This window comes from Marmota monax, unplaced genomic scaffold (genome assembly GCF_021218885.2).
Source record: "Marmota monax isolate L192 unplaced genomic scaffold, Marmota_monax_Labrador192_F-V1.1 WCK01_AAM20220418_F8-fsc00010, whole genome shotgun sequence".
Classification (NCBI taxonomy): domain Eukaryota; kingdom Metazoa; phylum Chordata; class Mammalia; order Rodentia; family Sciuridae; genus Marmota; species Marmota monax.
Window position 1 is genome coordinate 21,984,725 of NW_026692321.1, and position 121,896 is coordinate 22,106,620.

At 43.6% G+C, this 121,896-nt stretch overlaps 4 long non-coding RNA genes across 5 annotated transcripts; 1 reads left to right on the plus strand and 3 right to left on the minus strand.

Annotated features, from left to right (window-relative positions):
• Positions 1-12,527: 12,527 nt before the first annotated feature.
• On the minus strand, positions 12,528-113,716 carry LOC124090754 (uncharacterized). Of its 2 annotated transcripts, XR_009226563.1 has the most exons (8): positions 113,547-113,716; positions 105,914-106,048; positions 103,282-103,938; positions 47,570-47,638; positions 32,242-32,279; positions 31,656-31,727; positions 29,957-30,102; positions 12,528-15,694 (listed from the first exon to the last, which is right to left on the minus strand). It is a non-coding gene; the product is annotated as an uncharacterized LOC124090754 (long non-coding RNA). The 2 variants fall into 2 exon arrangements; XR_009226564.1 differs by lacking the exons at positions 103,282-103,938; positions 105,914-106,048; positions 113,547-113,716 and adding an exon at positions 50,720-51,757.
• LOC124090756 (uncharacterized) lies at positions 38,571-47,559 on the minus strand. The gene is made up of 2 exons (XR_006851211.1): positions 41,838-47,559; positions 38,571-38,833 (listed from the first exon to the last, which is right to left on the minus strand). It is a non-coding gene; the product is annotated as an uncharacterized LOC124090756 (long non-coding RNA).
• LOC124090755 (uncharacterized) lies at positions 60,692-67,680 on the minus strand. Its single transcript, XR_006851210.2, has 3 exons — positions 67,581-67,680; positions 64,081-64,166; positions 60,692-61,075 (listed from the first exon to the last, which is right to left on the minus strand). It is a non-coding gene; the product is annotated as an uncharacterized LOC124090755 (long non-coding RNA).
• On the plus strand, positions 102,284-119,605 carry LOC131424079 (uncharacterized). The gene is made up of 5 exons (XR_009226565.1): positions 102,284-102,529; positions 102,887-103,118; positions 112,631-112,774; positions 117,561-117,630; positions 118,946-119,605. It is a non-coding gene; the product is annotated as an uncharacterized LOC131424079 (long non-coding RNA).
• The last annotated feature ends 2,291 nt before the right edge of the window (positions 119,606-121,896 follow it).

Here is a 121,896-nt window from a genome sequence, read left to right on the forward strand (position 1 = left end):
ATCCTGGGCGGACACACAGCAGAGCTGGGGATACATCACCAAACAGAAGGAAAAAATGAATATTCTGGCAAAGGCTATGGCTGCTTCCATAAGTATTCTGTCTCAAGATTCCAAGGCAGAGTATCAAGAACCTAGTGTGAAAGAGCTTTCACACAACATCCCCACCACACATCTCAGGGACAAGGGAGAAAGCTGGTAAGGCACATGGCAAAAACAAAGCTGGGGACCAAATCACACCCCGTGGGCTACTCAGGCCCCAGCCCAGGATCAATGTCCTTGGGTCCCTGAGGATCCTGGGACCCTATGATGGGCCTCAGCACTAAGAATTACTAGACTAAGAGTCCCCCAGTTGGGCCATCTGCAGCTTCCAAGTCTCCAGCTCTCTGCCCCTTGGAGTTCTTGGGCCTCCACCTTGGGAAGCCAGGGCAGAGTAATGGAGACATGCCAGAGATGCTCTGTGTCGGGAGAGCTCCCATAAGCCAAGTGCCTTCTTCATGAGCTGTGGAGGGCAAGGCTATGTGAGCTCACATGCCCTGGATCCTGACCCCAGTTCCACTTGCCACCTGGCATTTCCTGCAAGTCCTTTAATGTTGAGGGCCTTAGTTTGTAACCTTGTTCAAGGAAGGGTTGCAATGTGCTCCATAGAATACTCTATAATCACTCATGGGACAGTGTTTGTTAGGTCTAGTTACTGAGAAGAAAACAGAGGCTCGGGGAGCCTCCTGATTGACTCCAGGCTGCAGCTTGGGGCACTTCATAAGGACACAGTGCAGTCGGTCTTAAGTAAGTTTTTCCAGTGTCCACTGTTTGTTCTTGGAGCCAGCAGAGCCCCAGCCCAGCCTAGGAGACCACGGAGGGGGGTGTGGGGCAAAGGCCTGAAACACAGCTGAATGACCATCCCGGGCCCAGGAAATCCTGTCTAATGCAGGCGGAACTCTCTAGATTCTGAGCGATCAGGGGGTTCTTGGTGGGAGGATAAGGAGCTTGGCTGTGTCATAATTGCATCATCCCTTTGTTGATAGTTAATTAGTTAATTACCGTGGGAGAGGCAGAACCCAGGGCAGATATGCCAACTCCAGGCTGGAAACAGCACTTAAGCCATGAGTAACCCTCATTAACTCTGATAACAGGCCTCCTCTGCTGGAGAAGGGTTCAGGGAGCTGAGCTCCCAGGAAGCCCTTGATTCTCAGGGTAACATAGCTCTGGGCATTTTCCAAGGTGCAGAGACAGGAGAACACCATTTTCCAAGGTGGGGAGGCATGCTCGAATGTACCCCAGAGTACTAGCCCCTGTTCTTACAAGAGTTGGGGTACGAGGGTAAGGGTTGGAGTTGGTACCTCACTAGGTTAGGGGACTTTAGCTGCCCATCCTTCCCCAACCTGCACTAAAGGAAGGTTCTTTCTGCTTCCTGCTTCTTCTCTGGAAGGAAGTACTGCCCTGTGCTTCTGACCTCTCCTGGCTCTGGTGCTTTAAAACTAACCCTGGAACTTTCAGAGGGTCCCATACACAGTATTCCACCCAAAGAGGCCATCTTCAAACTTCTTTGAGTAAACCAGCAGAGTGGGTGGTGAGGCTAAGAATTCACAGAGAATCTGTGAGGCTAAGAACTCAGCCACTTGTGTTAGTGTTTAAGGCACAGTTTAAGGCAGAAATGATTCCATTCAGGTCTTGAGATGTGGCTGTCTGTGCCCACACACACACCCATATCCTAGAAAGGGACTACAATTCTCTCCCACTCCAACCACTGCCTTGCTTCACTGCTCTCCTGTAGCCTTAAGGATGGGAAACCATATAATTTATCATCCAACCCAGGAGGCTTTGAAGAGTGAAAGGAGACAGGGCTATTAATCATTACACTGAGGCAAGAGGCACAAACCATGACTGTCCCTGGCAAACTGGGGTATAGGGTCACCTTTCCTAAGAAAGAAGTCATAAGACTTACCTTGGCCCATGGGATCCTCCATAATCCGATACTGCCAGTACTGAGCTTCATCTCCTGCCTTCCACCATCCATACCCCATATTAGTTTCAGTTTCTGCCTTTCTACCTGGGTATCTTTCAATATGCTGTTCCCTCTGCCTGGAACCTCTGCAGCCCCAACCCTACAGCTGACTTGAACTCACCTTGGAGCTACCAGCCTCAACACCCCTTCCTATCTAAAGCATTTCCAAACCCCCACGTTAGCCCCCCAAATTTAAGTGAGATGTTGTTCTTAATTTATCCATGAGCCCCCAACCCTGGTACCCCTTACCCTGGTACTGAATCCCTCTGTTGGAGGTACTGATTTGATGCCTCGGGTCTCCACAGGACAGTAGCTTTTTGGGCATGGCAGACACACCCATCTCCACCACCTTGCCTTCCTAGGACCTCATGCCAATCAGGTGCTTGTTGAGTGAATGAATGACCTTGCCAAAACTTATGCCCAAGTCTATAAACTCATTCTTACTGAGATGAGGTATTTTCATTCAGCAAGTGATAAAACCCCACCTAACTTAGTGTTAATATTCTCATTATAAATATCAAATGCCGGTAACCAGTTTGGAAATCACTCCCATGTAACTGGTGGCAAGTTTTATTTAAAATTTCCCCTGGTCTGGTTGAAGGTCATGGCAGGACAATTGGCCCAATACTTTTTACGTGGATGCATATAAGTATACCTTTTTTGTCACTGTATGAACAAACTCTTTAGTCCCTGGGAATCCAAAAAGAACTAGCATCATGCTTGGAAAAATTTATGTTTTAAAACACTGACCTTTTGTTTCAAAAGTAATCACTATACTTTGGTGCTATTTATAATTTGCCAACTGTTTTGTGAATATTATCTGTTCTCACAATAATTGGGTGAAGGAAACATGGAAAAAGAAGAGCCCAAGACCCCAAAAGTTGAGGAACTTGCTCAAGCCTCAGGCCAGCACATGGCAGAGCTTAGAATCATAATGTGGGCCCTGAGCTTGTGAGCTATCTCCATCACATGTGCTTGTTGGAGTAGAGGAGGGAACTGGGGATCATTGTTCCTCCCCACAACAGAGAGCTGGCTGGCCAGCAACATTGGTCATGGCATTTAGATAAACTATCATTGACTGATCCCTCTGATGGTTAATTTTATGTGTCAGTTTGAACCAAGAGATACCCAGAGAGCTGATAAAAACATTATTTCTAGGCATGTCCATAAGAATGTTTCTGGAAGAGATCAGCATTTAAACGAGCAGATGAGTAAAGAAGGTTCGCCCTCAGCCAATGTGGGCAGGCATCATCCAATCTGTTGAAGATATGGATAGAACAAAAAGGTGGAGGAAGGGCACATTCTCTCTTCTCTTAAGCTAGGACATCCATGTTCTCCTGCCCTCAGGACTTAGAGCTCCTCCTTTCCCAGCTGAATTACACCGCCAGTTGTCTGGGTCTCGAGCTTACAGATTGCAGATGGTGGACAGCTCAGCCTCCACAATCACATGAGCCAATTCCCATAAGTAATCCCTCTCTCTCTTTCTGTGTGCCTGTCTCTCTGCCTCCCTTTCTCTCTCTCTCTGTACTTGTGTGTGTGTGTGCGTGTGTGTATGTGTGTGTGTGTGTATGTGTGTATACACACATAGACGTAGTGTATATACACATGTATATATTTACATCCTATCAGTTCTCTCTGGAGAACCATAATACCACAGCATATTTTATTTGCCCTTCTAAACTATAACTCCTTAATAACAAGGACCTTATTCTTTTCATATTTACATATTTTTATATCCTTACCATGGTTTCACATTCCGCTGGAATGTAAGCTCTCAGAGGGCTTGCCTCTTGTTCACAACCACAACCTCTGCACATAGTAAATTCATTAGAAGCATTTATAACTTTTATGTTGCAGGGGGTGTGACTATCAAGATTTGAATGTCATAGATGCTTAAGAATCACACAAGGCAGAGTGCCAGCTTCTTCTCTTCTTCTCCTTGGAAGGAGGCTGCCCAGGAGACTGGGTGAGAGGCATTGGTATCTGGGGGACAGCGTGCTTTCATCTCTACTCTCCTCCATTGGCAGAAAAAGCATGCGCAGGGGCAGAATTCATGCAAATGGCAGAAACCCAAAGAAAGAAAAGCTAGGGCTCTGGCTCAAAGTATTTAAGATGCCACCTTCCAGAACATAGCTCTCCATGTCACATTGAATCCCAGCTCAAGACCCTCCTGTGCTGAGGGTCTGTTGTGGAAGGACAGCAGGTGCTTTGCACAGGGACTGTCTGGAGCTGAGTGTGAGAGAGCATGTCCAAGCTGGGAGCCGGGGTACAGACCTGTGCACCTCAGACACTGGGGCAGACCACTAACTCAGGCTAAATGACCTGAGTTATATGCCCCTTCCTCTCTGTGAGCCATCGTGTCCTGAGGTTATATCATCTTGGCTCCCAAAGGTGAAGGCACTGAGCTGGTGGCATTAACATGGGCACTAGTTTTCAACCTGTGGCTGATTGGGGAGTGAGGGGAGAAAGAATAACAATCAGAACCACAAAAGCACCTAGGATGCCTGTCTACAGACAAAGTGCCCTCCCCACGTCCATTTCCTGCTGGGTGCTACTGTTAAATGATAAACTCAGCCTCAGAAAGGAAGAGAGAGAGTCTGTGGCAGCCAGAAGCCTCCCTCCCGCAGCCTGTGGTCACCTGCTGGAGGGGAAGCAGTAGGAAGGTAACCAGCTCACTCAGGTGCCTCTGAGCCCAGGCCAGGTGCTTGGAGTCCCAGACTCCCTCTGCTTCCACAGGGGATTCACGGCCTGATCTGTCACTTGGACCTCGGATGTGGGTGAAGCAGCCCTGAAAACCACCCAGGGTCAGGAGTTGGTGGGCTGTGACCCAGGGTGGAACTGAGGCCTGAGCACACCTGAGAGGGTTCCTGCTAGGAAGGAGTGGCCTGGTGAAGGAAGGACACTTACCAGGAAGGAAACCAATAAGGGGGAGGAAAGAAAAGGTGGGCTTTCTTCCCTTCTGCCCTGACGCCATGCTGGAGATTCAGGGTCGGTTCATAAAACACCTAAAGTTAAAGGGACTTCAAAAGGTATCTAAATCCATGCTTTCTTTTACAAAAAGTGGAAACTGTAGCCCCTTCATATTAAGGGTCTGGCCCAAGGGCTAGCTGCTGGCGAGAAGCTGGGCTGTGAGAACTGGCACCTGGGCTCATCTCCGGGGCCCTTCCCCCACCCCGCTCAGACCCGACAGGATGCTGTGTAGCCAATGCTGAGAGGAGCTGGAGGGCGGCCAAGGCCAGAAGACAGGAAAAAGCATGTCAGGAGGGTATCAAGTGAGGTCACAAACACAGAGGTAAGCGTCTTAGAGGATGACAAAAGATTGTGGAATGAAATGGATTAGACCAAGAAGGGCAAACTCCGAGTTGACACATCAAGGGCAACATGAAGAACTGGTTGAGACCCCCCCTGGAGCACTCATAGTGATGTAATACACCTGCTTGTGCAAGTGTTCCTTACACTGGCCTGCGAGGGCCGAATCGTGTGTTATCTGTCTTCCGACCCGTGCACGATCCCCGACTCAGTATTTTTCTGGTAAAAAGTAAGTGAATGAATGGACACACGCCAGTGGAGCTCACGGGCCAGCCGCTCTGCCATTCTGTTCTCAGCTCTGCCGATTACCAGCCATAAACCTGGAGCAGGGAACTGAGAAATGTGATAATGACAACGCTCACTTTACGGAGCTGCGTGAGGATTAAATGAGATCAGGCATCTGGAGAGTGCAATAAATATTTGCTATTTCTAGGGTGACTATTTTTAGGAGGCAGCACCAAGGGGAAGTTAAGTTAGGTGACACTGGAGAATGGCTCACAGCCCAGTGAGAAGTTGAGGCTGAGCGATGTTGTGTGTCTCAGTTTCCCTCCTCACCCGCACTTTCTTCTCCCTTGCCACCATTATTTCTGGAATCCACTCAGTCATCTTCACCTGAGAATCAAGGCAAACTTGCCCAACTCCAGTTTATATTATCACAAAAATCCTGCTGAAGAGGAAGGACTAGGCAGTAATCGTCCCTACATTTTTTGATTTTATAAATGGGGACATTTCAGACTCCTTGGCATCTGAGAGGAGTAAATCATCCCGGGCCAAGCCATAAGGACTGGCAGCCATGCCTTGCAACTGATCCTCAAAGCCATATTTTTTTCCAGCACTGGAGATTGAACCCAGGGGTCCTCTGCCAGTGAGTCACATCCCCAGCCTCCCCCCTTTTTTAAAGAGGTTTTTATTTTTATTTTTGTAGTTGTAGATGGACAGAATGCCTTTATCTTATTCGTTTATTTTTATGTGGTGCTGAGGATGGAACCCAGTGCCTCTGCATGTTAGGCAAGCACTCTGTCACTGAGCTACAGCCCCAGCCCCTCCACCCCTTTTTATTTTTTTAAGACAGGATCTCCCTAGTTGCCAAGGCTGGCCTTGAACTTGCCGTCTTCCTACTTCAGCCCTCCTTTCAAAGGGCCATTTTGAACATGCTACCACAATAGGCCAGTGAAAGTCAGTCTTCCTCTTCAGACTGCCTCTCTTCCTAAGCTGGATGAGGTGAAAGTAGCTAATATAAAGCGAGGTGGGCTTTGCCCAGGACAGTGTCAGCCCTCCATGCAAGGGTCGACTCCATGTTGGGGGGACAAGGTCTGTGCTAGGTATTTTGTTAATGGGAGACTTTAACTGTGCAGTCTTTTGACTTGCTTGACAAACTGTTACTCTTATTCCCAGACTGGCCCTCCTCCTGCGAGAACCAAGTTCTTGGTCTGGAAGGCACAAGACAGAGCCGTTTTGCTCATTTGCGAGGGACGGATCTCCAGGACCTCCCACCCTCACAATATCCAGCTCGCTTCTGGCCATGGTCAGCCTCCTGTCTTCCCTAGAAGCTTCTCCATCCTAGAGCTCCATCTAGTTATGGACCCTATTCTGAGCCTTATCCCTCGACCTCCTGGTCCCAGGAAGGCAACACCCTGACTCTGAGTTCTCACTCATTGAAGTCTCCAGTCCGGGCCCCTCCTCCACGCTGATCCCCTGGGCATGAGTCTTGCTCTCACCCCTGCCTGCCAGAGCACTCATATTCCCACGCCAAGCTCTGTTTTCTGTCATCCCTCTGAGGACAACCTACAATGTTCTGAAAATACCCCTTTAGGATACCGATGACATTTCTTCCCTCTTGACCTAAAGGTGATTGTGGAGAGTTGAAGAACTTGAAGGCTGAATAAATCAGTAAGGATGCCTTAGAGAAAAGTTGACTCAGCAAGTATTGTTAACAAGAGCTTCTATTTAAAGGGAGGCCCAGCATGCGTACCCATGGGATAGATCCAGGTGGCCAATGATGGAGAGATGCAAGGGCACGTCAGTTCCTTAAACTTGCAATTTGCAACTAGTGAGCATCTGCATTTAAAGAATTAGCTAGGCACTGTAGGGGCACAAGGATAAATTAGACTCGGGCCTTGTCCTCAGAAGTCTTACATGTTAAGAACTTAAGTGCACAAATTCTAATACAGAGCCAAAAAGACCCATAAGTGGACAAAGTTTAACAGTGAGGCTTGGCCAAGTTGGGGGGGGGGGCAAAGGGTGCTACTGATGGGCTTTACACAGAATGAGGATCTTAGAGTTCATATAATAGGTAAGAGAGAACCAAGGACTTTTCTCAACTGGTGAGGATGACAAAGTGACATCTGAGAAAAACTGTGAGTACTCCAAGGTCCCATTGTCTAATAGAAGGAGCTCCTCATTTCAGAGAGAGAATCTCGTAACATTATTTATGTCAATATTCAGAGTTTCAAGAATATTTCCATGGCAGATACTATCAACTTTCTGGAGAGGGTGAGGAAGATTAATCCCCATTGCAAACAAGAAGGGATTCAAAGAAGGTAAAAATAACACTCTTGATTCACGAATGCCCAAATAAGCACAGGGAAAGCTGTTCAACACCAGTAGTCATTATGGGAATTCAGAACCACAATGAGACACCACTACAACCCACTACAATTAAAAAGACTGACAATACCAATGTCAGCAAAGATGTCGAGCTAGAGCTCTCCTGGATGGATGGTGGAGTGTGAAATGTTCTGATACCTTTGGAAGATGTTGGCAGGTTTTTAAAAACAAACACCCTTTTATCATATGACTCAGAAATTCCCAGAAATTCACCCAAGACAAATAGAAACCTGTGTCTACATAAAGACATGTACATGTAAATTTATCACAGCCTTACTTATAATAGCTTACTTATAATAGCTCCAAACTAGGAAAAAGTGTCCATCAACAGAAGAATAGATTACAATGTAGCACATTCACTACAATGTTCAGCAATGAAGACAAACTACTGACACATGTAACAATATCCAGGAATCTCAAAAACTTGTGATAAAAAAAAAAGACACAGAAGAGAATGTACAATATGATTCCAGCTACATGGAATTCTAGAACAGGGAAAACTAATTAATAATAAAAGCAGATCAGTGATTTCCTGGGATGGTGGGGAAGGGATTTTTGGGGGGAATAGAAATTCTCTAATTCTTATTGGGGTGGTGTTTGCATAGATGTATGTACATTTGTCAAAATTCATTGAACCTACTGTTAAAATGGAAGAATTTTTTATAAATGTCAATTTAATCACAAAAAAATTGGTTTTTAAAAAGAAATGGAGCCAGTGTGGGGGTGCACGCCTGTAATCCTCGCTACTCAGAAGGCTGAGGCAAGAGGATCCCATGTTCAAGGTCAGCCTGGGCAATTTTTAAAGAGAGGGAGCTGGGAATGTAGCTCAGTGTTAGAGCACTTGCCAAGCATATGCAAGGCCCTGAGTTCAATCCCCAGTACCTAAAAAGAGAAAGGAAAGGAAATGCACCCTTGCTTGCAGTTACCCAGCTAGTGAGTAGAAAGAACTAAACCTGACCTCCCACCCTGTGGTGCACCAGGATGGCAAGGGGGGCTTTGAAGTGGAGACTGTGGGGATGCAGAGGCCTGTGTGCACCAGGTTTCGTGGGCTGTCTGGGGCAAGGGGAAAGATGCGGGCATAGAGTAAGGATCTCAGGGGAGTAGAAACAGAAACCAGGCAAAAAGTCACAGCTGCTGAGCAGAAAGGGGCCTCAGTAGAGGGAGTAGGGGACTGTGGGAGGGGCAGAGGGGAGGGAGCTTGGACTTCACTGGGCACCTCCAACAAAGACATTAACTTCTCTTTCAAAAGGCTGGATTCAAAATGCTGCTCAGTTTCTTCTAAGGGAGCACCAAGGTCTCTGGACTGGATTTGTGTCACAGGACAGGGGCCCAAGAAAAAAGAGCATGATTTTTTCCAGGGAGGTGGCTCAACCATGCAGATGCACTTGCTCATACTGGGTTCCTGGATGCCCCTAGGAATCTCTTTGGATTGTTTGGGAAAGCAGTATTGGGGTGTCTTCATTTCCTCCCTCTCAAAAAGGCCCAGGCTGGAGAACATCATCTTAATAGCTAAGCTAATTAATCCAATTTTTGCAAAAAAGTAGAGTTGTGACAGTTTCACATTCCCTTGTTTTGCTAAGTGTCCTGGGCCTCTATTTTTGTAAGATGAGGACCCCGGGTTAGGTCAAATCCCAAATACTAGTGCAGGGTCCTTTGACTCTGACTATAATCTCATTTTGACATTCAGTGCTGTGACTGCAGCAGCTAAGGCTGGTGATCTAGTAATCTTATTGGCTGGTTGCCGGGTACTCATCAGGCACCAATTTCAGGAAATAAGCAGTTCAACTACTTTGCGCATAAAGGATTTCAGCACACAAACAGGTCACTTTGCACATGATATAGGAAACACTGGGATCGCATAGGGGCTTAAAAATTATTAATTTTCACTCTTTTTAAAAAAGAAATTTAAGTTCTTTATTAATACAGCTGCTTGTGATAACATTAAAAGGCACAGTTTGGAAAATAAGCAGCGGATATGACTGTCACCTTGGTCACCAACACATAGCTATCATGGATCTGGACAAAGGTTAATCGTATTGGAAAGCTTCATTGGAGATCATGCACCTGCTCCTCTGAGAGTCCCATAGGCTTAGGATATTGCCAACTTTGCCAGGGGTTATAGCTTTGTGGCCTCTCTGCCTCAGCCTCTGGGACTTGTGAGAGTCTAACACAAGATGCCTATTTCTATGCCTGCTCTTAGTCATTAGGAAGAAAACCCTGTATTAACTAACCCTGGGTTAACTAACCCTGGGTTAACTCTTCCAACTTACCTCACCAACAGCTCCTGTGACCAGGACAGAGGACACAGGAGCATGCTGCCCTGGAGGTCTGTTTGTAATTGTGCTCCTTCACCAATTATGCTTCTATTTTCTTCTCTGAGTGACCTCAGTCTGAGCACCTACTACTTTTACAACCACATCTGGTACTAAACATGCAGTTATGAAATCTCAGCTTCCACCAGAAACAACTATCATCTGGGTCAGTAGAGAAATAAAGAACCCTTTTAAAGATCAGCACGTGGCCAGGATATATGTTGGTGCTCACCAGAAACTATATATGTTCAGTTGACCTCTTGCTCATTTCAAATTTCTTTTCCATATTTTTCTCCTTGTAAAGATGCCATGGAAAATACCGTTACCTCATTTAAATGAAAGAAATATAAATTATATTTAAAATTATAATTTGACTCACTTTGTTTTAATTTCTTTCTTGATTTTCCATTATACTCAACACTGAATATATGAACTTTCTCATGACATGTAATCATTTTTTAAATGAAAATTTAAAAAATATTTTAAAAAAGTAAAAGAACTAACTCCTTTTTAAAAGAATTGAGCAGAGATAGGGTTATTTTTTATCCACAATGAGAATTGCTTTATTTTCTTTGAAGATTTTAAAATAAAGTGTGTACTCACTATAAAAAAAATACATACATGCATGGACACACACCCACACCACACACAGCTTCTCAGTATTGGTGGCACATCACAGTCACCTGGGAGTTTTAAACAGTCCTAAAGCCTGGCCCCCACCTCCAGTGATCCTGATTGAATTGATCTGTTCTGGGCAGCCATGTTGACTTAATAGCTCCCCAAGTGATTTAAAAGTACAACCAGGTCTGGGAACCACTGGTCTACAGAAAGACATAAAGAAGGAGTAAGCGTCACCTATATACCAATTCCTAGGAGATGCCTACTTGGGTTTTTAGTGAAGGTAGAGGAAGAGTTATTAGTGTGGGCTACAGAGATCCAGTCAAGGGGAGAGGAGACTGAAGGTCCTACCTAATGAGCAGCACCAACTTATTTTCCAGGTTACTGGAACGTCATCTCATTGTCCTCCTTCAGAAATGAGGTTCCTACAATGTGTGTGACAATGGCCCTGTCCCTACCTCCTAGACCCCAGAGAGGCCATCAAAGCAAACATCTAGGCAACACTTCGGGCCTAGTGACAAGTCTCTGGTGTAGCCAACATGGAGAGTGTGAACATGGTGGTGGATGCAGAACTGTGGGAAGCTTCGCAGCGACTCCAGGGCACTGGTTCACCCTCCTCAGCTCACCTCCACCAACAAAGAATACTTAGCAAAACCAGAGCTTCTCCTGAGGTGAGAATATCAGTTGACTCAAAGCAAAGATAGGAATTAGAAGGACAGTGGTCCTTCCATCAGAGGAAAAGGAGGGGGCATTGAGATGAACCTGGGAGTGGTCCAAAGCAAGCCACCCCTTTTTGACCCTGAATTCCTTGCATTGGGAGGAGTTGGCCATCTGCTCAGGAAAATTGGTCCCTCAACTTTTCCACTGAGCACAAAGGTCTGGACTCTCCCGAGTAGTGTAACAACCTAGAACCACAGATGGCAGCTTGCTGGATCCTCACACAGAAAGGGAAAAAATATATATTGTGAGTCATTTAACACAGTCATTCACCACACAGCCAAACTTCATAAAAACTTCCCTTAAATGTCTCTGTTATTTCTCCCAGGTCCCTTGTTAATTTCCATTTTTATGCCCAGGAATTTAGCTCTTGCCCTCAATGTTCAAGCTCAATTCAACCATGCTGTTCGCCAGCCCAGCCCATCTTTGATAGCAGGTCAGTGATTCCACCTTTTAACAGAGCATGTCCTTGAAGTCTCTCACCTACACACATACCACTGAGTTTCACCAAAAGAGCATGTTTCTTTCTAGGGAGGATATGGCAGACATTGTTGACTATTTAACCATCATTCCCCAGACTTCCTGGTCAAAAGAAATGTACTGAGGAGCCAGCAATGAATCATGATTGGTCTAAGCCAGTCCTTCCCCTTAAGGAGCCTTTTATACATCCTTTTTTTTTTTTAAATTTTTTTATTGTTGGTTGTTCAAAACATTACATAGTTCTTGATATATCATATTTCACACTTTGATTCAAGTGGGTTATGAACTCCCATTTTTACCCCATATACAGATTGCAGAATCACATCAGTTACACATCCATTGATTTACATATTGCCATACTAGTGTCTGTTGTATTCTGCTGCCTTTCCTATCCTCTACTATCCCCCCTCCCCTCCCCTCCCCTCTTCTCTCTCTACCCCCTCTACTGTCATTCATTTCTCCCCCTTGTATTATTTCCCCCTTTCCCCTCACTTCCTCTTGTATGAAATTTTGTATAACCCTGAGGGTCTCCTTCCATTTCCATGCAATTTCCCTTCTCTCTCCCTTTCCCTCCCACCTCTCATCCCTGTTTAATGTTAATCTTCTTCTCATGCTCTTCGTCCCTACTCTGTTCTTAGTTACTCTCCTTATATCAAAGAAGACATTTGGCATTTGTTTTTTAGGGATTGGCTAGCTTCACTTAGCATAATCTGCTCTAATGCCATCCATTTCCCTGCAAATTCTATGATTTTGTCATTTTTTAATGCAGAGTAATACTCCATTGTGTATAATATAATCTGCATTATACATCCTTTTTACATTGTCTTCTCCCGTGAAAACGTAATACCGCAGATATGCTGTGTATATCTACATTTTATATTAAAAGAGTAAGGTATTCTAGCCCTCTGAGAACCAATTTTCACACCTACTCCAGAATGATAATACCTCCATTGGGTTTGAGAGTTCTATGTTAACAAAGCAATTGCTTTTTGCCAATGATTGATCTGCAGTTGGCACCTGAGTTCTGGCCAATGAAACATAAAGGAATCCTACTTGGGAAAGACCTTCATTGACCAATGAGAGATGTGAAGAGAAATGAGCTTAGGTTACTTCCCACTTTTGCTTTTGATCTCTCATGTAAGGATTTGCTGCTTGCAACTGTGACCACCATATTGTCATCATGAGGAGGGCAAACAGGAAGGACAGGAAGAGCCCAGGCCCCACCAAAATCCCTGGGCCACTAAACAATCAGGACCACCATCTGCTTCCAGACTTCCCGTCAAGTGGGCTAGTAAATGCCCATGTGCAGAAAATAGGTTGGTTTTGTGGGGTCATAAGCACATGGGTATTGGTGAGGGTGTGGTTCAGGCATTTCAGAAGATCAGTGCCCAGGGAGGCAGTGCCAAAAATCAACACCACTGCTGTACACAAGCTCTCCTTAAGCGAATGACCCATAGGAAAGTGCTAGAATTTGTCTGAACACTTGTTTCATATAAAATTAATGAGAAAAGGTATTAGAGGCTTTCAAGTTCAGAAGATGCTTTCCCCAAAATAAAAGTGCTTTTGTTTTCAGACTCTGTGCATCTTACAGAGTGAACAAGGGACTTAAGCTGTGCTCTCGCCCAGCAGACAGCCCTGTCTCAAGCATCCCTTGTCCGTTCCCAGCATTCCTTTTTCTTCTCTGCCCCCAGTGTGAATGCATCAGATATGGGAAGAGGGAGGCAACATGAATGGCCATGCTAGATGCCTCCTGCCTAGTTCTAGGCCTGAACTTGAGAGGCTGTTGTTCAGAGACACAGAACAAGAGAGCTGAAGCAAGTCTGTGGGATGAGCATCCATTATTTACAGACTGAGGATTGTAGGAGCCCAGAAAAGTCAACATCCCTCCACAGATTTGAACATCAGGGTTTAGAAAGGTCAAGGATGACCCAGGTCACAGAGCACGACGCTGGGATTCCTAGGAGCAGAGCTCTCTCCTCCTGACTCTCTGCACAAGGGCCTTGTCACAGCAGCCTGGGGCTATAATTTATTTGGTCCTCGCCCTGTGCTATGTTGGGATGTCCTGAACTGTCATTAAAGCTGCTAACAGCTTATCTCCCCAACTAAATTGAAAGCTTTTTAAAAGCTAGGATCTTGATGCACCCATTTTGGAGTCCTTCCTAGCACACACAGCCCACCAGGCACCTGACAGTTAGTCAACGTGGTTTCTAAACAGCTGATGTGGTGAAGATACCAGAAATAAGGCCAATGGGCTACTGAAATGTTTGGGGAATGTCTGCACCTCCTTCTTGAAGGGTTCTTCTTAAATCCCCCTAGCTTGGTATGCAAGAATACCCACAGCATCCCTGGAACCTGGATTCCCCTGCTTCTTATCTAATGGGTGGAAATGATACTGTGTTTTCTGTATAAATATCAGAATCATGTGACTCCAGGGCTAAAAACTGCTCTCTGTATTCTAACTTATCCCCAAATCTCCTTTTGTAAATGCTTACTTTCAAACAATGTCACATTAGCTAAAAGCGAAGTTGAAGAACAAGGATCCCATGACATTGCCTTGAATCTAAGTCAAGAACCCAGTCCCATGCCTCTAACTGCCCCACGTCATCCTCACCATTGGGATGTCTCTTGTAAATAGCTCTTCTCCAGGCCTCTATCTGTTTTGGCTGCTGTGATGGGCAAGGGACAGAGCAAGTTATGTGTGCATTATATGTCCTCTGGACATCAGCAAGGCAGAATAAGTCACATGGTGGGACAGCATTAGAAGCAATGTAAATATTAAATACCTTGTTGCAGGCATTCAGTGGGATAAGAAAGGAGGACAAGGGGTGCCCCAAGCAGTGTTCCCGTGGCCAGGGTGTTGGAGCCATGTGTGGCTCTGCCATGATACCTAACTGGACATCTTCAAGAATGTCTCTTTTATTTTAAAATTAGGTGCTTGGATAAGGAGATCTCAACATCCATCTTCTACTTTTTCTATGCTAAGACTTTCTAAAGAATGGACAGCAGCGAGACAATAGTGGTGCTAGTTCCAGTAGCAATAATAATGGCAATAATAACGACCAACATGAATCCTGGTGCTGCTCCAATGCTGTACACATTCTGTTCATTTCATCTCACAGCAACACGGAGAGGCAGGGAATGTTGCCAATTCCCATTCTACACCAGAGGAATCAAGCACTCTAAGTTATACATCCAATAAGTGGGGCCCAGGCAGTCTAAATGTACCACTGCAGAGTGCTGTGGGCATCCTAGCCTTTGTGGAGGAGCTGGGCTGCTGTTCCATCTAGCAGTATCCCCAGGTAGTGGAGGCCCAGCTCCTGAGTCCCCAAGGCGGGGGAACAGCTCAAACACCAGCAGCAGCAGAAGCGGTTAGGGTGGAGAAAAAGAGGAGCAGGAGCAGGAAGGAAGCTGGCTACCCTTCTGTTTAGGGCACACACATACCTTGCCGATTAGCAACGATGGGAAAGGAAACACACAGTGAGGGCCCTTGACAGCTTAATGGGGTTTTAGAAAAATACACATCTATATTTTTAAACTTTTTTTTTTCCATTCGAACATTTTTAACTTCAAGTTCTGGACTGAAATAGCAACTGTTTTAGATAACTCTTCATCCTTAGGCTCCCACGTTTGGAAAAGGTCTTGGGCCAGTCTAGGGAAAGAAAGAGAAAGGGAAAAAAAAGTTAGTCTATCTGGAACATAGATTATAGATGCTTAATGAGTGAGTGGAAGGACAGATGAATAGGCGGATGGATAGATGGAAGATGGGATGGATGGATGGATGAAAGAAAGGATATGATAAGAAAGCAAGAAAATGTGTTTACCCGTAAAACTCTACCGAGACTTAAGAATATACCCTTCTGGAGAGAAAGACTCATCCTTTTTGCCAATAGCCAAACCCAGGGCTACAGTGAAAGAACTGACAGTTTCCCATAGCCACCATCACCTGGTCCCTTAGAATCAGTTTGAGCCAATCTGGAGCCCAGGGGCTCTCAAGTTCAGTTCCCCTACACTGCCCACATCTCCAGTAACTTCTCATACCTTCAGACTAACAGACCAGATTCAACACACTATGGCAGATTCCATACTTTAGCTTGATCAGAACCCTTCCCATCCTCTTCTCTCTTGCCTTCTACTACAGAGAGTAAAGAGAGAAAATACTCAAATTCTTGCCTTCTCTTGCCAAGAGATTCCATTCTATCTGGTTCAAGTTAAGCAAAAGCCCTGAAGAAAGATTTACCATCAAAATAAATGAGCAAAGCTTTGCCCATCATTTCCCCCTTCTCAGTGACACAATATCTGGAGGTGCAGTAGCCCATCTCACAATGAAGAGGATAGGTGCCTTGATTTAAGGATGGCAGAGCAAGAGGAGACAGGAAGTTGGGGCCTCAGTGGCCTGTTTAAACTGCCACACCATCCCTCCCATTATATGAGAAAGATGAACCCCTTACTTGCTGAAGCCACGCGCTTAGAGTTTACTGCTGCTCCCTGCCAAGCACCATCTTAAAATGCATGATACACGGTTCAAGCATTTTAGGACTGCAGATCTTTTTCCACATGACTCCCCTGCCTGAATGCCATTCCCTGCCTTTCCTTGCCAAAGGGTAGGCACTGAATAAATATTTTAAATGTAGGATTAAATTAGAGATGCCATACAGGAGGACTGAGCAATCCATCCTCTTAAATGCCACCCTCTGCCCCCCCCAACCCCAAACCTTTATTACCTCCTTTCTTGAGGTTCTATCCACTTTTTAAAAAGAAACTCAGAGGTCAAACTTTGACTGGCCTTCCCTTTCCCTTGAAGCTACCAATTCTCTCTACCCTTTCACTCTAAGAGATGACCTGTTTTTTTCTCCTATAGGGAATAAGGGGGTTCGACTGGCTGGGATCAAATCTGATATCTATCACTTACCATCTGTGTACCGCTGGGCACCTGTCTCTTAACTGCTGGGCCCTCATCTGCAATATGAAAGTAATTATCTCCATTTTACTGAGTTGTGGGGACAATTAAGTGTGGTGACATATTTAAAGTGAATGACCAGAGTGGATTGTTGATATTCCTTTCCTTCCTATTCTAATGGCTTTTGTCCCCTCCCTTCCTGTCTCCCTCATTTCCTTTCTTCCTTCTATTAACATTTATTGAGCATATTCTAGGCTCTGGGCTAGCTTCAGAGATACCAACTTGACTTAACGCATGATTTCCCTCTTTCCTTCATTCCTCAATATGATATACCCCAGCGTCATGCTCCAGGATTTAACCCTTGGTCACATTCTCTGCTAATGCTTAGTTTCTCAAAGATCTCACCCACTGCACCACGTCCACCTTCAACTCACAGGGTTTCAATCACTCCCAAATTTGCAGGTCTGGGACTGACTTTTCTCCCAGATGCCATGCCTCTTTCCTAACTCCCGAAGGACTTATCCCTGGATGTCCTGCAGCCAGCTGCATTCTTCTTTATTCCAAAGCAAGAAAACACTTGATAAATGTATTTCTCTGCCATTATCCCTGACAGGTAATAAGGAACAGGCTTGATGAATATCACCACTTCCATCCAATGACGCCAGCTATTAAGCCACAGGATGCTGTCTCTTTCTTAACAAAATTGACCCGAGTTGGTCAGGCATTCAGGTACAATGCTGTGAGTGAACCAGCGCAATGGAGTCTCTTGTCAAGATGGCCAACCTGGGGTCCCAGCAAGAAGAAGGTTAAAACAGTAGGCAGAGCAGAGCCTGCATTTATAGCCTTAGCAGTCTATTTGAGTAGTTCTAGGCTATAGCTTCTGAGAGAGCCTTCCTAACGCACAGAGGGAACACATTTGTCCCTTCCCTTGGGATGAGCCCCGGGTCTTGAAGCACTCGAAGCGCCTCCCACATGTCCCACTTAGATGTTCCCTAGATGCCTAGTTTGTTCCAATCAACCCCAGCTCTCTGCGGCCCTAACCCTCGAGGCCCCACATAGCAAAAGTGGAGGCTTCTGTGAAAAGAACCCACCCGCCCCGTGGCCCATCTCTCCTCTCCCAAGGCTCACATGCCACCAGTCAGGCCCCTTGCTCAGCTTCCCCAGATGACCCACTGCAGAGGGGGAGGCCAGAGGGTAGAAAATAACTCATGAGAACCAAAACCCAAACCCCAATGGAAACTGCTCAGGGGAAAAGGGTCCTGTGATATACATGGAGGCTATTAATAGACATGTGTGCACCTCAGTCCTCTTCTCCCAGAGAGCAGGCCTGGTCAGTGCACGGGCAGATTGCTTATTCTTGGGAAGGTTCCAGCTTGCCAGGTAAAATGTGCCTCACACCCTATTCACTAGGTAAGCCCCCCCAACCCCCACCACATACCCTTCCCCCCCCCAGCCTTCCTTTTAACCCCTTGTTGGCCCCTCTAGAGGAAGAAGGCTCAGAACACACAGGAAGGCCAATGCTACTGGTCATAAGTATTTGGAGACTCATGAGGATCCTGGCTGGCAGTAACTGTATCTTCATCCTGGGAATATGGAAGCACAAGTACTTGTTCTAAATCTGATCAGCACAAATACACTTGTGCAAAAATGGGTGGGAAGAAAAATCCCTAGTACAGTCATTCACCAACGTTGTCTGCTGTCCTCAGCTCAAGTAATTTTGGGCAGATGAATTTACAATTTCCAGTTCTTGCTCACACTTTCCACCAATTTTCTCTTCTTCATTTCCCTTCACCAGTATCCTACCCAGGATCCTGGGGTAGCCTGGGGAAGCCTCAGGAATGCACTACGTGGAGGAGCTGGCCCTTCCCAGATCACATCTTGGGAAACAGCATGTGAACCAATTAGCACCTCTCAGCCGTGAAGAAGCGCTGTCTCACAACTTCATAACTAAGGTTCTGGCCACATAGGGCCACAATGACCCCTGCCTCTGACAAGGAAGGTGCCACTCTCGCTAGATAGATGAGACCAGTGAGCCACTGAATCCTCTAGAGCAAAGCTAAGTTGGCCTGCTCATCTGCGGAATCCACTTGCTTCCTGAAAGTGTCACAACCTTGAGGTTTGCCCTGGCTCTTCACCTCCTGATAGCCCTTGAACCAACCTGGTGGAGGGATACAGACACAGCACCCCAACTATCCCAGCATGCATTTAGCTTGACCATGGACCCAAGGTGAAACACTTTGAGCCTAAGTCCCAAGTGTGAAAGGGAGGCCAGGAATGGTCTCAGTGACTAGAAAAATCAGTGTGCCAAGGAAACCAGGAAGGGGCCCTCACCTCCAACAGTATGCACTCTCACACACGCATACACACCTACACACAGGTATAGGACAACCTCCTTCATTTCCTAAGAGACTCTTCAATTGACACCAGGTTGTCTCATGGGACTGAAGAAAGATCATAGGCCCACACTTTGCAGCTGTCCTCCTACTATTTATGACCAGAGTCACTCCCATTTCCAGCCAAGAAACACCTTTCTTGCCTCCCAAAGAGCGTCAACAAATACCAGGTTCCACTGACCTTGAACTTTCAGGTAGAGGGAGGAGAAAGCAATACTTGGATCTCTAAGCTGAGTAACCTGTGCTTTGGACAAGCCCAGCAGGGGTGAAACTAGAGAAACTATGTTTGAAAACATTGTTCTGTTTTGTTTTGTTTTCTTTAAGCCTTAATGTAGTCATCAGGAAAATGACCAGAATCCTGTAGTATTTTCTTATGTTCATTTATGATTCAGTCCTGGTCTTATTTTGAAATACTTATGTGGAGCAGGGGTGGGGGTGCTATAAACCTCTCAGTGCCCTGAGTGAAGTATCCTGCTCATGGTAACAGCCCAACCTTTGAAGCCAGACTCTGCTTAGCACTAACCATGTGACCTTGAACACCTCCCCACTCCTTTGTGATTCGGTTTTCCCATTCCTGCAATGGGATGATGACTTGTTTCATAAGACTGTTAAGAGGATTAAAAAGTTACTATGTTAAAAAGTATATAGAACAGCAATAAGTATAGTGTAAATGTTTCCTATTTGCTATTAGAATTAATATTTGAATTATTAGTTATTGTCACTAAAGGTGACAATAAAGGGAGCACTGACAGGGCTGTGTTTTCCCAGACTTGTAAGGCAGTCAATAGCTCTTGAGTTTGTAATTTTGTTTTGGAGGAGAGAGGGGTGGAAAAAATTTAAAACCCGCCCAGGGTTTACGAGTGGGTGAGTTTAAGAATGCTGGTTTACGGCAGGCGCTCATGCTCCCTCTTTCCAGGGTCTTGAGAATGTGGAACCCTAGTCTCGGAGCAATGACTAGAGAAGTCCTATTTCTGGAAAGATGGGTCAGAGGTGACTGGGAATCACTGTGGACTAAGACAGGTGCTAGGAGCTGGTGGGTGTCTGTGTAAGCTCGTGTCCACGTGAATGTGCGGGTGCGCATGTGTGAACCTGCCACTCCTGTGGTGGCGCTCTTCAGCGACAGGGCCAATGGGCTGTCTATCTCTTTGGTTTTAAGGAAAGAATATTAACCTGGGCTCTGTCCAGGGTGAGGCTTCGCTTTTCCCGACTTTCTGGCCTGGTTCAGGAATTCCCTATAGAATCAGATCACTTATTCAGCAGATCAGGAGAAATAACGGTGGTCCCGGATCCTAAAGGAAAAACAACCAATTTCACATCCCCATCTCTTCTTTCTTGCAGCCCTTATGGATCCTACAGGCATTTCTTCTAGACTCTGGCCCCCATCTAGGGTTTTTACTTTTGCCATTTCCTGCTGGAGGAAAAGGGGGAGGGTATTACAATCAACTCCCTGGCGGGGAGGACTCTCCCCACCCACAGATTCCACAGCCACAACCCCAGCCCTTCTTTGAGTATTGCTTGGGGAGGAGGGAAAGACCCAGACACCTGTGTGGTTGTTTTTTAAGTTCAAGCACTTGCTTTAAATTGTTTTCTACAATTGGCAATGACACGTGCACAGTCTGCCCATTTAATCCTGTGGAGTAAAAAAAAGGGCATCATGGGTGGTGAGTGCAGTGTGGACTCATCCCATCTGCTGTTGGGAGGGAAGCTTAGCAAAGAGGTAGATCATAGAAAGGATGCCAGCAACTTGCCTCAAAAAAACAAGCCTTAAATATACGAGAGATTGGATCGTGTGGGAAGGAATTCCATCTCCAACAGAGTCACTGGTATAGTCACTAGTAAGGAAAATTTCCCTGGTGGTCTTTAGGCCCTGCTGGTTTCCAATACCATCTGCCTCTCACAAGCCCCCTGAGACTTCAGAGCACTCTACTTGCTGTCTGGGTTTCCATCCTTCCCCAACACCCAGTTCCAGCTGTGTTGGTGAAGGTTTTTATTGCAAGTAACAAAAACTAAACTGGTTTACTTAATCAGGAAAATAATTTATTAGAAAGGTACTGGGTCACTCACAGGGTCAACAGGAAGGATGATCAACAAGGCACATGCCAGAAACTGGGGCTGGCAATAGCCGTTTAAGTCTCCATCACAGGAAGTAGGTATGAGATACTGCACCAGCCACCACTGCCATTAGACCCACCACTGCTGGGTACCACCCTTTCACCCCAGGCCCTTACCACTCATCCCTCCAATCTGTCAGCTTCAACACTGCTGCCATGAAACAATTCCTGATGCACCCCTTGTATGGCCTCTTCAGGTTCTAAGTCCCACACAGGCACCCACAATTGATTGTACATAAATCCCTGCTAATAGTCTAGCTGTCAGGGGTAAGGAAGGGGACTTTCTGTGTCCCACACACTTCCAGAGGCCTTTAGAAAGACACTGATGCTCCTTTTTCTTGTTATTTCTCCTGAAAGAAAAAGAGTTTAGAGAGGCAGAGCATGTAGAAAAATCAGCTCTGCCATGGATTCCGCTGAAGGGGAGACATGTTGTCTTTCTTGGATGGAGGAAAGCAGCCCAAGTTTCTCCATGGCTTCTCCATGACATAAACATAAATATATTACATTTTAATGAAACTAAGTATAATCTTTGTCACTTGCAGCCCCAAAAATCCTGACTCTTACCACCATCTGCCTACCTGTGGTTCTCAACCAGAGGTGGCGCAGCACCTCCCGTAGGATATTTAGAAATGTGCACTGTAGACCCCTCTTATCTGTAATTTTGCTTTCTGAGGTTTCAGTTACCCAAGGTCAACCACACTCTGAAAATATTATGCGAAAATTTCAGAAATAAACAATTCACAAGTTTACATTATACACCATCCTGGATAGTATGATAAAATCTTATGCTGTCTTCTCTGATTTATCCCCCAATAAAAGAATCATTCCTTTGTCCAGCAACCCACCCTGTATATGCTACCCACCAATTAGTGACTTAGTAGCCAGATCTACTGCTGCAATATCACAGTGCTTTTGTTCAGTTAACCCTTATTTTGCTTAATAATATCCCCAAAGCATAAGAGTAGTAATACTGGCGATTTCATCACAGTATATTGTTATAATTCTTCTTTTTATTTATAGTGATTGTTGTTAATCTCTCACTGCACCTGTTTATAAATCTAAACTTTATTATAGGTGTGTACACATAAGAAAACACATGTTATCATAGGGTTTAATACTGTTTTCAGTTTCAAGCATCAATGGGGGTCTTGGATCACATCCCCCACAGATAAGGGGGTACTACTCTATTTGCCTGCTGTTCAGTGAATGTTGTCTAAAGACCCTGAGCATCATAAAAGGCATAGCACAGTTAAACACAGTAGGAATTCTCCTGACCAAATACCAACAGGGCTGCTGGTCGGACACATGGCATCTATATCAACCCTGACAGTCATCATCATCAACCTTTTCATCTTGCCACTGAGATTGGATGTGATTCCATTGCTCTCAACACAGAGAAAAAATGTGAGAAAGTCATCAAAGTTGGGCAAACCACCCACTTGCCATCCCTGAGTGTAGACCAACTCTCCAACGTATTTTAGCTAAAGAAATTAAAATCTAGAGTGAAAGCATCACTTATCCAAGGTCACACAGCTCCATTGGTGGCAGGACTCAGTCTAAAGCCAGTTCTCTGGCCCCAACTGAGGTTCTCTCCACACCACTCCTCCACCCTTGCTCTTTTCCAAGGAAGACTTGGAAGGGCCAGGCTTGCTCTGCAGTGCTTGTGCTTCCGGGAGCTTCCTGAGAGCCAGGGGATGATTGACTCAAGATCCTTAACAAAGGCCCAAAAAACATACACAGGAGAAAAGCAGCATTTTTAACAAATGGTGCTGGAAAAATTGGTTATCCATATGAAAAGAATGAAACTAGATCCCTATCTCTCACCCCAAAAGTCAACTCAAAATAAATCAAAGACCCAGAAATTAGATAAGAAACTGTGCAACTCCTAGAAGAAAATGTAGGATCAACACTCCAACATCCAGACATAACAACGCCTTTCTCAATGAGACCCTTAAAGCTCAGAAAAAAAAAGACCAGGAATTAGCAAACAGGATGGCATAATTAAAAAGTTTCTGGGGCTGGGGATGTGGCTCAAGCGGTAGCGCACTCGCCTGGCAAGCGTGCGGTCCGGGTTCGATCCTCAGCACCACATACAAACAAAGATGTTGTGTCTGCCAAAAGCTAAAAAAAAAATAAATAAATATTAAAATTCTCATTCTCTCTCTCTCTCTCTCTTAAAAAAAAGTTTCTGAACTGCAAAGGAAAAATTTGAAGTGTGAAGAGAGAACCTACAGATTGGAAGTGAATCTTTTTTTTCTAATATTTTTTTAGTTGTCAATGGACCTTTATTCATTTTTTTTTTTTTAATTTACTTATATGTGGTGCTGAGGATCGAACCCAGTGCTTCACACATTCCAGGCAAGTGCGCTACTGCTGAGCCATAGCCTCAGCCCTGGAAGTAAATCTTTGTCTCTTACTCTTCCTGTAGAGGGTTATTATCCAGGATATATAAAGTACTTAAAAAACACCCCCCCCCAAATAAAGTCCCAACCCATAAATGGGCAAATGAACTAATCAGACACTTCTCAAAAGAAGAAATACAAATGGCCAACCAATATATGAAAGATGTTCAACATCTTTAGCACTTAGAAAAATGCAGATCAAAACTGTACTGGGATTTCATCTCACTCCAGTTAGAATAGTAATCATCAAGAATACAAATAATAATAATGCTGGAGAGGATATGGGAAGAGGGAACACATGTACACTGTTAGTGAGATTGTAAATTAGTACAACCACTATGGAAATCAATATGGAGGTTCCTCAGCACAAGCACTGCAGAGCAAGCCTGGCCCTTCCAAGTCTTCCTTGGAAAAGAGCAAGGGTGGAGGAGTGGTGTGGAGAGAACCTCAGCTGGGGCCAGAGAACTGGCTTTAGACTGAGTCCTGCCACCAATGGAGCTGTGTGACCTTGGATAAGTGATGCTTTCACTCTAGATTTTAATTTCTTTAGCTAAAATACATTGGAGAGTTGGTCTACACTCAGGGATGGCAAGTGGGTGGTTTGCCCAACTTTGATGACTTTCTCACATTTTTTCTCTGTGTTGAGAGCAATGGAATCACATCCAATCACATATGACCCTGCTGTACCATTCCTTAGTATTTATCCTAAAGAACTGAAGTCAGCATATTTTAGCAATACACACATACTCATGTTTATAGTGGCACAATTCATAGCCAAATTATGGAACCAGCCTAGGTGTCTGTCAATGGATAAAGGAACAAAGCAAAAATTATCTATGTACATAATGGTCATATGTTTTCTCTCATGTGGAAGCTAGAGAAAAAAATGGGGGTGTGGGAAGGGGATGATCTCATGAAACTAGAAGGGTGACCAAATAGAGTAGAGGAAGGGGGCCAGGAGAAAGGAGGGGAAGTACTGGGAATAAAATTGACCAAATTAGTTACGTGCATGTGAGAATATATAACAATGAAGCCCACTATTATATATTACACACCAATTTAAATGATTTTAAAAAGAGAGAGAGCTCAAGGCAGAGCCCCCAGTCTCAGAACACCACCTGCAGGTGCTGATGGTAAAAGAGAGGGTGTCTGCGGAAGGGGATGAACTCTGTGAGCAGAGCAGGCATCAAGCAAAAGGAATACACAGAGATCTGGAGCCTCACTCAGGGGATGATGAGGGCTCCATAAAGATTTGCAGAGACTTGGCTCAGTTGCTTTAACCAGATAATCACCCAGGAACTAATTAGCACCTTCTTTCTGAGCACAGCCCTCTGGGGTAGGAGGATGCTCAGTGGAGAAGAGAAACCCATTAATTACTTTATCAGGAGGCACTGATAAGAACCCAAAAAAGGTATTGCTCTAAGGCTCCGAACTAATTAAAGAGGGCTGTCGGGTGAAGGGCTGTGCGCCCTGGAGAGAGCAGAGCACACACTTTGATCCTTAGCCTAGGGCCTCCATAGCCCCAGACTGAGAACAAAGAAGGACTCCAGGGGCCCCCCAAGGAGACTCCACCTGTGCAGTTCAGCACCCCAACACCATGCAATCAAGGGTCAGGGAGTCTTCTGGCTGCAATGCCAGCTCAGCCTAACAGAGGGGCGAGGGGTACTGAGGAGGCAGTCTGAGCTCTCTCCTGAATGCCACACTAATAGCCCTGCTAAGATTTGATACAGTACGTGCACCCTCTCATGGGTATCATTTGCAGACCCATTTAGTGGGGGAGGGAATGGGTCTCAGGTGCCCTAACCTGCCTAGTCAGTGATCCAGTGATCACTCTAGGAAAAGCTAGACGCCCAACTCAAACCCAGATCTCCAGCTCAAAATCCCATGTTATTTGTACAACTCTTTAGTTCATTCTGCAGGTTTTGAGGTGCCCAGCTGGAGGAAGGCAGCAGACCTAGGTTTCAGACCTGGATTTTTCCTTTCTTAGCTCTTGGAGCCAATTCCTACCTTTCTCTAAGCCTTGGTCTCCTCATCCATGATACGCGGTTAGCCTCACCTACTCAAATTGATGTAAGGAGGGTTATGAGACAAGATGACCCATATAGATTTACTTGGATACAGCCTGGGAATTATTACTTTGTCTCTAATGTGTCATTTTACAAACTGATTTTTAGCTTCAGAAATTTTAATTCAAATGTAATCTTATATAAAAAAAACCCAATGCACAAATAGCTAAAAGGAGATCATTCTCTACAGAGACCCCACCCACAGAAACCCCTTTCCCCCAGCAGAGTGTCTGTTGACCTCCCAGAATTCCTCAGAGCACAGGTGAACAACTGGATCTAAGCAAAGCAGGATGCTCTGAGGTCTCAAGGAACTCTGAAAGAATGCCCCACACAAAGACAAAGGACATTTCTTTGATCTCATAGAGGATATTAATGACCCACTACCATGACTATTTATTCAAACTATTCACCCAGAAGAGCTAAAGGATGTTCACGGCCCCTCTTGCCCTGTCCCCAGATGGCTGCTTGGCTTATTGCACCTGTAGCTGCCCAAGAAAGAGAGAGAAATAATCCAGATGCAGGAGACCCAAACCCCATGACCTTGACCTCCATCACTGCACTTCAAACCACTGGGCCAGCCAGCCAGCGTCCATCAGGTAATAATAACATTTTACGTAGGCACATTTGTTTATACCTTCTAGAAGGTATAAAATTTCACAGAAACCACAGCATTGTTCCACTGGACATTTACAAATGAGAAGGTGGAATGCCTTTATTAAGGACATAATGAGACAAGAGCAGGGAATACTGAAACCTGTATCCCAGAATGGAAGAGGTTAGAGAATAAACACTGATTCTTCAGAAGCCATGGGAGAGGTGGCCATCATTGTGACAGCCCCTAAGCATGGAGCATTGTACCGTGGGAAGTAAATGCTTGTTCTTCCCTTTCCTTTACTAAATGAAGCTGCATCAGTGTTAGGAGAGGTCAGGATTGAGGGAATGGGAAAGGCTCATTGGTCATTGATTATCCCTTCAAGGACCATATTTGTAATTATTATGGAAGCTGTTATATCCCATGGATGTATAATGTGGTGTCTCTGTCCTCTCCTCAGTCAAGTTGGCTGATCAAAATCCTATGCTGACCAATGCTACCTATCTGCTGTGTGTCTGGACTTGACAGGCAAGGTCAGGGATCCTGCGAATTTCCCAAAAATGCAGGGACTCATCCTGATTTATGGCAGTGAAGCCACAGGGCAGAGTATGGGGCTAAAACCTAGTCTTGCAGCTATTGTGTGCCCATCTAAGGTTAGGTCCAGCACTCCCTCCAAGTTTTCTAAATCCACCCTGTGCCCAGCCATCTAGATAATGCCCAGAAGGACACCCAAGAAGCTTAGGACAACCTAGGACATTAGGGAAGGATGGGGAGACCTGAGTGCCAGCCAGTTCTACTTTTAACCACACAGTTCCCTCCATTAGATCTTCATTTTCCCATCTGTAAAGCAGAGCAGGTGGCTCTCTAAGCCACTTCCTGCTCTGCCCCTCCAACGGTGGCTGCCTGAGTACATGAGAAGGCAGGAGTGCTTGATTTGGTTTTGTGTGTCTCCGTCTGATGTGTTTGCATGTCCACGGGTTCCTTTCTGCCTGTGTGCAGATTGGTCCCCAAGGAGGGACACCAGGAGCTCTTCCTCTTTCCTCATGATCCCTTTGCTACCCATTTGCTTTCCCAGCAGGCCAACCAGTGTTCTGGGAAGTTAGGGAGGAGTCAGGACCCTTCAGGGGGCATAGCCCCCTGGTGGCCGGAGGAGGCAATTGCAAATGCTTCCTAATCATCTGATGCTCCCTAAAGTAACCCCAGGACCATTTGAATGAAAAGGTGAATGTACTGCCCTGTATTCACTTTTTATTTTATGGGGTGTGTGGGATAGTGAATGAACTGTAGAACTGTTAAAAACAAAAATCAAACACACAGTGAGGTGGTGCCACAACTCCCTGTTGACTGAGTATTATTAGGAGAGCCAACCCAGGCTCAGCCCACACTCCACTCTTCTCTGGAAGCATCATGTACCCCCAGCTACTCAGCAGATGCAGAACTGCTGGGTAAGTGTTCAAACCAAGAACGTGGTCAAGGGGTGGGAGTCACTGCAAAAGGGTCAGGGCTTAAGTGGGTGCAGAAGTTCCAGTAGTTTATTAAAGAAGGAACTGAGAGGTGCTGGGAATATACTACTGAAAAAAAAAAAATAGCCATGATCCTCATCCTCATGGAACTTGGAGTTGTGAGGGAGAAAAAAATGACAGTAAACAGAGTAATAAATAAAGGTGTACTTTACATTGAGAAAGTTCTAGAAAGATGAGAAGCAGGGTGATATAATAAGAAATAAGGGTGTGTTGGGGTGGGAAGAGGCTTCCTTTATACTATGGTGTCAAGGAAGCTCTATTTGAGGAGGAAACAAACTGTGAGTCAAGAAACCAGCTGCTCTACAAGCTGGGCAAAGAGCCAGAGGCAAAGTCAAAGGCCCCAAAACAGGTCAGCAGACTTTCTTAAAAAAGGGCTAGGTAATCAATACTAGACTCCAGGGTGCATAAATCCTGCCGTGATTGTGTTCCAATAAGACTTTATTTACAAAACAGAAGCAGGCAATATCCTGTCGATTTCTGTCCTAGACAATAAGCATGTTTTATGGATTAAAGAAGAATGTGGCTGGAGAGCAGGGAGTGGAGGGTCTCAGGATGAGCCGGAGAGATGTACAGGAAGGAACAAGATATGGAGAGCCTGGTATGGAGATCACGATAAGGACTTTGGGTTTTATTCTAAAAGCCACTGCAAGGTTTTAAATCAGCAAGAGACTAAACTTGATTTATGCTGCAAAAGATTACTGTGTGGAAAAAGTATCAGAAAAAAGGACAGAGAGGAAATAGGAAGACCGACTTAGAATCTATTGTAATAGCCATGGGAGAGATACTGGCCCTCTGGTGGAGATGAGGAAAGGTGGATGACTTTGAGATGTGATTTGGAGGTGGAAATAGCAGCACCTGCCCAGGGATGCATGTGGGCTGAGGAAGAGGGAGCCCTAGAGCTTGCCACCCACGTTTCAGAGGAGCAGAAGATGGGACATGGAGGGACGGGATCAAGGGATAAATTTGGAGATGGAAACCAAGAGTACTGTTAGTTTTGAACATGCTCAAGTGGAGATGCTTGCAAGACCCGTGAGGGAAGTCTGGTGGGCAAATGAGGCAGGATTTCCAGGGCAAGAGGTGCAGGGACAGGCTGACCCATTCCCTTCTCAGTTCCACCTGGCCCTGTCTGCCCCTGGTTGTGGTCACTTGCCCTGATTCCTAGCTGGACCAGCTCCAAACATGTGCAATGACCTTCATAGTACAGCCTTCCTGCGGCTGCTGTCTGCTGACATCGTTGGTAACATTCCATGGATGAGCATCAGATTTCATGAAGACTTCCATGGCCCCTGCCATATCAAAGCTCTCCCTAGCTCCAGAACCCATGTCCAGAAACTGGACCCTTGGCATCTGGCTTTCCTGGTGGCTCTCTACAAAGGTCCAGTGACACAAGAAGAAAGTGAAAAGGACTTAACACCACCAGAGGCAATCTTTACCCAGTGTGAAACATGATGGGAAGGAACTGGCAGACAAACTGCCCACCTTTGTCCCCCAACACCTCTTCCACACTTCAGTGCCCTGGCCTCTCTGCATGGTTCACACATCAAGTGAGAGCCACATGTTTTCCAGGGAAGCTGTGGCCATATCACACCACCTGTGTCACTTCCCTCCTTCCTTGCCTAGCCCGCTGCCCCAGTCCTGCTTCCCTGGGATTATTATTGTAGGGTTCATGTCCTACAATTAAACACTGACCCTGAGCTTTGCTTCAAGTTCTGTTTTGAAGGGAACGTGGGCTAATGCAAGGAGTTCAGAAGCTAAATGAAGTAAGCATCATTTAATCACAAAAGTTTAAAAAGAAGCAAGCAAAAAAATAAAAATAAAAAATAAATAAATAAAAAGAAGCAAGCATCATTTAATCACAAAAGTTTAAAAAGTACTTCTTTTATACTGGATTTTGTTCTAAGTGTCTCACAAATACTAACGTACTTACGTTCATCCTGGTCCTGAAGGGAAGAGATGAGACTTTTTGTTACCCCTTCTTTACAGATGAGGAAACTGCAGTGGAGTTTCAGCAGCCACACAGATCACAGTGTCCAGCAGAGACATAATACAAGTCATGTGTGTAGTGCTAAACCTCTGGTAGTCACATTAAAAAAGTAGGGAGAAAGAGATGAGACTGCTTTTAATATTCTTAAATATTTTACTTTATTTTTAACTAAATAGTTACAGAATATTATCATTTCCACATGAAATTAATATAAATAAATTTAATGAGATAGTTCACACTTTTTCATACTAAGTCTGTAAAATCCAGTGTGCATTTTTACCATTATAGCACATTTCATTTGGATAGCCACATTTCAAGTGCTCAAAAGCCACATATTGTTGGTGGCTACTCTATTGAACAGTGCAGAATAGCTTGTGTGTTGTCTTGTGAGTGAATAACAATGAAAAAAAGACTGCTTTTAAAACTTGGCTGGAATTCCTTGACCCAAACCTTAATATGGAGAAAAACTATCTTTTCTCAATAAAACAGAGTAGTTAAGTAAGTGGGTAAAAACCTCTTCCTTCTTAATGGTTTGACAATGACATTGAATGTCTATCAGTAAGTGCTGAAAAAAATAATGAACATGAAGCATACTCACATCATAAAAAACATCCAGAAGTAGATTTTGACTGGGCTTTGCCTATACATGCTAAAGCTTGAAATTTTCATATTGTACTCAAATAAAATTTCAGTGTTTTCTGCTAGCAAAATTGTCCCTAGTTGGTGTGATTGAAGTAAACTTTCAGCTGAATTCAGTTTCCATTTCCGTGATGATTTGCTGAATCCTGGCTGCAGGCCAGACATGGAGCAAGGTCTGGGACTGTGGGAGGAAGGAAGGTGGATGAAGTCCCACTCCCTGGGGGCTTGGTCCTATAGCAGAGCAAGACCAGGAATTACAGCAAAGCAATTTTGACGGTTGTTATGACAAGTAACAGTGAGGCACTGGATAGCAGGGAGGAGAGACCTGAAATCAAGGTTAAGGATGGTGGCAAAGAGAAAGTGACATTAAACTAGGACCCAAAAGAGGAATAGGAGTCAAAGAAGTGAAGATGGGGGGTGAGGGGGCACAATGGACCCTGTTCCAGACAGTAGCAAAGACCAGGTAAAGGAGTATGGGTGGCGCAAAGACCCAAATTAACTTCTTGGCAGCTGGATCATAGTATAAGGTGAGGTGCAACAGCAGGCGAGGCCAAGAAGTTAAACAAAGATGGGAGAAGGATGAGAGTCTTCATCAATGGGGGTGGGTATTTGCCAGACTGTGATTCCACCAGATACATCAAATTCACTGGAGATGCTTCTTAAAAATGGGAACACCTGATTTTAGATCTTTTGGATCTGTACTGATGGATTGAGGTAGGCTCACGCCACTATTCTGTTTGCTTCGGTGTGTGTTTGAAATCTTCCATAATAAACCAGTTTTTAAAACTGAATTTCCATGGGGTTCATTCATTTTATTCGTTCAACATTGGCTGATAGGATCAGAGAGGATGCTTCATGAGTCAGGATTAGAGGCAGGGAGAGCAACTCCTATGTGGGTAACTTTGAGTCCCTTCTCACGGGATCAATGCTAAGATCTCTTTTGAGTTGGCTCCTTTTTTTCCTTTTAAAATGAAAGAAGAAGGACACTGTAAAGTTGCCAAACCTGAGGACAATGGCTCTTCTGGACACGAACTGTCACACGGATCAAGGAAAATTACAGGAAATTTTCACAAAGCTGCGGAGGGAAAAATAAACACCAGGTGGAATTCAGAGTGCTCTCGGCGGGCTGGTGGCTCTGGAGAACACCACCCACAACACACAAAGGCTGGCGAGCTCAGCTAGTTACAAGACCTGGGAAAAGGCCCCAAGAGGCATTGCATGCTGCTTGCTGCAGATGAGGATTCCCAAAGCCAGTAAGGCAGTGAGATTGTCACTAGGTAGATGACATACCTATGTGCTGCTGCTACATGAAAATGTATTCCGCATGAACTCATCATTCCCGGGGCAGTGGGAAGGCCAGGCCTGCCGCCCTCTCATGCTAGGGCAGAGGCCACGGGGCAGCCTGCTGCTCCCCAGGGAGCTCAACCAGCACCCCTTCCCCTCCTGTCCAGGCTCCACGGTGAACCTGCCGGACTCCCACCCTCCCAGCCTGACTGATGAGAGGAAGGAGGAAAACAATGGCCAGCCAGAGCCCCTGCAGCTTGGATTGGCTGCCAGGGGCGGGGATTTTGGTCGGATGTTGCACTTACCTGGAATGCCCCTGCGTTATTTCGGGAAGGCAGACATCCTATGGAAACAATGAAATGGAAAAGAAAACAGCCAAAGCAAACGCTGAGGCCAGGCTTTTGCCAAACCAGCCCCACGTGGCCTTGGCAGCCCTGGAAGCCCAAGGCAGGCAGACCAAGGCAGGCAGACGCGCTGCCGAGGCCATGGGTGTGCAGTTTGCCAGCAGGGAAGGTAGAAAAAGGTAGGGTTCTGATGAAATTCCCAAGGAGTCAGTGACAAGACAGAAAGATCCTGAGACTCTGCACCTGGCCACTTGGAAACAGCCTGCAGTTGAGGGGGCATGATAAGAAAAGCAATCTGGCTCCAGTTGGAGGTTGGGCTCTACCATTTGTTTGCTTGGTGACATTAGGCAAATCACTGAATCTCTCTGAGCTTCCATGTCTTCATCCAGAAGGTGGAGAGGTTCTCAGGAGTTGACCACAGGGAAAAGATTAATTAAATGCCAGAGACCATAATTTTTGTTGCTAGCAGAATGCTCACAGATTCCAGCATACACATAACTCCAAAGGATTTGTTAAGATTGCGAAACTCTGTTGTCCTTCTTCAATCTCATATTTCTCAAAGGAACAAGGGGCCCATACATACCCTGCATGCAGCTTCTCTGGGAGCCAAGAAGCATTTCCCATATTGTTCTCTTTTTCTGCCTTTCGAAGTAGCTGAGTTCGTGCCTGACTGGAGCAAGCAGGAGTAATTGTGCTCTAAATACAGGTCTCAGACGTGTAGGTGTTTATTTCAAGTGAAAAATTTTCAGCTACTGATTAGTATAACAGTCCTCCCATCCAAGGGCCAGAGGAAAAGGGGGAAAGCGAATTTTAAGAGATGGGGAGCTAAAATGGAAAAGACGGACGATGACAAGTACCGATGAACACGTGGAAAAATCGGCGACCTCACACATGGCTGGTGGGACTGTAAATGCTTCAGCCCCTTCAGAAAGCAATTTGACAGTTTCTCAAAACGTTAAACTTGGAATTACTATTACCCAGCAAGTGTAATCTAGATATCTACACAAGAGAAATGAAAATGTGTGATCACATAAAACTTATGCATGAGTGTTCACAGCATTATTCAAAATAGCCCACCCAAAAAGTGGGACCAACCCAAACTTCTATCCATTGACAGATAAACCAAAGTGGTATATCCATAACTTCTATCCATTGACAGATAAACCAGAGTGGTATATCCATAACAATGGAATATTAGTCAATAGGGAGAGTAACGAGTAAATCTTGAACATTTCATGCTAAGTGAAAAAGTCAGACACAAAAGGCCACATATTGTATGATCTCATGTAAATGAAGTATTTCAGAATAAGCAAATCCATACAGAGAGAAAGTAGATGCAAGAGCCCTGGGGCTTAGGGAAAGAACACATGGGGAATAACTGTTCACAGGTGCAAGGGTTCTTTGTGGGGAAATGAAAATGTCTAGGCTAGTGCTGGTAAACACAACTCTGGATAGAACTGCACACTTAAGGGGGCTGAATTGTATGGCAGGTGAATTACATCTCGATAAAGTGGTTATTTGAGAGGAGAGGGAGAAACTGAGAGACAAGAAACTCTCAAAAGACAGAATGTGAAAAATAACCCATTTTGCTTTAAAGGAAACAGAAAAAAAGTAAAGAAAGGTTGGATTGATGAAAATTATATATTATAGGAGGTAGTCATCTGGAAAAAAATGTTTACAGACATCAGTCACTGGGGCAAATTTATTTGGGAGAGCCAGGGGAAGAGAAAAAGAAATAAAATCTACTAAGGAGGACAGAAAGGGAGATGGTTCCTTCTAACTCCCATGTGCATAGTTTGGTTTTTGGGGTGCAACCTGGAAAACCCCATGCATAATACTGTATTGCATGATATTATGGCTCCATGTGGCCCCTGCAAGAGATTCTTTATTAGGGATTTATTGAGAATTTTTTGCACTATGGGGAATCAGGAGCTATGTCAAGCACAGATGCCCAAGAGCTACTCACTGCCTGTCCCCAAGTCCTCCAGTCACTGAGCACATCTTTTTTTTTTTTTATGTCCTGGTCAGTTACCATCAAAATTCCAAGCCTCCCATTGCCCTCTCTCCCCAGGAATTCTGCAGGCTTACATTTCTTCCCATCGAATTTCTTGTTTTCCAGTGAATTCTTTTTTTTTTATGCTCATTATTACACATTAGAAAACCATGGAAAATCTATAAAATTAATATGAAAGTGTGCCACACCACAACTCTGGCAAAACCACCAAGACACTGGTGTGTTATCTTCCGGCCCATAATTGCACACACATATGAAAATAAATAGTTTGGAGTGAACGTGTATCTTGCTTTAAAAAACATCATATCACTTAACTTGAAGGCAATTCTGTCTACTGCGGTGTTTTTTCTTCTGTCTCTATTTATGTATTTATCCATCCATCAAAAGTGGGGACACAAATAAAGGCTAACAGGACTCAACAGGATAATATAACAACACCGGGAAGCAACAGTGGAGTCCAACTCGACACTGTATGGTTCTGTGAATCGAGTCAGGGATCATTCTCTGAGCCTTCTTTTTTGAATAATTTTAAAATTTTTAATTGACACAAGCTCTGCAGTGAGTCCTCCATCCACACGCCCTCATAGTCTCTTCCCTACTCTCCATGTGGCTTTCCCACATGCACAGGGCATCCCTCTCCCTGCATCCCCCAACGAAGCACAGACACAAGAGTGTTGGTGCACCAATGCTTACCCTTCTGTATACAGGGAGGGGGACAAGATTTCAGCAGAGAAGAGGGAGCAGCCACCACTGTCTACATGTCTTTTATCAGTCCTGCTCAGGACCTCCTCAAGCAACCATTTTTAACCCCTGTCTCTCTTCCTCCTCTTCTCCTCCCTGCGAGACTCTGCCATCCTTCAAGAAGAAACACCATCAAACTGCTTCCCTGTGAGCTTCCCAGGGCCCTTCACAAAATTCTGTTTCTCCAATTCATGGAGGAATTTAGCCTCCTTGGCTCCAGCCTTCTTCCATCCAACTAGGGTATAGTTGGTGTCTGGTTAGGGAAGGGAGGAGGGAGAGTTGCTTTCCACAACCAAATGGACCATGGATTTCCAAGCATTTGTAACTGTGATCAGCTGGTACAAGCACCAATTTCCGTCCCTGACCTCAAAGGTACAGAAGCCAGACAAGCAAACATACCCAGGCAGCTGAGCATAGGATAAGGCTGGCACCTTGGCCAGCCCCAAAGTCCCAGCTGGCTCTGCTCTGCGGAGCCTTCCAGTGACCTGGCTGATGATGAGGTCTTGCCTTAGTATATTTGAGTCCTAGGGCCCCATAACAAATGATCACAAACTGGGTGGTTTTAAACAATAGGAATTTATTCTCTTACAGTGCTGGAGGATTAAAGTCCACAATCAGGTGTTATCAGGGCTGTGCCCCATGAAGTCTCTTGCTTCTTCTAGCTCTGGTGGCTCCAGGTGTCTTGGTTTGTGGTGACATGCCTCCAATCTCTGTCTCTGCCTTCCCATGTCTTTTCCTATGTATACCTCTGGGTTTTCCTCTTCTTTCTTTTCTAAAGACACTAGTCATTGGATTTGGGACCCAGCCATGAGTTCCCTGGGATCTTATCTAGACTGCCTTAACTTAATTTCAACCGTAAAGATTCTACTTCCAAAGAAGGTCACATTCATAAGTAGCCAGAGTTGAGACTTGGACATGTCTTTCAGGGGAACATAATCCAACCCAATACATTTGGCCAGGGGTTTCTTTCAAATAATGGCTTCTTGGCTTTGTGGCTTAGAAAATGCTAGAGAGGAAGGATACAGAGGGAAGTGGAGGGGTAGAATTGTAGGCCCAAGGTCAAGGTGGTAAGAACAATAAGTTGCAGAAGCAGGACTGGCGAACCTGTCCAGCTCACTCCTCTGTCCTTAGAGTACCCAGGTTCTTCTCTTCTTGGTGAAGAGGGAATGAGCCACCTCCTTCCTGAAACATCCATGGGGATGGCTGGAGAACATTCAAGAACTTGTCATCCCAGCCAAATAGCAATTCCCTGCTGGAAACAGTGGTCTGTCTGCGCCCTTGTCCACAGAACCCCAGCTCTGAGCACTCACGGTGGTGAGAAGGGTAGAGTACCTGGAGCCTGCGTAGTTCCTCCATTAGCCAGGAGGGGGTGAACACAGGTTGCCAGGATGGAAAGGGGAAAAGCTACAAACCCAAAGGTCAGTGTCTTTGGGGGGTGTTTTTCCAGTACTATTCTCAGGCAGGCTCATAGAACTGAATACATACCCAATAATAAGCACAGAGGAAGAAGGTCATGGCTAAAGGGCAGACTCCAGGATCAGGATGCTGGGTTTGAATTCCAGCACCGCCTGCTTTTCTGCTCATTACTATCTGACCTTGGGCTGGGCACTACATGACCTTGGGCAGAGTAGTGGGACTTAGCTTCTCATTTATAAAATAAGAGAAGGAAATGTTACCTGCTTAACACAGCTGCAGGGCATGAATAAGGTGGTGCAATGTAACACAGTGCCTGCCACAGAGTAGATACTCAATAAACACCAGTGTTACAATTAAAGGGAAAAAATCATCCTCCCGGTGTGATTAAAAAATAATCCAAGACCCAGGTGGCCTTGTCCAATGAGACACTCCCAAAAACAAAATTTAAAAACTTGTCAAGGAGGTCATTATTTTAAGTCCTAGGAGCTCTGCCGCCACAGAAGTGCTGAAAAGGCACTGAGTTCCCTCTCCCTTTGGGTTGGCAGCAGAGAGCTCCTCTCCAGTCTGAGGGCTGGCGTTCCAGCTGAGAGATCAACACTGCAATGCACATTGTTCTCCAACAGGCCTGGCTGCAGCCCAGCTGGGCGAGAATTTCCTTTCCAGCATTCCAAGAGGCGACAGTGCCGAAAGATAATTAAAACTCAGCTAGCAGTGGTGACTGAGAAACAGGCGCTGAGCCCCTGAGTGGAGAGGAGATGGGGCATCCCAGGTTATTAATTAAGTGTGCTCACATTGGCATGGTGTAGAGGACAATTGTCAAGTTGTTAGCTGTCAGTTTTGAGTGGTGTTTGTCTATCTGGATGACCAGTTGGTGGTGGGCACTGAAGAGACTCTCCAAGTTCATTTTTTGGGAGTCTGGAGGAATGGCTGACAATCAATTTGCACTTCACCTTGTTTTACCCTGCAACCCTGTGGAGATTCCAGGAAGTCTTAATTCCAGTGGTCTTTCACCTAGGCCTGTAACATGGGTCATGTCTCACTCCCCCATCCATCACTGGAAATGTAGGCAGAGGAATGATGCATGGGACACAAGGTGGCAGGGAGCCAGGGGTCCAGAACCTCCCAGCTGTACGCAGCTGTGAGTCAGCCCAGCATCCTTACCACCCACTATTCTCTGCAACAAGATGGAAGAATACCTTCCATCTAGGCCAGAGATAGGGGGTAAGGAGGTGATCAGTTTCCATCCCTGGAACTCTTGAAGGACAAGGCAGCCAGAGAAGGCAGCCCACTCCAGGCTGGGCAGCTGACTGAGCTAACCTGAATAGGGTCAGAGAGCAGCCAGAATGACAGTGAAATGGGGTCAAGATGACATTTTCCATCTCATCTGCCTTTTCAATATCTTTCTTACCAATTACTGCCCTGAAAGTACACCACAGCCCGACAGTTACAGCAAACCTGTCCCAGGCTGTGACTAAGTCTCCTTTCTCCTACTCTCACCTGTGTGGGTGGGAGAGAAACTGCCTTGCTTGTATAGTGTGACACATCTCTATAGACACATGTGGTTCGTCCAGAGGTGCAATTTGACCCAAGACTGGGATCAGGTTGAGAGAGGACTGAATTTGTCCCCAGGTGTTCCAATAGCAGGTAAAACTTGGAAACTGAAGGCGGTCATCTTCTGCCAAGCAGACTTGGAGCAGAGAAAGCCTAGAGTTAGAATGTTGTCCAATCATCCTGAACTCTAACTGAAGCTCCACCGTTACTAGCTATGTGTCTTGGGCAAAGTCCTTAACCTTTCTGAGCTTGATGAATAAGAATACCTACCACATTTGGTTGCTGGGAGACTTAAATGAAATGACTAATACCAGGAGCCAAACCTAGAGTTAGTCAATAAATGATGATCCTCTTTCACTCTTCCTTCTTCAGCCTCCAGTATCGAGGGCAGCCTTAGTGTCAGGGTCTTTATCCACTGTCTAAATATAATTGCAATTAAGCAGGGAGTTTGAGCCCAAATATAGTCCTTGCTGGCTGACAAAGAATTTTTTTAAAACCATGTGAACATATTTATATAAAGGTTTTCATACAATTCATTTGCAGATACACTTATGGAGGAACACAAAAGTGAATAAAATGAGTCATATTCTCACAGTAGTTGTGTGTGACACAGATTCAAGAACAGTTGGCAGGGTTTATGTCCAGAGTAAGGTGATGATTAGTGCAAGCCCTTGTGCCTCACCTGTCAATCAATACCCCCTTAGGATAGGGTCAGGAGGACCCATGTCAACCAGGCTTCCACCTGAGGGAGGTGTGCTATTACTAAAGTCTGCTGGTATAGTTTCTCTATGGTTTTCAAAGAAGCCATGATCTCTCAGCTCCTCTGATTCCCTAAAAGCAAAAAAAAAAATTACTAGAATGTGCTAGAGAGGTCAAGTAAAGTCACATAAATAGACATGGCTTTCATATGGGAAGGAAAGGGATTTGAGTACAGCAGTCAGCAATGCAAAGAAAGGCACAGAGGCAGGCATGGAGGTAGTGTTGGTCCACAGACAGAAAGGCCAGCACTGTGGATTCTTATTATCAGTGGTGACCAGGGTATACTTTGCTCCTATCATGGGTTGGATCTTATAGATTTTATTTGCATAGTTTTATTTAATCCTCAAATAATCCTGTGGAGCAAATGTGATGAATGTCTAAACATTGCAGATGAGAAAACCAATGTCCAGGGAGGGCACTGCCCAAGGTCATACTGCTAGTGTGTGGTAGAGTCAGGGCCCCATCCCAGGTCTCTGTGAGTTCAGAGTCCCCACATTACAGCTTCTAGATTGCTTCCAATATTGAAAGTGCAAAGAGCATTAGGATTCCAGTCCTGTGTGACTCTGTGTGTGCTCCCTGGACCAGCCCAATGGTCATCTCATGGGAGCTCATTGGAAGGAAGTCAGGTCTTGCCCAGAACTGCTGAGCTGGAATCTGCATTTTAATAAGACCGCAGCGTTCTACATGCACTTTTAAGCTTGAGAAGCCCAACTCTGGATTTCTCACTTGTCTGTCTCCAAACTTTAGTGCTCCAGGATGGTAATGAATTAAAAGGGAAAATAAGGTGTCCTGGTCAAACAAGTTTAAGAGGAACTGAGATCAATGAAGCTGAGCTGGCCTCTTTGTTACTGGGCTTCTGGGCACTTTAATAAGCTGATGTATACATTAAGATGTGATCATAAGAGGGGGAGTTTACAGTATCCCTCAAAACATATTTGATCTTGGAGAATTTTTTTTTTGAGAAGTAGCTTTCAAAACTAGTGTACTAAATAATTCACTTTTGAAAACAATTGATTTAGATCAACTGCCTTATGGCCCAGCTGTATAAATGAGGTCCAGAGAAGTTGTAGGATTTGTCTAAGGTGGTAGTCAGTTCATGGCTGTGCCCGACTGCCCACCAGGCGTCCAGGCTTAGAGTGTGGGGCACTTTTCAGCAGGCTGGACCAGAAGGCCCAGAAATCTGATTCACCTCCTGGCCCATTTGCTTCCTAGCTTTTTCTCCAGCCATGAGGAAGTAACTCTGCTCTGCATGCCAGCCTGACAGAGGTACATGAAGTCAACCAGGAGAATTTGTATCCAAGCTCCTCTCCAGAGGCAATACCGCAGACCCAAGATCACAAAGCAACCAGGTGGCAAAGCCAAGCAAGGGGCTCAGGCTCCCTCCTTCCCAGAGGTGGAGATCCTTCCAGCTTTGCCGGCTGCACCAGGCAGAGACAGGCCAGAGATTGAGACCCAAAGAAGAAGCCAGGCCTTCCATGGGCCAAGCCTTGGCAAGCCCAACAAAACCTAGTAATTCACAGCACAACCCTCGGGAGAAAAAATAGACGATGTGTATTGGTGGAGGTGGTTGGGTGGGAGTCGGGGGGAGGGTGTCAGTCAGGAGCTGGACTATCTAGAAGGCGCAGGGTAGAGTCAGTGCCCACAACCTGCCTGAGGCTCTCAGGTGCTTGAATATTTCAAAGAAGCAAGTTGCCTAACATCTGCCAAAAGTTGGGCAGCAGGGTAGGGCAGGTACTTTTCCCTGTTACAAAGCCAGCCCTGTACCTGGGCATCTCAGGGAGCACTCTGGGAAGAGCCAATAAGGCCATGGAGGCAACCCTCTCACCAGCCCCTGACCCTAGTGTCCCTTGATCTAGCCTCTTCAGTGTGATCCTGGCTCCCAGACCTTAGAGACACAGTATGTCATGCCACTAAGCCACAGTTGCTGGAGACAGTGCCCCTAGGAGAGGAGGGAAAGGAGACAGAGTGCCCTCCAGGTGGCTAGGCATGTTACATCTCACTTCAGTCTCCCAACTGTCTTGGGAGACAAGCACTAGTTTTATCCTCATTTTATAGTTAGGAAGCAGAGGCACAGAGAGCTTAAGCCATTTGCCTAAGGTCACCAATTTTGGACTCTAATGTTCTCTTAGGAAGGAGAACTTTTAGCTGGGTAACCAGACCTAGGGAGATAAAATAATGTGGGGGTTACCACATCTATATTCTCGTGATGGACAGTGCAGCGAGCCTGCCCCTGTTTGGGGCCTTAGGACCAGACCCACAGCCCAGCATGGAGCCACAGGCAAGTGCCCAGACCTCGATCTGCATCAGTGAAGTCTGAGGCCCCAGATATCAGTTTGTTTAAGCTTCTCAGGTGATTCTGAACCACAGCCAAGGTGGATAACCAGCCTTCTTGCTGTGGGGGTCATCACCATAGGGAGGTGAAGCAGCTATCCTAAGTGTGTAACTTGTAACACCAAAGTCTTCTAATATCTGTCAGCCAGAGATGGACTTCAGAATCGCCTCTCCCATTTACTAGCTGTGTAACCTTGAGTGAGTCGCTTAACCTCATGGTGAAGGACTTAAATGTATTTAAACTCTTTGGATAGGATGCGTCTCCTGACGCCTCTTTCTGTGAGACAACAATAGAGAAGGGGTGAGCAAGGGTGGGCTGCCCATCCTTGAGCCTCAGGACAAGGCAGCGTTTGTAGTGATGCTGCTCACCTGGAGCAGTCCTGGGGAAGGACCCGGATGAGATGAGAAAAATCAGCTGTCACATAGTGCTTCTGTCACCAGCTGTGTGGGGGCTGTGTCCCCACACACCAAACCAGCAATTTTTCCAGTGGACACCAATTGCCTGGCCTATAATTTAATTCAATTCTGACTATCTACTGGGAGGTAGCACCAGATCCCAGAGGTGGAGGGCTCAGTCCTGCAAAACTGCTCCCAACTTGCCATGTCAGTGGCAAATAATAATTTGTCACCTCAACCGCTGACCAACTGGCTATAAATCAAGGTTCCCACACACCCCGTTCTTTGGGTTCAATTCATTTATACTTCCCTGAGCAACTCATGTACTCAGGGAAACACTCATGCTTACCATTTATTTCATGTAGATGAGCGGCCAAATGGAAGAGATGCTGAGGGTAAAGCATGTGGGAAGGGGCATGAAGCTGTCACCCTTTCTGCCTCCTCCAGATAGCTCCACGTGTTCAGCTGTCTTGAAGCTCTGTGAATTCAATCCTTTGGGGGTGCTTATGGAGGCAGCATTACAGAGGCATGATGATTCACTCATTGACCATTGGAGATCCACTCAACCTTCAGCCCTACCCCCACATGGAGGTGGAGGTGGATTGAGATGAGGCTGAAATCTCCAACCATCTAATCACATGGTTGGTTCCTCTGACCACCAGCCCCCATTCTGAGGCTCTTCAGGAGCCCACTAAGAGTCATGTCAGCAGAACAAAAGTTGCTCCTGTCACGCAGGAAATTCCAAGGGGTTTAGGAACTCTGTATCAAAAGGTATCGCATATTTTGAAACAGTGGAAGAGAGGTTTTTGAAAGTACTCATCACAAAGAAATGATAAATACATGACATGCTGGAGATGCTAACTACCTTGATTTGATCAACAGACAATGTATAATGTATAGACTCTATATGTTCATTATAAAGTGTCAAAAAGAAAAAACAACTATCAGAACAAGTTTCTCTTAGCACAAGGAGCATTTTACAAGGGACTTAGGAGCTCTGTGTCAAGAACCAGGAGGCAGAAACCAAACATATAGGGCTGGGGATGCAGCTCAGTGGTAGAGCATTTGTCTAGCATGTGTGAGACCCTAGGCCAAATCTGAACTACCTCAAAAAAAAAATTCTTTGAGCCCAAGCATATATTTATTGTTATATTACAATATATTGTCCCTCATCTCAGACATCATACCAATCACCAGTGAGAAGTGTACAAGGTGACATTGCTACTACTGACTTGGAAAGGCAACCCAGGGCTTGGGGACTCCATTCCATATCAGAAAATGCAGGAAGCTGCCATCAGGTGGATGGTGGAACTCTGTTTTTTAAGAGGCTGGCAGAGTTCTCTCCAGACAGATGGTAGAAGGCAAGCTCAAACACTGCTGCCCTTCTGCACATGTCTCTACTATATAAACAAATGATTGGTTAAAATCCTATTATAAACACCCTAAACCGCTGAATTTTTTTTTCCAGCATGGTGGAATTGTACAAGGCTTTCCCTTTGTTGGTTATCTATTACTTTGATATTTTCCTTTTTCATATCAAACATTGTACTACTTTTATCATAAAAAGTCATGAATTTTAAGATGCTGGTATAAATATTTGCAGAACACTTGTTACTTCTGCTTTCAGATGGTTTTCCAGAAGGGGGAAAAAAAACCCAGTCATTTGAAGAAAAATTTTCAGATTATTGCAATCTAGGCACAATTAGGTGCCCTTTCCCTTATCTCCTCTGTTTCAATGACAGCTTCCTTAGTTCTGGGGCTCCCCTTCATTTTCCCAACCACAAGCCTTTTGGGCTACTTAGTTCTTCTGTCTCAGCTATTGCTTTGTCATCTAAAGTGCCCCATGCCTTTCCCCTACCACTTGTCAATTTGCTCTGACAGATAGAATCACACCAGTGGCTCACCTGTTGTCCCTCTTTCTACACCAGGGAGGAGACGTCTGCCTCCAGTTTGTAGGATTAATGACCCCCTTAACTAATGATTCCTTTCAGTGCAGGGCAGGATGGCCACTCCAAAACGAGAGTGCACTAGAGAAACCTCATTGTTTTGTAGAGAAACCAACCCAGGCTGCCTCCCTGTGTAAAACAGAGCGACAGCCATACCAGAAGAAGAATCCAAGTGGAAAGAAGCCAAAGGTGGCCTAGGTGCATGGGGCTCAAGTTCAGGTGCAGCCTCTCAGCTTCTTTATGTCATTTGCCTGACCCTGCTACTTTGCACAGCCTACACCCTGGCATGGATATGCAGAGTGTAAACACTGTGCAACCATATCACATGGCCACTAACTAGGTGAAATCCTGTGGGTCACTGGGCTGCTGCTCCAATCAGTGAACACATGCTCTGGGAGCAGGAAAGCATGTGTCTGCCTGAGTCAGCCCAGCTCCCACACTGAGTGCTTAGAGGTCTAGTGCTTAAAGGTACATGCTTGTCACAACACATGGTCCCTATGTGTAAGGTAATCACTGCATTGCATGTTCACACAAAATGACAGCATCAGTTCCCCTGCTGATGGAAACAGTGGCTGGTCCATCTTAATGCAAGACTGCTCCATCAGAAGGAAGAGGTGAGGAAGATCCCATACCACATTTTCTTATGCACTGGTTTTAGAAAGTACCCCATGTAAGATGACACTCCTCATGTGTGTCAGGTGCAGATACTCCTGCATCCGTTGAGGCCAGTTCCCCAGGTCCTGCATCATCACTGCCAACTTTCACTTATTCCCTTTCCATCCAGTTCTGGAACCCTTGGCCCCAGGGTTTTATTCCATCCAGCTCATCTGTGATGGAAGCTCCTTTGATAGAGACACCTGCAGTATCTCTGTGGGATCACAGGCCACCAGAATTTGGGGAGAGTTCCTCTAATTCATTAGTGGCTGAAAGGACTCAAGGACCTGGCATTTAATGGAAAGGCGTCACCTTACTCATGGAACTCGGCTGGAAAGTCCAGTGCTCACGGCACCAACCTCTTCAAGTTACAGGAATCTGAACTATGAAGACACTGGCCAGGGAACAGGCCCTGGACTTAGAGAGAGATGAAGTGTTTTCTGGAAAGGAATCCTGGCCTCTTGCAGACCTGGGAAGTGCCAGGGCTTAGCTCCTGGGTAGGATTGCTGGTGCTGACAGCCGGGAGCCAGAGCTCTTTGGGGCCACTTGCTCTAGAGGAACCAGTGGTCCTGGTGTCAAAGGAGCCCCTTCCAAGGTGAGGGAGGGGCACTGGATTCTGCAGACACCCACAAGCTGACTCCTCAGAGGGCTCCAGTGGTGTCAGAGGCACATCACAAGCACCTGCCATGCTTATCAGCTTGGGCTGGTGCTTCTGGAGTGCGGACAGGAGGTAGAGGGAGACACGCAGCCCTGGGCCTCCTGCCAGGTCACTCAGGGCCCAGAGGGCCTGGAGAATCCTGGGACACTGTGCATCTACTCTGAAGCAGTCTACAGCCCACCGGGCCAAAATGTAAACTAGAGATCAGGAAGGCTGAGAGTCCAATCCCACTGCTGATGGGAATGAGCTGAGTGAGGGCCATGAACAAGGGCTTGACTTCCCTGAGCCCCAGGCTTCTCACCTGTACAGTGCAGGCAAGGAGGTCATCCCCACTTGGGTTTGTTGCAAAGTGACATGAGAAAGAGCACTCAGGGCACAAGTGTCATTTAGGTAGATGTGTGCCTGCTGGGATAGGCAGCGCCCCGTGGAGGGCAGGGAGGGACTCACACATGGGGATGCTAGATCTTGAGCAGGATCTTTACTTCCTCAAAGATACCTTCTGCTTAGTTTCTAACACGGGCTGTGGGGACAGGAGGGATGCTCCAGGTGAGCAAAGGAAGGGATCCAGAACACAGGGCAGTGGAAGAGGGCTTTTAGGAAGAAGAGAGGAAACAGCTGAGCAAGGACCCCTCCTCCTGGGTGGCTGAAGGTTGTGCCTGCATTTTTTTTTGTTGTCCCATGTTTCAGGTAAATTAAAATACACTGTTCGCCTGTTTATAAAATGGAGAGAACCTCAAACTCTGTCCAGGAAAATTCTAGTCTGTCTAAATACTATGAGGCTCCTATGGATGCACATGTGTGTAAAATCTCTCTCTCTCTCACACACACTCTCTCTCTCTCTCTCTCTCACACACACACACACACACACACACACACACACCCCACACACACCACTTTGTTCCCTGGATTCAACTTAGGATAAGCTAGTTTTTTGTGGAGAGCCACGGCCAGAGCTGCAGGCTTGGGCACACCTTTGCCACTTCTGTTAGGCCTTCTTAGCTTGAGAAAAGGACTAAGGCCCTGGGCCACCCTGTGGTCTGTTCTCTCTGTGTTATCTTCTCAGCAAGGTGGAGGGTCACACCAAGGAGATTGCAGCACAGAGCCACCAGAGGTAGGCCAAGAGGCAGAGAGGTCAGACCTTAGCTGTGCAGCTCCCAGATGCCATGCAAAGTAGGCAAAAAGGCAGGGCTGGTGACCCAGGCAGGCCTTGGAAGAGCAGCCAGTGCCCGATCACACCGTCATGCTTAGGCTAAACACAGAGGGAGTTGGGGAATGATATTTACCCTACCCTCTTCCCGTGGCTTTTATGACGCAGGACTAACGAGGTGGCTTATGAGAGTAGCGACAGCAAATTGTTATTCATTTATTCAGTTGATACCACTTCTGAGCAGACCCACACCCTGCTTTGGGGGAGCTCAGAGCCCATATCCCACGCCACTCTCCTCTGTCCTCCATGTTTCCCAATAGGATAGAGGCTTTTTGCTAGCACCCAAGTGCCATGTGGTTAGGCCCCAGTTTAGCAAGACCCATGAAAGCACAGAAATCACAGACTCTAGGTTTTAAGTGTGCTGGTAAGCCTGGGAGTGGAGAAGTCTCCTTTTCCCTGGTACTCACACCTTGTCTCCATAAACCTTGGCCTTCTCAAGATGGGGATACCCCAGCAACCACACCACAAGTCACACCTGACTGATGCTTCAACACAGGTGATAATTAATAGATACATGGAAGGGACAGAGGGAAGTGATTCTTTCTGGCTTAGGGAATCAAGGAAATCTTTGAGGAAGAAAGAGATGAATGAGGCCTGAGGAAGAAATCCTCAGCAAATGTTCCAAGCTGAGAACAAATGGAGGCTAGAGACATTTTGCTATGGACCTCAAACGCCTCACTGACTCAGAGCCAATCATTTCCCTACACATGGTTAACTTTTTTGAATACAAAAGATTTGGCCACCCACAGATCAGGTGACCTTCAGTAGAACACTTAACCCCTGTGAGCTTCAATTTTCTCATCTCTAAAATGGGGATATTATTACCTACCATAACCATCTCTCAGGGATGTTTGAACTTCAAATACTCATGCAGAGCAACTAGTCAATAGATAGTAAGTACCGTGTCCCCTGCCCTTCCATTTCTTTTCTTTTTTGAACCCCCATTTCTCCTTCCTGAAAATGAGAGGACACTACTCTGACCCACCCCAACACCATTCTTGTCAGAATGGATAACCAGGACATCTGGGTCCCTCAGAAGCAAGCATCACAGCAGGGAGCAGGCTGTGGGCTGGATTGGTATCCAGTGCACATGGGGGTTTCCTTGTCCCAGGTGCCTTTAGACTACAGAGGTGAAGCTTCAGGAGAGTGAGGGACTGAGCTGGGAACCAACAGGGAAAAGAAAGAAGGGAGAAAAGAGGCCAAGTTGTTTTTCATTTGCAGAACTTGCTGCTCCAGCCAAATAACATCGTTAAATACTACTGACATGACAAAGCCAAACTTTCTGGCTTAGGCTCAAATTTTCTGTTTTGTTTTTAAATCTAAAACTGAAGAATGTATCTCTTTTAGCTCTGTGTCGGTCAGCCCAGTCCTTTCGGCCCATGAACTTCCAGTTCAGCACTCATCAAGTTTGTCAAGGTCAAATTACAATTTCTTTGGTTCCAGCAGTGCACACTCAAGAGAGGGGTATGCTGGAGGCTGCAGGAAGCCAGGTGTGGAGGGTTTCTTATGGTGGAAAGTGAACTGATTTGCTCCTTCCTGTTACTCTCCCAAACTCCTGTTCTCCTTCCTGCTGGTGTGTGCATATATATGCACATATTCACACCTGTAGTACTCACCTGAGTGTGTCTGCTGTAGGTCTCACATGCTTAACAGGAAAGCATTTCCACATCTGTCTGCAGCTGGAACTGTAAGAATAAAATGAAATGGAGAGATGAGGCAATCATTCCAGTTCTTCAGGTCTTAAGCTACTTTCACCTAAAATAACCAGATAATTAGGGTCAGAGTGGGTGGTCCATTCTGTTCAAATTACTCACATAATTACCTCAAATTCCCCACTGCCTTTGTGTGCATAAGTCAAAGCATTAATATTATCCAGGTCAAAGAACACGGCTATTAGGTAAGCCACATCAATAAAACAGGCTTCCTGGCCCAGTCTCTCCACAGGTGGCATATTTCATCATTCATTCAGAAATATTTTTCAAGCAGTAAATATTTGTTGTGCCAGACACTGTGCTAGGTGTTGTGTCTACAAAGGTGACACAGCAAACATCATCTTTTCCCACATGGGACATATATTTGGGTAAAGAAAAAAAAATAGGTAAACAAATATAATAATTAGAAATTATAGTAAAGATCAGGATGAGTCAAAAATGCTTATTGTAAGCAATATTTGGTGATGATCCACAAAAATAACTGACACCTATAAGTGGGGCCAGCTGACCTGTGATTGTCCCCCCTCCCAGCATACCTAGTTACTTGTCTAATAGCTGCCACTAGCCCCTTCTCAGGTCAAGGGCTCTCCTCAGTACTATGTTAAAGAAACAGGTGTGTTGGGAAAATTGTTGGCCCTGACATGAGAAACCCTGAGCCTGCTGTCTGTGAAAGCTGAAGGACCTTAGGCAGGTCACTTTAGTCTTCCTAAATCTGTAGAATAGGCGTTGTACTTGGCTATCAAACCCCAGATACACACGAGGACCAAGGAGATCTGAAAATACTCTGCAAGTGGTAACATTCTAAATCAAGGAGGTGAGGTTGATAAAACTGTACTGCAAAGAAGTTTAGTAAGGGGAAGGTCACTCACCCACCCACCTACCCACAGTTAAAAAAAAAAAAGAAAGAAATGAGAGGGGAGGGGAGGGGAAGGGGGGAGAAAACAGAAGAAGAGAGGGAAGTGGGGAGGAACGAGAGGGGTGGATGGGGGGAGCAATTTAAGCAAGAGGAGGGGAGGGGAGAGGAGGAGAGAAGGAAAACTGTAAATTTTTCCTATCTGGGCAGCCAGGATAAGAAAATAGAAGAGTGAGGACAGGCGTTACAGGGTTGGAGAAGGTACAAATGAAAGAATGTGCGCGGTGTTCTGCTTCACGGAGCTCGTACAGGTGGAAAATATCACCGGGTTCCAAAGAGATTTAGATCACTCTCACTGTGGCAGGCCAGACGACAGGTAGACGTGGCTGATCAAGGGCATCGTACCCAGCCTTCCTGTGGCATTGGAGATTTCACACTTGGCAAGGACGGCTTTTGAAGAGGCAGAGGAAAGGAAGATTTGGCAACTACACAGTTATTTTGATCACCAAGGAACTTCAAGTCAGATAAATCTTTGAATGACTTTTCTCTTGGTTTGAATTATTACAGCAACAATTTGAATCACTACAATTTGAGCACTTGCTGTGTGCCAAACATTTGGGTAAGGACTTCATGGCCATTGTCATACCTAACTCCCATACAACCATATGAAAGAATCATCCTCACATGCAGATAGGGAAACGGAGGACTGGGAAGCTGAGGAAGTCACACACCTCCTGCGTGGGAGGGCGGGGTTTTACTTGTCCACCTCCAAAGCTCATCTTTTCCCACAATGCCATAGCTATACCCGCAGAGGGTTTAGGGTGTTAAATTTGACATTTTGAGTCTCAAGCCAGACTGGCCTGGGAAATACTACAGGTGCTTCTTTTTAAAGGAAGAAGAGACCAAATCACACAACTTCAGGAAATCAGAGATTATTAACCAATGTTCTTTCTATGAATTAAAAAGAAAGTGGGGTGCTCTATAATATCTAGGTGGCTTTTACCAGGGCATATAACTGGGTAGTTCGAGCATTCATCAAGGCCAAGGAAAAAGGAAGGCTAATGCTTTCAAACTGTGGGTGTGAAATGCTAGTGTTGGGTCATTGGTTTCACTAAGTGAGCCCTAACCAAAGGTTTCAAGGTTCTTTTCAGTCTTGTGTGTGTGCACCTCTACGTGTACAAAGTCTGAATGTAAAACAACTGCAGTCACAGTCAGAAGCCTTTGAACACCACTAGACTAGGGAGTAAGCAGGAGGGAGGAAGAAGCTCATGAGATTGACAGGAAGTTGAGCAAAATCCAAGATTTGCTCCTCCAATGCTAGCAAAACAGCTCTAAAATAACTCCAGGACCTATTTTTAGTGCTGCCTAAATTACCTTTCCTTTGATCTCTGGCACTGACCAAGATGGCTCCTCAACAGCACACACTGCTCCTAGGGAACTGACAGCGGCCCAGGAAAACCGTCACACAGGAAGGAGCAAGGGCCAGTCTTTTCTCTAAACCCCATGCTGTTTCCCTTTCCTGACTTCCTTCCCTGCCTGGGGATTAGAGCAGACTCCTCACAACAGGATGTAGCAGGGGCCCACACACTGCTCTGAGTCAGGGCCAGTGCTGGCCAGTGCTGGCCACTCTGGGCCCCCCTTAGTTACTGCAGGACCTTAACCCTTCAAGGAAAAGGAACAGACCCAGCTGAGGGCCGAGGTGGGAGACAGAGGGGATCTTCCCAGTTCTGACCCTGTCAACAGACCATCTGCAGCTTCATGGTCCATGTTCTTGAAACTGGGATGTCATGAGGGGATCCGGTGTGTGTGTGTGTGTGTGTGTGTGTGTGTGTGTGTGTTTGTGTGTGTGTGTGAGACAGAGAGAGACAGAGAGAGAGAGAGAGAGAGAGAGAGAGAGAGAGAGAGAGAAGCTTATGAGAAAGAGAGAGATACAGACGAAACTAGAATCATCAGCAAATTTTTGGAGAAGCATAGGAACACCATTTCTGGACCGCAGCAGGGTTGGTAAGTGTCCCCATCATTAGTTTAGCAAAAGCACCAACCTCTATCTTTTTTATATATGTGAGAATCAGTGGATATGAGGATTAGGAACAGAGTGAGGATAAAAACTATTCATGATGCCAAGGAAAACTTTAGCTCTGACCATAGATTACAACTCAAGAACCCACCAAGTGAGAATAGAAAAAAATAATTTGACTGACTTGTTTTAAAGTAATACTACAGTCACTTTCAGGAACCGTTCACCATAGAGTTCTAATTTCTATATGGCTCCGTGCTGACTGCGCCGACCACTAGCCACCATGTAAGATCAACTTTATTGCAGGTCTCTTTCAGTTACATCAGGCTCTGCTCGTAGGTGATCCTCCTTCACTGAATGTTGTTCCCAGTGCAGATGTTAAACCATCCCTAAGGGAATGCAGATGCTATAGTTTGAATGTGCCCCAAAAGTCGCATGTTGGAAACTTAATCCCCAAATTCTTATGTTGATTATATATGGATGTAGGGCCTTTGGGAGGTAATGAGGGTTAGATGAGGTCATTAAGCTGGGGCCCTCATGATGACCATAGGAGCTTTAGCAGATGAGGAGGAGAGCTACATGCTTTCTGTGATGAGATGTTATCTGTCATGCTGTGTTGCAGAGAGAATGCTCTCACCAGATACTAGTATCTGGGTCTTAGATTTCCTTGCCTCTAGAACTAGAAGAAATAGGTTTCTTCTATACAAATTATCCAGGTTCAGGTATTATGTTAGAGCAGCAGAAAATGGATTAAGACAACAGCAGATCTTGAGGACCAGTTTCAATTACTGCCCAAAGAACAGTATTGGGAAAGAGGTGGCTAGTCAGGAGACATGGCCAGACAGAGGTGAAGCTAAGCACCTGAGTATCTTCTCCATAATCTGCAAGGGGAGTGATCTGAGCTGTTTATAACCTACTGTGTACAACCCCAATTCTTATAGGAAAGAATCCTAGGAAGAGACTCCTGAGAGACAGATCCAGGGGATCCAGGGCACCTTTGAGGCATGGCCAAGTGCTATCTTAGAGCTAAAGAAAAACATAGAGCCACCTTGAGAGGCCATGATGTCTAGCAAGAGTGAAACACACTAGTGTTCTCATCCCAGATCTTCTCTTAAAACTGTGTGATCTTGGTCAAGCCTTTCTCCACCTCATTCTTTCTCATCACTTAAAAAGAAAATAATGAGGGCTGAGGTTGTGACTCAGCAGTAGAGCGCATGCCTAGCACGTGCAAGGCCCTGGGTTCAATCCTCAGCACCACATAAAGATAAATAAATAAAATAATGGCATTGTGTCCAACTACAACTAAAAAATAAATATTTAAAAAAGAAAGAGAGAAAAGAATGATTATCTGTCCACAAGATTGTGAGGATTAGATGGGAACTGCGAGCCAAAGCTGCTGGCCCAAAGCTGGCAGAGTAAACTCTAACACTGGTGTGTGCCCTCCTTGTAAGTCTACTCATTGATTTAGAGTTGACCTTTAGAGAAAGGAGGCTCTGCCTCTCGTTCCCCTGAGTCTCCATGTTTGGGGTGGTCTCCTGGCAGCCAGTGCTCCTAACTCAATGAGGTCTATGACTTTCCTTCCTTTCAGCACAGCCTGGAGGGAGCTCTCTGGCCCCAGCAGGCAGACTTGCTGCCATGGCTCCACCGCAATCGTGGCTTGGAAAGACTCTTTGGCATGTGTCATGTCGTCCCCCACAAGCCATGATCCATGGCGTGATGGAGAAGTGCTTTATTCCAGGGCCAAGAGGTCATTTTGTAGGAGGGTTGCCCATAAGTCTCCCTGCTAGGCAGCCCCCCTTAGCCCCAGCTCCTCTGTTCCTTGTCCTTGACACCATCTGCTCCAGATCACAGACAAGCTGAGAGACTGGGCAGTTGGAATCCTACTGGAGGCCTGAACTTGTCCCTGAACTTGGAGAGGGCTAGTGATGAGCTGTGGCTGTGTACAAGACCAGGGCTGGGAGGAAAGGCCATGCTGCCCGGGTGAGCAGGAGGGGCCAGGGAAATGTGCTATGGGGAACTGTGATGGGAACATTCCAGGGCCAAGTTTTCTGGGCTCTGCCTCTCAATTGTGTTGGGGTCCTGAGCAAGTCACATCCATCCCGGGCCTGCTTCTTCATTAGTGAAATGATGGGATTGGATCAAATGATCTCCAAGGTCCCTTCTGTCTTTATTATTTTTAGGCTCCTGGTTTTGATACAAGGCCCACAGTTCTGTAAACAGGAGCACAGTTCAGCATGTTTAAGTGGATGGGTTGAGACGCAGGCTGGGAAAAGCATGGAGAAGGCAAGAAATAAATACCAGGCTGTGATTCTCCCAGTCAGAAGACTCTGGTTGTATGATGTGGTTTTCTTTCTTTTCTGTAATTGAGTTTATTTTCTGTCTTAAGCCCTCATCCCAGCAAGTGCAGCAAATTGCTACTTCCAGGTAAAAGCTGTCACTGAAGTCATTTACTCAGCCATTTCCATATTCAACTGTATTGAATTCAAGATTGTTAGTCCCACTGCTTCCCTGGGGCTGAGGCAGGAGGTGCAGTCTCCATGAAGAGAAAAGCTCTATTATTGCCCAATCTGCTTCAGTCTTCTTTTAAGATGTAATGTGCCCCTGTCTAGTCCCAAAACATGTCCCCTTTCCAAGTTAGTGTAGACACCACCCTTGTCCAACCCTTGGACCGATGCTGGATGCTTTGGTGTCCTGTCAGCTCCATGCCCTTTGTCCTACTAAAAGCCACTTTGCAGACCTGCTGCTTCCTCTTGTCACTCTCTGGGTTCACTTTCCCCCTGGAGGAGCCCTGAGTAACCTGCATGTTCTATCATGGGGAAGGGGAGGATGAGGGTCATGTGTCTTTTGTCTAGACATGCCACCCTGCCTTTTCTACTCTGTAGCTGCCACACCATGGTGACCAGGAGGACCCTCTGAGGCTCACCATCTCCCTGTAGAGAAACAAAATGCAAGTCAGCCTTCTGACCTGAGTCCCATCCTTATAAGAGTGGTCTGCCTTCTCTACACACCCCCAAGAGTCCCCAAATATACCTAACTCTCTAAACTTTCTTTCCCTTCTCCAGCTTAGAAGGTATTGGTTTGAGTGGGACAGGGAATGAGGAGGACTATAAGGAAAAAAAAAGATTTTACATATCACATATGACATCTTTCACTCATTCCTGTCTCTTACCTGCATGGAGACCTTGGACTTTAAAAGCCTGTCTTTGTTTTCTGGCTCCTTTAAGACTATGACCCTTCCTTTGCCTGAGGAAAATTACACATCTGTTAACACTCCATGTGTCAAAGTTCCAGGGAAATGTTGCCCAAAGGGCCAAGCTGAATAGGGTCTGCAATGCCTATATCATGATACAGAGTCGCTGGTGTCCTACTTTTAAAAAAATCAAATAAAGAAAAGCCTCCAAGGAGGCTGGGGATGTGGCTCAAGTGGTAGCGCGCTCGCCTGGCATGCATTCGGCCTGGGTTCGATCCTCAGCACCACATACAAACAAAGATGTTGTGTCCGCCAAGAACTGAAAAATAAATATTAAAAAAAAAATTAAAAAGAAAAAAAGAAAAGCCTCCAAAGTAAGTTCGAACTATGGAGCCTTTCTCTGAGCTTCAGGGTCTTCCTCCTTATGGTGCCTCTCAATCTCTTATCCCCTAATTTTAACTTTACGGGTCTTAGGGTGAACTTCCTTCTCTTCTCTGAGCCTCAGATTCCTTATCTTTAAAGTGAGATTATTCATCCATTCCTCACTGTGCAGTGGTGAGGATGCTAATGAGGAACTCTATTTTAATAAAAGCTTGCCTAGAAATAAGCTTTAGCACAGGGTCTTGAACACTGGAGATGTAGTCACCTTGGTTTTCCCCCAGCCAGACACCCAGCCAACGGGAGGCCAGGCTTTTGTTGATGCCCGCTCCACTCCATCCAGATGGTTTGTATTTAATCTCCACCACCAGTCTCCTCTGCCACCTCTACAAAGCCACCTGAATCAGAATGGCAACCCATATGGGGCAACCCACTTATAGGATAACTTAATCACCTCTTCCACCTGTAAAGTTTTAAGTGTTTTTGAAAGCATGAACCTTGCCTTGTTTTTATATACCTCACCAGTAGCCACTGAAACCAGCCTGATCCACCAATGAACCATACTCTCCCAGCTCACCAGCCAATACTCAGCACACCAGGCAGCCACCCAGGGCCACTCACTGGATCCCAACCTGCTTTCACCCTGATCCTGCTCCACCTGACTCCCACTCTTTGGTCAGTGATTTTGACCACAGACTCTACTTCTGGCCCCTCTACTAGACTCAGACTTTGGGTTCCTAGCTGTCCCTACTTCTAGCTTCATTCCAAAGACCTCAATCCCTGACCTGGTGTCACCTAGCCCTACTGTCCAGACCTATGAAACTAATGCCACAATTAACATTCATAAGTGCATGTATATACAATGTTTATGAATTCCAAAGGTGGCTAAGATGATGCCAAATCACTATGGCAGAGAAAAGAGAATCAACCAGACCAACTTCTCTGGGGGTGTAACCACCCTTTCCTGCCTTCCAAATGGTGATTCCCTATTTGTTGGGAGAAAACAAAACAAGAGTTATGCATCTGGCCCTCCCAGGTTGAAAAGTAAATAGTAGCTGCTGGCTGAATTTTGATGAGGGCCTGTCTGAATTTGGGGAAGACAGTTCTGGAGTCCCTATGGTCATTAGTTTTGACCCACCCACACTGTGTGAAAATCTTCATGGAGGACTGATCACTAGTTGTTTGAGCCAGTGGCTGACTGGAGGATGATGAGATCCCCACAGCCCTGACCAATCCAGACCTAGAGAAGACCTCTCTGGGACTCCCACTGGCAGGGTATGAAGAGGGAGAAGCATGTTGTCACCTGAAAGAGAAGTAAGATAAACAGAGGGTCCCTACAGCAGGCCAAGCCATGAAGCTGACTGCTACAGAACCTCTCTCCATCCACCTTGAAGGGACAGCGTGTCTTCCCTCCTGTAAGACCATTTACTTGGTCCCTTCATTCAGAACCAAGCACTGTGCTAGGCACAGGGGTGCAGTGTGGATGAGATAGCCCATTGCCACCTGTACAGAGCCCGCAAGAGTTGCAAACAATGAAGCAAGAAACGGCAATGGGGTGGGACAGATGTCATGACCCTGAAAGCAAATTGGAGACCAGGTACACTTATGGGAGTGGGATGTTAGGGTCATATTTAGGGTTAATCGGGGGAGACTTTCTAGGAAAGAAGACATTTAGGGAAAGACTGGAATTTTAAGTCATGAAACTGCAGCTGTGAATGACCAGTGAACAGAGAAGCTCCTGTTAGTTGGAACAGAGGGCAAAGGGGTGGGACAAGATGAGGCTTGAGAAGTAAGAAGGTAGCAGCAACAGGTGGGCGAGGGAGGGCAGCAGGTTTGATGGGGCCAGTGCTTAGTACTTATTTTCTCACTCCTTCCTGCCTCAGGAGAGGAGGGTTGAGCCTTTTTCATGCCTTCTGTGGTATCTAGAATGCGGCTTTGCATACAGTAAGTGCTCAATTCCTGCCTTGTGGAGTAGTTGACCAAGGATAGGAGTTCACAACAGGCTAGGAACCTATCTCTACACAGAGATCCTTAAAAAATTAAAGCATGCACTTTCAATCACATGATCTCTAGGTTTATGGCCCTGCAGTTGCTATTTTATAATTAAAATAAATACTCGTTAAAAACTAATAGGAATGTGTAAAATCAGCACTGGGAAATCTCAATTGGCAGGCAGCAAAACCTGGCTCCTTGAAGCCTGCCTGGTTCCATGGTCAAAACATGTCCTGGGTGGTGATCCAGAGGTGAAAGATCATTTGCTTCTGGGAGCAAGAAATGGACTCAAACTCAAAGCAGCAGGTTATTGAGCTCTCCAGGGCAAATGACATTGTGTGTCTGAAATCACTGCAACTGCCAGCTGAAATTATTTCACAAACACTCTCATTGCAATGAGAGTCCAGAAAGGCAGCCAGTCCCAGCAGATGTCATTAGGGGAAAGGTGTAGGACATCAGCTTTGAGCTATGATTGCACTTCAGCCAGGTCAGGGAGACCAAGGCAAAGCTTTCCAGAACCATCCTGTCCTGGCCTCCCATCTCTTCTTCCAGCCACTCTCTTCCCCGACTCCCCCTGTCTGGGCCCCACCTCTTAGCTGGCTGTACCTTCTCAGCACACTTTGTTACCTCCTTACACACATGCAGTCCTCCTGGGCTCACTCCTCTACCAAACAGCTTTGTCCATTCATTTCTCAGTAATTTAGAAATGCTAGCTGCCGAAAATTTTGTTTTTTGGATAAACAACATCCTCAGACATTTGCTTTTCTTACCCACCCACCCACAATCTCCTCTCCAGATCCTTCTCCTGCTCCTCCTTCCCTCCTTCCCTCCTTCCCTCCTTCCCTCCTTCCCTCTGTGGTTTTATTTAGGAGTTTATTGGGTTTTCTAGAAACACCATGGAAATAAATTCCTCAGAGGTAATGCAATAAATTATCTGAGTTATGCATGAGTGATGGGGCCTTTGGTTAGGAGTCATGAAGAATGCTGATCATGGAAAAGCAAAATTCAAGAGGCCAGATTTTACAGGGAGCAATTAGTATTAAACAAGAACATGTCACAGGCACTGGGGCATTGGAAACTGGATGCCCCAGCCTACTTTTGGTAAGTTGGGTTTACTAAATGGAACATAATAATATGAAACCAAAATACTGGAAGACCATTTCTTTGCTAAGGAGATCTGGCCAACAAACACAGTGGAAAAATATGAGGGATACCTTTCACTCTGGGAGGTTTTTTTCTTTTCTTTTCTTTTCTTTTTTCATTTTTAAATCTTCTCTGGGTGTAAAAGGACAGACCACGGAACCTTGGAAAGTCCTACTAGTCCAGAGACTCAGTGAGAAAAGTTCTCTGACTTTGCTGTGCTGAGCTGGTCACAGATGATAAAAATGTCACTTTTAAAGAAAGAAAGCTGGTCATTATTTGGTTAAATACTTGTAATTATGAACCTTCTGTCCCGTGCTAGGAAAGGAATTTTTTTAAATAAAAATGCACATTTTCATCTAAGTGATTGGTTGGTGCTGTGCCCTCACCAGGAGGCTAAAGAGAAAACTATTTGGGGTGACAAAATGGGAAAAATTAGTCACCAGTGATTCACAGAGACTATAAATATGTGGCTATATTGTTCTTTTATTTATGACCCAGCTGGGATGAGTTGTCTGGAAGGAAGCAGGAAGGTCTTCCAACAGTGACAAAAGGGAGCCAGAGGCCCCACTACAGGTTTTGCAGAGCAGGCATACCCCAAACCTCCCAGCATGGCACTGGACACACAGGAGCAGTCCCCGAGGCCTCTTCCAGAACTGCTGAGCCAGGAGAAAAGATGCAACGGGGTCATCCTCGTTTCTTCCATAGAGCTGCCTCCACAGGGCAGCCCTACGGCTTAATGCTCCATGTCCTGTGGGGTGACACAGGGACTAGCACATTGCTAGTTTTGCCGCGTCCCAAGCAGGAGAGAAAGTAAAAGCAACGATGAGGGTAACTTTTTCCAGGCATAGTTCTACCGCCTGTTCCTCAGAATTCCAAAAATATATACCCTATATCCTATTTACACACACAGACACCAAAATAAATAGGCACGTCAGCAGGCCTGCATGCATTCACCCACCAATGTGCCTTGAACCTCTGAGCTGTAGATGGGGGACAGACCAGACCAGCCTGCCCTGGTCCTTTCAGCCTTATGGGGAAGGTGGCACTTGCCCAGTGGCTAGAGTGGACAGAAATGGGTACCAAGATTGGAAGTTTCACTGGCCTGGGGGCACACAGTAGAAGGTAGAAGATAGCATGCTTCCTGAAGGTGGGTCTGAGACTAGGAGATCAACTCAAGAGCATTGTCCCAGTGACCATTACTGGTAGGATGCCAAGCTCATGCCCACAGAGGGAGGGGCCTACCTGAGTCAGACAGGTAGAGAGTCCAGGTGAGAGCCACACCAGCAGTAAGAACCCCCAAAGCTGGGGCTGAGAACATTTAAGCCTTATAGGCCCTCTTACTATACACTGGATCTGACCCCAGAGTATGGGGAGGAGCTTTGCCTTCAGCTAAGGATTGACTTGACTCATCTTCAAGGGTAGAGGACTGTGGACCAACATATAAGAGAGACCTGGACACCACCACCTGGTACCACTCTTTACCCCTGCTCCTGCCCCTATCCCAGGTGACTTCTGCATTCCTAAGCACCTAGTCTGCCAGTTTACTGAGAATGGGATCTTTCCTTTAAATCTCCACCTCCCTATCCACATCCTGTGTTCTTCCCACAGGACTGTCTTCAAGTCTCCCCTTCCTCCCCAGCCAGGACCCAGGACCCACAGCCAGGACCCAGCATCCAGTCTTTTTCCAGCCACACTCCCAAGTTCCTCCTGTCACACACCCTGCAGATTCCTGGCCTGCACAGCACCTGCCACCTTCCTTCCCTATGCCCAAGCCCCGTACCCTTCTGCTCCCACTCGGCCTCCCCTTGCTCCACCTGCTCTGCTCCCACCTTTGATTCCAACAGATAATCCCCTTTCCCCCTTACTGAGGAAGGAAACATCACCAAATGCTATAGTTTGGAATTAGAATGTCCCCCAGAGGTCCATGTGGTAAAGGCTTGATCCCACAGTTGGTGCCATTGGAGACAAGAGGTCTTCAGATCACTGGGGACATGCCCTTGAAGGGGATAGTGGAACTCCAGCCCTTTCTTCTTCCTCCTTCCTTTTGCTTCTTGGCCATGAAGGGAATGGCTTGGCTCCACCATGCATTTTCGCCCTGATGGGTTCTCCTCTACCAGAGGCCTAAAAGCAACGGGCTCACCAGATCACAGTCTGGAACCTCCAAACGGAGCCAAAATCAACTTTTCCTCTTTATAAGTTGATTATCTTGGGTATTTGTTTTAATGATAGGAAACAAACACACCAAATAGAAAATGCCTGAACTTTCCCCAACTATAAATTTACCCACATCTGCCCTTGCATTGCCTTCTTTCATAAGCAACTCTCTATTTATTAACCCTTTTCTCTCAATTGCAGCTTTCATTCTCCATCTCTTTGGGGTTCTGCTCTTCAGCACACAGGTCAAGTTCAAAACTCCAATGAAAGGACTGCTTAGAAAAATAGTTGCTCCCAGATATGAAACAAGGAAATACAAAAGGATCAAGAAACCTCATGATGCAGCTGGCATGCAAACACTACAAAGTGAGAGGAGCATGTCACCCAGGCATAAAAGCCAGCCCCAAGGAGCTCCCAAGAGCCAGACCTGGGACAAGTGGAGCAACAAAGTCAGCTGCACTGATGCTCACGGATTCATACTGATAGAAACAAATAATTGAATAAATAAGTAAATAGGGGGCTGGGGATTCGCTCAGTTGGTAGAGTGTTTGCCTTGCATGCACAAGGCCCTGGGTTCAACCCCCAGCACCGCCAAAGGAAAAAAAAAAAGTAAGTAAATGGGGAAAAGGGGAAACTTTCCCATACAGCAGAATTCCAATTAATAAACATAGGTAGAATGATAAAAACAGAAAATCACTAGGCAAACACCACAGTAATTGTGCACAAAAGAAAAAAAAAAAAAACAAGGAAAGCTGGTAGACACCCCTTTAACCAAGTGAGCATAGTTTACATCACAATGAATAAGACTATGGCACCGGGCGCAGTGCCACTTGCGTGTAATCCCAGTGGCTCAGGAGGCTCAGAGAGGAGAATCATGAGTTCAAAGCCAGCATCAGCAATTTAGCAAGGCCCTAAGCAACTCAGTGAGACCCTGTCTCTAAAGAAAGATACAAGATAGGGCTGGGGATAGGACTCAGTGGTGGAGTGTCCCTGAGTTCAATCCCTGGTACCCCCCACCCGCCTTACCCCCCAAAAATGAGACTATGGCATCATGTACCACCTGATATGATGAGCCAAGAAGGACTCAACTTCACTTCTGTGGTGTTGTTACAAAAAAACTGCTTCACTGAATCATGAGAAAACACAGGACAAACCCAATGGGAGATGTTCCATAGAATACCTGGCCAGCCCTCTTTAAAAGCACCAAAGTCATGCAAGACTGAGGAGGAGAATAAGGAGACCTGACAGCTGAGGGCAGCGTCAGACCCTATACTGGATACTGAAACAGAAGAATGTAGATGGTGTGTAAATTAGTTAATATTATTGTTTTGATGTCATTCTCCTGGTTTTGATCATTGCACAATGGTCACATGCAATGAGGAAATTACTTGCAATTAGACGAAACTAGGTAAAGGGCTTAAAGGAGCTATGTATGATTTTTGCAACTTTTCTCCAAATGTAAAATTATTCCAATATACATTTTTTTAAATAGACTGTCCCATTCTTTAAAAAGCAAACAAAAAGCTTCTTTCCTCCTGCATCTCTACAGATTTCCTTGTCTCTTTCCTTTTCTTCTCAGTCAAGTTTCTTCAAAGAATAGTTTTGCGTGTATTGGTCCTTTCTTCTTCCCATTCACGCCTCTTCCCAGTGCACTTGGGTCTCCACTCCAAGACTCCATGGAGTCTGTATTAGCAAAGACAATTGCTAGTGTTATTTTTCTCTCCTGATAAATGATCAGCCTCTCTTGCTATCATAATTTTCTGCTTCCCTTTTGTGTTCGTTGTGTTATACGAGGCATTCCCTGTTGTGCTGATACTAGTCCTCTCCTCTTCCCACTCTACACTGACTTCTGAGAAATTCTCAGCTACTGCCACAATTTTTAACCCTCCCTCAATGCTTAGAATTTCATGGTCTGTATTCCTGATTCCGATCACTCTCACATGCCGGAGCCATCAATTAATGGATTCAACAGGTTCTTCAAAACAATATGTTCAATGTTAAATTGACCAACTTTTCCTCCAGCTATGATCCCTGGCTTGGCTGATGTGCCACCAACCCCCAGTCTCCCAAGCCAGAAATCTGGACTACGTCCTGCCCTCCACTTTCCACATGCCCAGGGCTTGCTGATTTCTCCATCTGGAGGAGGTCTCCATTACCCTCCTTCTCTGCCACCACCCAAGACAAGGACTTCTTCCTCACTGAACAGAGCAGCAGAAATAGCCTCCTACACTGGTGTTCTGCATCTGGCTTCACCCACCAATGCTTCCTGTGCATTGTGGCCAAAGCTAAGTACTGCCTTTCCTAAAAACCTTCACTGACTCTCGGGATAAAGCGAAAACATCTTAGTATAACACACAAGATTCTCCATAATGTAGTTCCTGCCACACCTATTTTCTAGTCTCATCTCCCACCATTCTTTTCTTAATCCTGATTCTCTGGGGCTACTCACCATTCTAGGCAGTTCAACATATTGAGGATCCCAAAATAATACCCCCCAGGCCCTCTATCTTATCCCTCTGTTTCTTTCCTCTGATGCATTTGTCATAATCTATGATGATCCAATGAATTCTCTGTTTATTCATTGTCTGACTCCTCTACCAGAATATAAGCCTTATAAAAACAGAAAATTTTTAAACTGTGGTAAAATATGCATAACATAAAATTTACTATTTCAATTATTTTAATTGCATAGTTCAGTGGCATTAAGTGCATTCACGTTGCTATGCAGCCATGACCATTATCCATTTCCAGAACTTTTTTTAATCAACCCACACAAGAACTCTATACTTATTAATAAATCCCTATTATCCTTCATACCCTGCATTGGTAACCACTGTTCTATTTTCTGTCTCTATGAATTTTCCTATTTCTAAGCCTTTCATGCAGATAGAATCATACATTATATGTCCTTTCACATCTAGTTTATTTCCTTTAGCATAATGCTTTCAACTTTATATATATGTATCAGAATTTCATTCCTTTTAAAGCTTAAGTAACCTTCATCACATGTGTATGTCACATTGTGTAGTTATTCATTCATCCATTACTGAACACAAGGGTCATTTCACCATTTTCACTATGACTAGTGCTTCTGTCCCTTGGTGTACACTTATCTAAAATCAGGAATCTTGTCATCAGTAATTGCCCATGGTGTGGAACAATGCCAGTGCCTGTGTGTTCAACTAAATACTCATCTCATGCATCCTTGTCTGGATATGTACTATTTCCTCTGCCTAGAAATTTGTCCCTTTCTTGTTCATGGAGAAACTGTTTTTACCCCCACCCCATATTTTTTCATTGGTACATTATAGTGTGTATAATGGTGGGATTTGTTGTTACATATTCATACACATACACATACCACAATATAACAATAGGATTTGGCCAATATTATTCCCCAGTATTTCCTCTTTTCCTCCCCTCTTACTTCCTCCGGTCCCTTTCCTCTATTCTACTGATCTCCCTTTGATTTCCATGATAACCTCCCTACCCCTCGCCACACACACAAGCCTTTCTTTTTCCTCTTCCTCTCTGGCTTCCACATATGTGGGAAAACATGCAACTCTTGACCTTCTGAGTTTGCTTATTTTGCTTAGCATAAGTTCTATCCCTTTTTCTGCAAATGACATAGTTTCATTTTTCTTTTTGACTGAATAAAATTCCATTTTGTGTGTGTGTGTATGTATGTATGTATACGTATGTGTGTGTGTGTGTGTGTGTGTGTGTGTGTGTGTGTGTGTATATATATATATATATATATAATTTTCTTTATCCATTTATCTGTTGATGGATACTGAGGCTGGTTCCATAGTTTAGTTATTGTGAATGGTGCTGCTGTAAACATGTGTATGTATATATGGCTATGGTATAATGACTTTAATTCTTTAGGATAAATATCAAGGAGTGGTATAGCTGGATAATATGGTGGTTCCATGTTTAGTCTTTTGAGGAATCTTGGAGAAACTTGGTTTTGTCCTTCTAAGCACACATTTTGCCTTTTCTGACAACCCCCAACACACACACACACACGCACGCACCCCAATATTATCATTGTGTTCTGTGTATACTTTAGGAAACCATTTTGATTGCAGCTATGCCTTATACTGTAATTTAATGATATACCTGACTCTCCTGCAAGACCATGAAGCTCTTGAGAAGGAATCTGTCCTAGGCATCTCTGTGGCCTCCAAGTCTAAGATAATGACTGAGACAGAGTAGATACTTAGTGTTTGGTGAATGAGTGAATAAATGCATTAATCTCTTACATCCTTCATAGTCTTTATTACATATCCAACCACAGAGAGAATATTCTGGCTATCTTTTCCTCAGTTATTTTAATCACTTTAGAATTTGTTTACATAAAAACAAGACAGACAAAGTTTATATGCCTAGACTAGAAGGATATCCAGAGAAACAGAGTGACTATATATCTGGTGTGCCTGGGACAGTCCCCAACTGTACCTGTTGTCTCACCATAATCTCTTCTTACTGATGCATAATAATTGTCCATATTTTGGGGCATAGTATGATAATTTGATATATGTACACAATGTATAATGATCAAATCAGGGTAATTAGCATTTCCATCTCCTTAAACATTTATCACTTCTCTGTGCTAGGAAACTTTGAACTCTTCTTTTCTAGATCTTCAAGACATATATAATAAAGCTGGGTATGGTGGTGCATACCTGTAATTCCAGTGACTCAGGAGGCTGGGAGCAGGAGGATCACTAGTTTGAGGTCAGCTTCAGCAGCTTAGCAAGGCCCTAAGCAACTTAGCAAGACAAAAATAAATAGGACTGTGGATGTGGCTTAGTGATTAAGTGCCCCTGGGTTCTGATCCCCAGTACCAAAAAAGAAAGATGTAATAAATTATTATGAACCATGATCACCTTACTATATAGCTATTGAACTTTAGACCTTATGTTTCCTATGGAACAATATTTTGGTGACTGTCACCCAACCTCCCTCTCCCCTATCCCCTTCCTGTAGTGACCACTATTCTACTCAATTTCTATGAAGTCAACCTTTTTTTTTTTTGCTTGCACATATAAGCCATAACATCAACATAACTTTTAATAACGTCTTCTTTCACTTTTAAAAAGTCTCCTAGCTGGGCTCAGTGGTGCATACCTATAACCCCAGTGGCTTGGAAGGCTGAGGCAGAAAGATTGTGAATTAAGCGACTCAGTGAGACCCTGTCTCTAAATAAAATACAAAATAGGGATGAGAATGTGGCTCAGTGGTCGAGTGCCCCTGAATTTAATTCCCAGTACCCCACCCCCTCAAAAAAAGAAAGTCCTAGACTGGTATAAAAAGTTGCATGACCAATCTACAAAGAGAGTAAAACTAACTTACTGACCCACACCTAGGAAGTGATACCCTCACTCTGGGGAAGCAGGCCCTGCACCTGCAGCCTTCTCCCTTCATGTGGCCTCCAGATCCCCAGCCTCCAGTAGCTGCCTCTATTCACTGGAAGAGTTTTCTGACAGGCACGGATAGCTGCTCTGCCCACGTACACCAGGCTGATAGGGGCAGGGAACAATGCTTCCTGGGAGCAGCCTGATCAATGACAAAGAAGTCTGGGAATACACAGCCCAGAAAGTGCATCCCTAGGACAGGACAGCTTTGCGGTGTGTATTTTTCCCGAATTCCCAGAATTTCCTCTTAATATGACCCTCTGGTCTCCCATGGCAGCAACTACTTGGTGGCTGGGCACACTACGGTAATTTATGCTGAGATAACAAGTGTTCATTCTCTATCAGCTGTTCCCTTTTCCTGTCTCCATTCCTCATTCTGCTTGCCAAATAAACTCCTTGCCCTTGAATCTTTGCCTCAGGGATTGCTCCTGGGAGAACCCTAATTAAGACACTAAGCAGCCTGTTTCTTCCCCAGGCCTCGGGAACCTTCCTGTTACCCCTTCCTGTGTATGTGCTGCACCCTCAGCCAAGCCTGTCCCCTCGAGTATCTGCCCTTCATCTGCCTACGGGCTTCTCCTGCCAGGATGCAGTTCTTCTTCCCGGCTCAGTGGACACAGAACTGAGTTGGTAGGAGACTGCAGTGAACCGTGAACCTGGGTCCAGGGGGCTGAGTTTTGCTGTTGGCCATACCTGGCTCGGGGCCATCCACCCTCACCCAATGTCTTTGCAAGATCTCTGATCAGATGCCAGTGAAAAGTCAAAACACCAATAGCAGTTCAATAGCACCTGATGATCCACTCCTGGACCCAATACAAGTGTCCTCGTCATCCATTCTACAATGTGCAGAAACCACAGGTGGCTAGGGCTGGACGAAGAAAGGAAACTGCCACTTCCAGGTGGCTAACGCCTATGTAGCAGGCTCTGTGCCTTATAATAATTGCGGGGAGTCAATAGGATTTTCATCAACTCTTTAGAACCAAAGATTTCATCCACGATAAAAGAAAGGAATAGGCATCATAGAAATTCGGGAAAAATTAGGAAAAAGGATAAGATTATTCATAATTCCACCCTCCTGAAATCACCATGGATATAATAGTTGTTGCTTTCTTCCTGGCCCTTGATCTAACGGAAACCCCACCACCTTCCTTTTCCACTCACCCTGAAACTAGAAACACTTCTCCCTGCCACTTCACACTTTTGCAGACATTAGGAGAGCAACACTGTCTCTTCCTTGAACATTTCATGGTAGAGAGAGAACATGGGCTCCACTCCTGTGGGACAACCTTGGGGAGGGTTTCCCAGCCTTACTCCTCAGTACTAGCAAGAAAAGCCCAGGCAAAGTGTCACCTGGTCTCTTTCTGCTCCATTTTTCTGAGTGTCAAAAAAATCCAAGCCAGGCATGGTGGCTCACACTCATAATCCCAGCAGCTTGGGAGGCTGAGGCAGAGAGATTGCAAGTTCAAAGGCAGCCTCAGCAACTTAGCAAAGTCCTAAGCAATTCAATGAGACCCTTTCTCTAAATAAAATATTAAAAAGGGCTGAGGATATGCCTCAGTGGTTAAGTGCCCCTGGGTTCCACCAAGTCTCTTGGAACTATCTGCCTCTTTAAGCCATGAATAACTTTGATTAAAATGAAATAATAACTTCAAAGAGGGAGACAAGGCATGAAGTATCGACCAAACAGTAATTTTTGTGTTATAAACTTTGTGAACATCATTTTAATGGCCATATATGATCCCATCATGTGGATATATCACAATTTATTTTTCTACTTCCCTGTTATTGGATATGTCATTTGCTTCGAAATTGCATTATTCAGACAATATTGTGATGTGTGACCTTGTGCATCAAGATTTTTCAGTAGTTGAGATTTTCCTCATGAGAAAATGAGAGTGCACATATGAGCGTGTTTATTTTACTCTAACCAGCTTTGATTAAATTCCGGTTTTAAAAACCTTAAGTAATGCCTGAAAATTTATATTTCTTTATAGCAGTTGAGAAAATGAAGCTCAGGGACCTTCAACTTTGATCTGTTTGTGCAGGCTCAGTAAATAGTAGAACTGCTTTTTAAGTCTGGTCTGTGATTTTCCAAGTCCTCATCTGCACCACATCTGGCCACTCAGTAGAAAGGCCAGGTAGAAAGAACTAGTTATCAGGAGAGCTGGATCTTAATCCAACCTTTTCCACCAGCGAGCCAGTATTCTTTGACTCTCAATTTCCTTGCCTGAAAAACATGAGTCCCCCAACTTCCCCTATCAGCTACCTCTGCAGAGCTTTAAGAACCAAAGGAAATAATGAATACCAAGATCAAAAATTCTAAAAAGTAACATTTGGTTACAGACTTCAAAAAGGCAGGGGACCCACATTGTATATATCTCACTTATTTATCATTTATATATGGCAGTTACCTCTGAGTTAAATGCTTTATATGAATTATCTCATCTAATTCTCCTAACAATGCACAAAGGCCTGACTTCCATCACCAAAGCTGCAAAAAAAGAAGACAGACAGAAAGAAATAATAATTCTCCTAACTGCCCAATGGGTTAGATATTGTTTCTATTTTGGAAATTAAAAAAAAAAACTGAGACGAATCTCATAATCAGTAAATGGTGGAGATGAATTTGAACCCAGGGGCTCTGATGCCAGACCTGGAGCTCTTATTCTTTTAAAAATGCAGATATTATTATTAATCACACTCCTCCTCATTATCCTCATGAAGCCAACAGATCAGGAAAACTGCCACTGAAAAGATATTTTGTTACTCACAGTTCCCAAGAGGGAAGGACACTGGCCATGGAGGGCCACACAGGTAGCCCAGGGCTGGGCAGGAGTCAGGAGGAGTGAGGGAAAGCATGGGCCAGAGTTTCACTGGGTTTTCTGCCTGAACAAATAGGGGAGGCAGGGTAAGCACGCCAGGCGGTTTGGGATTGGTTAGTTTAGATTGTTTCACTAAGTTCCTGAGGTATAGAGACTGCCCTTAGTGCCTCTGGGGTTTAACCCTGAGATGAGTTTTGGTTGGAGGATAATAGCTCAAATTAGGAGCTCCATCCAGGAGGTAAAAGGCAGGTATGAATTCTGGGTTGCTTGGTTTGCATATGTAGCAGATGTTCACAGAAGGGTTGTTTGCTATCTCTAGGAATTGGCTAGCTGGAGGAAGGAAGTCTCTCCGGGATCAGCAAGGTTCCACATGTGGGAACATTGAGAATACAGAAGAGAAGAAAATATTGTTAATATACACTAAACCAGCCTGCTTTGTACCAGGTGGTTATCATCATCCAGATCCATCACAGCAATAACAATGATTCTCATTCTTGTTCCAATGTCAGGTCCATGAGGACAGAGATCATGGAACACCCAACAATGCCTGGCACACACTATCTCGCAGGATGGGTTTGTTGAATGAATGAATGAATGAATGAATGAATGTTCCCCTGCCTGCTAGGCCTAGAGTTTCATTCACTGTAAAAAACATATAAGCATAGGTGCTCAATATATTTTCTTTATCAGGTGAGCCAGAGGTCAAGAGGGAAATACCAGAGAAAACAGGCTCCCAACTACCATAACAACCGGGGTCTAGAACTCTATGCTAATGAAGAGCTCTTCGTAAAGATCCCAGGTAGTTTCCAACTTTGCCTGGTGGAGATCTCATGAATGTCACAAGGACACCTGAGTTTGTCTCTCTGACTTGTGTTTTAAGCAGCTTTTTTTGTTGCTATGACCAAAAGACCTAATAAGAAAAATTTTGGAGGAGGAAAAGCGTATTTGACATTCACTGTTTCAGAGATCTCAGTCCGTTGCCCTGTGCCTGAGATGAGGCAGAATGTCACGGCAGAAGGGCGTGGCAGAGAAAAGCAGCTCAGAACACCACCACCAGAAAGGAGAGAGAGAGAGAGAGAGAGAGAGAGAGAGAGAGAGAGAGAGAGAGAGAGAGAGAGATCTGCTCAATAAGAAAAAAATATAAGCCCCAAAGGCACATGGCAAGTGACCCACCTCCTGTATCCACACCCTACCTGCCTGAAGTTACCACCCAGTTAATCCATTCAAATGGGTTAACACACTAGATTAAGGATTTCATAACCCAATCATTTCACCTCTGAACACCCTGTATTGTTTTTTACATGAGCTTTTGGGTAATACCTCATGTCTAAAACATAACAAGTTATCACCTGACCACTCCTCTGTCATCTGACCACTTCTCTGACTTTAGCCCTCTCTCTCCAGGGAAATGTCTTTCTTATTCAGCCATCTGAAGAACACATTCAGGAGGTGTGGGCTTTTATTTAACTTCACATACCTGTCTTTATCACCCATGCTATCCTAAGCATGTTTAGTTGTCTACATTTAATCATACACTAAGAACATGCATTGTGCACAATGATTTGTGGTGGTCTCACTCACAGTTTACAACTGACCTCAAAGAAGACCAATACCACAGAATCCTGCTTAACACATTTTAACCATTTGTCATAATTTGGATTTCAGGAGTTGGGGTAGGAGCTAAATATAGCTTTTGAGCAGGTTTTTGGAGCTCTAAGGGAATTCTATTTTGTTGCATCGTGCAAGCAACTTTGACAGATTAGAAGAATGCTCCAGTGCTACGGGGTGCTATGGTTTGGATCTGGAAGGTCCTCCTAAAGCTTGTGTTGAAGGCTTGGTCCCCAGTGTAACAATGTCTAAGGGTGAGGTTTTTAGGAAATAATTGAACCATGAAAGCTCTGACCTCATCAGTGGATTAATCCATTTTATGAATTAATAATTTGATTGGACTATTTACTGGGAGAGGGTCAAAACTATAGGCATGTGGGGCAAGATTGTAGGAAGTATGTCACTGGGGTATGCCCTTGGGGACTGTATCTGGTCCCTGGCCCCTTCCTCTGAATCTTCCTCAGCTTCCTGGCTGCCATGATCTGAGCAGATTTCCTCCTCCATGCCCTTCTGCCGCTGCGTTCTGCCTTCTCTCTGTCCCAGAGCCATGGAGCTCGCCAACCACTAACTGAAACCTCTGAGACCATGAGCCAAAATAAATCTTTCCTCCTCCAAGTTGTTTGTGCCAAGTATTTTGGTCACAGCGACAGAAAACTGACTAACACAGGGGGCATCAAAACCAGGACTCTCTGTCCTTAAGGGGTTTACAAAGAATAAAGAGCAATGGAAACAGAAAGGCAGGTGCACAGGACTTCATACTGTCAACATGAAGTGACAAATATATTTAAAGAAGATTGTTGACAAGGAACACATGAGAACAACAACATAATATGGTTCACATTAGATCTGAACCACCCCTCCAGAAGATGCTAAAGCCCCCTATGCATCCTGGCCTCCCATGCCATCTCTGCATGGTGCCAATGGTGTGTGACTCTCTCTGATGCCTATCCAGCCCCTGGAAAGGCACTAAACAACTCTATAAGCTGCCTCTGCAGAGAAAACAAGAACCAAAGACTGTGGAAAATTAGAGGGCCAGAAAGTAGGGAAGAAGGATGAGGCTTCAACCCAGAGGGGAAACAGGAAGCCTCAGCCTTTACTCAAACACTGTCATGTCCACTTCCATTCCCAACCCAATTCCAAAAACATCTCTCCACATTTCTTCAGGGATGGCTGTTGCCATGGCTACCGGGTGACAGCTGTTTTTTGAATCTGGTATGTGAAGAGCTCTTCCAATTCGGGATCCAACCTGGAACAGGTGGCTATTTTTAGCCACATGCTTTAGCAAAGTCAGTCCTTTGTGTTTAAACATGACTTTTCGCTCCATTCCCCATCTGATCGCACCCATGGTTTAAGGTATTTGTGGAAATTTTTATTTACCTTTACCACAATGTCAAATTCATAATAAAGACCCCAAGATACAGGCTATAAATGCCATATTCCTGACTTGGGACACTCATGGGAAGCCAATATAAGTCCTGGGAAGTCTGTGTCAGTTTCCTTTTCCAGGTGAAGGGTTGCTGTCTCCAGGGCCCCTCTTTCGGTGTTGACACCCCTCTTGATGCTTAGACCTACTGGCAACAACTTGCTTGGGCTCTTGCATTGGTCTTGACTTTCATTTTTGGCAAATTCTTCATGTCATGTGCCTGAATTTGTGCTCTCTTCTGCAGACAATACTTGGGTTCTGTACTTTATCCCATGAATGTGTATAAAGACAGTGTGGTAAAGGTTTTAGACTTTACTCACCTCTAAATTAGACATTAAAGTCTTTATATGATGTAGCCCCAAGTTACCTCCTTATACCTACTTATTTTTTTAAATTTCTCAACTCCTAAGCTTGAAATCTGCTGGGTGTTCTCCAAACATACAGTGCTCTTCTACTGAAAATTCTACACATTTTTCTATGCTTATCTCAAACTCCACATGCCCAATAATTTATTCATGCCATCTCTCCCTACTGTATATTCAAAAGCATTCAAGGATTCCCTCCTTCCTCTTGGTCCTCGAGTTTTCATGAGTAAATGTCTTAAAACCTGAAGCAATGATAACAGCTCCTGGTGCTGTTATTTGAGCATTGCCTAACTTCTTTACAACCCCTGAAATCTTCATGAAACCAAAGAAGGCCTTTTTTTTCTCCATGATATATTTATGGTGCCAGATTCAGGCCTTGCACTTAGTAAAGACTCAGAAAGTATCTGTGAAGTTGAATTACTACATAAAAATTTTCATACCAGGTTTCTAGTACAACCTCCATCACTGACATAGAACTTTAAGTTTTCTGTAATAACTCAAAACTTTATTACTGGAAGTAGACTAGTTTTGCTTTATAAATGGCTCCTTCTGAGACGAAAACACGTGTTTCCTCAAAAATGAGAAAAAGAGAGAAGAGTGAGGAATTGTTTTAGGACTACTAGAGCTATCCAAGCTAGATAGTAGGGCTATAGGAAGCCCTAGAGCATTCAAGCAGGCTATCCTCTTGGGAAAAATGGGATCAAAATGGAGCACAAAGAGGAGCAGGAAGAGGAGGAAAGATAGATAAAAGAGCATCATGTGGTCATAGACCATCCATAGTCCAGTGGGATCAGAAGACCACAGAGCAGTAGCCACTGATAGGAATCACAATGGGAGGGTCTTGGAAAGGCACAGCTCAGATCTACTTTCTCATGTGCTAAGCAGGGCTCTGTTGGCCACAGGAGTCTCCACATCCATAAGAAAGAAAATCACATAGAGAAGGATCCCAAGCAAAGCAGAAGCATTGGTCACAGATGGAACTTAGAGTCTAAATGTCACAGGGGATTCTGATTCAGATACTCATGGCTGTTTTCTGAGAAACACTTAAGTTAGATGAATTAAGGGAAATAACGGCTAGGAAGCATATTAGTTCCTGGAAACAGAAAAGTGGCAATATAAATGAAGCATGAATAAAGCCTGAGGATCAGTGAAAGGGGGGGGGGAGAGAAGAGAGAAGAGAGGAGAGAAGAGAGGAAGGAGGGAGGACTTGAAGGCAAAAAGATGATAGCAAAACTACTGCAGAGTAAGATTTAAAGCAGATACATATGACAAGCGGAACCAATATACAGAAAGCAAAAGAGAACAAATTAAACATAGGTTGATTTTCATTTTGCAAAACTGAGAATTAATAAAGAAATTATTTCTCAAGGAAATGGATTTACTCCTTGATTCAAGAAATACAACCATACAGGGAAATCTGTTTATGGAACACAAACAGAACTCAGGATTAATGGACTCTACTCTCCTGAAACGTGTGAAATGATAACCAAGAGGAAAGATCAAGGCAACACGAGGCAGAATATTTGGTGAGATTCTAAAGAGTAAGTGATGCAGGTGAAGAGTAAGTCAGATGGGCAAGGGCCGGAGTGGTCAGCATGGGCTTAGTGCAGGCGATCTCAGGACCATGGATAGCGCTGAGTCTGCTGGGTGCCTGGATCAAAACTGGCCTTTTAACATAGTGCCACCTCAATTAGACTCACCACCTGGGTCCCATTTGATTGTCAAAAGGATCTGGTTCTCCCACTTAAGGTAAAAGTTTTTAGATTTGGGAAACAGCTGTTTGATAACTGCTCAGGGATGATATGAAAGAGTGCAAAGGAAAACTACTGATCTTGGAATTAGGAAGCCTGGGCTTTGCTCCCAGCATGTCTACTTGCTAGCTGTGTGGTCTTGGTGAAGGCAAACTTGGTAAAGCTCAGTTTTCTCCTCTGTAAAATGAGGTTAATAAGGTTTTTCTCCACTTCCTGCAAAAGACCTGCTGGGAAAATCAAATAAGATTATGCATGTGAAAAGCACTTTTAAATTGTAACACCCTAGTTAAACTTGTGTCATTTTTGGAATAAGCTCCCTACAAAGCAAATAAGAGCCCCATAGGAACTCAGTTCGGTCGGGAGACAAGGCTGGTAGGCCAAACGTATGTCAGAGCCCAGAGTCTCCACAAGTAGAAGTAAGGATCTGGGAAGAAGCATGGGTGGACAGATGAGCAAAAGTGAAAGGAAAGTAAGAGACATCAAAAGACAGATTTACAAAGAGTTAACAATTTTCCCAAAGGCAGCAAAAAGGAAAAGGTTGATTACATTATGCAGATTTATGGATAAAACCTGAAACAAGGTAAAATATCAAATGGGTTTAATTTGATTTCAGCAATATCAAACCAATTTGTTAAAAAAAATCGTACCAAATTGGATCTCTTTTTTATTATTTTTTAAATGCTTGGTTTTAATTTTATTACAAAAAAGTAATACGAGATCTTCATAGAAAAAAATCAGAAGAAATAAACAAGCCAAAAAGATAATATTAAAAAGTATGCTCAATCCACTAACCCAAAGAGAATTTTCCAAATACTTTTCTGCTGAGAGCCATAGCCAAGTAGGAATGACACATGGCATTTTTGGTTGAAAGGTGACCCTGCTCAGGGATTAGGGTGACTCCAGGTTTAGGGTGGATCCTGCTGGATTAGGGTGGCTCCTGGTTTAGGGTGGATCCTGCTGGGAATAGGGCATATCCTGCTGCCTCTGGCGCCTGCTCTTTGAGTTCCCGTTGAGTTCTCGCCGGGTTCTGAGAGAATTGGTACGCAGAGCCCCATGGAGGGAGTGAATTTTCCCAGAACGTGCGTGTAGAGTGCCGGTGAGAGTTCGGGAATAAAGAGTCGCTGTTGGAATCTACAAGGCTTTTGTGGTGGCTCGGTTATTTTGTGCCCAGCCAGACTGCGGCACTTTTCTGACTTTTCAATGCATATAAAAGAAACTGGTTACTCTCACTTTTATAAGAAGCAAATATGGGATCTTCATCATACTGTTTTGAAATATCTTTTTCAAATAGCCAATAGGTGAGGGTTATCTAGCTACATAGGTAACAATAAATGAATTTGGGAACACAATTTTAATTGTTGCATATATGTTACTTGTTGCATACATCTTAATTAATACATCTTAATTATTTAACTATTTCCTTGTTGTTGGGTTGTTAGACTAAGTCCAACACTCCCTTGTTGTATACTTGGCGGTGGGGAGTTAGTATAGTGATTAAACCTGCACTTTCTGGTAATCTAGGTTTAGCTCTCAGATTCCCTACATAGTGAGCATAGATCTTTGGGAATATTACTTAATCTTGTGAAGTCTCAGCTTCCTAATCCAAAGAACGGGTTTAATAATAGTACCTACACAAAGATCTACAATAGAATGAAGTGAAATAAGCTAGGCATGGTGGTGCGTGCCTGTAACCCCAACTACTTGGGAAACTGAAGCAGAAGGATTGCAAGTTCAAAGCCAGCCTGGGCAACAGAGTGAGACCCTGTTTCAAAATAAAATTTTAAAAAGGTCTGGGGACATAGCTCTCAGTGAGAGTGCTCAAGGGCTTGGGTTCAATCCCCAATACTGAAACAAAAACAAAGAATTAAGTGAAATAATATATTTAAAACACTATATGCAATGATATATAATAGGTATAGTCATAATGATAATAATATTATCAAGTAATAGTATCATTATTACTCCAATAATAGTAATATTACCATGATAATATCACTATTATTGATATTACTGTATCAATAATATAATACATTGTTATAATTGTTATGATGTAAATAATATAATACATTTAATGTTTATATTCATATGTAACTATTTATCTGAGATGAATTTTCAGAAATAGAATTCCTACATCAAATTAAGGACATAACTTTCAGCAGTGCCATATTTTAAACATAGAGAAGACTTTAGTTATCATGAAGAAATTTTTAAAACATTAATGTATGGATGCAAATCTTTAGTATCATTACTACCAAAATAAGAGAAAGCAAATCTTAGAGCCACAGCCGAAGGGGCCCCAGCAAACTTCCAGCTGCCAGCAAACTTCCAGCTGCCAGCTGATGATTGGCTCACAGCGGGCCCCAGCAACTTCTAGCTGCCAACTGATTGGCTCCTCTGTGGTGATGCTCATTGGGCTGTTTCCCTGCCCTTTCAGACCGCGGAGCTGCTCATTGGGGGACTTTTTTTGGCTCCGCTCATGCGACCCAGCCAATCGGCCTCAAGAGCAGGAGGAGTGGGGGAGGTTGAGAGGCTTGTGGGAAGCCAGTGGTGGCAGTTGGGCTCTGAGGGTTTTTCCTGAGGAGCTGTGTGGTGTGGTGTGGTGTGTGTGTTCTAAAAATAAAGTTCGTTTCTTTTGACAAGTGGCTCCTGAATTGTGCCCAACCAGACTGCAGCAGGGGCCAGCAATTCTACTTCTAGAAAAATATCTTACAGAAATAATTTTATGAACATATATGTACAAACACATTCATTGTAGGATTACCTATAATAACAAAATGTTAAAAACAACTTAATTATATTATTGACTGGAGAATGATTAGCTGTATTATGGTACATTCATACTATTGAATATTATACAACCATTAAAAATGAGAAGGTAAAGCCAAACATATAAACTTGGCAATGAGTTCTTGATAGACCATTATAGGGTATAGAGTAAGAGAGAAATTATTATATGTTTGTACTTTATGTGACAATTTTTGTTTTGTATTATTTATTTTTTGCAGTGCTGGGGATCAAATCCAGAGCTTCAAGCATGCTGAGCAAGTGCTCTACTACTGAGTCATACCCGACCCTAGTTATGTGGCACTTTTTAAGGAGACAAGAGTCAAGGTTCATTAGTTACACATACTACCAATGAAACCAACCTAGATAATGTACATAAAAAGGTCTTTAAAACTGTAAAATACTACATGGATTTATTTTTTGTCTCAATAATCTGCCACAAATTTACTAAAAGAAAAATGAGGGAGAAATAGGCTAATAAAAAAAGGCAGGATAGCTGGGTGCAGTGGCTCACGCCTGTAATTCCAGCAGCTGGGGAGGCTGAGACAGGAGATTTTCAAGTTCAAAGCCAGCCTCAGTAAAAGCGAGGCTGCTAAGCAACTCAGTGAGACTCTGTCTCTAAATAAAATACAAAATAGGGCTGGGGATGTGGCTCAGTTCAATCCCCAGTATCAAAAAAAAAAAAAAAAGCATAATTATGAATTACGGAAGGCATTTCTTTTCTGATCATAGAGTTCAGGTGTTAAAACAGTGAAGATACTTTGTTTTTAGATACAGTATATGTATTTGTTATAGTTTATATACAAAATGTCTCCAAAAAGGCTCCTGTGTTGAAAGCCTTGTCCCTAGTGCACCAATGAGGTGGGGCTTCTAGGAAGTGACTGGATCATAAGGACTCTGACCTCATCAATGGGTGGACTATTGGAAGATGGTGGAGACTATGGGAGGAAGTAGGTCATTGGGAGCATTTTCTGGAAGGTGATGTCTTGTCCACAGACCCTTTTTTGCTTTCTCATGGCTTCCCTTCCTCTAAAAGGTGAGCAATTTTGCTCTTCCACTACCATGTACTGCCTCACCACGGGCCCAGAAACAATGGCACCAGCTGACAGTGGACTGAAACCTCTGAAATTGTGAGCCAAAATAAATCTTTCCTCCCCTAAGTTGTTTTTCTCAGTTATTTTGTCACAGTGATGAAAATAGGACTAACACATTATCATTATGTAGAAGTGGGAAAATTGAGGTACACAGAGCTAAGTGATTGACCCAAATTCTTACAGTTCATAGGAGTAGAGTGATAACCAAGATTTTTCCTTTCCTAATCAAAATGGAAGATTTCTCAAAATCTTAGAAATTTGGCAAGATCAAATAGAGAATATGTAAATTCACATTCAAACAGGAAGGAATTAAAACTATTAAAGGGATCATTAGGGGAGAGGAGTCTCCTTTTTCAAGACACCACAAAGAAGTAAAACATATTTAAAAAAAATACGCTAAAAATGCTCAAAAGGAGGCAGCAAGCCAAGCACTTTAAATAACAAAATAGCTCTCCCCTTTCACAGGAAGGATCAATGCAGAGGGTTTTCATTTTTCTTTTTCTTGCTAAAAGTGAAGAAAATGAAGCAGAAATCAAAGAACAAATGAACATCTTCACAGACAGTCATGGAGATGAGTGAAGACAAAAGAGTTTAATCAAGAAAAAAAGACAATATCCATAGACACTCTTGGAGGACAAAGAGAAAGAGGAATGGTACAAGCGAAAGAAATCCAGCGTGCAGTATTCCACCAGAGTCCCTCGACAGACAACCTGCAATGGTCACCACTGACATCACTGCTCAAGACAATGGTGCCATCAGCCTGATGGGAGGAAATGTGCTTTTGGGTCCCCTAACCTCATTATTGGGAATCACCACTTACCTACAAAGGTAGCCAGGTATGATGTTATGTTTTAGATGTGGTGTCCCCCAAAAGCTTACAGAAGACAATGCCAGAAGTTTGCAGGAGAAATGATTAGGTTATAGCCTTAGCATAACTAGTGAATTAATCCTTGGTGGGGTTAACTGAAGTGGTAGGGTCTGGCCAGAGGAGATGGAAATTGGGGCATGGCTTTGGCATATCTATTTGTATTTGGTGAGTAGATTCTCTCTCTGCTTTCTGATCTCATGATGTGAGCTGCTTCCCTCTTCCATCCTCTCCCGCCATGATGTTCAGCCTCACCTTGAGCCCTGAGGAGTGGAGTCGGCCTTCTATGGACTATGATCTCTGAAGCAGTGAGCCTTCCAATAAACCTTTTCTCCTCTATAATTGTGCTGGTCAGATCCTTTAGTCACAGTAGCAAAAAAGCTGACTAAAACATATGGAGAAATGGTAAATGGTCAACTGGTGCAGTTGAAGTAGGGTTAATTTTAAAGAATATAAAAATATTGGGAAGGAGATGGCCTGGATATGGTTTGGCGCTCAAGGGTTCATGTAGGGTTCCCAGTATGATGGTGTAAAGGAGCGGTGGGCTCTTTAAGAGGTGGCACATGGTAGGAGCTAATTGGCCCTTAGGGGCACTGCACTTTGAAGACATTAAAGCAGTTCTGTGGGTCTCTGAGTTCTTATAAGAGTGAGTCGTTTTAAAAGAGTGAGACTGATCCCTGAATCACCCTCTGGCTTCTTGCCTCACCCTGTGAGCTCTCCTTCTCACACACATTCTCACCATGATGCCACCCGCCATGAGGTGACACAGCCCCAGGGTCCTTGCCAAAGCGGATTGCATGCTATTTGAACTTTCAGCCTCCAAAACTTTCAGCAAAGTAAACATCTTTTCTTTAAAAGTACTCCGCTTCAGTGTTTCATTATAGCAATGGGAAATGAACTAATACAGAAGGACGCCGTGAGGACAGGCAGGGGAACTTGTAGAAACTTTGAGGTGGACACAGACCTTCTGTGGCCTTCCTGTCCTTCCTGAGTCATGAGCCATTTGCCCCATCTTGAGGTTCTAATGGTTTGCGTTTATAGTGAAAAAGCAAAGTAAGTAATACTGGAAGCCAAAAACTAATTCTATTGTTGCAAAAGGGCCAGGAAGAAAGAGTTTCCCTGATGGCACAGGGGAAACCAATGGGCCCAACCCTCGGTAAGACTTTATTGGCTGCCCCAGTAAAAACTCAATGAACTGCCTTAGCCTTAGGGGATTGAAAAAGGAAATCTCCAAAGGGAAATACACCCTTACTGATCAGATGCTGGTTTTGTAGAGATAATAACATTTTAAAATACTCTTAATCCAGTTTTGCCAGATGAAAACACTCTGGGATTGGTTGCACAACAATGTGAATAGAATTAACACTACCAAACTACACACTTAAAAGTGGTTACAATGGTAACTTGTATGGTATTTGTATTTTACTACTATTTTTTAAAATGTCCTTAGGAAATTTTCAAATGCAGTAGGACAACACAGTCATGTCCTGAGCAACGTCTTATCTTTAAGATCAAAGTTGGTGTATCTCTAGTTTAGAAGGGGCTTTAACACACATCCCATCTGATACTGACAATCACATTGATTGATGAGTGCTGAAGATTCTTTCATCCCCATTTTATGCATGCACTAAAGGAGACAAAAATGAGTTGTCAAATTTGAGGAGGCAAAAGCTAGAGTGAAGCATAGGCCTGTGACTCCACATGTGTGTGCCCCTCATGGCTCTGTGCTTCTCGCTGGTGAGAAATGAGATGAAAGTACAATGGAGAGACAAACCGAGGTGACTCAGCGCTAAATGATCCCGCTTATACAACTGGTCGGCCCTTCTGAACCTGTGGAGGTTAATACCAACCGGGCCTTCATAGGTAGTGGCCACAGGATTGAGACGGGGCTTGGGAGAGCCGGTCAGGACCCACCCGTTGCATCGGTCACCCGGCAAAGGGAACCAACTGTTGCCATTCGCTTGGCATACCACCATGGCAGAGAACGGACGTCACCAGAATGCGGCGGAGGAGATAACTTCATTGAAACCAGCGGCGGCAGGTGTGTAACCCCCTAGCCTTCCCTCTCCACACAGCGGGGAAACCTCAAGGGCCCCTCCCAGCTCTCCCGTGAGTGCGATAGTCAGACCGAGGGTGGGTGCGGGACCCCCGGCTACTGCTCCTACCAGCGCTGAAAACTAAGGTCTCTTGCACCAGCTCCCAGGGGCATGGCTACCGGAGAGCAGGCAAAATATGGTGAGGGTTCTCAGCCCCAAGCTCCACAACCTTAGGGTCTGAGGGAATGGCAAGCAGGGAGAGTGTACCCAGTCGTTCAAGAAAATAGGGCTCCCAGGAGCAGACCTGGCGTGTAGCCAGTATTGTGGTGAGCGTCACCGATGAGCGGGGCCTGGCTGGAGGAAAAGTGGGGAAGTGTCTAGACACAAGAAAGGGCCCTAGGTACTCAGGATTGGAGACCCACCCAGTCGGGGAGGAGGAGCTGCTGCACAGTGATTGGTTCCCGCGTATTCAGAGGAGAAGCTTGGCCCGGTGGGCACAGCTCCACCTACTGGAAGAGAGGTTAATTGAACTCTAAGACTGCACTTTTAAATTTTTTTTTAATTTGGGTTTTTTTTAATTGTTTTTTATTTTTATTTTTAATTTTATTTTTTATTTTTATTTTTTTAAAATTTTTTCTTTTTTTATTTTCTATTTTTTTCTTTTGTCTTTTCATTTCTTTTCAATTTCCTTATTCCCCTTTCCTTGAATTCTACCTGTTTACTCTCATTCTCTTTAGTGACTTCTTCCCTTCCCTTCTAATACATTTCCTCCCAAGCATCACGATGCTGTTTATGTGTAATTTACTAACTATATATAGGTAAATGTTCCGAGACGTTATATAGTGCTACCAAGTCCCTAGCTACCCCCAAATACTCCAGACCATTCTCCTGTTAATATTTCCTCATCAGTAGAGCAAACTTCCAAGGTTGCCAAGAGATACCAACCTCAAAACCATCACATCATTTGACCTAAATATAAGTCCCAAGACCAAATCGCAGACCGCTATATGCCATCAGAATCCATACACAGTTTAGGAAACGAATGAATCTGCATTAAAGTGCAACAAAACTCATCATCTCTAGTCATAGTCTCCCATCACAAAAGAGAGACTCCAGAGACACACAAAACCAAATAAATTTATAAGAGTAAACAGTAACTCAGCAGTCAAACAGAACAAGAAGTAACATGAGCAGCATGAAAAATCAAGGAAGAAAAGGAGTACAAACAATGCAGGACAGCCTAAATATACAGGAGGACCTAAAGGCATCAGAAAAATGGTCAAATAAAGAACTCAAGGAATACCTTAGACAGATGGAATGGAATCTTAAAGGGGACATGAGACAGCAAATTCAAACAATGAAAGAACACATTGAAAATGAATGACATAAACAGACAAAAGAAGCAAATAAGCATCTTTATCAGGAGATAGAGATTATTTGAAAAAATCAATCAATAATTCTAGAAATGAAGAAAACTATAAACCAAATTAAAAACTCAAATGAGAGTATCACTAACAGACTGGAGCAAGTAGAAGCCAGAATGTCAGAAAACGAAGACAAAATATATCATCTTGAAAAGAGTCTAGCCAACTCAGAAAGGCTGGTAAAAAATCATGAGAAAAACATCCAAGAGATATGGGATAACATAAAAAAACCAAACTTAAGAGTCATCGGGATAGAGGAAGGTATAGAGGTTCAAACCAAGGGAATGAGCAACCTGCTGAATGAAATAATTATAGAAAACTTTCCAGAAATAAAAAAGGAAACAGATGTACAAATTGTAGATGCATACAGGACACCAAGCATACAAAATCACAGTAGACCAACGCCAAGACACATTGTTATGAAGATATCCAATATACAGAACAAAGAGAAAATATTAAAAGCTACAAGAGAAAGGAGGCAGATTACATTCAGGGGTAAACCAATAAGGTTAACAACGGATTTTTCATCACAGACACTGAAAGCGAGAAGATCCTGGAACAACATATTTCAAACACTGAAAGACAATGGATGCCAACCAAGAATTTTGTATCCAGCAAAATTAAGCTTCAGGTATGACAACGAAATAAAAATCTTTCATGATAAACAAAAGTTAAAAGAATTTGCAGCCAGAAAACCAGCATTGCAAAGCATCTTGAGCAAAACACTACATGAGGAAGAAATGAAAAACAATAACCAAAACAAACAGTGGGAATTGCCTCAGTAAAGCCAGAGGGCGGGGCGAAAGCTAATCATGGAGAAACAAACCAAATTAAAAAAAAAAAAAGATAAATAATCAAACATGGCTAGAAGTACAAACCATATATCAATAGTAACTCTAAACGTTAATGGCTTAAACTCACCAATAAAGCGACATAGGCTGGTAACATGGATTAAAAAAACAAATCCAACAATATGCTGCCTCCAGGAGACACATCTGATTGGAAAAGACATACACAGGCTGAAGGTGAAAGGTTGGGAAAAAATATACCATGCACACAGTCCTCGTAAACAAGCAGGGGTGGCCACCCTCATATCGAATAAAATCGACTTCAAGACTAAGTTAATCAAAAGAGATAAGGAAGGACATTATATACTGTTAAAATGAACCATTCACCAACAAGACATAACAATTGTCAATATTTATGCACCAAATAAGGGTGCTGCGACATTCATAAAACAAACTCTCCTCAAGTTCAAGAAACAAATAGACCACAACACAACAATTATGGGTGACTTCAACACACCTCTCTCACCATTGGACAGATCCTCCAAACAAAAGTTGAATAAAGAAACTATAGAACTCAATATCACAATCAATAACCTAGACTTAACTGACATATATAGAATATATCAACCATCATCAAGTGGATATACTTTTTTCTCAGTATCACATGGATCCTTCTCAAAAATAGACCATATATTATGCCATAGGACAACCCTCAGTAAATATAAAGGGGTGGAAATAATACCATGCATTTTATCTGATCATAATGGAATGAAACTGGAAATCAATGATTAAAGAAGGAAGGAAAAATCCTACATCACATGGAAAATGAACAATATGTTACTGAATGATCAATGGGTTACAGAAGACATAAAGGAGGAAATCAAAAAATTCTTAGAGATAAATGAAAATACAGACACAACATATCAGAATCTATAGGACACAATGAAAGCAGTTTTAAGACGGAAATTCATCGCCTGGAGGTCATTCCTCAAAAAAAGAAAAAACCAACAAATAAATGAGCTCACACTTCATCTCAAAGCCCTAGAAAAGGAAGAGCAAAACAACAGCAAATATAGCAGAAGGCAAGAAATAGTTAAAATCAGAGCAGAAATCAACAAAATTGAAACAAAAGAAACTATTGAAAAAATTGACAAAACTAAAAGTTGGTTCTTCGAAAAAATAAATAAGATCGACAGACCCTTAGCCATGCTAACGAAGAGAAGAAGAGAGAGAACTCAAATTACTAACATACGGGATGAAAAAGGCAATATCACAACAGATGCTACAGAAATACAGAAGACAATTAGAAATTCTTTTGAAACCCTATATTCCAATAAAATAGAAGATAGTGAAGACATCAATAAATTTCTTAAGTCATATGATTTGCCCAGACTGAGTCAGGAGGATACACACAATTTGAACAGACCAATATCAATGGATGAAATAGAAGAAGCAATCAAAAGACTACCAACCAAGAAAAGCCCAGGACTGGATGAGTATACAGTGGAGTTTTACAAACCTTTAAAGAAAAATTAATACCAATACTTTTCAAGTTATTTCAGGAAACAGAAAAAGAAGGAGCTCTTCCAAATTCATTCTATGAGGCCAACATCACCCTGATTCTGAAACAAGACAAAGACACCTCAAAGAAAGAGAACTACAGACCAATATCTCTAATGAACCTAGATACAAAAATCCTCAATAAAATTCTGGCGAATCGGATACAAAAACACATCAAAAAAAATTGTGCACCATGATCAAGTAGGATTCATCCCTGGGATGCAAGGCTCGTTCAATATGCAGAAATCAATAAATGTTATTCACCACATCAATAGACTTAAAGAACCATATAATCATCTCGATAGATGCGGAAAAAGCATTCGACAAAGTATAGCATCCCTTTATGTTCAAAACATTAGAAAAACTAGGGATAACAGGAACTTACCTCAACATTGTAAAAGCTATCTATGCTAAGCCTCAGGCTAGCATCATTCTGAATGGAGAAAAATTGAAGGCATTCCCTCTAAAATCTGGAACAAGACAGGGATGCCCTCTATCACCACTTCTATTCAAAATAGTTCTCGAAACACTGGCCAGAGCAATTAGACGAAAGAAATTAAAGGTATAAAAATAGGAAAAGAAGAACTTAAATTATCACTATTTGCAGGTGACATGATTCTATACCTAGAAGACCCAAAAGGAAAGAAACTACAAAGAAACTACTAGAACTAATAAATGAATTCAGCAAAGTGGCAGGATATAAAATCAACACGCATAAATCAAAGGCATTTCTGTACATCAGTGACAAAACTTCTGAAATGTAAATGAGGACAACCAGCCCATTCACAATATCCTCAAAAAAAAAAAAATACTTGGGAATCAACCTAACAAAAGAGGTGAAAGATTTATACAATTAAAACTACAGAACCCTAAAGAGAGAAATAGGAAAAAGATCTTAGAAGATGGAAAAATATACCCTGTTCATGGATAGGCAGAACTAACATCATCAAAATGGCGATATAACCAAAAGTTCTCTATAGGTTCAATGCAATGCCAATCAAAATCCCAATGGCATTTCTTGTAAAAATAGATAAAGCAATCATGAAATTCATATGGAAAAATAAAATACCCAGAATAGCAAAAACAACTCTAAGCAGGAAGTGTGAATCAGGCGGTATAGCGATACCAGATTTCAAACTATACTACAGAGCAATAGTAACAAAAACAGCATGGTACTGGTACCAAAACAGGCGGGTGGACCAATGGTACAGAACAGAGGACACAGAGACTAATCCACAAAGTTACAACTATCTTATATTTGACAAAGGGGCTCAAAGCACGCAATGGAGGAAGGATAGCATCTTCAACAAATGGTGCTGGGAAAACTGGAAATCCATATGCAACAAAATGAAACTGAATCCCCTTCTCTCACCATGCACAAAAGTTAACTCAAAATGGATCAAGGAGCTTGATATCAAATCAGAGACTCTGCGCCTGATAGAAGAAAAAGTTGGCTCCGATCTACATATTGTGGGGTCGGGCTCCAAATTCCTTAATAGGACACCCATAGCACAAGAGTTAATAACAAGAATCAACAAATGGGACTTACTTAAACTAAAAAGTTTTTTCTCAGCAAGAGAAACAATAAGAGAGGTAAATAGGCAGCCTACGTCCTGGGAACAAATTTTTACTCCTCACACTTCAGATAAAGCCCTAATATCCAGAGTATACAAAGAACTCAAAAAATTAAACAATAAGATAACAAATAATCCAATCAACAAATGGGCCAAGGACCTGAACAGACACTTCTCAGAGGAGGACATACAATCAATCAACAAGTACATAAAAAAATGCTCACCATCTCTAGCAGTCAGAGAAATGCAAATCAAAACCACCCTAAGATACCATCTCACTCCAGTAAGATTGGCAGCCATTATGAAGTCAAACAACAACAAGTGCTGGCGAGGATGTGGGGAAAAGGGTACTCTTGTACATTGCTGGTGGGGCTGCAAATTGGTGCGGCCAATTTGGAAAGCAATATGGAGATTCCTTGGAAAGCTGGGAATAGAACCACCATTTGACCCAGCTATTCCCCTTCTTGGACTATTCCCTAAAGACTTTAAAAGAGCGTACTATAGGGATACTGCTACAACGATGTTCATAGCAGCACAATTCACAATAGCTAGACTGTGGAACCAACCTAGATGCCCTTCAATAGATGAATGGATAAAAAAAATGTGGCATTTGTACACAATGGAGTATTACTCTGCACTAAAAAAATGACAAAATCATGGAATTTGCAGGGAAATGGATGGCACTAGAGCAGATTATGCTAAGTGAAGCTAGCCAATCCCTAAAAAACAAATGCCAAATGTCATCTTTGATATAAGGAGAGCACTAAGAACAGAATAGAGGGGAAAAGCTTGAGAAGAAGATCACCATTAAACAGGGACGAGAGGGGGAAGGGAAAGAGAGAGAGAAGGGAAATTGCATGGTAAAGGAAGGAGACCCTCATTGTTATACAAAATTACATATAAGAGGAAGTGAGGAGAAAGGGGAAAAAACAAGAGAGAGAAATGAATTACAGTAGATGGGGTAGAGAGAGAAGATGGGAGGGGAGGGGAGGGGAGGGGAGGGGGGATAGTAGAGGATAGGAAAGGCAGCAGATTACAACAGACACTAGTATGGCAGTATGTAAAAAGTAGATGTGTAACCGATGTGAATCTGCAATATGTATACGGAGTAAAAATGGGAGTTCATAATCTGCTTGAATCAAATGTATGAAATATGATATGTCAAGAGCTTTGTAATGTTTTGAACAACTAATAATAATAATAATTAAAAAAGAAAGTACAATGGAGAGATTGGGAACAGACATCTACGACCATCAATGCCTCTGTTTTAGTCAGCTTTCCCTTTGCTATGACCAAAAGGTCTGATGAGAACAACATAGAGGAGGAAAAGATTATTTTGGCTCCCAGTTTCAGAGGTTCAGTCCATGGTCGGCTGACTCCATAGCCCTGGGTTCAAAGTAAGGCAGAACATCATGATAGAAGGGTGTGGCAGAGGAAAGCAGCTCAGGACACAGCAACAAAGAAGCAAAGAGAGCTCCATGCATCAGGGACAAAATGTATTCCCCAAGGTCATGCTCCCAGTGAGCTCTCTCTTTCAGCCATACCCTACCTCCCTACAGTTACCATCCTTTTAATCCCTACTATGAATTAGTCCACTGATAAGGTTACACCTATCATATTCAATGCTGAATGTTCTTGCATTGTCTCACACATGAGCTTTAGGGGATGCCTCATATCTAAACCTTAACAGCCACCTCAGGAACCAATCTCTAGAGCACCCATGTATCACTCTCTGTCTTAACCACAAGGCTGTTAGGTCACCTCTACTCTCCTGATGTTATAGTTAAGGGAGCAGAGGCTCAGGGAGGTTAAACAATTTTCCCAGGTGCCCAGCTAGGTAAAGGATCCTAGACAATACAATATGAGGAGCAGAAAGGCAGCTGCAGGGTGAGGGTCAGAAGGAAGAGGCAATTAAGCAACATCTTATCTATGTGCTTCACATTATCCTCTCCCAAAAGAGCTGGTGACAGTTGGCCAGCTAACAGAAGGAGGAGGTGAAGAGGCAAGCCACAGGTACAAAGAACAAACCTTTTATCAAAGGTAAGTGGAAAAGGGAACAAAGGATTACAATCTTGCAGATTGGACAGGAAAGCAAAATTGCAAAAACCCATAATTACAATGTCATGAGAACTGGCCAGAGGAGGGAAGGCTGCTTTAGAAGGGACAAGAGGGAAAAAAAGCACAAGAAATTTTTTCTTTTTCTTTTTCTTTTTTTTGCCTGTGCTGCATTTATAAGAAAGTGAGAGACAATGTTTGTGGAAAATATGTGGGTTGAGTGGGGGAAATTATAAAGACATTTAACATTTAGCTAATTTCTAAACAATTTTAAATGCAAAGGAATTGAACAAGACAATGCATGGGAAATGCTTAAATTATAAAGTGTTATGCAAAAGTAGAGTGGTACTTATTTTTATATGAGTGTATTTATAATAAAACTGGAAAGACAAAGGAAACCCAAGCCAAAGCATCTGGGCTGCTCCTCTACTGGGCTTTGCCTGCTCCCACTCTGCATCCCCTGCCTTGTAGAAGGTGCCTCTTTATCTTATTGAATTATAGCTCTGCTCTACCTCTGGTGCTGAGGGCTGATGTGGGCCAGCTGTGCAACAGCTGGCCTGTGTTTACCCCAGGTGGAGGTATTTTAGGAATTGCTCTGCTATGTGTTGTTTGGGGTTTGCAAAATCTCACCACAATCCTGAAACACCCATGTTAGCTCAAGAACAACCCAAACTGGGTGGAGAAAACGAACATCATATGTTGGATACGTGGGTCTGGTCTACAGGAATGGTATGCTGGGACTGTGGGAGGGGCAGGGACACTTGGGGTGGAGAAAGAATCTTCACCCACACGTAGTAAAAGTATTCATGTCCTCTCCTGGAGTTTCCAAAACATTTGATTGGCTTTGTGGTCATCTCTGTCACAAACCATGGTTTTCCAGAGTTGCTAAAAAATCCTTCTTTCTTTCTTCTCCCTTTTCTGACCTAACTTACTCCTCTTCCTTCTTTTACTTCCCTCTCTTCACTTTTCTTCTTTGTCTTTCATTATCACACTTTCTTTCCTCCACTTTTTTATTCTATGCTCCTTTTCTTCTCTTGCTCTTGCCTCTGGCCAATTAATATTTTATAAGAGTAGATAATGAGGGGCTGAGAGATGGGCTAAGATGTGGCACTCAGGCCTCGAACATACTGGGCAAGTGCTCTGTCAATGAGCCACGTCTCTAGCCCTATAGATGATTCTTAACCCAGATGCCATATACACCACTTCTCCTGCTACCTGGAGAGTCAAGGCTGAGCAATCAGTCCAGGGCTGCAGAAAAGCATTGTGCAGGGATCGTGCAATGATCACTTTCTTAAAACAGAAACCATCAGTCTCCCTCTCAGAGAGCTTTCCAGATGCTCATGCTGGGAGTAACCAAGTTGCCTTGAGTAGACAAGTTTTTGGCTCAGTCTCAACATATGGGCTCACAGGCACTGTCTCCTGGCTCTGGGATCTGCTCTGCTTTGAAAAGGCTAATGCTCAGGAGAATGGAGGTTGAAAGGAGTGATTTTCAGTATTTTTCTTTTCAAGGACCCATTGAACATCTTTTGAAATATTTGATCTTCAAGCAATTAATAACTTTTAAAAATGACCCCATTAAGATGATGTGGTTTCTTCTTGTTCTAATTAATCATAGATGAATGTGTTTCTGATTGGGCCTGTGAATGCACAAGGCACCCACTGTTCCCACATGAGAGGCTACAATTCTAGCCCGCTACAACACCAGTTGACCTTTCAGTGGTCCTTTGAGATCTGAGGGATAAATACACTTCTTCCCCTGGGCTTGCTGAAATATCTGGACACTCTTAGAGACCTAAGACATCCAATCTACTTCCAGGGCACATTGATTTAGAGGTGCAGACCATCATGATTAAGGTGATTGATGAGAGGGCCATTCAGAATCAAGAAACCTATCATTTAAAGACACTTAGGTTACCATCACCTTAGAAGGGAGAGGTTGCTTCTGGGATTGAGAAGTAAGGAGAAGTTCTGGATGGGAGCTGGTGGGGGTCCAGGTTTTGTGAAGTTTGAACTTCATGCCATCTGGCGGGGGTTCTCTCAAACACAAAGTATTATTTTGCATACAGATGCAAAATGAATGTGGGCACTTTCTTGGACCTGAAGCTTTAGGTTTCCCAGTGAATCTGCTCTGGCCCTGTGGAAGGCTTCCTCTGAGGCTCAGAACTCTACTCAGGCCATCCTAAAAGCAACTGGGATGCTGCCTCCTTGTCTGCCCAGCAGGTTCTTTCCCCAGAATAGCAGCAGTCACCATCTGCCCTGACATTTTGACCTTGAACCTAACCCCTACCAAACCTTGGTTCAGTTTGTATGAAAGCCTCTTAGGGTTTCAAACAATAAGCTCCAGGGTTATACAGTGGAATAAACTGGACTTAGGAAAGAACATAGCAAAAGAAGCAACAAACATATCAACTAATGTCTAGGGTGGAGGTTAATGATGAACATTGGGATCTTCCTAAGTAGCTCTGGAAGCACCTCAGAAGAGATGATGAACTCCACCCAGAATTGAAGGAAAGAAGAGAGACATCCAAGGAGCCTAGGAGGATAAAGAGCAGCCCACCGAGCAAATCTTGTTTGCTCAAAACTTGTACCAACCTCCATGCATATATGTATATATCATCCATCTTTTCTACCAAAATATGATCATACTGGGAAGCTGAGAAATGAGATGGATCTGGGTTCCCAACTCAGCATTTATTAGGCAGGTAGTATTGGAGTAAGATTTGTAATTTTTAAAAACCTAATCTGAAAATAGGGACAATAATAATATCCATATAGTTGCTTTGAAAATTAAATAAGACAACAAATGAAAGTACAAGTGTCTGACACATAGTAAGTTGCTAACAAATGTTACCCTATTATAATGTGCATGCTGCTTTCAAGGCTTTATATATAAATTACGTGGGCTACCTCAATGAAAATATATGGAGTGCTACCATTTTAATGGTTGCAAAATATTCTTATATGAATGTGCCAATTTATATAACCAGGCCCTTATTGATGAATGTTTGGATTGTTTCTAAATATTTGCAGCTACAAATAAAGCTCTAGCAACTTTGCATATATGTCTTTACACAATTGTGCAAGTATCTCCATAGTATTGATTTCATGAACTAAAAATGCTTGAGTCCGTGTATTTGCCTATTTAAGCTTCTCACAGATATTGCCAATTACTTTCCAAATAGGACACACCATTTTAAATGTCCACCAATGGTAAATGAGAATGTTTCCCCAACTACCTGTCAACACTAGCTACCGTTAATTGTTTCAAATCTATGCCATTTAAAATCCTTTCTGAAACAGAAAGGAACAAGAGCAAATTCAAGAAAGAAAGTGGGAAGTCAAAGAAAATACATGAAACAGTTTGAGAAGTCCAAGGAAGGGGGAAAGCTGAGGGCAGGTTAACTCTCCATGTGCAAGCAGACCCAATTCTACACTGCTCTGGTCCATGCAAGACAAGGTGTTCCAGGATCAAATGCCATAAATCTATCACTCTTCCAAACCTACTGGATCTCCAGGACTGAGACAGTACCAGGATGACTCTGGAGGCCTTGGTTGTCAGGGCCTTAAGGTCTGAGCTCATGACACTAGGCCATGTCACGCTTCTTTGGCAGAAGAAGGCCTGTGACAAAATCTCCAAACCTCTGGACTTTCAACGTGTGGTTGACACAAACAAAACACATTCTGGAAACATCAGTCTAGCATAGTTTACCTCTGAGGGGCTCCCAGAATGGTAAAGAAGCTCAGAATCTAAGTCCATGAAAGCAAAGAAACCTTGTGAGCTGAGGATATAGCTGAGTGGTACAGTGCTTGCCTACAACATGGAAGACCCTGGGTTCTTCCCCAGCAACAGGGAGGGAGGGAAGGAAGGGAGGGAGGAAGGAAGGAAGGAAGGAAGGAAGGAAGGAAGGAAGGAAGGAAGGAAGGAAGGAAGGAAGGAAATAAGTAAAGAAAGAAAGAACCTGAAAGCAGAAAAACCTTTCTAGAACAGCCCTGATGCTGTCTTTTGCTTCCAAGGCAGTCTGAGATAGGAGAGAGCTTTGGACAGAATAACCTTGGTTGTACACAGACACTTTAAAATCTGCAGCTCTGCCTCTCACTGGCTGAGTGGCTCCAAAGCTGAGACCTCAGTTCAGCTGAAAAATGGGAACAATATTCTTCCTTCCAGAGAGAATCTTCTTGGACAGATTGCATAATGATATCTATGTCAAAGTTGGGGCTCAGTAACAAGCAAGCTCCCTTTCCCCTAAGCCAGAACAGAGACATGAAGCTGGTGTCTTACAAACTCTCTTGGGCTAGATTTTACATTGAGCAATTTAACATGTTTAAATTGGACTTTTTGTAGACTTAAACACACACACACACACACACACACACACACACACACATACATACACGTGTGCACATGTCCCATTACCCCAGTGTCTTCCTTCCAGAAAGCACTACTTATATTAAAAGATTGTGACAACTCTGTGAATATAATAAAAATCATTGAATCACATACTTTAAATCAGTGAATTGTATGGTATGTAAAAAATATCTCAATAAAGTTGTTACATTAAAAAAGAAAGATTATTTGTGGAAGTGGCTACAAAGAACCAATGAAACTGAAATGTAATTGCATACAAACTATCAATCTTTGTGATTTTCTTTTTTATACTTTCTCAGTCTTAATTTTCTTCAAGACAACCGCATCAGGGGTGGAGAATTAGGGTTGTTCAAACAGGAATGAAAGGGGGAAAAGTCAATGTGTGTTTTTTTAACTTTCAAATTCAAAAATTTTGAAAACCATTTGTTTATTTATATGAGGATGGTTTTACTGAAAGAAGAGAAAGCTTTTGATATCTGGTAGAAATAAGATCAAGAGTTTGTGTTCCACGCTGACTAGTAAGAGCATGGGGAAAAACCAGACCACTCCATTTAAGTCTCTGGCCCAGAGAAACAAGAAATGGACCCACAAGGTCTGGAACTTGGTGGTAGCAGGATAGGGCAGAATCCTGGAGCTCAGTGGACTTGGGTAGTGTGAGATGGGGGTGGAGGGTTCTGAGGGATTCTTGAAGAAAAATGGCATTAACCATGACTCAGTGTGTCTTCTCCATATATAAGTGATGAGGTCTCCAGAGATCATGCCTGTAGACTGCCAGGCTTCCTGAACCCACACATGCTGATTAAAGGACAGCATGGTGCACATTACTGTCCCATGAGGGCCTTTTCTCCATAGCTTACCCCTCTGTGTGTAATAAGTAACATTTGTCCATCCCCTAAGATTTTGTTGAGTCCATCCTATCTACCCCAGTTGTCACTAACTTTTCAATGGCCCAGGACAGGAACAGGCCATAGGAAAGAGCAGCTCTTGCAAAAATTGGCTGAGCACATCCTTATAGTCCAGCCATGCCTTGCCTCCAGCAACAACCCGAGATCTGCAGGCATGCACACACCCATTGGTGCTTCTCCCAAATGCTTTGGTATGTAAGTCCTTAACTATGGTTGGGTTCTGTTTTCTTGCTTGCCTTCTTTCTTTTTCAGCTCAACTCCTGCTCTGTCCAGCTCTTGCATCAGTCACTGCTCTGCTCCCTGGCACCAAACGCGAAGCATGAAGAACCCATTCAGCTCACTTTCTGAATCATTTGACGTTTTCCAGACTCCCTAGCCTAGGGGTAGCCAAGAGAAGGAGACAGAGGAATGTGACCCATATATGATTTGTCACCTCTGTCTTTACTTTGTCAGGAAAGTTTCCATCCCTACAGTAGATGAGTTGAAGGAGAGGACAAGAAGGATAAGACTCTTGTTATCCAAAAAGAAAAAAGCAGGATGTCCCTGGGGTTGGGGACACAAGACTCCCCAAGAAGCCCCTGCTTTGAGAAGTACCCCTTTCCCTCAAAGCCTTCCAGAGAGAGTGCTGAGATTAAGTCAGGGGAAGATAAATAAATAAAGCTGCATGCATCCAGGGCTGAGCAGGTCTACTCTGCTGGCGTTTATGTTCAAGTCAGACCCAGGCTTACCAAGCGGAGCCAAGCCCTGCATTTTAAAATTATGGCGAGGCTTTATTGTGATTATTTCCAGAGTAGAGAAAGATGAGGAGAAGCGAAGCTGCCTTAAATGTACTTTCTTCACCCCACAAAATGTCCCCTGGTTTTTGGAAAGGGACTAATGCAAACTCCAGAATATGCAGGGCCACAGCTGAGAAAGGCTGGGGACAGAAGGATTTGCAGGCCATTCAAGTGCAGAGGAGCTGGGGGCTTTGCCTGAGGGCTCAGAGGAATGTCCAAGCTGCAGAAGGGTACCTGCGATCCAGGCAGGAGTTTTTGTTAAAGGGTGAGGTCTGGAGTGTGATGATAAGGTCCTTTTTGTCCCCCCTCACTGGTTAGACTGTATCTGAGACACTGGGCTGAGTTTTCGCATAGAGGAGGTCTTCCATCTGGCAGACACTCTCAGCTCATTGCCACTGCCAGGTCTTCCCACTGTCCCATCTCAGGCCTGGTGCCCTGGCTCTAGTGCTAATCTGGAGTGAGGCAGAATGCAGACATCTACCATCTGTGCTTCACCAGGATCCACCCATTTCCTTCTGGGAAACCACCCTTTCATCATTCTCTGCCTTACATGGCTAGACCTCTACCTCTGAGCTCCAGAAATGTGCACATGATCCAATTCTGGGATTTTTTTTATTTAGAAATATTAAGAAACCGGTTCATTTTCTGTTGAATTTAAAACTGGGTGGAAGTGAACAAAAAGCTGCTGGAAGCTACCATTTGGAAACATCTGCCTGGGGAGGGGGGAGAATAACTTGGAGTTGAGAGAAACACCTAAGTCCAAACAGTTCCTGAAGCAGGAACCATCCTCAGTACAGTACCTTAGAGATGCATGACCCAATACATTTCCTTTGGGCTTATGAGAGTATGAGTTAGGTATCTGTACCTTCAAGCAAAGGAATCCAGATAATACAGACAAGGGAGAGGTCAACAGTGTCAGACTCACCTCATATTAAAGTTTAGGATCAAATAACAATCCTTGACCTAGACTGTTTGTCCAGTTTCTTTCCTGAGCCTCAAACATGTCAATCATATTTCTGGTGAAATAGACTTTCTCGCCAGCAACATCTTTAGCGCCTTGAGAATGAAGGCAACTAACGGCCTTGTGGCTCATTCAGCACCTATTGCAATGCAGGCATACATGTTTCTCCACACAGAAACACATGTGGAGAACTTCTAAGAGGGGCAGGGACATTGGTGAGTACCCAGATTGTCCCCTAGGCATGAGGCTTAGACTCTTAGTTGCACATGCCCCCTTCTTCTCTCCACATTATCACAGACTGTGTCTTTATACTTTCCCTTGATTCTCACTCTGCAACTTAGAACCCCCAAATTGCCCTGGATTCTCTGATCAAAGATCTCTGCCTGTTTTGACTTTCTAGAGCTGGTCTTTGCTTGGCCAAAACTTACTTTGAACTCTCTGGATACCCTTGAAGGGCCTCTCTACAGCTGGGTCTATTTTTCATCTTGGCAACAAGAATCTTATGCCAGGTAGACTGAGCTCCATCCCTGTAGACTCTTCCTGACTCCAGTGTGACTTAGACACACATCCAAATGGAAACCCCAAAGAGGACCAACCAGGAGAGCAAGAAATCTAGAAACCAGGTCCTTAAAGTCAGATTCAATTATATGGTAGTGTCTAGCCTGGGAAAAGAGGAGATTTAAAAAAAGAGATGATGCCCTTCTGCACATATTTACAATATTATCCTATAAGACTAAAGCCAGTGGGTCAATGTCCCATAGAGATTAATTTGGGTTAATTTGTTTTTTTGCACTTGATAATTGCCCTTGTGTTTCAAGAGAACATCTTTAATATTCCTGCAATGTCTCCAATGCTTTTCACTATGCAGGTCAACAAATATTCACAGATGGATTCCTGAGAATGGCATCTGGGAGGAGTTCAAGAGGCTGCAATGAGCTTGGGTGAACTTTATAGAATACATCCATTGCCCAGAGCTGGAGTAAAGTCCTAAACTTCAAGAACCTGGCATGACAAAGTCCTGCCCACCAGCTGAGTTCAATTCCAGGGAGCTGAAATATTTCCTCACCGTGGGACAAAGGGGATTGCCCACTATGCCAAATCAGAGGCAGCCTTCCTCAGAAGGCTGATGGGAAATGGGAGCCTGAGTTTAATAATGGTAAATCTATCAAAACCAAACGGACATAGCTCACATCCTGTGGGCAATAAACATCCACAGGTGAAATTTTATGAGGTTTTAAAGGGAATTTTATGAGCTTTGAGGGAGCCTTAGTATAAACTGAAACCAGCCATGGAAAAACAATATAATGTGAGCTGTGGAAAGCAATATCTGAAAATTCCTGTCACCATTACCAAACCAAAGGAACTGCTCTGGGGAAGAGGAGAGATACGCTGGGCTTTCTATGTTTCTCTCGTGATTTCTGGTGAAATAGACTTTCTTGCCAGCAACATCTTTAGCTCCTTGAGAAAGAAGGCAACTAACGGCCTTGTGTCTCATCCAGCACCTATTGCAATGCAGGCGTACATGTTCTTCCACACAGAAACACATATGGAGAACTTCTAAGAGGGGCAGGGACATTGGTGAGTTCTGGAGACTTTTTGTATCCCAATTAGGAAACTTGAATTCTGAGTGCTAAAAAGCTGTCCCAAGGTCACATACCTAAGGCCTGACTGAATCTGGATTTGAACTCATGTCTCTCTGTCCTAAGAGCCCAGGTTCTCTCAACCCATGTATGTGTGCCAGATTTTTGGATTCCATCATCCAATGCAGTTTCAAAACACTCAAGAGGACCCTGAGTGAGTTGCCAACATTTAATTGAGAGGATATTATTAAAAATCGAAGGTTATATTAACAACAGCCCAAAAAGATAGAACATGATGACAAGATCTCAGAATAAAGAGGATGAAGTGAGTTTTAAGAAATAATCCATTCATTGACATGCATGCACTCTTGTGTGTACCTATAAATATTATCATTGACAGGAATCACAGGGGTTTTGGAATGGCCATTCTGCCCCACTCTATCCTCTTCATCCTCCGTAGCATCAACATGACAGCACAACATCCTACGCCGAGCAGCTATTGAATGACTACCATTGTTTGCTCTTTTCTGTTAGGTCCTCTGAAAAGATTTTACTGGTACAGATTCTTAACCTGGCTCACAGACCTGGGCAACTTGCTCTGTCTTGCTTAACTTTGTATTTAGGGCTTAGCAAAAGCTTGGCCCCCACATCCTCATTTCCCCTCTAGGATAGCCAAGTTTCTCCCGTTGGACTCTGTCAATACAGTTTCATTTCTTTTCACTCACGAGATTCTACCACTGCCTCTCTGGCCTGGTACCACACTCTTAGTGGTTCTTTTAAAATGGGGTCAGGTAGGGCTGTGCAGCCCTGAGTTTCATGGGTTTCAAAAGTTCTATCCTCTTGTTCAGTTCTCCCACTGATTACATTGGGAAATTCTCTCCCCTTCTTGAAGCTGATTTTTCATGTACAAAATGAGGGGGATTGGGCCAAAACTTTTAGAAGGTGCTTCCAGCCGTGGCGACCCATACTTTGCTTCCATCTGGCTGATTCCAGCTCTTTCTACATCAGGGCTCCTTTTGTTTGAGAAAAGCTGGAGTTTTGGGATGGATTCAGTGACAAGCTGGCTTTCAAGGAAGATGCTGTAATACAATCATGCAGCTGCTTAGTGATTCTACGTGAGTGTAGGACCACTTCAGGTTGGAATGTCAAAGTTTACCAGACATTATCTTGGACCAAGATGCCTTTTTCCATGAGACCAAATCATCATCCTCAAAAGCATTACTAATTGTGCACATCCACCAGATGCTGGAAGGCCCTGGCTGGGAAGCAGAGGACCCATGCTGGGGGTCACCCACCTCGCTCGGGTTTCTCCTTGGCTGAGCTTACACTGAAGGGCTTGGCAAGAAGCCAGGGTATGCCCTGGAATAAATGACTTGTCAAGTCACCAGCCATAGCCCTGGGAGGTGCTCACAGCCCCACTTAGCTTTTCATTTATCTTTACAGCAGTGAAATCAGCTTGCCGAGAAGCCTTCCTTACTGAGGGAAAGGTCAAATTACAGGGTCCAAGTTTAAAACAAAAATTTTTTTAAAAAGATATCCTTGCCCTTTAATTTTAGAATAGTTACTCTCTGGCACCCATCAGATCAGGGCTATTCAGACAGGTTCTAGAGACAGAAGTAAAAGGAAGAGCTCACAGACTGCCTGCCTGCTGGAACAACTTTAGTTGCTTTTGCACATAAAGAGCAAAAACTTCCTGAGCCGTTAACCCTCAGCAAGCGGGTGACACATTTAGCAAGGGGGGACTCTTACAAACGGAGAGAACTTGGCAGAAGCAAGAGCAGCATGTACATTCACAGCCTTGCTCAGCAATGGAAATTTCTGTTCACGATATAAATATCCTGAGATGGGCTTTGGCTGTACTCTGGAAACATCCAAAATGGTCCCTTAGGATCTAGACTAGCCACCTTAGCCTGTAGTGGATAAGGGTCCCCAGATACTTGGAGCTACATTGTACCCTTTTCTTAATAGAGGTAACTGAGGTGAGGGAAGGTCCAGTCCTCATGGTCTCTTTCCCTTTAGCAATACCTTTCCACATTAGCCCTGGAGGTCAGTGTAAGAGCTAGAGTAAAGATTAAAAATGGAAGTCTTGGAGAAGGGGCAAGACCAAGAAGGCATACATATGTCCAAATGAGAAATATTGGTAAAGATCAAATGAGTTTGAGTTGATCCAGGACAGGCCCTTCAAGGAAGGGACCCCAAAAAAGTTTGGAGAGCAAGCAAGGGCACCAATATCCTGGAGGAATCTGGCTTGGGAAAAGAGATATGCACACCTAGGGATGCATCTCTTGTCTTCGTTTTTTTTCTGCTGCCATAACAGAATATCTGAGACTGGGCAATATGTAGGGAAAATGTATTTATTTCTTATGATTCTGAGATCTGAGAGGCCTAGCACTGGTCAGGGCTTTCTTGTTGAGACATAATGTGGCAGACAGAATCATCTCACGATGAGAGGAAGAAAGAGAGGACATTCTTCCTCTTCTTATAAAGCCACTAATGCTATCATGGGGGCCCTACCCTCATTACCTCCTGTAGCCCTTATTACCTCCTAACAGCCCCACCTCCAGATACCATCAACATGTGCATTTGAAGATTAAGTTTCCAACACTTAAACATTTGGGGGGCACATTAAAATCATGAAAAAACACCTCAGGAAAAATGCCTGCACCTGGGAGACTGAGAAGAACACTGTTCAGGTGGTCAGGGAACTGCTGAAGTCAAGTCCAAACTGTCTCTGCTAAAGCCCAGGGAAGCCAGAGAGAAAGGTCCCTGCTTGCTCAGTTATCAGAGATGTCAAGAAGGAAAAGGCCAGATCCAAAGGCAGTTGGGAGAGGAGGAGAAGGAGAGAGGGAGGAACTTCAGGGAGAATCACTGCCCTGAGATGGAGTTTAGGCCTTCTAAGAAAGAGCACTATTAACCTGATACAAGGAGATATGGACAGAGAGTGGAGACGTTGAAAGAGTTGAGGGAGACTTCTATTAGGAACCACTCAGCCCTCTCACCACTGGCCTGGTGAGCCCAGAGGCTACTCAGCCTCTTCCTCCTATTGGCCCATTCCTCCAACTTTGAATATGGAAGGAAATTAGAGACCAACCCTGTGTTCTCATTTGACCAATGAAGACACTTGAAGTCACAGCAAGAGCCGTTGGTGGAACCCCAGTGGAAGCCAGTGTCTCCTCCCCATGCCCATATTTCTCCCACTCCTCCATCAATTTCTGATACCCCAGAGGGTGAGAGTCACTGGGGCAATGGGTCTCTTTATTCCTGCTTTTCTGAGAGTCTCCCATGATGTCTGCCTGCCCTTCTCCCCTAGAGAGTCTCCCATTTTGCCTCTTGCTTACATGAATGAGGCTGTGCTCCCCAACTGTCAAATGCCTGTGGCCCTGGGTTCAGGAGTGCACATCAGCCTCTGACAGCTATCATCTGCTGCTATTATTCACTGAAATATGGAGGATCCCTCTTGGTCTCCCCAGCAGTGTAGACTTTTGGTCTTAGGCCAAATGCTCTCCATCTCCTTTCAAGGAAGACCTGTGTGTGATCAGGGACTGGGAATAGGGGGACATGCAAGGAAGTTGGGTAATGTAGCACGTAGACACCCACCAAGACCCATCCCCTGTGTTTCTACACATTTACAGATACACAGATGGAAGTGACCATCAAGTGTAGGTGACCCAATCAAACAATGAAATGCTTTCAGTACTGGAAAATCTGGATTTCTTAGGTTGGTTATTTACAGGTTTATTACTTCATCCAAAAGCTTCTGTCATTTTGTTTAAAAATGAGTTAAAGGTTAAGAGGATCTGTTCAATAGCGGGTCAAAAAGGACATTTTAAACCAGTTCCATTAAACCAAGACCCCATACAAATCCAAGCAGAAGAACAGAAATGAGGCTCAGGAATTAGAAGGCTTCACAGGAGGCCAGTGGGAGAGGAATGAGCCATCTACTCCTTTGCTTAGAGAATCACTAGGTCTGAAGTGGCCTGTGAGCTAGGGTCAGAGCCAGGCTGAAGAAGGGGCTCTAAGACGATGCTCAAGGCCGCATGGAAGGGCTTTGTCCTCTCTCTAGATTCCAGAAGCCCCAACCTTTGTTCTTTGAAAGGCTGCTGTCTCCAGCTTTCTCTCTGCACCACTCTTGGTGCTATTTATTTCTATTTGAACCAGAAAGCACTTACAAGAAAACCTCTTTTGAGCCAGAGACCAAGATCAGGGACCAGGGGGGATGCAAAGATGATCCTTGGCCTAACAGAATTCAGAGCCAGGTGAAGAGAAGCTCAACTGTCTCTGATATGGAAAATTTTAAAATGTTGCCCCAAATGCTTCCCTTGCCTGATAAGAGTCCTGCTCCCCCGACAGGTCTGACTCCAGCGGGTACAGAGCCACTCGGCGGATAGAAGCAGAGCGCTAATAAGTCATGTCTGGGAACCTTTCATTTTCCATTCATTCATCAAGTGGCTACCTGGAGCCAGGTGGTGAGTGCAAAGGCTGGTTCTTAGCTTGGGTGTGTCTGGTCAGCTCAGGTGGGGGGTGGGGTCCATGCAACCTGTGTCTCAGCACGTCCTAGCATCCCCAGGGGAGGCACAGGATGCTTCTCTCCATTTCTCTTTGTCTATGGCTTTCCTTAATGTCACTGGATGGGGGTTTTGAATGGACCCCCAGGGAGACTTTAAAAATTGAAAGCCAGTCCTGGCCAGGGCCCCCACCGGATGGTGAGAGAGCACAGGAGGAAACAAAAGTGCTTGTGTTAACAGAATGTCATTTCCCAACATGATTCAGGCCCAACGCTGAGGCAGGAAAAGGAGAGCAAATGCCTCCCCATTCATCACTTCGGACGCGGTTATATTTAGAGCAACACCAGCTTGGCCTGGGGCTCCAAGGGCTCTGCCTGGAAGGAAATGAGGCTGGGCTGATAGAGTCAGTCAAGAGAGGAAAGCTTCTTGTGTGTGTGTGTGTGTGTGTGTGTGTGTGTAGATAAAGGGGAGGGGTAGGCTACAGCCTTCCTCCCAAACTGCAGACCCTGAGCTTGAACCCTTAGGTGAATATAAAGAGGGAAGCAGGGCAGGGGGTTGGTCACCTGGAGAACTGTCACTTGTCATAGAAAAAAAATAGAAACCCCCCTTTTCTTCATTTCCCATGTAGCATAACTGGAGATGAAGTGAGCCCTTGGCCTACAAAGGGCTCCCTAACACCCCCACTGGTTCAACCTGCCCTTTCTAAACACAGGCACTCCATGGTGAAGGCCACACAGCCCGGTCCTGGACTGGAAGGTACACTGTAGGGCCCTGGCTTCACTGCTCCCTGAAGGCCCCCTGCCTGGGTGCCTGGGAGCCCATCTCAGAATGCATCCTGCCCAGTCAGGACCTCCAGATCATTTTCCAAAAGGAAAGTCTTTCCCAGGCATGGAAATGAGAGCCCGCATTTGCAAGGACAGAAAAGAGGTCTCCCTCCAGTCCCACACATGTCTGATTCTCTTCTTACCAACTGAAAGAAAAGGGAGACCTGCAGTTGAACTAAGCCCAAGGCAAGATTGCTCAGGATACAGTCTGGGGTGGTGATTCTTCCTTTCCCATTCATTTTAATCCTGCCCTCCTGGCTTCTACCTCTGCAGACATCTCAGCTCCATAAAGATGCATAACTACCCAGCCTGGCCCCAACTAACATAAACAGCCCCAGCCTGGAATGCAACTGACTCCCTCTTTTGTCTTTCCACAAGTCTTTCTAGATATGCTTCAAGGTCTATGGAAATGTCATGTATACTACATAGGTCTTTAAGGGCCTCAGAGTTGACTCACTTTCCATTAATAGCTCAACTGTCCCTGAGGTTCTGGCTAGTTTTAAACCTTCTTACGGGCAAGGAGGCTTGAGATGACTTCCTGCATGGTCCTTGGATGGATTCCACCAGAGCATCCCATAACACACATCCAGGCTCCTGTCTCCTCTCAGAAAAACAGAAAAAGCCGATGTGAAAGTTGGATGGAGACACCAGCTCACTTACAAGCAAGGGCCCCTCTGCTGCCCTCTGCTAGCATCCAGGAGATGAGCATTGAGCTGCTTTGCACCACAACTTGGGGTGGTAGAGGGATGGGGGAAGAACCAAGGGGAAGACCTCTGGTTCATTCCTTTTTACTTTATCTTTTCTGCTGAAGAGTTATCACAGACAAGGACTGTGCGTCAACAGTTTTGCAGGAAAACACACTGATCTATGTTCGGAGACCATCAGGATCACTTGTACAAATAGGCAGGCAGATGCAGAGGATGCAGTATTGCCTAGAAAGCCAGGTGCCCCAATCCCAGCTCTGCACCCAATTGACCTCGTATCTACCACCCACCTTTCTGAACCAAAACAAGGAAATGGTTTGGACCAAATGATCTTAAAGCTCCTTTCCACAGTACAAATATATGAGTGAGGTCATAGAAAAATAGAAAAATGCTCTCTAAAGAAATTAGTCCTCACACTGCTGGTGGAAGCTGACAGTAGAATAATAACAACTAACACCAATCTGCTACCAAATGCCAGATACCGTGCACATCACACCACCTGCCCATAAAAGTACCGTACATGGTAGGGACTCTTTTCCCATTGTACAGATAAAAAACTGAGGATCAAAGACATTAAACGAATTGCTCAAGATCACTAAAAGCAAATGTAAGTGTAAGCTGACAATTTTCAGTTGCCAAAGCTCAAGTGCTTTTTGCCACACCCTATGCCCCTGATGGCCAAGAAGAACACTGCATGTTGTTTGTTTGCTTTTCTTATATTGCACACCCTTTTAAAAGTCTTTTCCATCTCTGCACTCCATTTTTACTTTCTATAATATTATTTATTATTATAAAAGAGCTGCAACTCTGCCCATCTCAAGCTGAGCTCAGTAAAGTAAGGAATAATGTGGGAAACCTCCTGGCCCCAGGAGCCACCAAATCAGTTTTGCGTGAATCACCACCAGATGACCTGATCTGCAAGCTTCTCTGTGTACATCCTGTAGTGTGGGGTGAGTCCGACACCAGTTTTCTTTCTATGCACCTGAAACTAACCAACTTCCTGTTCCTCTTTGCTTTGAAGCCCCATGTTGCTTTGTGTTGGAAGGTCTCTGGAAGGGTCAGATTGTTTGTCCAGGTCCTTCACAAGGTATGAGGTGTAATGAGTGAAGACACCAGTGTACAGTCTGTTCTATTCACTAAAATTCCTTTTCTCCCTTTCCCTTTGGCATGCCCTATTACTTTCAAAAGCTGTTACCTCTCTCCCATTAGGATCTTTTTAGGTCTTTTTTTTTCTTCTTTCCAACTGCTCTCTCACGCATCTCTTTGTGAACTCTTTCTTTCCTTTCTTTCCTCTCCGTTATGACCAGGTATCTGACAATTGGCAAGAATCGAAGCATTATACACACAGCTGATTGAAGTCACCTCCCCATAGACTTTGATGTGTGGGGGCCCTGAAGGGCTGGTAAACAAGATGTTCCACTTGACACCCTGCATGGTCTGTGCTAAAAGAACCATGTCATTAAGAAAGTGACTCACAAATTGCTGTTCCTAGATGCAGCCTTCAAGAAGAGAGCTCTGAAAGAATGGTGGCTGCAGTAGGTGAGCTCACAGTTCTGCTCTTTTTTCCTCCTCAGTGGTACCTAAGTTAACCATGGGGCTCTTGGGTTATAAGAACAACAAAAAGAGTCTTAGACACAGAATGTTGGAAGCATTTCAGAACAATCTAGCATTTATCTAGCTTCCATTCATAGTGAGGTCTTACCTTACAGGAACCTTGCAAATAAGCTTTCTGAACTTCTCAGCCTCAAAGGCTCATATCAGTCTCCTATAAACCAAAGTTGTTAAGCTTTACTGCATGTTCAGCACAAATACCTTCTTGCTCTTGGTAAGATGGGTGATTGGCCATTGAAAAGGATTGCTGGAATAAGCAGAGGTGGTATCTAGATTCATTTATCTGTGGGTTAAAAGGCCCTTGTCTTTTTCCCAGTTCTCTACATGATTCTTAACATTGCTTTTTTTTTTCTGTGTCTTGATTTCAACTTTAAAAGATAGGCTTATAACAAGAAGAAACTGGTACACAACTGGAAAAAGAAAATGCTATGTAAATAATATTAGAGATCTTCCTGCTGTTTGCTTGACAGTTCACTTGGAAGGTTCAAGGTCCTTTTGATCTTTCATGAGAGGGACCAGCTGCTGAGAGAGGGAGTCTGATTTAATCCAGAGTTAACCTTCCAGAAGATCTCTGTAGATAACTTGTGATATTTCTTTATAGTCTAAATCCAGGACAAAGGTGTTTGTAGAACTGGTCATTTTCTTCTTTCTGCCTCATTTGTCTCCCATGTTTGTCCTTCTATACAGACTTGAGGAACCATTCCATCTGGGTAGGTGCTTCTGACATCAGGAAGGGCTTTTGTCCTGTCTGTTTAAGCAAAAGTAAGAAACGATAGCTTGGTATATCAGAAGCGATACACAATTCCTAATGGAAACTATTTCCAGCATTTCTGACTCCCTACTTCAAGAGCTATTAAGATAATGTGGCTCCATAGAGCCAGTGTGGGGAAGGACTAGAGGGGGAGAGGGGGTCACAAAACAAACCTACTGGACTACATACAACTGTCTCCCTACGATCCTCCCTCACGTCTCCACGGCCAGATTGGAGCTGCCTGTGGAAAAAATTCCTGTCTATTTTCAGAAACAGATAAAAGCATTCAGATTATGCAGTACAGATCTCAACCCAAAAGCAGCTGGAAAAATCTGTTTCTTGCCACTGTCACTGACCCCCTGACCCTTCCAAGTAATGACATTCAGGCCCACTTCTCCCACCCTCCTCCTGGCCTTCCCAGTACAGGCTGACCCATACACTGCACATCTGGTCCTTGTCTATACTGTCAGAGCATTTAACCCACAGAGAACTTAAGAGAATGGAATAGGAGTTGAGTTCTTGTGGGTTTGGAAAAAAAAAAAAAAGTATCAACATGGTTAAAGAAGTCAATGTTAGGGGCTGGGGGTGTGGCTCAAGCAGTAGCGCGCTCGCCTGGCATGCGTGCGGCCCGGGTTCGATCCTCAGCGCCACACACAAACAAAGATGTTGTGTCTGCTGAGAACTAAAAAATAAATATTAAAAAATTCTCTCTCTCTCTTTAAAAAAAAAAAGAAGTCAATGTTAAATCCATGTCTCTTTTTGTCTGGATTTTGGGGAGGTTTATTTGCTGTTTTGATCTTCCTTCCTGCTACTCAGGGTCCCAGGACAGGCCAGGTCTCAGGCAGGCACACAGGTGTCGTGTGCTGTGATCCACTCTGGCAGGGCAATATTCTATCCTGAACTGAGCTGCCCCAGACCAGATGTCTCTGGGTCCTGATCTCTCATAAGCTATGAGACTTGGGAACACTGACTAGTTCATCCCACTGGGTCTCTGGCATGGGCGGATCATCTCTGCTTCAGGGAAAGGCTGCTGAGGGTTGGCTCTGCTGTCCAGGGCACTCGTGTTTGCAACACATCAGTTATGCTCTGAAGACACAAAATGGTAAACACAATAAAACAGGCTTATGCTTGGGGCACCGGGGAGCAAATGTCAGCATGCACACTCTCAGGGAGTGGGGGTGGGGGGGCACTCTGTTAGCTTTTCATCTGGGAGGCATTAGGAGCCTCAGGGCTCCAGACTGAAAATCTGCTTTTCCTTCCGGCCTAGCACTCCTTACTGGACAATTCATTAAGCGCCAAACTCCTCAGGGATCCCTTGTCCCTCCACCCCACCTCGCAGCAACAGGTTCACCATTCAAATAGAAGCCAAATGCAGCTGGCTGCCAAGGGGGCCAGATGGGACGACTCTTCCCTGGAGAATGGGATGGGTTTCCTCTCCTCCCTCTGGTTTCCTTCTGCATTGAGCAGAGCCTCTTGGAGAGAGAACGAGAGCCGTCTGTCTGGCAGGTGGATGGATCTAGTCATTGCAGCAAAGGGGGAATCCTAGGGTGGAGCAGCTGAGTGTAGGAGCAGAACTGTGTGCCCAATCTGTTCCAGGTGCTCAGACAACCACAGGCAGGATGTGGACAGAGCAAGGGAACTATGGGAACCCTGCCAAAGCCCATAGAGGCTCAAGAACATTTCTGTTTCTCAGTCTAAGGTTCTTGTGTGAGACAAGAACCAAGAATCAAAGTGGATAATAGTTGTGACATTTAATAAAAATCACTGGCAGAGTGTTAGAAGGAGAGGGAGCCCAGAGTTCAAATATGCCATCTAGTAAGGTGACAAACTTCAAAATGCTCTGCATACCTCTAGGCCTTTGCTCAAGCGGGTCCTGCTGCCTAGAATGCCTTCTACCACTTTCTCTGTGTGTCAAATTCCTACTCATGCTTGAAAATCCAGTTCAAATGTCCCCTCTTCTGCAAGAGCTTACCATATTCCTTCATCAGAATAAGCCACTCCTCCAGTGCTCCAACAGGGCCATCTTTCTTCACCATCACACTTACTATCTTCAGGTTGAGTTCTAGTTAATGAAGTGTAAGTACATCCTCCAGCATGGCACAAGAACCTTGAGAAGAGAATCTACATCTTATTTGTACTTTTCCCCACCCATTCCAGCCAAGAACCCAGCATAAAATGTGCTTCTCAAATTGTTATCTATCAGTTCTGGCCACAGTAGTGTCCCAAATGCTAGCTGAAATCTAGTGCAGTGAAGTATACAGGACCTCCTTGTTCTTTTCATTTTCCTTTGAGATAAAACTCAGATAACATAAAATGTACCACTTTCAATGCATGATTCAGTGTTTTCTTAGTATATTCAGAATGTTGTGCAGCCATTGTTCCTATCTAATTTTAGAATATTTTCATCTTCCTCAAAAGAAACCTGTATCTATTAAGCACCTCGTCTCCATCTCCCTGCCCCAGCCCTAAGGAACTACTAACCTACTTTTTTTTTTCTGGAAAAAGCTATGGATTCACCTCTTCTGGACGGTTCACATAAATGGAATTATGCAGTATGAGGCCTTGTGTGTCTGTCTTCTACACTTAGCATAATGTTTCCAAGGTTCATCCATGTAGTAGCATGTATTATTCTATGAGATAGCATGCATTCTATTGTGTAACACCTTTCTTTTTATATTCTACTGAATGAGATAACACATTGTTTATCCCTTCATCAGTAGACGGGACATTTGAGTTGCTTCTACTTTTGACTATTATGAATAATGCTGCTGTAAACATTCACATGAATGTTTTATGTGGACATATGTTTTCGATTCTCTTGTGTATGTATTTATGAGTGGCAATGCAGGGCTGTTGGTAATTCTATGTTTAACTTTTTGAGGAACTGCCCAACTGTTTTCCATAGCAGCTGTGCCATTTTATAGCCCTACTAGCAGTGTACAAGGATTCTGATTTCACATCTTCACCAATTCTTATGATTTTCTATTACTTTCTGTTTTTATTACAGTTATCCTAATGGATGTGAAAACCAAAAGGCAATTAATTTTGTTTCTGAGTTGCTTTTTTTTCCCTGATGACTAATGATGTTGAGCATATTTTCATGTGCTTATTGGCCATTTGTATATTTTCTTTGGAGAAATTCCTATTCACTTCCTTTGCCCATTTGAAAATTGGGTTGTGTATCTTTTTGTTGTTGAATGTAAGAGTTAGATGTATATTCAGAATATAGACTTTTTTTTTGCAGGGATGAGAGGTACTGAGGATTGAACTCAGGGCCCTCAATTACTGAGCCACAGCCCAAGCCCTATTTTGTATTTTATTTAGAGACAGGATCTCCTTGAGTTGCTTAGCACCTTGCTTTTGCTGAGGCTGGCTTTGAACTCGTGATTCTCATTCTCCTGCCTTAACCTCCCAAGTAGTTGGGATTACAGGTGTGCACCACTGCGCCCAGCACAGAATATGAGACTTATCAGATATATTACTTGAAAATTTTTTCTTTTCTTCTATGAGTATTATCTCATACAATAGAATACATGCTATAACCCAGAAGTGTATCAAGTTCCCTTTGATACAAAAAATTCTTTAATTTTAATGACATCTCTTCTCGCTTTTTTTTTTTTTGCTTGTGTTTTGGTACCATATCTAAGAAACCCTTGCCTGATCCAAGGTCCTAAAGATTTATACCTATGTTTCCTTCTAAGAGTTTTGGTTTTTACAACTAAGTCTTTGACTTATTTTGAGTAAATTTTTTATAGGGTGTGAGGTGGGAGTTCAAATTCATTCTGTTGTACGTGGACATCCAGTCGCCCCAGCACCTTTTGCTGAAAAGACTATTCTTCCTCCATTGAATGGTCTTAGCACTCTTGTCAGAAATCAAGTCCTTCTTATTTTTTTTAAACTGAATTTCTTGAATTCATCACTTAAAATACGTGATTACTCAGACATGGGAAACAGATAATGCCAAGATCTTTTAAAACACACTGATTTCCTCTACCTGACTTCCTCCTACATATCTCAGAATCCATCCAGGAAAAGTTAACAATATTCAGACTTGAATATTTTCACAAATGGAAATTCCTTGGGCTTTTAAAACAATAGTGTAAACCTAAGATAGCAGGTAAACGTTGTGGTTGTTCCCATGAACTGATAGGAGAAAAATGCTGACTTTGCAGCCCTCCACAACTGGACACACACAACTGGTAAGAATCTATCATAAGTTAAATAAATAAAAATGAGTCGTTCACTGTCCGCAGGTTCTTGCTCAGCACAGACATTGGGAACAACTTTGGAGAGAATTCTGTTCTCTGCCTGACCAAACTCAGTCCATGGACACACACATGTGGGGTTGGAGACCAGGATGTAGTAAGGACAAACACTCTTGGGGAGAATGGAGAAGGAAAGAGCAATGGCAGAAGCACCAGGGAGGGGAACAGCCGTGAAAAAGTGGACCAAGAACTGCGGAGAAGCTCAGGCATGCTGTTTGAGAGAAGCTCTTCTCTACCATCACAGGATGATTAACAGGACCAAAAGGGATGGATCCTGGTTTCAGATACTAAAATAATTTGCTTTTTCAAAAGTGCCAGGAAGCTGAAAAGTAGTTCTCCACAAGCCCACTGTGCTTATGTCTTTCAGGCAGGTTTTGGTTAATACCATTCCTCTGTCTCTAGCATCCTCCACCCCACTGCTTCCCACCCCACCCACCCTACCCCTCCTCACCTTTCTTTGTCTAGCTAATCCCCACTCATGCCATCCCTGAATTTCCAGATTGGAATGAACCCCACTTTATGTACTCAGAGTGTACTACCAGGCATAGAACTTGGAACTTAACACATATATAGGGGAAAAAAATTTTTTTTGGTTGGTTTAATTTGTGTTTTGTCTGGATAGCAAGCTCCTTGAGATGAAGGACTGTGTCTTGGTCATCTTCGTAAGCAGTGAGTCTGGAACAATTTATACCTCTAAAGGCTGCTGAATTTATTTGCAAGTATACATAAAATCAACTTAGAGAAAAGAACAGTGACTCAAGGGTTAGCTCTAAGAAAGAAACCAGAAAATAAAAAGGAAGAAGAATGAGAGAAAGCACTTATATTTTTTTTTCCAGCCTATTCCAAGCTAATTGCAAATGCTGAGACTGTGTACTCATAAATAGCTATTCTGAGCTCTTTCACTATCCTGAAATGGCCAAGCACATGACAGGGGCTGGATGCATGTGCTGGGCTGTAGTAGACACCATGGGGCCTAGATGCGTGCTCCAAGAGAATGAAAAGAGGGAGTCTGGGATTCTTAGTGTTGCTGTGATGGGAGGAAAATATTCCCTTCCTTGTTTTCTACTATGGTAGTGACAACAAAAAGCTCCATCTGAAAGCCAATAGGCAGCCAGGTAATTGGATTTTGAACTGTGGAGGAGCTGGGGCTGGGCAATTGGAAAAATCTGTCCACAAACAGCAGGTCAAAATAGAAACATCAAGAACTAAAAGAGGAATACATCTGGAATTGAAATGCAGATCAATATGGGAAGGATTTTTTTTTTTGTCTTCTTTTTGCTGTTTTCCCCCCTATCCATATAGGAACTCTATTCAATACTAAGAAAAAGTGGACAAAGGACTTGAAGAAGCATTTCTCAAAAGAAGACATACAAATGGCCAACAAGTATATGAAAAATGCTCAGTATTGCTCATGGTTAGGGAAATGGCTATTAAAACCACAATGAGATACTGTCTCACATCTGTTAGGGTGGCTATAGTAAAATTAAAAATTAAAAACAAAAGAGAGAAAAGATAAGAAGAGTTGGTGAGAATATGAGAAAAAGGAACCTTTGTACTCTCTTGGTAGGAAAGTAAATGGTGCGACCATTATGAAAAACAGTATGGGAGTTCATCAGAAAATCAAAAATAGTATTACCACAAGATCCAGCAATACCACCATTGGGCACATTTTTGCAAAGGCAGTGCATTCAGTATGTCAGGGAGATACCTGCACTCCAGTGTCCATGGCAGTACTATTCACAATGGCCAAGATATGGAAACCATGTTAGTGTCTGTCAATGGAGGAATGATGAAGAAAAGGTGGTGTATGTATACCATGGAATTCAACCTTGAAAAAAGAAGAAAATCTCATCACATTTGAAACATGGATAAACGTGGAGGACATTATAGTGAGTGAAATAAGTCAGGCACAGGGCAACAAATATCACATAATCTAATATATCCCAAACCTATAGAAGCAGAATAAAATGGTCATTACCAGAGGAAGGGAGATGATATGATAAGGGAATTGGGGAGACATCAGTCAAAAGACACAAAATTTCAATTAGAAGGAAGAGTTCAAGGGATCTATTATGTATTATGCTGAGTACAGTTAAACATAGCATATTATATACTTGGAAGTTTCTAAGAGGGTAGATATTAAATATTCTCATCACTAAAAAAAAAGTATGTGAAGTAATGTATATACTAATTAGCTTAACCTAGTCATTTCACATTGTGTACATATATCAGAACATCATGTTGTATACCATAAATACATATAACTTACTTGTCAACTAAAAATATATATTAAAAATATTATTTTTCAGGGGCTGGGGATATAGTTAAGTGGTAGAGCACTTGCCTAGCATGCACAGGACCCTGGGTTCATCTCCCAGCACTGCCAAAAAAAAAAAAAGAAATCCCTACAACACCATTAAGGAATATTGTTTACTTATTTATTTATTCATTCATTCATTTATTTATTTTAGGACTATGGTTTGAACCCAGAGGCATTCTATCACTGAGTTACATCCCCAGCCCTTTTATTTTTATTTTTAAATTTTGAGACAGGGTCTTGCTAAGCTACCCAGGCTCACCTAAATCATGTGATCCTTCTGCCTTGGCCTCCCAAGTTACTGGGATTATAGGTTCGTGCCACTGTACTGGGTGTAGGAATCTTTCTTTATTTACCAAACATCATAATTGCAATACTCTAATATAAATATTTTCACACTTTTACATAATACTTCAATTCTTCTGGTTTTGATAAAATATATAACTCACTCTACATAATTATAATTATTATATTTGTTCAGTGTTGACTTTTACAAGTTTGTATTATTTTATCATAAACGTTTTCTATTTACCAACCCTCTTGCCATTATTTTAATACTTGCCTATTATTATCAAAATTTCATAATCATTAACATGCCTCTTTTGTTGAGCATTTAATTCATTTTTCATTCTATTATATAAAACATGAAGTTTATCTTGTAGCTTTTTTTTTTTGGTACCAGGGATTGAACTCAGGGGGCACTCAACCACTGAGCCACAACCCCAACCCTATTTTGTATTTTACTTAGAGACAGGGTCTCATTGAGTTGTTAAGTGCCTCACTATTGCTGAGCTGACTTTAAACTCAGGATCCTCTTGCCTCACTCTCCCGAGCCACTGAGATTAGAAGTGTGCGCCACCACACCCAGTTTTCTTGTAGCATTTTTGTTTTTGATTTCTTTCTTTTTATCTCCCATGATAAAATCCTTCGAGAGAGAGATTCAGCGCACAGGGTATAAATATTTTCATAGATTTTGATATGCATTGTAGTTTTTATTTTCCAAACGGGTTAAAAGAATCCACACTGCCACCAATAATTTGTAACTCTCTAGTGTGGCCCATAATCTGACCATCATTGGATGTCACATTTTAACTTTTCCTGACTTAAATATGTAAATTGGTGCTTCAATTTGCTTAAATCTACAGTTATTTGAATATAAAGATATACTTTTTTCTTTGAGTGTGTAGGCAATCTACAGTTTCTACATAATAAATTAGTTGTCCTTTTTGCTTTTTCAACCCTCTGTTGAGATCTTGATGTTTTACACACACACACACACACACACACACACACATTTTTGTGGTGGTGGAGATCCAACCTAGAGCCTCATGCATGTCACACAGGTGCTCTACCACTGAGCTACATCCCCTGCCTTCATTATGTATTTTTAATGACTAATTTATAAAGTATCAGTATATACTCCTTGTCACGATTGATAAAATCTCTCTCCAAATTTCTACTAGCATTTTATATTACAGTGAGCCATTTTCATTATTTGAGGGTGCTTAAAATATTTATTTGAGCCTGTCAATCTTGTTGATTTCTTCTATTGCTTCAGAATTAAGAAGTTATCTCCACTGATCAGGTAAAGTCTCAATGTTGATTATTTTGGGGGGGGGGCGGATTTTGTCTAATAATTTGTCTATCTATATATAATTCTTAATCCAATTGGCACTTCCTTTATGATATGATATAAAATATTGATCTAAATAAATCATTTTCCAAATGTATGACCAGTGACATTCACAATAATTAGTAAATAATCTTTTCTTATTCTTTTATTTGTCAAATTTTAAGTTTATATGATGAAATTGAGTTCTGGATTATCTCTTTTTCTGTATTGTTTTATTTTCCCTTTTTTCTGTGATAAGAATCACCCTGTTTTATTTCTTTGTTTTTCTTGATATGTCTGGTGCTGACTCTATTGGTTGACATGTAATCTATGCTTAATTAATCTTTATTGACTTACGTTAAACTTACAAATACTTGCTAACTCTCAACCTCAATTTAAAAAAATCAATTTTAATCTATAATTAAAAATCAATTTTTATCTGTCTTTAGCAGCCAATTGAATACACATAGAAATTTTTTTCTCTGTTATCTGCAGAACACCTCCACTCCCTTCCGTCCTCAATTTCTTGCCACATTCTTCTGAGAAATATGACAAGTTGAAATAGTAGATGAGAGTGGAGAAGTTTCCAGATGACTTCCACACAGGCAATGATCCCATCTCAGTCCTCGCAGCATCCCCGTGAGTCCGGAATTCTCTTCACATGTAGGAAGGGGGAGCTCAGAGACTTTCTGACTTGTCCAGGCCCTCATAGCTTGAAATTATGGCTCAAATCTGGATCACCTGATTCTCAGCCCAGTGTTCTTACAAATCCCCTGACTTTATAGATCCTAAGGTTTTGTGCCTTAATTATCCAAACAGCACAGCTAGTGAGCCAAACACTGACATGGTAACATTCATTTGGAAGTGTCACTTAGGCAGATCACTCACAGTGTATGAGGGACACAACACAACTCCCACCCAGAACAAATTCTCTGCATACAATAGGCTGCAAGTATAGATCTGTAGCAGGACTGCAGGAACCCAGACACCCAGTCAGGGCCTGGGGAGGGCATCCAGGGAGCCCTTGTCACTGAGTTTCAGAACAAAGACTGCTAATGGAAAGTCTCTGGAGTGGGCCTCAGTTTGAGCAGAGAACAGCTCAAGTTCTTTTTAAACAAGGGCCTTGAGCTGACCACAGGGGTCACAGGCAGAATAGCAAACAGAGACAGAGCTATAAATAGCAGCTGCAGCTGAAGAGCACAAGACAGGCCTGACCTGTGCATAGTACAGAAGGGACCTCAGGCAAAGCATCCATCTCGCCCAACACTTCCTCCCCTGCAGAGACACCCCTCCCCCCAGCAGGCATCCTCATCTCAGGCAGAGAAAGACTGCAGTATATCACTGCAATAGCTGTGAGCCTGCAGAGATTTCTCCATCTCCAATCTAAGGAGTTAAAATAAGTCAGCCTCACATTTGGGAACAGGGCTCCTCTGGGTCCATCCTGAAGGGCCATAGCTGATCCTTTATTTAAGCCAGGTTGTCTGTCTCTGTTCACTTCTGTCTGCTCAGCCAGATTGGAAATGGTTTGCTGGAAAAAATTATGGTGCTGTCTAACATGATGTAACAAGATGTCATCTTCTAACTCCAACGCATAAAATGGATTTACAGGAAAAAGAAGGCGGGGGGAGAAAAAAAAGCCCAAAGCCCCGGGGAACACTTGACTCAGATGAAAACCATGGGTTTTGTTTGTGAATGTCAAAAAGCTGCATGTTATTTTACTTAGGCGAACATGAGAACAGACTGGTGTTTTAGGGGAACATAAAACATGGGCTACATGGACTGGAAGAAAAAGGAGATGGAAAACATAAAATAATATTCATTTCATGTTACAAACACAAACACAGCACAGATCCTACACACGAACCACACAGACACACAGAGCACAGGCCACAAATACCACACCCACATCACATGTTCACACAAACGCTTACCACATGTCCCCACTGGCGCCTTACCCTGAGGTGACTCGCACTCACCCCCCTCCACACACACACACACTGTCATGTACCCTCACAGCACCCCAGTGACCTTGTCACAAAAGCACAAGCACACATATTATTTTTAGTGACAAATCTTTCACTTCTATATTACCAAGCTTTGGAAGTGAACACATACCCTGGGTCTAAGCTTTGCTAATGAACATTTGCATGACTCTTCTGAGTTTTTCAAAATTCACTTTTTAGGAAGAAGCATACTGGAAAAGACAAAATGGAAAAGCAGGTCAAAGGTTTTGTGGTTCTTTTTAAATGCACAGTGCTTCAAGAAGGGCACATTCCAACCAAATCCTAATATAGTACAGGGAAGTAACACCAGTCTGAAAGGATGTGAGAGGATTCCTTGGCCATTCATGTATCTTGGAACATTGTTGTGTTCTTCCTGCATTTGAAGCAAATTCTGGTGTAGCCTCTGGGGACTGTCAGCACCTCAGCCCGCCCCCCTCTTTCTCTCTCTCTCTTTCTCTCTCTCTCTCTCTCTCTCTCACACACACACACACACACACACACACACGCGCACACACACAAAACACACAGTCACTCACCCTGATAATTATGACAGAAGGAAAAAAGGAAAAAGAAAGAGAAGTTAACCCATAGTTCTTTTCCTTTCAGACTTTCCCTTTTTTCCTGCATTCAATGGGGTTATCTTTTATTTTATTTCATTTTATTTATTGATACATTATAATTATACATAATAATGGGATTCATTGTAGTATATTCACTCCTGCATATAGCACATTTGGCCTGCTTCATTCCCCTGTGCCTCCCCTTTCCCTCCCCTCCTCCCTCCCCTATTCCCTACCTCTGCTCTACTCATCGGTTAGCCAAAGGTAGAGAGTGTTGGTAGAATGCTATACGTCAAAGAATGAAATAAAAGCAATTGAATTAGCTTAATGCAACTTCCACTGTTTTGGTGAAAATTAAGTCCATACACAAGTATAAGTTATAAGTATAAGAAATAGAAACTATGTGATTTTATTAAATGCTCTTATTTTGCATTTAAAACTGGCATTGCGCATTATTAAGATGAAATATCAAATTCATGGTGATAATGGTAAAACAATATATTTTTTATAAGGACATAAATAGTGAGTTAAGACTCCACAGTTTGAGAGGGAAGCTGCAGGGAATAAAGCTTTGTAGTATAGTACATTTTTTGGCAGGCACGCAGGAATTGCTGAAGATTAAGCCCAGGGCTTCATATATATACCACTGAGCTACAGCCCCAACCTTCTGCTTCTTACCTTTCACAACACTCTTCCCTGCTGTGTGAACAAGAGGCCAGACACTTCTAATCTACACTAGACCCCACGAATTTATGTAGCAGTCCTGATTATCTGTATCTCCCCAGGAACAACAGCTCTACCTTGGCAGGATGTCTTCTGTTTTATCATTGTTGTTTCCTAAGATCCTATAAATGTCTGGAACATAGTAGGCTTTCAATGAATCTTTGTGGAATATACAAATGATTAGATCAATCAAGGATAGACCCAGATGCCACACCTAGTCGTCCGAAGGCAGAATTTATTAGAATGCCTGGCATGCACGGCATATTTCATTCTAGAACCAGCCTGCTCATTCAGCCTTGCCTCCGATGATGTCTCCATTCATTCATTTGTTCAACACGCATTCATTAAGCATGTCTGTGCCAGGCAAAGACAAACACACCATGGCCTCAGTGTTAAGGAGATTATTGTTTAGAAAGCGGGAATGCAGGTATAAATGGATAAAAGCAATCAAGTGTCAGAAGTAGCTTGGGAGATCTATACGCAAGGTACAGTGGGAATACCGGTCAGTAATACCACAAAGGCTCTGGGAAATGCTGGGAGCAGGGAACACCAGATTCCCCAACATGATCCCCAGCTGCAATACTGTCTTCTCACTGCCCAGACTAGACCATAAGTGGCTTAACCCTCTCCCTGCCATCCCCCTGCCTCTGTGCTCATTGCTCCTCCCACAGGCCCTCTTCGTTTCTCTGAAATTTCTTCCATCCTTCAAGAACTTATAGGTCTAAACTGATCTCCCCTACCTCTGAACTCAGCCTTTGAACACACATTATTTTGAATTGTTTTGCCACTGCTTTGGTTTATAAATCTTACTTACCATCCTGTCCTCCTCATCTCTCTCTCTCTCTCTCTCTCTCTCTCTCTCTCTCACACACACACACACACACACACACACACACCCCAACTATCTCCTAAAGAGCAGTTCATGCCTGTTTACATCTTGTATCCTTCAGTATGTGCCTGGTGCATCATGGTGAAGCCATTTACTACTCGTCTAGAACGACCTCTGGGTATAGTGCTTATTCTAAGACAGCTCTTTAGGCAGCTCTGAAGTCTGCTAGAGAGATGAGATCCTCTTCATTAAAAAGACCTCATCAGACAGGATGGCACCTGGGCTGGACGTAAAAGGACCTACTGTCATCGCCTAGAAATGTAAAAAACGTGAATCCAGACCCTTGTGTTCAAGCCATCACCATAAAATGGAATCATCTGCTGCTGATGAAAACACAATTAATTAGCTAACCAAAAGCTGTTTCCTCTCTGACTGGCCAAAGCAGATGTACATTTTGGATCCAGCTTTTCTGAGACAATCATAAAGAGTGCCAAGATACCGAGTCAAGCTGGCGGCCTGTGCCTCTGAGTGTTATATGTCCACTCCCACTGTGGATAAAGCACTGAGTTGCCAGATAATGAGGACTTGCCCTCCTCACACTAGGTGACTGTGGCGCGGGGGTTGAGACTTGAAAAGTATTTATTACTGCATACAACACAACAAGCAGGTTGGCCGGCTGACTGAAGGACAAGGCTCATCAAAGAAGTGATGAAGGTAAAATCCTTCGACAGGCTCCATGGGTCCGAAGAATTCATAACACCACTGTGAGCACCAGGGAGCTCATTCCAATTACTGGAACAAGTGTTTACTGACATCCATAAGTATCTAGCCCATGCCTGTAGGGAAACTCATAACATTTTTATCTAGGGGGAAAAAATCAGGTGAAAAGGAGAAATACCTTTTTTTTCTGATACTGGTGATTGAACCCAAGGACACTTAATCACTAAGCCATATCCCTAGCCCTTTTTATTTTTTTAGTTTTGAGACCAGGTCTTGCTAAGTTGCTTAGAGCCTCACAAAGTTGCTGAGGCTGGCTTTGAACTCATGATCCTCTTACTTCAACCTCCCAAACCACTGAGATTGCAGGCATGCTCTACTGTGTCCAGTGAGAAAAAGATTTTAAGCAGAAGTATAGCTTGACCAATAGATGGCTCAGCCTCAGGCAAACCGAGCCTCAGTTTCTTCGTCTGTCAGTGAGGACCACAATAGTGTATTCCTTGTAGTATTGAAAGAGATTAGGTAATGGATTATATATAAAGCTTAGTTGAGCTACAAATCTTCAACATATGATTTTTTTTGTTTTGTTTTAGTTTTCGGCGGACACAACATCTTTGTTTGTATGTGGTGCTGAGGATCGAACCCGGGCTGCATGCATGCCAGGTGAGCGCGCTACCGCTTGAGCCACATCCCCAGCCCTCAACATATGATGTTGATGATGAAAGGGAGGTGTCCTTGATTTTTCTGTAGGGTGAAAGTAACTATAAATGTATCCTTCTCCCAGGCTTCAGGGCTTTTTCCTCTACCTCAGAGAGTAAATGGGAAGGTTCCATACCTTGTACTCACCTAGTAAATATTCACTGGTGATAGAGATTTTTGAGTTGATAATTCTGTGGTAGGAGACTAATAAGAGGTACCATCTGGGAGTACAGTCTGGAAGTCTAGTTTGGGGCTATTTAGGAAAGGGATTGTTCAGAGTCCAGCCAGGCCTCCATCCAAGACCTAGATGAAAAGGAGGTGAGTGGTCCAAATATGGAAAACACTGTTTCAGACGTGTACAGAGTTCAAGTTCATACATGAACTCGCATGTTCGATTTCCAGGAACTAAAAGGGCCAACCTCAAATCTAACACTGCTGGGGATCACCAAGCAATTTCTGTGTCTCCTCACACAGAAACCACCAAGCTTGGGGGATTCAGAAGCCGAGGTTCTCTGTGGCATGTAGCCAGGCTATTTCTGGGTTCTCTGGGCCATCTTTGGCTTTGGGGATCCCCTCATGTCTACACATGCTTGCGGACATAATGATAAAGAATAACGGGTTCTTTTCTGGAAAAGAACCAAGACCTCTGAATACTTTCAATTGTGTTTGTTTCAATTGTGTGTTACTTGCCAAAATATCCACGGTAGTCTTTGTTTTTTGTCCATTCCTCTGGGATTCTCACGTTTCTCCCTCTTCTCTTGTCACACTGGTCTACACCATATGTTTGCACTGCATCACATCTGCCTTTGCCAACCACAGTAACAAAGTAATTTTTTAAATTTGCTTTGTCTTCATTATTGCTTTGCCTTTGTTATCACTATAACATCAGGAAACCTGGATATGATACATTGGCTGTCAGCATTCAGAAAGAATAAAAGATTACTCTCCCCAATCCCTTTCCACAGTTCATCACCAACAGTCTCTTTCTACTTTGAAACACTTGGTTTTATTGCTCCCCTTGTTTCCTGCCCTTAGATCAACCCATGGTTTGCCGGTACCAGATTTCCTCCAGGTTCTCCAATCCAACCTTAGCTGCCATTTTCATTTCAGGGCCTGATATGGGACAGTCGCAAGGTTATCACTTCCCTGAGCTTTTGTCTGCTCTCTGACAGAGACCTCAATGAGCAGTAATATTTTGCTTGCAATATCTCAGTGTACCCACTTGCTTTTATCTCGATGGCTGAGACCAGGCAATAACTACTCTGCCTTCTTTATCTAGATCCAAAGCTTCCTGTCTTATGAAGAGAACACTCCCATGCAAGCTATCTGAGTCTTCCATCTCTTCATCACTTGTAGAATTTCTTTTGTTTCTGCTGGGTGCCCTGTCTCATGTTCAGATTCTCTCTGATAGGATTTTGGCATTTTATTTTCATATGCTTCAAAATCCAGTGAATTGGGAGAGGACTGTTTGGTTATTCGATTATCAACAAAGATGACAAGAAATAATGGAGCCATTCCATAGCTTGTTCTTACCCTCCTCCTGTCTGATCGGATTTCCAGAGGCCATTCTTGATACATTTGGTTTTTACACATGAAATCAGCAATAGTTCCAAACTGTCATGTGCTATATATTTCTTTCAGTCTGAAGCCCTTTCTTGGATCTTGAAAGCTAAGTACCAGAAAGTATCTATGGAATAATTGTATCATATCAGAACTCAAAGTTCCCATTCTGTCTTCCTGTCCCCATGGAGATGTTTGCACATAGATTGGACACTTCCACCTGCATAAACAAAATTATAGTACTGGTATATTTTGATAGCCCTCAAATACCTTTTCTTCTTCCTGAAACTCCTTGTGCTGAGGTATAGGCTGTATTTCCTGTATTTTAGTAATTTTAAGAAACAATATTCATATCAATATTTGTATTTAAATCTACTCTATGGAGAACTCATTTTCATTATGAAATAAAGTTTCTGTTTTCAGGACTTCCTGGAGATCATTTTACTTGAGGTCATATTTTGGTAAAGATACAAACAAGAAATAATGAAAACATGAAGCAGAAACAAATTAATGACTCTGGTTGGGGTGGGGGGGATAGTTGGAGAAGAATTAAGCTTACCTAAGAGGAAGATAGAAGCATGCTACTACATATCTGGACTTTAAAAAAATGAGTAGGATTTTGTACAGTGAAGAAAAAAGGAGAAGGCATTCCAGAAATAAAGACCTGGAAGTTTATGTTGTGTGGAGACGAGATAACGGGTATGACTGGCACATAAAACACATCTTGCGGTGATGGATGATGATATATATGTCGGTTGCAGATATTCTCTCCAAGTTATAGCTCAATCTTTTAGATATGCCACAGAGTTCCCAGAGACCTCTACAAATTGATTTTTGGGATCCTGTTTCCCCAGTGAGATTTTAAGCTCCTCACCCAATCTAGTGAAAGACAGTCCCTCCACTCCCTATTCCTCAGAGGTTCCTATAGTTTTTATTTTTAATTTTTTTTATTTAATCCTAATTTGTTATACATGACAGCAGAATGCATTTCAATTCATAGTACACATATAGACCATAATTTTTCATGTCTCTGGTCGTACACAAAATAGAGTCACACAATTTGTGTCTTCATGTATGTACTTAGGGTAATGATGTCCATCTCATTCCACCATCTTTCCTACTCCCATGCCTCCTCCCTTCCTTTCCCTCCCTTTTGCCCTTCTAAAGTTCCTCCATTCCTCCCATGCTCCCTCACCCCCATCCCCATTATGGATCAGCATCCAAATATCAGAGAAAACATTCAGCCTTTGTTTTTTTGGGATTGGTTTACTTCACTGAGCATGATATTCTCAAACTCCATCCATTTACCTGCAAATGTCATGATTTTATTCTCTTTTAATACTGAGTAATATTCCATTGTGTATATATACCAGTTTCTTTATCCATTCATCTATTGAAGGGCATCTAATTTGGTTCCACAGTTTAGCTATTGTGAATTGGGCTGCTATAAATCACTGTAGTATGCTGTTTTTAAGTACTCTGGGTATAAACGGAGGAGTGGGATAGCTGGGTTAAGTGATGGCTCCATTCCAGTTTTCTAAGGAATCTCCATGCTGCTTTCCATAGTGTTTTCACCAATTTGCAGTCCCACCAGCAATGGATGAGAATGCCTTTTCCCCCACATCCTCGCCAACATTTATTGTCATTTGTATTCTTAATAGCTGCCATTATGACTGGAGTGAGATAAAAATCTTAAGAGTAGTTTTGATTTGCATTTCTCTAATTTTCTAGAGATGTTGAGCATTTTTTCATATATTTGCTGATTAATTGTATATCATATTCTGAGAAGTGTCTGTTCATTTACTTGGCCCATTAACAATCCTTAGCAAGCAAGAAGAGTGAAGCAGGTGGCATCACTGTACCAGATCTTAAACAATACTAGAGAGCAATAGTAACAAAACACCATGGTATGGGCACCAAAATAGACTTGTAGACTAATGGTACAGAATAGAGGACACATAGATAAACCCACATAAATTCAGTTATCTCATACTAGACAAAGGTGCCAAAAACACATTGGAGAAAAGATAGCCTCTTCAACAAATGGTTCTGGGAAAACTGGAATCCATATGCAGCAAAATAAAACTATGCACAAAACTCTCACCATGCACAAAACTCAATTCAAAGTGGGTTAAGGACCTAGGAATTAGACCAGGGACCCTGTGCTTAATAGAAGAAACAGTAGGCCCAAATCTTCATCATGTCAGATTAGGAACTGACTTCCTTAATAAGACAACTTATAGCATAAAAAATAAAATCAAGAATCAATAAATGGGATGGATTCAAGCCGAAAAGCTTCTTCTCAGCAAAAGAACAATCAGTGAAGTGAAGAGAGAGCTTTCAGAATGGGAGCAAATTTTTACCACACGCACATCAGATAGAGCACTAATCTCCAGGATATATAAAGAACTCAAGAAACTTAACACCAAAAAATCAAATAATCCAATCAATACATGTTCCCATAGTTTTTTTACTGCCTCATTATTTATTTATTTTTTTATTCATTCATTCATTCATTCATTCATTCATTTATTTTTGTGTGTGCAGGTTCTCAGGATTGAATCCTGCAAGACAAGTGCTCTTGTCCATGCTAGACAAGTGCTTTATTGCTAAGCTACATCCCCAGACCCCAGTCTTTATAAAGATGACCAAGAATTATCTGACATTTAA